Source organism: Meles meles, chromosome 4, assembly GCF_922984935.1.
Source record: "Meles meles chromosome 4, mMelMel3.1 paternal haplotype, whole genome shotgun sequence".
NCBI lineage: Eukaryota > Metazoa > Chordata > Mammalia > Carnivora > Mustelidae > Meles > Meles meles.
Window position 1 is genome coordinate 30,507,150 of NC_060069.1, and position 143,642 is coordinate 30,650,791.

At 44.1% G+C, this 143,642-nt stretch overlaps 4 protein-coding genes, 1 long non-coding RNA gene and 2 other non-coding genes across 10 annotated transcripts; all 7 read right to left on the bottom strand.

The window, feature by feature from the left end:
* Positions 1 to 9,609: 9,609 nt before the first annotated feature.
* Positions 9,610 to 22,972, bottom strand: LOC123940919. Of its 2 annotated transcripts, XR_006818115.1 has the most exons (4): positions 22,883 to 22,972; positions 21,743 to 21,834; positions 20,677 to 20,794; positions 9,610 to 10,418 (listed from the first exon to the last, which is right to left on the bottom strand). It is a non-coding gene; the product is annotated as an uncharacterized LOC123940919 (long non-coding RNA). The 2 variants fall into 2 exon arrangements; XR_006818114.1 differs by lacking the exon at positions 21,743 to 21,834.
* Positions 22,973 to 52,991: 30,019 nt separating this feature from the next.
* On the bottom strand, positions 52,992 to 58,603 carry RPSA (ribosomal protein SA). The gene is made up of 7 exons (XM_046003794.1): positions 58,523 to 58,603; positions 57,563 to 57,728; positions 56,548 to 56,666; positions 54,600 to 54,845; positions 53,665 to 53,793; positions 53,392 to 53,557; positions 52,992 to 53,146 (listed from the first exon to the last, which is right to left on the bottom strand). Exons 2-7 carry the CDS (start codon positions 57,693 to 57,695, stop codon positions 53,052 to 53,054), a joined length of 888 nt encoding a protein of 295 aa, XP_045859750.1. The 5' UTR covers positions 57,696 to 57,728; positions 58,523 to 58,603; the 3' UTR covers positions 52,992 to 53,051.
* Positions 54,380 to 54,534, bottom strand: LOC123941104. The gene has a single exon (XR_006818189.1). It is a non-coding gene; the product is annotated as a small nucleolar RNA SNORA62/SNORA6 family (small nucleolar RNA).
* LOC123941105 lies at positions 56,734 to 56,884 on the bottom strand. The gene has a single exon (XR_006818190.1). It is a non-coding gene; the product is annotated as a small nucleolar RNA SNORA62/SNORA6 family (small nucleolar RNA).
* Positions 58,604 to 62,204: 3,601 nt separating the features above from the next.
* Positions 62,205 to 90,584, bottom strand: LOC123940588 (caspase-14-like). The gene is made up of 7 exons (XM_046003508.1): positions 90,041 to 90,584; positions 88,533 to 88,585; positions 87,124 to 87,273; positions 82,352 to 82,577; positions 81,597 to 81,713; positions 66,563 to 66,672; positions 62,205 to 64,243 (listed from the first exon to the last, which is right to left on the bottom strand). The coding sequence occupies exons 1-7, from the start codon at positions 90,390 to 90,392 to the stop codon at positions 64,142 to 64,144; spliced, it is 1,110 nt and encodes a 369-aa protein (XP_045859464.1). The 5' UTR covers positions 90,393 to 90,584; the 3' UTR covers positions 62,205 to 64,141.
* Positions 90,585 to 95,971: 5,387 nt separating this feature from the next.
* SLC25A38 (solute carrier family 25 member 38) lies at positions 95,972 to 106,616 on the bottom strand. Of its 3 annotated transcripts, none has more exons than XM_046003519.1 (7): positions 106,478 to 106,616; positions 102,033 to 102,154; positions 101,353 to 101,437; positions 100,495 to 100,674; positions 100,089 to 100,257; positions 98,384 to 98,550; positions 95,972 to 96,784 (listed from the first exon to the last, which is right to left on the bottom strand). In XM_046003519.1, the coding sequence occupies exons 1-7, from the start codon at positions 106,529 to 106,531 to the stop codon at positions 96,662 to 96,664; spliced, it is 900 nt and encodes a 299-aa protein (XP_045859475.1). In that variant the 5' UTR covers positions 106,532 to 106,616; the 3' UTR covers positions 95,972 to 96,661. The 3 variants fall into 3 exon arrangements, with proteins under 3 accessions (XP_045859475.1, XP_045859474.1, XP_045859476.1); XM_046003518.1 differs by having other exon boundaries at positions 106,463 to 106,603; XM_046003520.1 differs by lacking the exon at positions 98,384 to 98,550 and having other exon boundaries at positions 96,696 to 96,784; positions 106,463 to 106,603.
* Positions 106,617 to 120,031: 13,415 nt separating this feature from the next.
* Positions 120,032 to 126,133, bottom strand: CCR8 (C-C motif chemokine receptor 8). Its single transcript, XM_046003416.1, has 2 exons — positions 126,035 to 126,133; positions 120,032 to 121,502 (listed from the first exon to the last, which is right to left on the bottom strand). The coding sequence occupies exon 2, from the start codon at positions 121,470 to 121,472 to the stop codon at positions 120,408 to 120,410; it is 1,065 nt and encodes a 354-aa protein (XP_045859372.1). The 5' UTR covers positions 121,473 to 121,502; positions 126,035 to 126,133; the 3' UTR covers positions 120,032 to 120,407.
* Between the last annotated feature and the right edge of the window lie 17,509 nt (positions 126,134 to 143,642).

The window sequence follows — 143,642 nt, forward strand, 5'->3', positions numbered from 1 at the left end:
GCAAACACATGCACATTTTTAGCATAATTTCTTATATATTAAAAAGCTTTAGGAGTTCCTGACTCAGTGTGAATACTGTAAATGTTAACAGTTGTTACTGTTGGTTTTTAAATTAAATTAAATTAAATTAAATTTTGAAGCCAAATTGCCCCAAAGCAGCCAGGGGAGCAAGAGACCTCCAGGGCACACCGTCTAGAGCCCCGTGATGGAGCATCTTGCCTTCAGTTCCTAAAACCACTGGGGGCAGGCAGGGGAGGGGCTGCCACTGCAGCTGAGGCTCATTCAGGGGGTGTCCTCATCCCGGGGGGACCCTGCTCAGGCCATTCCAGACTGTCTGAGTGACCCTGAGGTCCTACCTCTGTAGCTTCTCTATGAGGGGCTGGGCTTCAGTCTCAGAGCATGAGGCCTGGACAAGGGTTACCAAACAGGGTTTCTGCTCCCCCAAACCCAGAGTGCTGGCACCTGTGGAGAAATCCCTGGCTGCTCACCAAGCAGCTATAGGCACAGGGTCGGCTAACCTGACTCGGTCACCCTACTGCTGAAAGAACAGACCCTGCCTACAGCCCCCACTGGTCCCTGCCGCATGCCGCCTCTGACTATGAATGGGGCCCCCAGAAGGCCAGCCCTCATCAGCAGTACCCCTCCTTCCTTGAGGAGAAACCAGTCCCGGGTGGGCACCCGTCTCCTTTATAGGGTGCTTACCAATACCCTCTACGGCCCACAGGTCCTGCCCAGAACACGCCCACACCCACCTGGCCAGGCTCGATCACCACTGTGTTTCCGGGAGCCAGGCCGGCAGCCGTCTTCCAGGAGAGCAGCATCAGGGGTAGTTCCAGGGGAGGACGAAGCCACAGAGCCTGCCGTACAAAAGAAGCGGGACTCCGTCTCTCCACACCGCCTGGGGGCCAGAGTGCTCCTGCCAGTGGTGTCCTCTCTCCCAAGCCTACACCCGCTCGGCTCCGCTCCGCTCACTCCACTCCACAACACTCCGCTCTGCTTCAACCCACTCCATCCACTCCTGCACTCCAGCCTTCCTGACATGGAGCCAAAGGTCCCCTGAGAGATAGCTCATGCCTGACTTTCCAGTACCTGATGGAGCAGTATGCTCAATCTGGCAGTAGCCCCTCTTCCCAGCAGGGCATGATGGCAGGGAAGTTTCTGATGGGAGCTGTGAGACCTGCCTAGGGACAGCTGAGTAGGGTGTGACACCAGGCAATGGCGGAGGAGATGGCAGGCAGGGCCTGGGAGATGGCCAAGGATCACACAGGCAGTCTGAGAGGGTATGGGGGAGGGATGGGATTGCATGGTGGGCCGGGAGGAAGCAGGTGAGGGTTTTCCTAGGCTTGAGGCCGGGCTGAGTCCCCTGGAGAGAAGGAAGCAGTCAGCCTGGGAGGCCTGATAAGGCTGGCCTGCTGTGCATTAAGACATGGTACCATCAGTACAAGCAGTGTCTCCAGCAAGGGGAGACCCCCACAGTCCTGGGGGGCCTAATGATGACACGTGTGGTCCTAGCAGGCCTGTGGCCCTGCCTTCCCCTAACTCCTGTAAGATGCGGGCACCGTCTTCCTCAGTGTCAGACAATTGCTGAGCCGGTCCACACCAGCATTCCACACAGGCACGTGACTTGTTTTCTTCATCATCACCATATTCATGATCATCATCACCATCAGAATGTTTCCCAAAAAAGATGACTTCTTAGCTAAGCCCAGGCGAGGGGAAGAGTGTGGACGAACACTGAGGCCAGGACCAATGGAACCTGCACACTGCCCTGGGAGCAATGGGTGCACTGAGGGCTTGGGAGAACCACTCCCACCCCCAGTGCACCCAGAAGGGTGAGACAGTGGAGGGAGCACAGCGAGTGTTCCCAGGGAAGGGGGTGAGGTCATCAGGGTTGTGAAGGCTCCAAAGAAAAAAAGACGCGAGGGAAGTCCCACTGTCGTGGCTGATCGGTACTCCCCAAAATTCATGTGTTGAAATCCTAACTCCAGGAATTAGGGTTGTTCCAGATGTAATTAGTTAAGATGAGGTCTTACAGGAATAGAAGAGGTGCCTAACCCAAAATGACTGATGCCTTTATAAAAACAGGGCCATGTGAAGAGATAGACACGCAGGAGGAGAACACGATGTGAGCATGAGGGCAGAGATAGACACCAAAGATTGCCGATAAAGCCCAGAAGCCAGGGGAGAGGGCTGGAGGGGATCCTCCCTCCCACCCTCAGAAGAAACCAACCTTCTGACACCTGTATCTAGAGCTTCCAGCCCCAGAACGCCGAGACAGGAAATGCGTGCTGTTTGAGCCTCCTGGTTTGGGTACTTTGTTATGGTGGTCCTAGCAGACTCATACGCCTGCCGATATAGGGAAAACCTCCCGCTCCCGCATCTCACTGGGAGGCTCAGCATCAGCTCCTCCTCAGTCTGACAGGACGGACACCCTGAGAGGCGCCTGGAAGATCAGTGACCTCACAGACTCATGTGCCTGGCGCCATGGGCCCTGGGCCCCTGCCCTAGCCTGCGCCAGAGGAAGGGGCTCCAAGCACTCCGGCCCTGCAGGGCTCTCGCTCCACACTCTGACATCTTGGCTGGGGAGTTCTTTGTTGTGGGGGGCTGTCCTGGAGCACTCCCTCCATCTCGTGTCCTCTGGGGGAAAGGCTGGGTGGGGACCCCGGCCTGGAGTCTGCGCCGTCTCCCCACAGCCTTGCCCCTCTCGGTGGGCTACAGGAGAGGGTTTCCTGTGTCCACAGCCCAGTCTCCTGACAGGAGCCTTCCCTCACCAGCAGGCCTGTCCTTCAGGACCTGGTGTGTCCATCTGTGCTCATTTCTGTGGATCCAAATGACATTTGAAACCCTTTTCCTTCTGAAACACTCACACGTTCTCCAGGAAGCCGAGCGGCTCTGACCACCATCCATGGGGATGTGAGGTCCCTGCTGGTGGGTCATGGTGTCCCCACACTGTTAGGGGCACAGAGAAGATGGGAAGGCCTGCTGGGTGCTGACCACACTGGGCCTCTGACCCATCTTAGATGATTTTAGAGGACATTCCTCAGTGTGCTTTCCTCACACAAGTTTCTCTCAGGCCTGCTTCTTGGGGTCCCCCTAGCTCTGCCCCATGCCTTCACAGAGCTGCACACCATGCCCGGTAAGGATGCCGTAGAGCTCAGCGGGGGCTGTGCCGGGTTCTGCTGTCAGAGCCCCAGCAGAGCTGCTGGGAGCGCTCTCGGGCTGGTCTCCCAGTGCGCCTGTCAATGAGCCTCACAGCCATGCCTTGTGGCAGGGGTGCATCCGGGGACTGAACAGTCAATGGCAAGCTGCCTTTCACAGGGTGGAGCCCTTCTGCCGTCCCCCGGCAGTGTGAGGGGGCTTCTCTCTCCCTAGGCTATTGGGCCTCACTGCTGGGTGTAAATCATTCCCCATCCCTAGTCTGTTCTGTGTGCCGTGGACACTTGACTTTCCTCCTTGGAGTGCCAGTTCCTACCTTTGCCTATTTCTCCATTATGTTGTTCCTGTACCCTGGTTCTGTATACTTCTTTGTTTTGATGCACAGTCATCATTATAATCTTTCCAGATAAAATTTTTCAGGTGCCCTTACTACGAGCCTGACTCCTAGAGGGTTATTGAGGGAAATAAGTAAAATTACACTTCTAAAGTCATTACAACAGTGCCTGGCACACAGCAGGTACTTTGGGAATGAAAGCTGTTTCATTTGCTAGACTGTAAGTCCCCTGAGGATAGGCATTCTCATCAGCTCTGATCATCACTGTATCTCCAGTACCTGAACCGCCCAGCATGTAGTGACTGTTGAATAAACAGACATTGGATAGATATGCAGAAACAGGATGAGTGCCCACACAACATTCCCTATGAAAAGCACCCAGTGTGTGGCGAAATTCACCCTCTGCCGTGACTCACCCAAAACGCTTCTTCCTGGTCAAGGTCAGGTTGCAGTTTGGTCTGGCATGGTTGATAGGAATGGTGGAGCCCTGGAAGAAGCACGGAGTGGCCAGCGGGGTCACTGGGAGGGGGCTCCACTGTTTCCTCAGTGGGCAGCCAGACTGTGTCTGGAACTCAGAATTCAAGAGTCTTGTCCGTGTCCTGCAGCCCCCATGAACCAGACAGGTAGAGACCCAAACCTTCCAGATTATGTATGACAGGGACACCTGAGGACCCCAGACACAGGTGGAATGGGCAGCCAACAGGTGCAAGGTGCGTGCCGCACAGAGCCTGGCACAGTCCTCAGATGCGTAGCTGGTCCTGGTACAGGTAAGCTCTCTGGCTTGGACACTGGGGCGGAGAAAAGGGGATTGAGAGGCCAAGTTGCCTCTAGAAGGTGTGCTAGCCCAGGAGGGCCCAGGCGGGGGCCAGCTCCTGCCAGCAGTGATGCAGCAGCAAGAGGAGCAGGTGGGCCTTCCATCACACCTGCACCCTCCACCCCATGGAGAGGACACAAGGCATGAACCCCAAATCTGGCACAGACCCATGAACCTCTCGGTGGTGGGTGTCCCATCACTGCCTGTAGTGGGCAAATCTCTGAAAATGGGTCCCATGGTCCCACTCTGATCCCTGGGATCTGGTAGATGGTAAGCTACTCCTTCTGCAAAGATGCGGAATGGCACATTGACATTAGAAGAGGAGATGATGCAGGTGTCCCCAGCACCACCTCAGGAGCCCCCACAAAGGCAAAGTTTTCTCCAGTTCATGGCAGATGGATGCCAAGCCTGAAAATAGCAAGGGGATGGAGGGCTGGGGCAAGGGCCAGAGCAAGGCCTGCAGTGGCTGACAGCAGCCCCCGCAGCAGCCAGTAAGGACCCAGGCCTCAGTCCTCCATCAACAGGAGCTGAACTCCGCCAACGCCTGCAGAAGCCAGGTATGCTTTCCCCTGGTCAAGGCTATCTAGAGGCCTGCAGGCAGGGTCTCCCCAGAGACTCCAGCCAAAGCCCAGCCTGAACACACCTTGACACTGTCCTTGGGAAACCCGGGCATGGAACCCAGCCCAGCCTGACTGGACTGCCCATCTGCAGAAGTGGGAGCTGATCAACAGGGTTCTTTTAAGCCAGTCAGCTGTGGTTGTTTGTTATACTGCAGGCAGGCCAATGCACTGCCCTCAGAGTTTCCTGCTGGGCCCAGCCTGCCTGTGTGAACTCACTTGGTGGGCAGGAGCCTCAGCCTCACCTGAATCTTGTCGCACCAGCCAGCAAAGTAGAGGAAGGTCTGGATGGACATGCCCACATGGGTCTTCAGGGCCAATGTGTAGAAGCACCTGCGTGCAGAGCCTCAGCGGCGGCCAGCTCCTCCTGATGCTGTTCCATGAGGTCCGCCAACCTGGCCAAGGGGAGGGCGGTGCAGAGAGGAGGGAGATGGGCTCAGGCCTGGAGCAGCCTGGCCTGTTCTTTCAAGACCCTTCTTCAGTGAGTCAGGGGCTCTGCCCTGCACTCCCAGTTCTGCCACACTCCAATGTGCTGACCTCAGTTTCCCCATCCGTGAGATGGGGCAGTAAGTTTTCCTTGGCCGGATAAGTGTGAGAATGGTGCCCTTCTGGCCCTCTCTCTTTTCCTTCCTTCCTTCCTAAATATTGATGGATTTACTACTTCCTAATGATGCTTACAAATGATCCTGCAAAATAGTCCCTCTGCCTCTGTAATAAGGAGGTCACTACTCCAAAGGCCACCCTCTCTGTCTCTAGACAGCCTTGACCAGGGGAAAGCATGCCTGGCTTCAAGCACCAGCACATCTGGTAGAGTATGCCCCCAAGGATGGCATCTGTGGGGCAGGCGGGGTGGGGGGATGATGGGAGAGATTCAAGGAAAGGTGAATCTACACAGCCCTTCTTTTTTTTTTTTTTATTTCTTTTCAGCGTAACAGTATTTATTGGTTTTGCACCACACCCAGTGCTCCATGCAATATGTGCCCTCCCCAATACCCACCCACCTGGTTGCCCCAACCTCCCACCCCCTGCCCTTTCAAAACCCTCAGGTTGTTTTTCAGTGTCCATAGTCTCTATGGTTCACCTCCCCTTCCAATTTCCCTCAACTCCCTTCTCCTCACCATCTCCCCATGTCCTCCATGTTATTTGTTATGTTCCACAAATAAGTGAAACCATATGATAATTGACTCTGTCTGCTTGACTTATTTCACTCAGCATAATCTCTTCCAGTCCCATCCATGTTGCTACAAAAGTTGGGTATTCATCCTTTCTGATGGAGGCATAATACTCCATAGTATGGACCACATCTTCCTTATCCATTCATCCATCGAAGGGCATCTTGGTTCTTTCCACAGTTTGGCGACCGTGGCCATTCCTGCTATAAACATTGGGGTACACATGGCCCTTCTTTTCACTACATCTGTATCTTTGGGGTAAATACCCAGCAGTGCAATTGCAGGGTCATTGGGAAGCTCTATTCTTAATTTCTTCAGGAATCTCCACACTGCTCTCCAAAGTGGCTGCATCAACTTGCATTCCCACCAACAGTGTAAGAGGGTTCCCCTTTCTCCACATCCTCTCCAACACATGTTGTTTCCTGTCTTGCTAATTTTGACCATTCTAACTGGTATAAGATGGTATCTCAATGTGGTTTTAATTTGAATCTCCCTGATGGCTAGTGATGATGAGCATTTTTTCATGTGTCTGATAGCCATTTGTATGTCTTCATTGGAGAAGTGTCTGTTCATGTCTTCTGCCCATTTTTTGATATGATTATCTGTTTTGTGTGTGTTGAGTTTGAGGAGTTCTTTATAGATCCTGGATATCAGCCTTTTGTCTGTACTGTCATTTGCAAATATCTTCTCCCATTCCATGGGTTGCCTCTTTGTTTTGTTGACTGTTTCCTTTGCTACACAGCCCTTCTTAAATGGAGGCACTCTGACAGCCAGCCTCCCTTTCATGCTTCTGGTGGGTATGCTGCTATGGGCAGCCTGGGGATTAGGACTCTGCCCTCTTCCCTGATGTAAGGGAGCTCAGGGAGCAGGGTGCCCAAGGGGCAGGGTGGACAGGGGAAGGTGGAGACCACAGATCTAGAGCAGCTCTCAATCTTGTACATGGGGCAGCTCTGGCCCAAAGTGTGGGACCAAAGCCTGCTGAGCTGCTCCTCTCTGCACACAGCTGTGGCATGTTTTCAACCCCCAAGTGCTACACACTCACACTCTCCAGGAAGCCAACTTTCACCCCACATCTATCATATCTCCCTGCACTGTCCTCCTAGCATCCTCCGTCTTTCTTCAAACCTCGTCTGACTATCACAGATACCCGCTTAGACAAGTATTCCAGTACTGTTTGCATTCCCCTGAGGGCTGAGACAGTATTTGGTCTTCTGCTCCCTCCAGGACCTCCTACACCCACCAGCCACACAGTCAGCATGCGGCACAAGGCTGGTGAGGGAAACTGGACCAAACAGACACGAGCAATCTAGTGGCAGAGCTGATAGTATATACCAGGTAATTCTCCAGTTAAGAATAACAAAGATGTAAATCACTCTTTGAGAACTATTCTAGACCAGATAAAGAAAACACCGTGCTGTGGCATTTCAAGAACTAGGGTTTCATCAACGAGAAAAACATGTGTCTAAGGTATAAATCTATATTACACATAAGCCAAAGATGGCCTCTGTGTATTGGCCTCTAGGTTGTTCACGTCTTATTCGCAGGGTGAGACCTGTGAGCTCAGATGCTTGCTGGATATATGTTTATGTATCCAGTTATTTTAAAAATAGTCCAAACAAGCAGACTTTTAGCCACTTAGGGCCTTGTTGCTTCGCATCCTCCAGGAACCTCACTTGACAGATGTTATCATTGGTGAGATGGACCACACGGTTGTAACTGCTGCCCCTCCCAGCCCTCTGACCCAGAGACTCCTGTTCTACTACCGAGAAAACATTGCAAGGACATGAGAGCCCCCTCCAGGATCTCCTGACCCCCAAGAATTCCCTTGCGCCCCTCCCATTCTGAGTAGGCACCGCCACTACAATCTCTGGAGGGTTTCCCACTATGGGGGCACCATCCCATGAAGTCTGTTGTGCATTAATACTTCTCATGGTCATATCTTTTCCCTCAAACAGCCCCAAATCCCTCAAACTCCGCCAGACAAAGTCACACACATGTGATGTGGTCATGTCATAAGTCCCTAAAGTGACTATCACCCTAGCGTACCATTTGGGAGGCTCTTCAAGGAGAGCTGAGTGGGACTCTACTACTGTCCACTTTGTTAAGCTGCAGCTCTACCTCCCAGAGTCCTGTCCCCAGAAAAGTGCCAGTGGAGAAAGCAGGGGAAGCAACCTCCATCACCCCACAGGTCTACAAGATGGACGTGAGGAAGGGCAAGGATGGGGTACTAGGCAGACTCAGCCTGGCACCCCGGCTCCCTAACAGCAGCATGGGCCACCACCACATTCTTGGGTGTGGACTTAAGGAAGTGTCTGAACACAAGGTGACAGCTTCCCACAGACTCTCCCACCAGCTCTTGGTGGTCCCACTCTGGCAGCTGGGACACTGGCTCTGCAGGCTCCTGAGAGTCTCGATTTTGTCCCTCAGCGGTTATTGGGGGCTGTCTCGTGACTTTCTCTAACACTCCTTGCTGGTTCTTTCTTCCCAACTTACCCCTACAATGCATTCTGTATTCCATAATTTCTGCCCTGGACCTATTTTCCTCACTGAACGAGGGGCTGCCCCCTCCTGGGCCAGCAATGGGCACGCCTCCACCATGGGGACTGGGAGACTACATGAGGCAGGGACCGGGTTATTAGGAGCTCTCAGGCCTGGACTCAAGATGCGTGTCCCAGCAGTCCTGGACTCTATTCACACTTGTGCAGGGACCAACAATCCCTCACTGTGGTGTAGCTAGTGGTGCTATTATGGAACATGCCACTAGACGGCAGCAGAGAACCTCAAGGAAAAAACTCCTCTGGGCCAGCACATTTCGCCATGGGAGTCCCTGCTTCAGGACCAGAAGGCTCAGCACCATAAACCACATTTAAGTTCTGCCAACCTGGGAGCTCTAGGAAGCCAATGGCTTCCTAAAATTGATGGACTCTTCAAGGGGTCTTGAAACTAACTTGAGTTACAGCAGGCTGGGTGCACCTCCCTAAACCCCATCATCTCTGTTCTAATTCAAAACCATACAGCACCCCCCCTCCCCCGGTCCCCTGTAGTGGGGGCTGTGCTGGTGGGACTGGACTCTGGAATAGAAAGAAAGAAAGAAAGAAAGAAAGAAAGAAAGAAAGAAAGAAAGAAAACAAAAAATACCATTCTCACTGAAGGGCCAAGACAGGGTCACCAACCAGATGACAAGCACATTTGGACCACATCATGCCCAGGCTGTATGCCTGACAACTTCCCCAGGACCCAGAGCAGAAAAGCTAGGTTCTTGAAACCAGCTCGTTCACCAGTCTTTTCAACATTGCTTAGCTCATCTGCCCAGCAGCCCCCTTCTGGAAACATTACTCCACTTCCTTGGGGGTGGCTGCTCCTCCCCCATTGGGACCACTTGGTTCTAAGGAAGCTCTCTCTTCTCCAGGCCTCACTCCCACCCCATTCTCTCAAGCTGGAGCAACCCAAAGTCCTTCCCTAAGATTTCTGATGGAACTAAGGGGAAAGAATCCCTTCTGCCCTGCTTTAAGAAAAAAAACAAGACAGGAAAGTGTGAGATTCCAGCAGCCAGTGTGAAGCTGGGCACATGCCAGCAGACAGAACAAGCCCCATCCTTCCTTTGCCGGCTTCTGCATCAAGTAACCCAATTCCACTTCTGGTCCAGGCCACTCCAGGGAAAGGCCATACTGAGCCTGCCCAGGACCCTCTGTTAGCTTTGCCAGTCTGCTGCTCCGATCTGATCAGCACCTTCACTTCTGCACCCTCTCATCTTCTATCTCACTGTCCCCTCCACTGAGGACAGCTTTGTCTCCTCTGTTGTATTTGCCTAACTGTACTGGCATCCTCAGGGTATCCAGGGTTACCAGGGAGAGCCTGGGACCCTGAGGGTAGGCTCTTAGGTGCCCTGGCTTCCTGATGTCCAGATCTCCCCCATGTGCCACTGTGGAACCACAGATGTGGGTGTCTGAGGGGTCTGTAACGCCAAGCCCATGTGGAGGAAGACTCACACAGTCAATGATGCACTTGTCTTTGTCGTCCTCTCATAGCTTTCTCACTAACAGTTGGATGAAGTCCCCAAAGGTGGTTGCCATGTAAATATCTTCATTTTCTAATTCCAGTCCATCATACAGCTCCTTCAATTCCTCAATCAGTCTGGAGAAAAGAAGATAGAAAAGTGGGAGAATGGGAAGAGGCTTGGCAGAACGGCATCACTGTAGCGGCAGAGGTCAAGGGGCCAAACACAGTTTCCCAGAACTCATCTCAACACCCAAGTATGAGTGTTAGTTTAGAACTAGGGTTCAGTCTTCGACATCGGCCACAGCAACTTCTTTCAGGACATGTCTCTAAAGGCAAAGGAAATAAAAGCAAAAGTGAACTTGTGGGACTTCATCAAGATCAAAAGCTCTGCACAGCAAAGGGCACAGTCAACAAAACAAAGAGACAACCCACAGAATGGGAGAAGATATTCTCAAATGACACTACAGACAAAGGGCTGATATCCAAGATCCATAAAGAACTCCTCAAACTCAACCCTCAAAAAACAGATAATCACATCCAAAAATGGGCAAAAGACATGAACAGACACTTCTCCAAAGAAGAAATACAAATGGCTAACAGACACATGAAAAAATATTCATCATCATTAGCCACCAGAGAGATTCAAATCAAAACCACATTGAGAAAGTACCTTACACCAGTCAGAATGGCCAAAATCAACAAGACAATAAACAACAAGTGTTAGAGAAGACGTGGAGGAAGGGGAACCCTCTAACACTGTTGGTGGGAATGCAAGTTGGTGCAGCCACTTTGGAAAACAGTGTGGAGATTCCTTAAGAAACGAAAAATAGAGCTACCCTAATGACCCTGAAATTGCACTACTGGGTATGAACCCCAAAGATACAGATGTTGTGGAAAGAAGGGCCATCTGTACCCCAATGTTCATAGGAACAATGGCCACAATCGCCAAACTGTGGAAAGAGCCAAGATGCCCTTCAACAGACAAAGGATAAAGAAGATATGATCCATATATACAATGGAGTATTATGCCTCCATCAGAAAGGATGAATACCCAACTTTTGTATCAGCATGGACAGGACTGGAGAAGATTATGCTGAGTGAAATAAGTCAAGCAGAGAAAGTCAATGATCATACGGTTTCACTACTTGTGGAGTATAAGGAATAACATGGAGGACACTGAGAGAAGGAAAGGAGAAGTGAGTTGCGGGAAACCAAAGGGGGAGACAAATCATGAGAGACTGCGGGCTCTGGGAAACAAACTGAGGGTTTGGGAGGGGAGAGGGGTGGGTGAGCCTGGTGGTGGGTATTAAGGAGGGCACGTATTGCATGGAGCACTGGGTGTGGTGCAAAAACAATGAACCTTGGAACACTGAAAAAATAAAATAAAAAATTTTTACAAAGCTAATAAAATTACAAAATCATTGTTTAAAAAAAATAACAAAACTAAAGAAACTGAGTGATAATAATACACTAATAGTAGGGGACTTTAACACACCACTCACAGCAATGGACGGATCACCTAAGCAGAATTACAGCAAGGAAACAAGGGCTTTGAGTGACACAATGTACCAGATGGGCTTAACAGATATATTCAGAGTATTTCATTCTAAAGCAGCAGAATATACATTCTTGTCAAATGAATATTGAATGTTCTCCAGAAGGGAACACATACTGGGTCACAAATCAGGCCTCAACTGGTAAAAAAGATTGAGAGCATACCATGCATATTTTCAAACCACAATGCTATAATGTGAAGTAAACCACAAGAAAAACTTTGGAAGGACTGCAAATACATGGAGGTTAAAGAACATCCTACTGAAAAATGAATGGGTTGACCAGGACATTAAAGAAGAATTTTTTTAAATTCATGGAAACAAATAAAATGAAAACAAAGAACACTTGAAATGCAGCAAAGGTGGTCCTGAAAGGGAAGTCTATACCAATACAGTCATTCCTCAAGAAGAAGGAAAGATCTCAAATATACAATCTAACCTAAAACCTAAAGGAGCTGGAGAAAGAACAGCAAATAAAGCCTAAATAAGCAGAAGAGAACTAATGAGGACTAGAGCAGAAATCAAGAATATAGAAGTCAAAAGAACAGTAGAACAGATCAATGAAACTAGGAGCTGGTTCTTTGAAAGAATTAATACGATTGATAAACCTGTCGCCAGACTTATCAAAAAGAAAGGAGGAAGGACCCAAATAAATAAAATCATGAATGAAAGAGAGATCACAACCAACAGCAAAGAAATATAATAACAAGAAAATACTATGAACAATTATATGCCAACAAATTAGGCAACCTGGTAAAAACAGATAAATTCCAAGAAACATATAAACCATCAAAACTGAAAAAGAAGAAATGGGAAACCTGAACAGATCCATAACTGGCATAGAAATAGAATCAGTAATCAAAAATCTCCCCAAAAAACAAGAGTCCAGGGCCAGATGGCTCCCCAGGGGAATTCTACCAAACATTTAAAGAAAAGTTAATAGCTATTCTTCAGAAACTGTTTCAAAAAATAGAAATGGAAAGAAAACTTCCAAACTCATTCTATGAGGCCAGCATTACCTTGATCCCAAAACCAGACAAAGACCCCATCAAAAAGGAGAATTACAGACTAATATCCCTGATGAACATGTGCCAACATTTTCACCAACATACTAGCCAATAGGATCTAATGGTACATTAAAAGGCTTATTCACCGGGGTGCCTGGGTGGCTCAGTGGGTTAAAGCCTCTGCCTTCAGCTCAGGTCATGATCCCAGGGTCCTGGGATCGAGCCCCGCATCGGGCTCTCTGCTTGGCAGGGAGCCTGCTTCCTCCTCTCTCTCTCTCTCTGCCTGCCTCTGTCCCTACTTGTGATCTCTATCTGTCAAATAAATAAATAAAATCTTAAAAAAAAAAAAAAGGCTTATTCACCATAACCAGGTGGGATTTATTCCTGGGCTGCAAGGGTGGTTCAACATTCACAAATTAATCAATGTGATACACCCCATTAATAAAAGAAGGGAAAGAATCACATGATCCTCTATGTTGATGCAAAAAAAGCATTTGACATATAATGCAACATCCTTTCTTGATTAAAACTCTACACAGTGTAGGGGCGCCTGGGTGGCTCAGTGGATTAAGCCGCTGCCTTCGGCTCAGGTCATGATCTTAGGGTCCTGGGATCGAGCCCCCCATCAGGCTCTCTGCTCCGCAGGGAGCCTGCTTCCTCCTCTCTCTCTCTGCCTGCCTCTCTGCCTACTTGTGATCTCTCTTGGTCAAATAAATAAATAAAATCTTAAAAAAAAAAAAACTCTACACAGTGTAGGGTTAGAGGGTATATACTTCAACATCATAAAAGCCATATACAAAAAGCCCATAGCAAACATTATCCTCAACAGGGAAAACCTGAGAGCTTTTCCCTTAAGGTCAGGAACACAATAGATGTCAAACTCTCTCTCTCTCTCTTTTTTTTTAAGATTTTATTTATTTATTTGACAGACAGAGATCACAAGTAGGCAAAGAGGCAGGCAGAGAGAGAGGGGAAGCAGGCTCCCTGCTGAGCAGAGAGCCCAATGTGGGGCTCTATCCCAGGACCCTGGGATCATGACCTAAGCCAAAGGCAGAGGCTTTAACCCACTGAGCCACCCAGGTGCCCCAAACTCTCTCTCTCTCTTTGCAGATGACTTGATACTTTATGCATCTCCATCCCAAAATTGCAAGAACTCATATAGCAATTCATTAGCATGGCAGGATACAAAATCAATACACAGAAATCAGTTGCATTTCATTACACTAATAATGAGAGAGAAGAAAGAGAAATTAGGAATTGATTCCATTTATAACACCCAAAACCATAAGATACCTAGGAATAAACCTAACCAACGAGGTAAAAGATCTCTACTCTGAAAACTGTAGAACACTTATGAAATAAATTGAGGAAGACACAAGAAATGGAAAAATGTTCCAAGCTCATGGAAGAATAAATATTGTGAAAATGTCTATGCTACCCAGAGCAATCTATACATTCAATGCAATCCCTATCAAAATATTAAATTAAAAAATTAAAATTTTGGGGGCGCCTGTGGGGCTCAGTGGGTTAAGCCTCTGCCTTCAGCTCAGGTCATGATCTCAGGGTCCTGGGATCGAGCCCCGCATGGGACTCTCTGCTCAGCAGGGAGCCTGCTTCCTCCTCTCTCTCTGCCTGCCTCTCTGCCTACTTGTGATCTCTCTCTCTCTGTCAAATAAATAAATAAAATCTTAAAAAAAAAAAAAATTAAAATTTTTTAAGGACCTGAACCAAATAATCCTAGAATTTGTATGGTACCCTGAATAGTCAAAAGAATGTTGAAAAAGAAAACCAAAGCTGGTGGCTTCACAATGCCAGAGTTCAACCTGTATTATGCAGCTGTAATCATCCAGGCTGTATAGTACTGGCACAGAAACAGACCAATAGATAAACGGAACAGAATACAGACCCTAGAAATGGACCCTCAACTCGATGGTCAACTCATCTTTGACAAATCAGGAAAGAGCATCCAATGGAAAAAAGACACTCCCTTCAACAAATGGTGCTGGGAAAATTGGACAGCCCCAGAAAGAAAAATGAAACCAGAGCACTTTCTTTCTTTTTTTTTTTTTTTTTACGATTTTATTTATTTATTTGACAGACAGAGATCACAAGTGGGCAGAGAGGCAGGCAGAGAGAGTGGAGGGGAAGCAGGCTCCCTGCTGAGCAGAGAGCCCGATGTGGGGCTCGATCCCAGGACCAGGGGATCATGACCTGAGCCAAAGGCAGCGGCTTTAACCCACTGAGCCACCCAGGCGCCCCAACCAGAGCACTTTCTTACACAATCAACAAAAATAAACTCAAAATGGATGAAAGATCTAAAGGTGAGATAGGAGCCCAGGAAAATACTAAAGGAGAGGCACCTGGGTGGCTCAGTTAGTTGAGAGCCTCCCTTCAGCTCAGATCACCATCCCAGGGTCCTAGGACTGAGCCCTGAATCAGGCTCACGGAGAGCCTGCTTCTCTCTTCCTCCCCACTTGTGCTCTCTCTCATTATCTCTCTCTGTCATTCTACATTCATGGTCATAAATAAAAGAATAAATTTTTTTTAATCCTAGAGAAGAACACAGGCAGCAACTTCTTTGACCTCAGCCACAGCAACTTCTTGCTAGACACGTCTCCAAATACAAGGGAAACAAAAACAAAAATGAACTATTGGGACTTCATCACGATAAAAAATTTTTGCACAGCAAAGGACACTGTCTACAAAACTAAAGGGCAACTTACAGAATGGAAGAAGCTATTTGCAAATGAGGAAGGGTTAGTATCCAGGGCACCCGGGTGGCTCAGTTGGTGGGATAAGCATCTGACTTTGGCTCAGGTCATGACCCCAAGGTCCTGGGATCAAGGCCCAGGCCAGGCTCCCTGTTCAGCAGGGAGTGTGCTTCTCCCTCTCCTTTTGCCCCTCCCCCTGCTTATGCTCTCTTATGCTCCCTCATGCTCTCCCTCTCATGAGTAAATAAAATCTTTCTTCAAAAAAAGGGGCTAGTATCCAAAATCTATAAAGAACTTTTCAAACTCAACACCCAAAACCCCCCCCCCCAAAAATCCACTCAAGTAATGGACAGAAGACACAGGCATTTCTCCAAAGAGGACATAGAAATGGCCAACAGACACATGAAAAGATGTTCACCTTCAGTCGGCACCAGGGAAACACAGTCCAAAACTACAATGAGATACCACCTCACACAGGTCAAAATGGCTAAAATTAAAAGCCGGGAAACAACAGCTGTTGGTGCAGAGAAAGGGAAATGCAAACTCTTGGTGGAAGTGCAAACTGGTGCACCCTTGGAAAACAGTCTGGAGGTTCCTCAGAAAGTTAAAAATAGAACAACCCTATGACTCAGCAGTTGCACCACAAGATGTTTATCCAAAGGATACAAACAGTGATATGAAGCATATGCACCTTAAGGTTTATAGCAGCAATGCCCACAATTGCCAAAATATGGAAAGAGTGCGGATGTCCATTGATAGATGATTGGATAATGAAGATATAGGATACGTATGTGTACACACAAACACACAGAAATATTACTCAACCATCCAAAAGGATGAAATCTTGCCATCTGCAATAATGTGGATGGAACTAGAGAGTATTAAGCTAAATGTAGTAAGTCAGTCAGAGAAAGACAAATACGATATGATTTCACTCTTATGTGCACTATTTATTTAAAATCAATTAATTAACATATAGTGTAGTATTAGTTTCATGTGTAGAGTTTAGTGATTCATCAGTCTTATATAACACCCAGTGCTCATTACATCACATGTCCTCCTTAATGTCCATCACCCACTTCCCCATCCCCCAACACTGCTCCCCTTCCTTCCCTTATAATCCTCTGCTTTGTTTCTTAAGTCATATATGGAATTTAAGAAACAAAACAGAACATACGGGAAGGACAGAAAAAATACAATAAGATAAAAACAGAGAGATAGGCAAACCACAAGAGACTCTTAACTCTAGGAAACAAACTGAGGGTTGCTGGAAGGGAGGCAGGTGGGGGATGGGGTCACTGGGTGATGGATATTAAGGAGGACCCTTGATGTAATGAGCACTGGGTGTTATATGCAACTGATGAGTCCCTAAATTCTACCCCTGAAACTAATAATACAGTCAGTATATGCTAACTAAACTGAATTTAAATACAAAATATTAAAAAAAAACCCAAAAACTAAAATTAAACAAAAGTCTGACCGGGGCGCCTGGGTGGCTCAGTGGTTTAAGCCTCTGCCTTCGGCTCAGGTCATGATCCCAGGGTCCTGGGATCGAGTCCTGCATTGGGCTCTCTGCTTGGCGGGGAGCCTGCTTCTTCCTCTCTCTCTCTCTCTCTCTGCCTGCCTCTCTGCCTACTTGTGATCTCTCTCTGTCAAATAAATAAAATCTTTAAAAAAAAAAAAGTCTGACCAATTATTAGTAAATATGTAGAGCAACTGAACTCATATACAGCTGGTGGGGTTGTTTAAAACAGTACTTTGGAAACCATTTTGGACAGTAGTTGGCAGTTTCTTTTTTTGTTGTTGTTAAAGATTTTATTTATTTATTTATTTATTTATTTATCAGAGAAACAGAGAGAGAGCACAAGCAGGCAGAGTGTCAGGCAGAGGCAGAGAGAGAAACAGGCTCCTCTTTGAGCAAGAAGCCGGATGCGGGACTCAATCCCAGGACCCTAGGATCAGGACATGAGCCTAAGGCAGAGGCTTAAACCACTGAGCTCCAAAGATCCATCCCTCCACCTAAACAACTGTTGAACTGGCAGAATCACCCAAATCAGATGTTCTGGAACTCTGGAGTCTAGTCAAACACTTGCAAAATCCAGGAAAGAACGTGATGAAGAGTCTGTAAACATCAATAATTTCAACCTTTCATGATGTATTAGTCCCCATCCTTGTGGTAGGAGGCAATGGGGAACGCTGGCCTTGTTCCTGGTGCAGCTTTCTGAGCCAGGAAGGCAATAAGGACTTGTCTTCTGTATATGAGTATTGTGTGGTCTGAGTGTTGATGCTCCTTTTGATCACTGAGGGGCCAGCAAAAATGCTGGCAGCCACCGTTTTTAACCCCCACTGGCTGAGGCAGCTTCAGGGAATTGAAAGAGACATTACTCTTTCCCCTCTTTTGGGACTCAGACATTTAAGAAAATCTTTGGCCACTGGCTGACCACAGAGATAATAGAACAGAAACTTTAATGTCTACATACAACAAAGAATACGTACTTTGCAAGAAAAAAAAAAGAAAGAAAGAAAGAATAAGAAAAAGAAAAGAAAGTTTGGGAAAAGCCACAAATGGATGGCTCCAACCCTCCACAAGCAAAACTTAGCAATCACTGAGGAGTGAGACAATTACATTTTCAGAATTACCATAACACTCAAAATGTCTAATTTTGAATAAAAAAGTGGGGGCACCTGGGTGGCTCGGTCATTGGGCGTCTGCCTTCGGCTCAGGTCATGATCCCAGGGTGCTGGGATCGAGCCCCACGTCGGGCTCCCTGCTTGGCAGGAGCCTGCTTCTCCCTCTCCCACTGCCCCTTGCTTCTGTTCCCTCTTTCACTGTGTCTCTCTCTGTCAAATAAATAATAAATTTAAAAAATCTTTTAAAAAAAAGTGTACAACATACAAAGAAATAGTCATATATAGCTGATTTACAGGAAAAAATAAAAGAATTTGGAAGAAAGCATTCTCTAGGAAGACCAGATATTAGAATTATTCATCAAAGATGTTAAGTCAACTGTCTTAAATACATACAATGATTTAAAGGAAACCTTGGACAAAGAACTAAAGGAAATCAGGAACACAATGTATGAAAAAAATGAGAATATCAATAAAGACATAAAATTTTAAAAATTAACCAAAGAAATTCTCGACCTGACAAGTACAGTAACTACAATAAAAAACTTACTAAGGAGGTTCAACATCAGATTTGAGCACACAGAAGAAAGGACTGGTGAACCTGAAATTATCCAGTATGAAGAAGAGGGGGAAAAAGAATGAATAAAAAAGGAACAGCATCTGAGGGACATCATCAAACTTACCATCATTCTCATCTTAGGAGTTCTAAAGAGGAAGAGAGATAGAAAGGGGCAGAAAAAATATTTAAAGAAGTAATGTCCCAAAGTTCTCAAATCTGAGGGAACACAGGAATAGGCACATCCAAGAAGATCAATGAATTTCAACGAGGATAAACTCAAAAAGATTTACACCAAGACACATTATAGTCAACTCATTGAAACCCAAAGACAAAGAAGAAATTTGGAAAGCAATAAGAGAGAACTAACCCATCCCATACAAAGAATCCTCCATAAAATTAAAAGCTGATTTCCATTCAAAAGCTATGAAGGCCAGAAAGCAGTGACATGGCATATTTAAAGTCTTGAAAGAAAAAAATGTTAACTATGAATTCTATATCTGTCAAAACTCTCTCTCAAGAATGAAGGAGAAATTAAGATGCTTCAGATACACAAAAGCTGAGGGAGTTAGTTTCTAGTAGACTTGCCAAACAAGAGACACTAAAGAGAATTTCTCTTGTCAAGAACACAGTTTCCTCAAAAAGAAGCTTGTAGGGGAGGGGAAGGCAGGGTACTCGGAAATAACTTGGAAATTACACTACCACGTAGCTTCATGATGGTGGGAATTTTGTCCATTTTGTTTACCTTTGTCTTCCCAGCATCTGGCACAGTTCCAAGCACACGGTAGGCACCAAAAAATTTTTTCTTAGTGAACAGATGAAAGAATTAAGTTGCATGAAGCAAGATGAGCCAGAACACTGAAATTATGGGGCACGTATGGGTATAATTTGATGGTCAATGTGTAACAAGCATTAACCATCTCCATCTTCTTCCCCCCTATATTCTTTTTTCTACCTTGCAGTTCTCCTCTCTCACTCTCACTTGTCAAGAATACAGTTTCCAGCATCATTATTAATAGTGGTCCCCCCAACTCATGAAAATATTCCAGTCTGGACAATATATTTCATACCATCCTACCTAAAAGTGGAATTGGGAAAAGAACTCTTTAGGGGATAATACTGTATATCAACTATACTTCAATTAAACATGTTTTTTTAAAATGATTTAGGAAGATTGGCCCAGATGGATTAGAGTGATTAAAAAAAGAAAAAAAAGAATGGATAAAGGGAAGTGAGTTGGGAGACAACTTTAGGAAAGCAGGATGGGTGACCTTTAGAGGGCTTGCCACTCTCTAGGTGTCCAAAAAGTGTTTGCTGAATGAATGAACAAATGAATGAGAAATGAATGAACAAATGATAGGAAAGAGAACGATGAAATCCAGCAATTTCCAGGAAAGCATAAACTTGTATTAGACTGGATACAGAGGATGACTGAAAGAAAGAATTCAAGGTTATCAGATCCAGGTCTGAATATCAACAATGGTAATGTCACTAAGAAAGATGAAGATGTAGGAAAACACTTTAGATGAGAAGAGGAAGAATATTTCAGGAAAGCAAATTTGAGAATAAGACAGAGGGGACAATGGGAGCTCTGCAAATATATTAGCTCACTGAGATAGAGGCTTTGGTTAGAAGAGCAGGAAAGGAAAAAGAGAAATGCACAAGGATGTGCCATAAGGAAGCCCAAGGTGATTCTGAGGGAACTGAGAGGGAAGCAAGACTTACCAGAAGATCAGGGAGGGCCAGTCTGAGGAGAGGTTGGTCAAAAGGAAACCTAACGATTTGTCCTCTGCCTGGCTGGATGGAAAATTCCCTCAGAAAGCCTGGAAGAATTCCCAGGCACTAGGTGAGAAGGAGAACTCTTGGCTGGAGAAGCAAAAGGAGGGACAGATGAGATCACGAGGCCAGCAGGACACTAGGGATATCCTAGCAACTGTGAATAAAGGCATAATCACAGAGACAACTGGCAAATGGATGAGAACAAATGAGACCCAACAGATCTCTGACCTACAAATCCCTGAGACTGATGGGTGAGTGTTCTGATCTTAGGACCACCATTCCTTTCAGGCTGTGAGAAACTCCCAAAGGGCACAGTCCTAGTCCCAGAAAGAGAGAGAAAGAGGTTTTACCTTGGAGGTTGTATTCCTTTAACTCACCAGCAGCACCTATTCCGGTTTCTGATAGCAGTAGTCACACGGTCCCTGGTTACTGATAAGCAGCAACCGAGTGACGAGTAAGAGGGAATACCTGAAAAATTCCAGAAAGAGAGATGAATGAAATACAAAAATTGAAAGAAAAAAAAAAGAACTGGAGGAAAATATCTGGGGACTACTTGATCTCAGGAAGCAAAAGGCCTATGCCTTAAGCATAAAACAAAGCCTGACATCATAACAAAAGCAGATAGACGACCACACAGAAATTTCTGTACTTAAAAAAAAAGAAAACATACACACACACACACACACACAGAGTAACAAATCTGTACTTATAAACTAGGGTAGCCTTCTACTAGAACGGGCCATATGTCTGTGTCATTCCTCCTCACAAGTACACATTAAGCTCTAAGCCCCCAAGACCAAGGGCCATGGTATTCATGGGTGGAATTCCACAAAGTACCTAGTACAAAGAGGGTTCAGTAAATGTTGTATGATTTGAAACATTAAACAAGTTCAAGATTCTAATTCTATCTGGGTGTACAGATGATAAGACCTGTACCCTTCACACATGACCACCACCATCCCTTCTCCACTTGTTCATCCCTTTTGTCCTTCATATTATCTGAAGACCGTACAGTATATATACAGTCTTGACAATGTTGTCTCAATAGCGCCATCCAGGGGCCCCAATTCTAGATTGACTTAATCTAACTCAAAGATTCTCAGAATGTCAGGGCTGGAAGGAATCACCCAGATCTCCCAGTGTCTTCTATCAAAATGTAGTGATGGGGAAACAACCTTAGAAGAAAGAGGCAACTCAAATTCAAGTCTCCTGTCACCCAAATTTGAGTTTAACTATATCACCTTTCCTCCCATCCCCAAACTGTACTCCTCAAGGTCCAGAGGGCTCACTCCCACTCCTCTGGTTCTCTCGTCCTCAATAAATAGCCATCCAGAAATGCTCCATTTCAGCCATGGTCCTTCCTCTAGTCAACAGATTCCTGTTCCCAGATAACTAATTTCACAGTATAGGTCTCACCTGGCCAGCACAGCCTCACTCCGCCCAGCACAAATCTTGCCTGATCTCTTCCTCGGGTTTGGTGAGGAAGTTCCTAAGGGGGTATCCTATTACTGTAAACAGAAGAGAGAAGATTGCATTCTCTGAGAGCTCAACTCCAAGCAGACACTCAGGGCGGTGTCCCTTCCCTGGGTAACTTCCTTTCCTATAGAACCATGAAAAGCAAGGATGATCATTCCCATTCTGAAGATGGGGAAATGCAGCTCCCAGAGACTGAATGATGTGCCAAAGGTTGAATGGCTGGTAAGAGACAAATCTTCTGTGTCTGAAGGTAACCTCATACCATCAAACTACAGCTGCTCCTTTTCGCCTGTTCTGTTTGGTATGGAAGTCTTCATATCCTTCTCTAACTGCAAAATGCATTCCAACTGCAATCCTGCTTTCCAGCCAAAGTTTACAGCAAGGAGATGAGAAGGAAACTTTGTTGAGTCAAGTGTCTTTAGAGAGGAAAAACTAAGTCTTTAAAGGGAGTGTAAAAGGTGAATGTTTTCTCGTTTCTTTGCTTATTTTTAATGATTACCTGTTTCTTAGGATTACTAGCCCTCAAAATCTGTTTTATGTTTTCAGCCTCCCCAGATTTCCAGACTCCGTTTCTAGCCCTTCAAGCTTGTTCCATTTCTTCCCTACCAGAAGACACCTTTGCTTTGTACACACTGTCACCCCCAGGACCTAGCAGTCTGTGGTAGGTGCTCAGTAAGTACTGAATGAATAAATGAGTAATCTCCTGCAAAACTCTGTTGCTCACTGGGAACACAACGGGGACTGGACTGGTGATCCGCTTCAAGCTGGGGTTGTGGAGTCCGTGCAGCCTGGCTGGGCTCTAGACCGCTGTTACCCCGGCGGCCTGCGGGCTAGGGGCGGGGACGGCAAAATTCTACAACCACTGTCAGCCCTATCAGAGCGAGCGGCTACGACCCCAGACTAGGGACAGCGCCCAACGAGGGCCCTCGACTACCCCTAGAGAGACCTCCTCGCCTTCGCCGCAGCGGCTGCGCAGAAGGGGGCCTCTGTCCCGGCAAGTGTCACCCACCCTCTCCCAGGACACGGACAGAACCCAGACGCCAGGCTGCCCCATAACCCTTATCCAAAGGTCCGACTCACGTCTCGGAACACAGCGGAGACCGAACTGCGTCACGGACTCCCCACTAACTCTCAACTTTACCCTCAGGCCCTTCTAGGCCTCTGAAGGTTTCGGAAACTCTGTGCCCTGGAGGTGGGAGCAACCCACCCTCAGGAGTGGGCCGGCTTCTCGGGAACCCTGGCCCCGCCTCCCGCATAGTTTTTGCCCTGTCGTTGGCTGCGAGGATGAAAGGGCTCGGAGAGTTCAGCCAATTGGCTCTAGAGGGCTCTTGAAGGGGTGGAGTCTGGGGAGGAGACCTGGTTAGGCCCGGAAGAGCAATCAATCAGCTTGGGGACCAGGCTGCCTCTCTCCATCTGAGAGGCTCCTGAAGTCACATTCCTTGCTCCAGGAAAGTCGTTTTCCCTTCCACATATGCCGCGCCTTTCAGCCGCAAAGCCAGAATCAGTTCCTACTTACCGGTAGCATATAAAATGGCACTGTGGGGTGCCTGGTACGTCACTGGTTTAGACACTGCTGATGAGGTAGTGAAGAAAATGAACTTGCTGCCTCCTAAGGCGTACTTTCAGGTCAGGGGATGCAATGATAAATAAGTACATCTGGGGGAAGAGTATTCCTAACAGAGGGAACATCAGGAGCACAGTCCTTGAATCAGGAGGGAGGTGGAGGGCACATTTCAGACCTTATAGACCGGAAGGGCTTTGGACGTGTCAGGAATAGCATTGGAGGGTTATGGAACCCAGGAGTGACATGATGTTACCTTTTTCTTTCCTTGACACATATCTAAAGTTTATTAGCTATTAGACGCAAAAGTAGCCAAGAAACTTGTTCTACAAATCCTGTGGATTTCTTGCTCATAGCCCCTTGTCATTCTGAAAAAAAAAACACACATGGAAGTTTTTTCCATCGATGACATAACATTTTAAAAATTTGCTCTGGCTCCTCTGTTGAGAACATTCTGAAGGTGGGTGAGAGTAGAAGCAGGGAGATTAAGAGGCCATTGCAGTATTCCGGATGAGAAATGATGGTGGCTTGGATAGCTTAGAAATGATGGACATGATGAGAAACAGTTTTGCATATACATTTGATCCTTGAATAATGCCGGGGTTAGGGACAGTGACCCTGACAGTAAAAAGAAAATACACGTATCCACATTTTAACTCCCTCGAAACTTAACTATTGTTAAGTCTGTTGACCAGAAACTTTATGGATAACATTGTCAAGTCATACTTTTGTGTGTTACATGTACAATGGCTCCCCAGCCAGGCTCTGACAGTGAGGTCAACCCCATAAATACCACTGAGCTTGGAGACATTACTGCCTCTCAAGTCACATGCCCAGGGGCTGGCCATGTCAAAGCCCACCAACTTAGAGCTGAGGGCCCAGGACCATGGCCTGCCAGGCGACCTTTAAGGGAGTGTTTTCATGGGTCTCTACTCCGAGCAGTCCTATGGCTGTGGTGGCGGTACACCTCCACCAGAGGTACACCTTAACAAGAAACCGCCTCACCAGTAGGATCCCCCATCTCCATCCTGGGTTTGTTAGACCAAAACCCTCTGGGCCATTGACCATATTTTCCTTCATGGTTGGATCATATTCCTTGGGACCTAAGAGACAAATGCCTGGTCACAGAGAATAGCTCTCTTGAAATTGAGCAATGCCCATCTTCCTCTCAGGCTGGACCATGAGTGGGCCTTGTTTAGATGGGAAATGAAGATCTAGCCCTGACCTTTGCAATCCTGGAGCCCACTGGGTGACCACAGATACAGCATCCCATCCCCATTTCCTGCTCTGCACTTTCCCCCAAAGGTGGGTGGTTTAAAGTTGTGGTTCAATTCCTGTGGTCACAGTCCTCAAAGGGCAGTTGATGGAAGGGCTCATGTCCCATTTTCCTCCAGACTTGGATGTGGCAGGACTCCTGCCTAAGTTTTTTCCCTCCCCTCTCCCAGTTTTCTACCCAGAACCCTTGTGTCTTTTCCAGAATGTATCATAAAACCTTGTACCTGTTCCTCTACATAATTCTCATGTGCCTATGCTCTGTAGACCAAGTGTGGAAAAACACTGATTTGGGTAAGGGGTGACATGGGGGCTGGACCTGTTTCAAATTTCCTACAGACCAGCTAATGGGGTAGAAAGAGTAGCACACCTTGATGGCTAGAATGACTGACAACTGCACATGACAATGTGCTTGGGGTTTAAGGATACAACCCAGGATAACACGGGTCCTAGGGGAGGTATACACAGGGAGATACATCCCTGTCTATTGGAACAGTTGCTGCTCAAACACCTCTCTGACTGGAGCAGGCTGGGCCTCCCTAATGCAGTCTACACATTCATCTTGTCTAACATAGTCATTTCTGTTTAACTTTTTGCTTTATCATCCCAAGCTAATCATGTACACAAGTATCTTACATAACGAACATGGGCCTGGCTTTACAGCAGCTGAGCCAGGAAAAACAAGACAGAATTTCCTTCTAGGATGTGACATATCCCTAGCACTCCTGACATCCTATTTTATTTATTTATTTTAATTTTATTTTATTTTTTCAATGTCCAAAGATTCACTGTTTATGTACCACACCCAGTGCTCCATGCAATACATACCCTCCTTAATACCCACCACCAGGCTCACCCAACCCCTCATCTCCCTCCCCTCCAAACATTCAGTTTGTTTCTCAGGGTCCACAGTCTCTCATGGTTCCTCTCCCCCTCTGATTTCCCCCAACTCACTTCTCCACTGATTCACCCAATGTTCTCTGTGTTATTCTTTATGCTCCACAAGCAAGTGAAACCATGTGATCATTGACTTTCTCTGCTTGACTTATATCATTCAGCATAATCGCCTCCAGTCCGGTCCACATTGATACAGATGTTGAGTATTCATGCTTTCTGATGGAGTCATAATACTCCATTGTATATACGGACCATGTCTTCTTTATACATTCATCCACTGAAGGACATGTTGGTGCTTTCCACAGTTTAGAGATTCTGGCCATTGCTGCTATTAACCTTGGGGTACAGATGGCCCTTCTTTTCATGACATCTGTATCTTTGGGGAAAATGCCCAGTAGTGCAATTGCAGGGTCATGAGGTAGCTCTATTTTTAATTTTTTGAGGAATCTCCACACTGTTTTCCAAAGCGGCTGTACCAACTTGCATTCCCACCAACAGTGTAAGAGTATTCCCCTTTCTCCACATCCTCTCCAACACTTGTTGTTTCTTGTCTCACTAATATTGGCCATTCTAACTGGTGTAAGGTGGTATGTGAATGTGATTTTGATTTGAATCTCCCTGATGGCTAATGATGATGAACATTTTTTCATGTGTCTGTTAGCCACTCGTATGTCTTCCTTGGAGAAAGACATGTCTTCTTTTGTTCATGTCTTTTGTCCATTTTTGGGAAGTGATTATGTCTTTTTGGGGGGTTGAGTTTGAAGAGTTCTGTATAGATCTTGGACATCAGCCCTTTTTCTGGAGTGCCATTTGCAAATATCTTCTCCCATTCTGGGCGTTGCCTCTTTGTTTTATAGACCATTTCCTTTGCTGTGCAGAAGCTTTTGATCTTAGTGAAGTCCCAAAATGTTCATTTTTGCTTTTATTTCCTTTGCCTTCAGAGACATGTCTTGAAATAAATTGCTGTGGCCAATGTCAAAGAGGTTACTGCCTATGTTCTCCTATAGGATTTTGATAGATTCCTGCCTCATGTTGAGGTCTTTTATCCATTTCGAGTTTATCTTTGGGTATGGTGTAAGAGAATGGTCGAGTTTCGTTCTTCTATACATAGGTGTCCAATATTCAAAAGCGCCCTTTATTGAAGAGACTGTCTTTTTTCCACTCGATATTTTTTCCTGCTTTGTTGATAATTATTTGACCATAGAGTTGTGGGTCTATATCTGAGCTCTCTATTCTGTTCCACTGGTCTATGTGTCTGCTTTTGTGCCAGTACCAGGCTTTCTTGGTGATCACAGCTTTGTAGTAAAGCTTGAAGTGAGGCAATGTGATGCCCCCAGTTTTGTGTTTCTTTTTCAACATTTCCTTAGCAATTTGGGACCTTTTCAGGTTCCATACAAATTTTAGGATTGTTTGTTCCAGAACTTTGAAAAATGCCGGTGGAGTTTTGATCAGGATGAGATTGAAAGTATAGATTGCTGTGGGCAGTATAGACGTTTTCACAATGTTTATTCTTCTGATCCATGAGTGTGGATGGAATGTTTTTCCATCTTTTTGTGTCTTCTTCAATTTCTTTCATGAGTGTTCTGTAGTTTCTCAAGTACAGATCCTTTACCTCTTTGGTTAGGTTTGTTCCCAGGTATCTTATGGTTCTTGGTCCTATAGTAGATGGAATCAGTTCTCTCATTTCCCCTTCTATATTTTTTGTTAGTGTATAAGAAACAACTGATTTCTCTGAATTGATTTTCGTATCCTGCTACATTAATGAAATACTGTATAAGTTCTAGTAGCTTGGGGCTGGGGTCTTTTGAGTTTTCCATATAAAGTATCATGTCATCTCAAAGACAGAGAGTTTGAATTCTTCTTTGCCAATTTGAATAACTTCTATTTAGTTTTGTTGACTGGTTGCTGTTCCTAGGATGTCTAGTACTATGTTGAACAACAGTGGCAAGAGTGGGCATCCTTGCCATGTTCCTGATCTCAAAGGGAAGGCTGTCAGCTTTTCCCCATTGAGAATAATATTCACTGTGAATTTTTTATAGATAGATTTTATGAAATTGAGGAATGTTCCCTCTATCCCTACACTTTGAAGAGTTCTAATCAGGAACGGATGCTGTATTTTGTCAAATGCTTTTTCTGCATCAACTGAGAGGACCATGTGGTTCTTCTCTCTTCTCTTATTGATTTATTCTATCACATTGATTGATTTGTGAATGTTGAACTGCCCTTGCATCCCAGGGATAAATCCCACCTGGTCACAGTGGATAATCTTTTTACTGTACTATTGGATCCTATTATCTAGGATCTTGTAGAGGATCTTGGCATCCATATTCATCAGGGATATTGGTCTGGAAATCTCCTTTTTGACGGGGGCTTTGCCTGGTTTGGGGATCAGGGTAATGTTGGCTTAATAGAAAGTGTCTGAAAGTTTTCCTTCTGTTTCTATTTCTTGAAACACCTTCAGGAGAATAGGTACTATTTCCTTTTTGAATGTTTGGTAGAATTTTCCACGGAGTCCGCCAGGTCCTGGGTTCTGTTTCTTGGGAAATTTTTGATCACTGCTTCAATCTTGTTTCTAGATATTTCTCGATTCAGGTTGTCAATTTATTCCTGTTTCAGGCTTAGAAGATTATGAGTTTCCAGGAATACATCCATTTCTGCTAGGTTGCTTAACTTATTGGCATATAACTATTGATAATAATTTCTGATAATTGTTTCTATTTCCTTGGCGTTAGTGGTGATCTCTATCCTTTCATTCATAATTTTATAAATATGGGTCCTCTCTCTTTTCTTTTGGATTAGTTTGGCCAATGGTTTATCAATCTTATTAATTCTCTCAAAGAACCAGATTCTAGGTTCGTTGATGTGTTCTACTGTATCTACTGCACTATTGGATATTTACTCTCAAAGATACAGATGTAGTGAAAACAGAAAGAAATTGACAATCAATCAATCAATGTGATAGAACAAATCAATAAGAGAAGAGAGAAGAACCACATGGTCCTCTCAATTAATGCAGGAAAAGCATTTGACAAAATACAGCATCCGTTCCTGATTAGAACTCTTCAAAGTGTAGGGATGGAGGGAACATTCCTCAACTTCATATAATCTATCTATGAAAAAATCACAATGAATATCATTCTCAATGGGGAAAAGCTGACAGTCTTCACTTTGAGATGAGGAACACTACAAGGATGCCCACTCTTGCCACGGTTATTCAACGTTAGTACCAGAAGTCCTAGCAACAGCAACCAGAAAACAAAAAGAAATAAAACGTATTCAATTGGCAAAGAAGAAGTCAAAGTCTCTCTTTTCACAGAAGACATAATATTTTATATGGAAAACCCAAAAACTGGACGGCCAGATTATTAGAACTCATACAGCAATTCAGTAATGTGGCTAGATACAAAATCAATGCACAAAAATTAGTTGTTTCTTATACACTAACAATGAAAATACAGAAAGGGAAATTAGAGAATCAATTCCATTTACCATAGCACCAAGAACCATAAGATACCTGGGAATAAACTTAACCAAAGAGGTGAAGATTCTGTACTTGAGAAGCTAAGAACATTCATGAAAGAAATTGAAGAAGATACAAAAAGATGGAAAAGCATTCCATGCTTATGGATCCAAAGAATAAACATTGTTAAAATCTCTATACTACCTAGAGCAATCTATAGTTTCAATGCCATCCTGCTCAAAATTCCACTAGCATTTTTCAAAGTGCTGGAACAAAAAATCAAAAAATTTGTATGGAATCAGAAGAAACCCTGAATTGCTAAGGAAAAGTTGAAAAAGAAACACAAAACTGGGGGCATCACATTGTCTGACTTGAAGCTTTATTACAATGCTGTGATCACCAAGACAGCATGGTACAGCACAAAAACAGACACATAGACCAGTGGAACAGAGTAGAGAGCCCAGATATGGACCTGCAACTCAATGGTCAACTAATCTTCAACAAAGCATGCAAAGATATCCAGTGGAAAAAATACAGTCTCTTTAATAAATGCTGCTGGGAAAATTGGGCAGCTATGTAGAGAAGAATGAAACTCAACCATTCTCTTACACCATACACAAAGATAACCTCAGAATGGATAAAAGACATCAACATGAGTCAGGGATCTATCAAAATCCTAGAAGAGAACATAGGTAGTAACCTCTTCGATATCAGCCACAGCAACTTCTTTCAAGATATGTCTCCAAAAGCAAAGGAAACAAAGGCGAAAATGAACTTTTTGTACTTCATCAAGATCAGAAGTTTCTGCACAACAAAGGAAACACTCTACAAAACAAAGAGGCAACCCACAGAATGGGAGAAGATATTCTCAAATGACATTACAGACAAAGGGCTGATTATCCAAGATCTATAAAGAACTCCTCAAACTCACCCCCCAAAAACAGATAATCATGTCAAAAAATGGGCAGAAGACATGAACAGACACTTCTCCAAAGAAGACCTACAAATGTCTAACAGACACATGAAAAAAAGTTCATAATCATTAGCCATCAGAGAGATTCAAATCAAAACCACATTGCAATACCACCTTACACCAGTTAGAATGGTCAGAATTAATGAGACAGGAAACAACATGTGCTGGAGAGGATGTGGAGAAAGGGGAACCCTCTTACACTGTTGTTTGCAATGCACGTTGGTGCAGCCACTTTGGAAAACAATGTGGAGATTCCTTAAGAAATGACAAATAGAGCTACCCAATGACTCTGCAATTGCAGTACTGCGTATTTACCTCAAAGATACAGATGTAGTGAAAAGAAGGGCCATTGGTACCCCACTGTTCATAGCAGCAGTGACCACAGTGGCCAAACTCTGGAAAGAACCAAGATGCCCTTCAACAGACAAATAGATAAAGAAGATATGGTCCATATATACAATGGAGTATTATGCCTCCATCAGAAAGGATGAATACCCAACTTTTGTATCAACATGGACAGGACTGCAGGTGATTATGCTGAGTGAAATAAGTCAAGCAGAGTCAATGATCATATGGTTTCGCTTACTCATGCTGCATAAGGAATAACACAGTGGACATTAGGAGAAGGAATGAAAAAGTGAATTGGGGGAAATTGAAGGAGTAAATGAACCATGAGAGACTGTGGACTTTGAGAAACACACTGAGGGTTTTGGAGGAGAGGAGGATTGGGGGTTAAATGAGCCTGTTAGGTGGTATTTAGGAGGCCATGTATTGCATGGATCTCTGGGTGTGTTGCATAAACAATGAATCTTGGAACACTAAAAAAAGAAAATTAATTTTTAAAAATTCTGAAGTGCTCAGAAGCTACCACAGATAAGTCACTAAAGCCAGGATGATTTAAAAATGACAAAAAAGAGGGGCACCTGGGTGGCTCAGTGGGTTAAAGCCTCTGCCTTCGACTCAGGTCATGATCCCAGGGTCCTGAGATTGAGCCCCACGTCAGCCTGTCTGCTCAGCAGGGAACCTGCTTCCTCCTCTCTCTCTGTCTGCCTCTCTGCCTACTTGTGATCTCTGTCTGTCAAATAAATAAATAAAATCTTTTTTTAAAATGACAAAAAAAGAAAGAAAAAAGCAAAGGAAAAAAAGGGGGGGAATGGGGATTCAGAATATATTCTCTCAGTGGGGAGAAAGCAGGGTGATCTGGCTGCTTCTGACTGATTTTTGGTTTGTGTGTTAGAAGACATGTCGCGGCCAGCGTGACAAATCGACCAGGAACGTGAGGGTAAGAGGATGGTGAAAAGAAGAAGTTCAGAGACAAAGAGATGGGGGCAGGAGGAGCACTGAGGAGGATGTCCAACAGTGCCGACTTTATTCAGGGCAGTGAGGCATTATATAGCCAACAGTAACTATTTTCAGCTGGTTACAAAAGAATTTGCTACATGCACAAAAAGCCTCCGGACTTCCCCATTACCTACTTCTCAAGGTCTAATTGCAGACCCTCTGGTTTCTTGTGAGAACTAGGGAGAAACGAATGAGGTGCACCTGCAGGCAATGGCTGATGTTAGTACAATTGTCCCGTACTGATACAAGAAGTAACAGCAAACCTGAAAGTGATTTATGAACTGTGCTGGAACAGCAAGGACCAGTTAAGAGTTTATGACCCCAACCAATTTGCTCTCATCTAACTAGTAAACATGTGGGAAGTCACGTAGGTGGGTGCACAACACATAGCACAGACCCTTTCTCAGTGCTACTCAACTTTTCCGTCCTAAGCCTTTTGTTAGGCTATTCAGATTTTAAAGGAGACACAGGTCAGGGCTGGTTTGGTCCTTGTCTCAAGCCTTATCGTGGCCTCCCACAAAGACACTATATCCCCAAATTGCAAGAAATCAGAACATATATATATATCAAGATAAAATTGAATAGAGTGGAGGTCTGGCAAGACAGCAAAGGAGTAGGGGACCCTATTTCAACTGGTCCCCTGAATTGAGCTGGATATCTGTTAGACCACTCTGAACACACATGAAATCAGTGTGAGATGTAAGAAGTTACATCAGCATCTATACCAACAGAATACCTCCAGTGGCCGGTTTTGAGATATGAAGTGGGGAGCCATGATTATGTGGGCAGATACTAGAAGATAAATGGAAGGGGGAGGGGGCCACCATATGCACTGGTGCTGGGAAGGTGAAATAATGCAGGAGTTCAAAAGTATCCAGCGCTGGGACCCTGGCACAGTCTCACAGACCAGTAGCCATGGGAAAAGTAGTTTAGGGCAGCCCTCCAGACTAAAACCTATGGTAAGGGAAAACTATACTCTAAGATGGCTGACCAAACCAGCAATGGAATTCCAGTCCCTGTCTCAAAGCCCTTCCAGGTTCTTCTTTCCTTACCTCGTTTCCCTCGCTCACCAAAAGTACCAAGTACGCGGAAGTAGAAGGGTATAAATCCCCTGAGCTTGTGCTCAGGGCTCAGACCTTTGAGAACAACCTACTCTGAGCCCACCAGTGTTAAATAAACCTCCAATCCTCCAAAGTCTCCGAGTGCTGCTTGATTCTTCCGCCAGGATCCAGTCCAGGTTCCACAACACCTAAAGATGGGGGAGCAAGGGTTTGAACTGGGGGAAGCTGCTGGTTTTAGAAGCACAAAGAGAAGGCATGTGCCTGCACCTGGAAGCAAGGGCTGGGAGTGCTTCTATGGGGCACACAACTCAGGTCACTGTGGTTTTTAGCAGTGCCAGACAAAAAAGGTAGTCATTGTGACCTGGAGGGCTTTCTGGAGAAAAGTCTGCGATCTCTCTGTTCTGAGGCAGAAGTTTGGACACAGTTACTTCTGCTCTGACTCTTGGAAGGGACACAGAAACCTGCCAGGGAAAGCCACCAGAGAAGAAAAGCCCCACAAAACCCTTTTTCACCTAGCCCATCCCCCACCTCAGTGGGCAAGGCAAATCCACCTAAACAGGGTTGCCTGAGTAACAGCATGTCTGGCCCCTCTCCCCAGAAGATAGGCTGAAAGAACAAGAGGCCAACAACCCTAAGGTCCCTATAAAACAGGTGTATCCTGCTTGGGTTGTGGTCAATCAATAGTTTGGACTCTGTACATTCCCTCAATCAACTCTCACCAGAATGACTAGGAGGAGGAATCCCCAACAGAGGAAAAATTCAGAGACTGTGACCTCCACCACAGAACTAATGGATATGGACATAAGCAAGATGTCAGAAATAGAACTCAGGGTAACATTTATGCAGACAATAGCTAGGTTGGAGAAAAACATTCATGGTAACATAGATTCTCTAAGAGCAGAAATGAGAGCTGATTTGGAAGAACTTAAAAATACTATCAATGAGATTCAATCTAATCTAGATAGTCTAACAGCTAGGGTAAATGAGACAAAAGATTGAATTAGTGACCTAGAAGATAAGCTGATAGAAAAGAAGGATCAGGAGGAGGCCTGGAACCAAGAGCTTAGAATCCATGAAAACAGATTTAGAGAAATAACTGACACCAAGAAATGTGCCAGTGTCAGAATTATTGGGATCCCTGAGGAGATGGAGAGAGACAGAGAATAATAGAAGATATAGTTGAGCAAACCCTAGCTGAGAATTTCCCTAACCTGGGGAAGGAAACATGAGTCCATGGCCTGGCGGCAGAGAGGACACCCCCAAGGTCAATGAGAGAAGTGTGACCCCCTGGCATGTGACAGTGAAACTTGTGAATCTTAAAACCAGAGAAGCATCTCTTAAGGGCAGCTAGGGGGAAGATATTCCTTAGGTACAGAGGGAGGGACATCAGAATTATGACAGATCTGTCCACAGAAACCTGACAAGCCAGAAAGGTCTGGCAAGACATATTTAGGGAAGAGAAGAACTAAATGAGAAGGACATGCAGCTAAGAATGCTTTATCCACTAAGGCTGTCATTTAGAAAGGATGGAGAGATAAAGAGCTTCCAAGGTTGGCAAAGACTCAAAGAATATGTGACCACCAAGCCTGCCCTGCAAGAAATATTAAGGAGGGTTCTATAGAAGAAGAAAGACCCCAAGAGTGATATAGAACAGAAATTCACAGTGACAACTCTACATAAACAAGGACCTCACAGGAAACATGATGACAATGAAAACTTTCAATATCTTTCAATAATCACAGCCCAAATGATCCCATATAGTGGCACAGAGTTGCAGATTGGATAAAAAGACAGGACCCATTCATATGCTGTCTACAAGAGATTCATTTTGAACCTAAAGGTACATCCAGCCTGAAAGTGAAGGGATGGAGGGCCATATTTCATGCCAAGAGTCTTCATAAGAAAGCTGGGGTAACGATTCTCATAACAAACAAATTAGATTTTAAGCAAGAGACAGAGATACAGAAGGACAATACATCATTCTGAAAGGGTCTATCCAACAAGAAAACCTAACAATTGTAAATACTAATTCCCCCAACATGAGAGCAGCCAACTGCATAAGCCAACTGTTAAGCAAAATAAAGAGACATACTGATAAGAACGCGTTAATTATAGGGGATCCTACACACCACTCTCAGCAACAGATAGATCATCTAAGCAGAAAACAACAAAGAAACAATAGCTTTCAAGGACATATTGGACCAGATAGACCTCATAGCGATATACAGAACATTCCACCCTAAAACACCAGAATACTCATTCTCTTTGAGTGCACATGGAACTTTCTCTAGAATCGACCACATACTGAGTCACAAATCAGGTCTCAACTGATATCAAAAGATTGAAATTATTTCTTGCATATTCTTAGACCACAATGCCTTGAAACTGGAACTCAATCACAAGAAAAATTTTGGAAGAAATTCAAACACTTGGAAGCTAAAGACCATCCTGCTCAGGAATGTTTGGGTCAACCAAGAAATCAAAGTAGAACTTAATCAATTCATGGAAATCAATGAGAACAGAAACATATTGGTCCAAAACCTATGGGATATGCCAAAGGTGGTCCTAAAGGAAAAATACATAGGCATTCAAGCCTCACTCAAAAAAAAATGAAAAATCCTGAATACAAAAACTCTCTTTACACCTTAAAGAACTGGAAAATCAACAACAAATTAAGCCTAACCCACCCAGGAGAATGGGATTAACTAGACTAGAGCAGAGATCAAAGAATTAGAAACCAGAGATACAGTAGAATACATCAATCCAACTATAGGCTGGTTCTTTGCAAGAATTAGTAAGATCGAAGAAAAGTTGGGTATCCATTCTTTCTGATGGAGGCATAATATTCCATCGTATATATGGACCATACCTTCTTTATCCATACATCTGTTGAAGAGCATGTTGGCTCATCATTAGCCATCAGGGAGATTCAAAATATTACGCAGCCATCAGAAAGGATGAATCCCCAACTTCTGTATCAAACGTGGATGGGACTGGAGGAGATTATACTGAGTGAAATAAGTCAAGCAGAGAAAGTCAATTATTATGGTTTCACTTACCTGTGAAGCATAAGGAATAACATGGAGGACATTAGGAGAAGTAAAGGAAAAGTGAATTGTGGGAAATTGGAGAGGGAGACAAACGATGACAAACTATGAACTCTGAGAAACAAACTGAGGGTTTTGGAGGGGAGGGGCATGAGGGGTTGGGTGAGCCTGGTGGTGGGTATTAAGGAGGGAACGTATTGCATGGAGCACTGGGTGTGGTGCATAAACAATTAATCTTGGAACACTGAAAAAAAACAAAATAAAGTTAAGATGTTAAAAAATATATAAAAAATAAAAAATAAAATAAAATAAACTAACACTTTAGGATACCACCTTACACCAGTTAGAATGGCCAAAATTAACAAGACAGTAAACAACATGTGTTGGAGAGGATGTGGAGAAAGGGGAACTCTCTTACACTGTTGGTGGGAACACAAGTGGGTGCAGCCACTTTGGAAAACAGTGTGGAGATTCCTTAAGAAATGACAAATAGAGGGGCACCTGAGTGGCTCAGTGGGTTAAGGCCTCTGCCTTTGGCTCAGGTCATGATCCCAGAGTCCTGGGATCGAGCCCCATGTCGGGCTCTCTGCTCAGCGGGGAGCCTGCTTCCCTTCCTCTCTCTCTGCCTGCCTCTCTGCCTACTTGTGATCTCTGTCTGTCAAATAAACGAATAAAATCGTAAAAAAAAAAAAAAATGACAAATAGAGCTACCCTATGACCCTGCAATTGCACTACTGATTATTTACCCTAAAGATACAGATGTAGTAAAAAGAAGGGCCATATGTACCCCAATGCTCATAGCAGCGATGGCCACAATTGCCAAACTGCAGACAGAACTTTCTAGTTCTTTTCAGAGTGGTCAGGCAGACGGCATTCTCCCTACCACATTGGCTCACAGATTATGGGGACTAGAGCTGAAAATCTCCTCTGGGTTCGCTGACCCTAACCAGTCTCCTCATTCCACTGCTTGGACACTTTATTGGTTCAGACTCCCCTGTTCTTTCTGAGTCTTCTGGATTTCTGAGACCACAATGATCCACCTAGAATTCTGCCCTATCTGCTCTCTGTGCCCTTTTCAGAAGGGGGTGCCTCTCAATGTAGAGGAGATTTCCACGGGGCCCAACTCTTTTTTGCTCTGGCACAATATAACTTTCTGGCAGCCAGCTTATGGAAGGTCCCTCCACCCCCAGCTTATCTTTGGATATTTCTGATATTTCCCTCAAAGACTCAAGGTTCTGCATCTCCTACCTTGCAAAAAGTAATCGTTTTTCTGCTTGTTGAGATTCATATAAGTCTTCTTACATCTCAGGTTGAGTTTGTGTGTGTTCAGAATAGTTTGAAAGATATCCAGCTCGGAATGCCTGGGTGGCTCAGTGGATTAAGCCTCTGCCTTCAGCTCAGGTCATGATCTCAGGGTCCTGGGATCAAGCCCCACATCAGGCTCTCTGCTCAGCGGGGAGCCTGCTTCCCTTCCTCTCTCTCTGCCTGCCTCTCTGCCTAATTGTGATCTCTCTCTCTGTCTGTCAAATAAATAAATAAAATATTTAAAAATAAAAGAAAAATTTTAAAAAAGAAAGATACCCAGCTAAATTCAAGGGACTGGAGGAAACGAGGTCCCCTCCTGAGGTACAGAGGTGTCCCTGCAATCTCTGGGGGACATGGTCCTCTGAAGTGGGATGTGAACCGAGGCAATCACATATGCTCACTCTGCTGTGTGACGTTTCTCTCGTGTCTCAGCTAAAGAAATATATTTGCCCTTAGAAACTGTCTGTTGGGGGTTTTAAGTGCACACGCAGTGTAGCACCTTCCTAAGTCCAACTTTGATCCAGGAGTCTCTGCTGGGCAGAAAGAAGAGGGAGCACTGAACTGTGTATAAAGTATGACCAAATTGTCTATGGTCCTCTGCCTGCAAGTTGCCAACAGTTCTCTCTTCTGTTATCCATTTTCCAGGATTTTGCTTGGAAGTCACAGAAGGAAACAAGTCAGCCAGGTCAGGAACATCATCTTCTGTCTCCAAAAGGCAGATCAATCAAGGCTGTTGCTGCCCCCACAATAAGGTACCACCTATTGATGGCCCAGAGGAAGGTTACATGGAAATTTCCTCATTAAATTGATCCAGAGCCCTCTCTTTCATTAAGTACCATATGCTTATGAAAAATGCAAGAGCACTTTTCCTCTGTTATTTCATGTATACAAATTTAAATTTAGTAAGTCAACTGGTGGTAGTTTAAGTGTCAAGATACATTTCTAACTCAAAATTGGGTTCAATCTAATAGGAAACAACATCTCTAGCTAATTCATAGAACTTATCTGATGTCAGAATATGGCAAGATACAGATCTCTCCCTCTCCCTGACTCACTGTTTCTAAACTTTTCAAACTTAACAGACAGTATTCAGGACCTGTTTAGATGAACATAAAGGTGGAACAGATAGTATAGTAAGTTTCCATGAGCTACCCCTCCGGTTTCCCCTAGGAATAACTTCTTACGTGAGTGTGGTACGTTTCTTACAATGGGTGCAACCACATATTTTTATTTAAAGTGCACAAATTGCACTACAGCTCATTCTTTGTGATTTGATAGTCCAGATACATAATGTCCAGGATCTCCCATATGACAACATACAGAATCTTTACAGCTATGTTCATAGCAGCATGAGTCACAACTGGAATTTGCAGGCATAGAAAGACATACATGGTATGATTCCTCTGACACAGCTTATATAGAACAGGCAAATTCCTAGAGAAAGAAAGGAGAGATAACAAGGGCTAAAGGCAGGGGAGATGATGGAGTTATTTCTTCATGGGTATTGAGGTATTTTTGAACTGTTGGGAGTTTTGTTTGTAAATCATAGTAATGGATACAAGGACTTCTGAATGAAATTAAAACCTCTGAGAGTATGTTTACTGATGATTAGATGCATAAATATTATGTATATCACATCCTAATAAAACAAGGGAAAATCCAGTAGGTTAGATGATGAATAGAGAAGCTGCGTATGTGTGTACAAGGAAGCTGAAATAGATCTGTACTATGTGGAGAAGTGGGAATTCACCCTGGGTCGGATGTGTCACAGGACCCTGTCATGGAAACAAGGCATGCAGTTCGTGTTTGCCCTTCTTCACGTGGAGTATTTCACACTGACAAGATCCCCTTAACTAAAAACGCAAAGGCTCTGTTTCCCACTCACTTTTTTCCTGCTCTTCTGATTTCCCTTCTTTCTTCCCCCAAATAGGTGGGCCCAGCAGCAGCTCAGTCCTTGTTGTTCACCCATCACATCCATGCACTGTTGCTTTGTGTCCACATCAAGCAGTGCTTCCTGAATAATTCCTGAGCAAGACAAGCAATGTTCAGACAGCTCTTTTGTGTCCTCCGGATCCTCCGGAGGGTCCATTGAGGACCTTTCTAGTGACAGGGTGGAGGAAGTCTCCCCATCTCTCCCCAAGGTAAGGTCATCTTTCCTGTTCTGAGTTAGAAATCTATCTCTCAATCTCTCTCTCCTTTTTCAATCCTATGCAGGCAGGAGAATCTGACAATGTACAATAGTGATGTTGTATGCAATTTCCTTGTTTAGGGCCATGTGGAGTGAAAGTCTGTAATTTACTGACAGCTGAAACATACGGTAATACAAACAACAGCATCAAGTACAATATGTATAGTAGCGAGCCTTTTCATTCACAGAAACTTTTCTTCCTTGAAAAAGAATGTTGTATTTGCTGATCAGAATGGACTTCTGCCATGCAAAGGTCATTCTTGAGAAAGAAGAGGATAAAGGAAGGAAACATTCATTGTAATTGTATGCCTGCCACATGCTGTACCTCGATGTAAGCTGGTCCTTTCATAAAGATGTCTTTGTCCTTGAACAATCTCAGGTACACATTTCATTCTTGCATGTGTGAGAATGTAGATAGGAAATGCATTTCTTTCTTTGTGTGAGATGATAACCAATAAGTTCCCCGGGGCGGGGGTGGGGCGGTTACAGATGATTTTAACTAAATTGCTCAAACTACTTCTGGTTATGCATGCTAGAAGACTCCTGGCCTCTATTCCAGCTTTAACTGTCCCACTCCGGGTAGACGGAGGTTGACAAAAGATAACAGCTACAAAAAGTGGGAAACTTTTTTTTAAGATCGATATAGTGATCTTATTCTAATAGGGGTCAACTCTCTTCCATAGCCTACTTTTTTCTGGGTTTTGCTTTGTTTTGTTATACCTTCCAGCAACAGTTTTTGATATTTCCTCCTGAGTTTTTAGTGTTAATCCACAGGTGATTGTCTGATAAGAGTTGCTTGGCCAATACAAGAGTGAGTCTGATCTGTTAGAAAAGTTCTAAGAAATATGAGTGAAGTTTCATGACTGACCCTTAGCCTAGAGACTGGACTTGCACAGGAAGGAACACCTTATAGGTGTTCAAAACATGTTTAGGACCCGTCACTGGGAATATCTTTTGCAGCCAGCTTAGAAGTCATAGAACTGCTCATTCCTATTGAGTCAATTTCCATTTTCCATCCCAAGGGGTAATATGCAGTTTGATTGCCCTTTTATTCACCTCACTGATTCCAAACTTCTTTCAGTCTGTATCAGAAATTCAGTTCACTCTCATAAGGATTTCCCAACTTGGGAAATATTTCAAAGTCCCTTGGGCTAAGGACTTGGGGAGGAGGAGCACCCAAGAGGAGTTCCAGAGTGGTAATAAGTTGTGACCTCCCAAGTGTGGTGGCCAAGCTTCTGCCCAGGGGGATTCTTTAGAAGGCAGCTACATTTATCTGGTTGTTTCACAAAAGCAGACTTCAGTCTGGGATGTGTACAATATGCAGCAGGCTCTTTGTACAGAATTAAATCAGATATTCCTTACTTGCTGAATTTTTTCAGTCTTTTTTTTTAAGATTTTATTTATTTATTTGACAGAGATCACAAGTAGGCAGAGAGAGAGGGGGGGAAGCAGGCTCCCCCCGCTGAATAGAGAGCCCGATGTGGGGCTCGATCCCAGGACCATGAGATCATGATCTGAGCTGAAGGCAGAGGCTTAACCCACTGAGCCAGCCACCCAGGTGCCCCCAATTTTTTCAGTCTTGAATTTAAGGTTCTGGTTTCCTGACCAATGGTAGATGGCATTTTCTATGGTAGCAAGTGTTTGGGGTCTGTGCTATGATAAGTAACGTATAGCTTGTGTTCTAGGAGGTTCAAATAAAATGAAATCATCTAAGAGAGAAGACAAGAAAAAGCAACAAGCAGCTTGTTCACACTAACTGAGAGTAGAATCATTCTGGGCTGCTCAGACAACTGGAACTGTGCTGGTGATGACAATACATCCCCCCCCCCCACCCAGCCTCAGAAAGCCCCCTGGGAAAGACGCCCATTTCCCCTGGTGCCTTCTCTTCATGAGTGCCCATCTGAGTTGGAGGAAGTCCTTTGCAATACTGAGCCCCTGGCACTGCCCATCACTGGCAAGATGCAGGGGGTTCAAAGCAATTCCTTGTGAATCTGTCACAAATGGGGGCCCTCGAGCCGTCTCCTGGTGGAACACTTTTGAGGCTGAAAACCCTACTAATAGGAGAGAAGCCATGTTTTAAGCACCTGGGTCCTGAGCATCAGTTCTCAGATGGTGGAAAAGGCACAGATCTTCGCCAGGGTTTGGAAAAGTATTAGCCAGGAAGCATTTCATAGCAGAGTGCCGCTGCCCTCCTGTGGTTAACAGAACAAGTGACCATGATCTTTCAGGTGCTCTGATTCCCTTCGTGGATTTAGATGAATGAAAACCATGCATTCCTCTATTTCCCCATTTTAATTTAGATGGTAATCTCTGTTATAGGAATGGGTATGGTGAAAGATATAAATTCTTCAAAATATAAAATATAATTTTTTTTCCAAGTACTGTATCTTTAATTAAACCTACTATTTTCCAGGGGGAAAAAAGTGGTATAAATATCTGTTTTTTGGCACCCTCACATAATAAATGTATTTTTATTTGTCTTCTTTCCACATTACAGGGTAAATTCCTGGAGAGTAGGGAATGCTTTTAGTTCTTTGTCAGATCCCATGTTCATAGCTCAATGAAGAGCACATGGTTTCCAGCAAATATTGTTGAATAACAAAATTATAAGGTATAAGAGTTTGTTATTTTTCTATTTTTGCAGCAAACGTGGCAGGCAGTGGCTTTTTTATTTTATTTTTTTTTTTAAGATTTTATTTATTTATTTGACAGAGAGAGATCACAAGTAGGCAGAGAGGCAAGCAGAGAGAGTGAGAGGGAAGCAGGCTCCCTGCCGAGCAGAGAGCCCGACGCGGGACTCGATCCCAGGACCCCGAGATCATGACCTGAGCCGAAGGCAGTGGCCTAAACCACTGAGCCACCCAGGCGCCCCTTTTTTTATTTGATTATCTTATGCATTATTATTGCTGGCAGAGGGAACCTTATGCCACCATACGCACTTCCCGGGGCATGGAGAATGCTTGCGGCTTGGCAAACCTTGCAGCCTCTCCTTGAATATAGTCAGATCAAAGCAGGTCAGCAACTGCTCTTTACCTGCTGAAATGCAAAGAAACGTTACCGAGATTTTTCATTAATCAGGTTAACAAAGATCAGTCATTATTGTGGGTGATGATAAATTGAACTCTGCATTCTCTTTTGATGCTACTAAAAATGCAATTTAAAAAAATACAATTATTTTATCTTAAATCCTTAAAATGTCCCTGTCGTTTGATCCAGCTAACCACAAGGATGTTCATGACAACGATGTTGATAAAGGAGAAGTTTTGTAAAATATTAAAAATAGGAAAATAAAATATAAACTATTTGATTGTCATTTAACAGTTTACATTATATAGCTAAATATACCATAGGTACAAACGGAGAAATGCTTATTATAAATTCTATAGGCAAAATCAATTGGCTGTTACTGTGTCTGTAAGTAGTTACTCTTGTCCACTCCATTGCATTGCCTGATAAGGTCACTGCTATGATACAAAGGACTGGTGACAGTGGGCATCCATGTCTTCTTTCTGTAGTGAAATGCTTCCAGAATCTTTCCATCGCATCAGCTGCCTATTGTTGGATAACAAACTTTCCTTAAGTGAAGCTGCTTGAAACAACTATCATTTCTTCGCTCACAGATAGTCAATTTCCAAAGAGCTGGGCAGGAATGGCTTTTGTCTCCACAGGGCATCCACAGAGATGGCTCAAACCAAGACTGGACAATCCACTTTCAGTACGAATCACTCCCATAGCTGGGAAGTTAATGGTGGCTATCTGTTGGCAGTTCGGCTGTTCTAGAGTCTGGAAGCAAGGGGCCTTGCTTCTTCTCCAGTGGACTTCTCCTCAGTTTCTTGGGCTTCTTCACCGGATGAATAGTGGAGTTCCCAGAACAAATATCCCAAGAGACCCAGACCAAAGATGGTGGCATTTTTACACTCTATCCTTGGAAATCACACACTATCGTTCCCACTGTTCCTGGGTTGGGAGAATCCCAAAGTCTCACTCACATGAAGAGAAGAACAAAGATTCCACCCATGAGACAGTGGCAAGTTCATATTATATAATGAGCTTGCCTGACCAGAGACATTCTTATATTCTAATTTTAGTATATGTGCTACCGAAGGGAGCACAACATTCTTATATTCTGAAGTTGATACTTAACCTCCTTCATTAACAGACATTGAAACACTTTATCTTCAACATGCCCCCTTTTCGCTTTGTATATATTTTATTGAATGCTTTTTTTTTTCTTTTTCTTTTTCTTTAAAGATTTGATTTATTTATTTGAGGGTTGGGGGAGGGAGGAGAGACCATTTGAAGCTGAGTCCCGCTGAGCTCTGAGCCCAATGCTTGGCTCAATCCCTCGACCCTGAGATCATGACCTGAGCCAAAACCAAGTAGGACTCTCAACCAACTCTCAACCAGACGCCCCTTTCCTTTTCTCTTTTTGATTTTTACACCATAAATTAGATGCTTTATTGACATCTATAATGTATGCCACCAAGCATTATATCTCTACAGAGTATAATTTCCATTTGTCTGTATTTGAGGTTCTTACAAATGGAATCACATATGAAGAATAATTTCTGTTATGGACTCTTGGGTGGCTCAGTCATTAAGCGTCTGCCTTCGACTCAGGTCATGATCCCAGGACCCAGGACCCAGGACCCTGCACTGGGCTCCCTGCTCAGTGGGGAGTCTGCTTCTCCCTCTCCCACCCACCCTGCTTGTGCTCTCTCTCTCTCTGACTGTGTCTTTTTCTGTCAAATAAATAAAAAATAAAAGCTTTTATTTATTTATTTGACAGCTTTTATTTTTTATTTATTTTTTTTTAGATTTTTTAAATTTATTTATTTGACAGAGAGAGAGACCACAAGTTGGCAGAGAGGCAGGCAGAGAGAGAGGAGGAAGCAGGCTCCCTGCGGAGCAGAGAGCCCGATGCGGGGCTCGATCCCAGGACCCTGAGATCATGACCTGAGCCGAAGGCAGTGGCTTAATCCACTGAGCCACCCAGGCACCCCAAACAAAAGCTTTTAAAAAGATAAATAAGGGGCGCCTGGGTGGCTCAGTGGGTTAAGCCTCTGCCTTGGGCTCCAGTCATGATCCCAGGGTCCTGGAATCCAGCCCCGCATCAGGCTCTCTGCTCCGTGAGGAGCCTGCTTCCCCCTCTCTCTCTCTGCCTGCCTCTCTGCCTACTTGTGATCTCTCTCTCTGTCAAATAAATAAATAAAATCTTTAAAAAAAATAAATAAAATAAATAAAAAAGAATAATTTCTGTTACCACTTTTTGCCCAAAGTTACATTTGCAAAGTTGATGCATGTCATTATGTGTAGCTGTTCTTTGTTCATTTTCATTGTTGCCTGGCACTCCGTGATGTAAGTATATGACAGGTGATCAACTGTGCTGTAGGTAGACCATTGACTGTTTCCAGGGTTGTTGATTAACATTCTTGTCCACATATCCTAGTGCAAATATGCATGAGTTTCTTTGGCGTATATCCCTAAGAGGAATATTATAGATGCTTATGTTACTAAATAATGCCAAACTGTACCAATGTATACTCCCACCAGTCAGTAGGACAGTTCTTTTTTTTTTTTTTTAAAGATTTTATTTATTTACTTGACAGAGAGAGATCACAAGCAGACAGAGAGGCAGGCAGAGAGAGAGGAAGGGAAGCAGGCTCGCTGCTGAGCAGAGAGCCCGATGCGGGACTCAATCCCAGGACCCTGAGATCATGACCTGAGCCGAAGGCAGCGGCTTAACCCACTGAGCCACCCAGGCGCCCCAGTAGGACAGTTCTTGTTCCAAAGCCCTGTTAGCCATAATCTGGTTTTGCCAGATTTTTTTCTCATTTATAGTAGCTTTGTAATGGAAAACAACTCCTTAATCCTACCTTAATCACACCTTCCTGCAGGCACTCTTTCCAAAGAGTAAGAATGTTTTCCCCTGGGACACTTGGGTGGCTCAGATGGGTAAGTGCCTGCCTTTGGCTCCCTCAGGTCATGATTTCCCGGTCCTCCAATGGAGCCCCATGTCTAGCTCTCTGCTCAGCGGGGAGTCTGCTTCTCCCTTTTCCTCTGCCTCTCCCCTTGCTTGTGTGCTCTCTGTCTCTGTCTCTGTTATCTCTCTCAAATGCATTTTTTTAATCTTAAAAAAAAAAAGAATATTTTCCCCTTCTGTTGCATAGCTCATAACTGTCTGACTTGGTTGTACAGAAATATTTGGCTGAGTATATGGATACCAAAGATAGAATGTGCCTCTCTTAGCAAAACTCTGGATCTTTCCATTGCTGCTTTATAGGCTGGCCAGATTTAGCTGGAGTTCTTGTCTCTCTCATGAATTTGTTCAAAGCAGTCAAAAAATTGTCAACATAAGCCATCATTCTGAATCTTTCCTACCATTTCCCTAATGCTACAGATTTGGTCAAATTGTAGTCTACCGTCCAGAGCAATGTAGGCCTCAAAACTTGATCAAACTTTCTATCACCACGTAATTTGAGGTAGCAGCTTCTCAGCCTATGCCCAGCTACAAAAGTCAGGGGAGCTATTACTATTGAAGAAGGGAAGATGGACATGGGTGGACCTCCAGCACTTGGTCACAGCTTCCATCAGCATCCCTACTTCCCCCCTTATTAACTTTATTTTTGTTTTCTGGAAAAGTCTTTATATTGTCCTAGTTATTGGATAAGAGAGCTGGGCGGACCATTCATTTTTCTCATTTGACTATCTTCGGTCACTCTTGATGGGGAATACTCAGGTGCTCTTTTCCTCCTTGGCTGCTTTCAGGAACGCTTTCTTTTTGGTGTTTCCATGATTCCTTACAACATAAAAGATAGGTTTTTAAAAATTGATCCTACTTAGGGTGCCTGGGTGGTTCAGTGGGTTAAAGCCTCTGTCTTTGGCTCAGGTCATGATCCCAGGGTCCTAGGATTGAGCCCCGCATTGGGCTCTCTGCTCAGCAGGGAGCCTGCTTCCTCCTCTCTCTCTGCCTGCCTCTCTGCCTACTTGTGATCTCTGTCTGTCAAACAAATAAATAAAATATTTTTTAAAAAATTTAATTTTAAAAAAATAAAATTGATCCTACTTGGGGCACCTGGGTAGCTCAGTCAGCTAAGCATCTGCCTTCAGCTCAGGTCATGATCCCAGAGTCCTGGGATGAAGCCCCTCATTGAGCTCCCTTCACTGTAGGGAGCCTGCTTCTCCCTCTCCCATTCCCCATGCTTGTGCTCTCTCTCTCGCTCTCTCTCTTTCTCTCTCTCTCTCTCTCTCTGTTAAATAAATAAATAAATCGATAGATGATAGATAGATAGATAGATAGATAGATAGATAGATAGATAGATAAATTTTAAAAAAGAATTGATCCTACTTGGTACATAGTGGGATTCCTGAATTTGTGGATTCATGAGAGTTTCAGAAAGTTCTCAGCCTTTTCTCTTTGACACTGGCTCTTCTCATTCTCCTGCTGCAATTTCCGACTAGATGTGTGACTTTCTCATTGTACCTTCTGTATATCTTAACTTCTCTGATTTTCTGTCCGTCTGTTTTCCCTGTAAATTTTTTATGATTTCTAGTTCACCAAACTTCTCTCCAACAGAGAGGTCTTATTGATAAGCCTGTCCGTTTAAATTGTGATGATCATGCTTCTTCATTTCTAAATTGGAAATGTAGAGTATTAATAGACTTTGTTTTGAAAAACCAATTTACTTAACAGAATTATATCTATATGAAATGATATACACTAATACAAAAAAATAATCCTCTATAAGGGATTTTGAAACAAATGTCAAACCAGCCTATTAACTCCTTCAGGTTTGAAAGCCTCTGAGGCCCTGGGGGCGCCTGGGTGACTCAGTGGGTTAAGCCTCTGCCTTCAGCTCAGGTCATGATCTCAGAGTCCTGGGATTGAGCCCCTAATAGGGATCTCTGTTCAGCAGGGAGCCTGCTTTGCCCCTCTCTCTGCCTGCCTCTCTGCCTACTTGTGATCTCTCTCTCTGTCAAATAAATAAATAAAATCTTTAAAAGAAGAAAGAAAGAAAGAAAGAAAGAAAGAAAGAAAGAAAGAAAGAAAGAAAGCAAGCAAGCCTGCCTCTGAGGCCCTGAGCAGAATCCTGCGCATGGACAGCCATGGTGGTCTGGAGGACTACTTTCCCATGCTTAACACTGGAACTTTCTCTTGCAAATCACAAATGGAAGACACCTGTAGTTTGGGATAAGGTACTGAATAGAAGGAAATGCAGAGGTCAGTGGCTAAGGAGATAGTGGAGGGCCTTTTGATGGGGACAGGATGGACACTTCTGGCAATATGGGGTGCTTTTTGTACCAGGGTGAACTGAGCCAACCACCCACAGAGAGGGGAGAGTGCTTCTTGGGACATTGCCTTTCAGTGAGCGTACATCAAGGAGCAGAACTAGGGTAGATGTCTATGCAGTTAGAGACTTTTTCCTGGTCCCCAGCTCATTTCCAGAAATATCTAAAGGAAAAGCGAAGGGAAAAAAAAAAATGTAGGTGACTTTTCTGTGGGGCAGACAGTGGAGATCTACAGCTTTCACACAGTGGGGGCTCCAAGAGACTCTAGGGCCTATGGTAAAGGCCCCCAGGTCCCCAAGGATAGACCTCTCTCAGCTCCACTTGGTGAGACTGGGCTGAGATTCCTCCTTGCAGAGGGATTTCCTTACTTTCTTTTTATTCTTCCCAATGATTCTTTCCATTGGCTTCTTTTTATAGTTAATGCCTATGATACTTGTTTTAGACATATCTTCTCCATGTTCCCATCATCCTCACTTCTGTTCCCATAGAAAATGGTTTACTTGTTAACTAAGTACTTGCCTCCCCAAAATATAGGTCACAAGATCAGAAGCTTTGTTTTCATTCACTACTCTTTCCCCAGTGCTTAGAATGTTTGGTCTAGAGTATGTCCTCAATAACTATTTGTTAAATGTTGAATACTTATTTCACTTGAGATTCCTTGCCGGGATAAAACTGGATAATTCTCGGGTTATTCCTAAGTGAAGCCTGCTGCACTTAGCACCGAAAGTATGACAGGTTCTGGTCTACTGAATGAGTGCAATGTGTGGCATGTAGGTTTGGAACAGGTATTTCACGGATGGAGTTTAGTAACATTCTTGCCTTGCACAAAGGGTCTGGATTGCTCAGGCAGTCAGAAACCATGGCAATAGTGACATTTACCATTGGATATTTACATTATTTAGAATATGGATTAAGCTGTTACAACAGGATTCCTAATAGTGGCTTCTTAAAGAGTACAGTTTAAAATATCCTGAGTGTCTAGCAATAAATTTACCAAAAGTATACAAAACCTCTTTGGGAAAAACTATAAAATTTTATTGAGGGAAGGGCATAAAATGAAAAACTGGCAAGATATGTAGGTTGTTCGTGGATTGAAAAACTCAGTGTCAGTCAATACTGCTCTAAAGTATAGAATCAATACAATCCCAGCTGGATTTATAGTGGAATTGTACTAATTGATTTAAAAAATGTGCGTAACAATACAAAATTATCAGTAATAGCCAGGACTCTTTTGAAGAGAAGAGGAAGGAAGGAAGATTGCCATACCTATTGCCATGCTAGATTATAAAATTCTAGTAAAGATGAAGAACAGTGTGGCCTTGCCCCAGGGACTGATGCCTAAGGCAGGGGTAGAATACAGAGACCAGGATCAGACCTTGCATGGATGGTCTCTGGACTTTGAGAGGCAGCAGTTCTGAGCAGTGATGAAAGGGTGGTGTTTTCACGACAAGATACTGAGGGTTGTGGTTGCATTTTCATAGGATTTTGTATACTATTGTGAAACCATCTGGCGTTATCTGGTGCAGTTAGAGTTGAAGGCCACAGTGGGGAAATTTTGGTGCACCAAGGCTATCAAGCATACTCAAAGTAGTTCTTTTTTTTTTTTTTTTTTTTTTAAGATTATTTATTTATTTATTTGACAGAGAGAGATCACAAGTAGACAGAGAGGCAGGCAGAGAGAGAGAGAGAGGGAAGCAGGCTCCCTGCTGAGCAGAGAGCCAGACGCGGGACTCGATCCCAGAACCCTGAGATCATGACCTGAGCCGAAGGCAGCGGCTTAACCCACTGAGCCACCCAGGCGCCCCTCAAAGTAGTTCTGTTGATAATGGTCAGAACATGCAAACAACCCAAATGGCCATTGCAGGATATTGATGTCATTGATGATTCTGTAGGAACATGGCAATGGGATGAAAAGCAGAAAAATAACATTGAAGGCAAGAAGTAAATCACACGAGGGGCACCTGGGCGACTCAGTCAGTTAAGCATCGGACTCTTGATTTTTGACTCAGGTCATGACCCAGGGTTGTGAGATCATGCCCCGTGTCAGGCTCCACAGTGGGCATGGAACCTGCTTAAGATTCTCTCTCTCCCTCTGCCTCCCTCAAAATTAAAATTAAAATTAAGCAAATGACACATGAAAATATGCTATGATTCCATTTATAGGAAACTCAAAAACAGGGAAACTGGACAATTCTTTTTTTTTTTTTTAATTTTATTATTTGACACAGAAAGACAGATAGCGAGGGAGGGAACACAAGCAGGGGGAGTTGGAGGGGGAGAAGCAGGCTTCCCACTGAGCAAGCAGCCTGATGTGGGGCTCAATCCCAGGACCCTGAGATTAGGAACTGAGCCAAAGGCAGACCCTTAATGACTGAGCCACCCAAGCACCCTGAAACTGGACAATTCTTGACTAAAAGGGCACACTTAGGTAAAACAATCAAGTAAACCAAGGGATTGTGCGAGAGGAGGTCTGTGACTTCAGGGGGCAAGCAGGGAACAGGAGGCTCACATGGTAACCTCCTCATGTCCTAGCACCTTTCTATTTCAAAACCCATGCAATGAGTAGAGACTTTGATTCTTATTTTTCTAGAATATACAAATATATCTTTTGTAGTCATCTGCATGCATGATGCATTTTACAGTTAAAAATTCTTTTTAGGGGCACCTGGATGGCTCAGTGGGTTAAGCCTCTGCCTTTGGCTCAGGTCATGGTCTCAGGGTCCTGGGATTGAGCCCTGCCTGCTTCCCCCTCTCTCTCAACCTACATGTGATCTCTCTCTCTCTGTCAAACAAATATTTATTTAAAAAAAATAATTCTTTTTAAATTATGCATGAACAAAAGACAATGTGATACATAGCATAAGTGTTGGCTACATGCCAGGATCCAGGCTAATTGCTGTGGCGACAATCTCTGAATCACAACCCCACGATTATCCCCATGCTGGGGCCACTTGGGCCACTGGGAGACATCTATTGCCCAGGGCCACACGAGGAAGGAGCTAGGTGGGGGCTTTCTTTCATTATCTCAGGCATAGCTGATTCCAAAGCCAGTTCTGCAATCTGCCTCACTTATAACACATGATGTCCAGGGTAATGCAACAGCCAGAGTCCTTTCACAGGTCACCTGTGACCTGTGGGTGGTGGCCCAGACCAGACCCAGTCTCACCCACCCCTTCACCAGAAGACCTCAACCCAAGCCAGCCTCGGGGAGTGCAGCATGTCCCTGAAACACCATGTAAGATTGCCGCTTTGGCCTAGGGGAGCAGATGGTAACACCCTAAGGAAGGTTTAGGGCAGGTGATGATGAAGCTGCCTTGAGCTCTGTGCTGCCAAATAACACACGAGTGGGCACCTCAAGCCTTGGGGGGGAGCCTGAGGCTTGCCACATGGAATTCAACCCTCCAGCTCTTTCTCAAACACTCTGTAAATCTCTAAGACTTCTTAAAATATTTTTAAAGATTTTATTAGAGAGAGAAGGAGGGAAAGGAGAGGGAGAAAGCATGCAAGTGGGTAGAAGGGCAGAGGGAGAGAGAGAATCCCAAGCAGGCCCCATTCCCAGCATGTAGCCCTATGCAGGGCTTGATCTCACGATCCTGAGATCATGACCTGAGCCAAGGTCAAAAGTTGGATGCTTAACCAAGCCACCCAGACACGTCTAAGATTTATTCTTAATCACTTTCTCTGTTCAGTCGGGGTACTCACTCATTACGATCTATGAAGTGTCAAGGTCTGTGTTAGGCTGAATTCAGTGGGGATGCCAATTTGCTTTTGCACTGGGATATAAGAAACGTTTTCTATGGAAGGAGAAACTCCCAAGGTAATTAGGAAAGCAGAGGGAGAAAAGAGGGAACTCTACTAAACTTCTGCGTGGAATTCAGTTTCTGTGAGTTTAGAAGACAAAACCCAGAAAGTCCATCAAGAGCTGGAAGCTGTGGTAAGAACAAAAAAATCTTAAGCTGGAGGTTTTTTCTTATGGTAAGTATTGTTTCCACAATAGAGGAAAAAAAATCACAAGCCATGTATTGTCCTCGGCAGTTTCCAAGGTCAGGTGGGACAAAAGAACTGAGTGTGTTACTATGTCCTGAAGACTGCTAGTGTGAATAGAGATGGAGAGGTGCTGAGGAAAAAGAGGTGGCAGCCCATTTGGCCAAATTAAATGCAGGGCAGGGGAGGGAGGGTGGGAAGGTCCTCCTCGCCCAGTGGTCCCCAGGAAGACTCAAGGCTGCCAGCAGCACATTACAGGGTGAACACCTGGAGGGGGCATCAATTTGTCACTTAGCTTCAGCAGGGCTTAGGGACTAACCTTCCGGTTGGCACCATTGAGCCACAAAAAGTCAGTTTGGATTTATTTAAAATGCCACTACCAGTTCGTGCTGGCTTAAAGGTACCGGCTTGGGGCACCTGGGTGGCTCAGTGGCTTGAGCCTTTGCCTTCGGCCCAGGTCATGATCTCAGAGTCCCACATCAGGGTCTCTGCTCAGTGCGGAGCCTGCTCCCTCCTCTCTGCCTACTTGTGATCTTTCTGTGTCAAATAAATAAAATCTTTAAAATAAAATAAAGGTACTGGCTCTGCATTCATGGGGCAGCTGTTGTCCCAGAGTGGGAGTGACTTAGGTCTGAACCACCTTGTGGTCTGGGTTGGAGCACAATCTCAGCAGCTGTTGACAGAACACCAGGTAATTCCCCTGGAGGCAGGAAGAGGGTATGAGGCCCTGGAAAAGCTAAGCCCAGATGGTACATGTAACTACCACCCTCAGAACAATGTATTACTTAAAATATAATATACAAGAAATTGTGCTAGCCATCAAGCATGTTTAGATATAGCCTTAAGAAAAACGTACTGGCAACAGGCCTGTGGGGGACCTTGAAGCAGAGTGGTCCCTAATCCAGGGACCACCTGTGACTAATAAGATGATCCCTTTGAATGCTTGCTCAATTACAAATCTTATACTGCTTGACCAGACATACCCTGCTTATCTCTAAGATATTGATTATAAAATCAATGTATAACTCCCATTATCTGCAAGGATATATATGATTAATGTATGGCCTTCTTCAGCTCCTGTGATTACTAATAATAAAGGGACTGAGGAGTCTTTTCCACTGTCATCCCCAGCTCCCTCTCTTGTAGCTGACTTGTTTGTGCCTCATTCTTCTTCCATGTGCCGTCAAGAAGCAGCACATAAGGGGCGCCTGGGTGGCTCAGTGGGTTAAGCCTCTGCCTTCGGCTCAGGTCATGATCTCAGGATCCTGGGATCGAGCCCCGCATCGGGCTCTCTGCTCAACAGAGAGCCTGCTTCCTCCTCCCTCTTTATCTCTGCCTGCCTCTCTGCCTACTTGTGATCTCTCTCTGCCAAATAAATAAATAAAATCTTTAAAAAAAAAAAAAAAAGAAGCAGCAGCACATAAGATCTGTGATAAATTCCACTTGGATCTCTTGGCTACATCATGCTGGGCATAAACCAACTATGCCGGGGAAGCCAGCTTGTGGTCCCGTAGCTCTAAACTTAAGTTTAGGAATTTAAGATTCTAGGGGGGAAAAGCCTGTTTGTGGAACATACTATAGGAATGACCGGACAAATGCCCAAGCCAAGGAGAAAAAGTAACACAAGAGCTCTAGGTTGGAGGCCCTGGTCATTAATACACAAAGTTTGGGAGCAGGGATGGGAAAAAGTATAGGAAAATATCTTTTATCTCAAGTGGGCTTTAGAAGTAAAACAGAAGTCAGGACCTGAAGTAATCCCAGGCATTTCTTGATCTGGAATGCAAAACAAACAGAAATGGACAGGACTTTTACAAACTGTTTATTTTCCGTCAACCTTATTTCCATTTTGTTTGCCTTTGTGGAAGAGCAGCTTAAGACCACTCAGTGGTTGTTCCTACCCATTCAGTGGCCTGAGCAGTGGGAGCTGCAGACCAGTCTTCAGTGGCCGGCTGGGCGCTCCAGTCTTCTGTTAAGGAAACACCAAGAAAACACAATCAGCCCTACTCCCACCAACACTGGGCCTTGATTTCTACCAAATACACATTTCAAGAGACAAACACTCAAGGCCAGACCACTTCAAAACCACCTGTTATTAGTGCAGCTACAGTGCATTGGGATGAGACCCTTTCAATGCAAAGATACAGCTGTGGAGATCCTTTAAAAGTTAGATTAAGAATACCAAAAACGTGAACCACGGATCACAACACATACCAGTAGGGAACTGCTGAATAGGCACAGAGGGCACCTGCACGCCTTCAGACCAGTCTGCAACTTCAGGCTGAGTAGCCGTGAACTCAGGAGCTGGAGCCGTCCATTCACCCTGGAATTCTTCCTTGGTCACAGCCTTTTCAGCAGCAGCCTGCTCTTCCTTTTCAATCTGGTTAAGAGGAGAAAAATGTTTATAGAAACAATTTTATGTCAAAGAAGCAGACCAAGATGTCTGATTTACTTATGTAACCACATGCCTTTGTGGAGGAAGCTTACCTCTTCAGGATCCCTGTAGAAGTAGAGATCAGGCATGACCTCCCATGGGTGTTCACGGGAAATGGTGCCACGCATGCGCAGAACTTCTCTGGCCAGCATCCACCACATCAGACCCACTGAGTGAGCTCCCTGCAAGAGCGCCAGGGTAAGAAATGACACTTGGGTCATCCCCAACAGCATGCAGCTCCCACCAACGTGTTCCATCATCTAGACCTCTGGTACCAACAAAATAGACACGTTTTACACTGGTATTAAAACATCTCTTTGGGGCGCCTGGGTGGCTCAGTGGTTTAAGCCACTGCCTTCGGCTCAGGTCATGATCTCAGGGTCCTGGGATCGAGTCCCACATCGGGCTCTCTGCTTGGCGGGGAGCCTGCTTCCCTCTCACTCTCTCTGCCTGCCTCTCTGCCTACTTGTGATCTTTCTCTGTCAGATAAATAAATAAAATCTTTAAAAAACAAAAACAAAAACAAAAACATCTCTTTGGATGATTCTTATGTGGAATCAAGACTTTGAGACTTGTAAACTGGACCAATTTGAGCCATATGCAACCCACCTTTTTAGGACCTTATAGCAGGATTCACCAAGTTGCTCTGAAAATCGAAAAGGTCCAGTAATGTGAGAAGCCAACAGTTAAGAAATATGGAGAAAAGCAGAAGAAAACAGACCATTTAAAAAATGATTTCTCCTTAAAGCTCTGACACATCTAAATTATACTTGTAGCAAGAATTACTATCAAACTCCACTCATTGGGCCAGAGACCCTTGTGGTGTTAGCGAAAAGACTTGCCCCTCGTGTAGCACACTACCTACACTTGTGAGTTCATCGGCCAGCCAGCAGCCTCAACTCCAAGCTCTAACAATGTGCAGAAGAATGCCCAAATGTTTCAAGAGTATTCACTCTCAAGGCTCTAGTGTTTGTCCTAACACTGTTACCTTGTTGTTGCAAGGGATGGCAATGTCCACATAGCGCAGAGGAGAGTCTGTGTTACACAGAGCAATGGTAGGCAGGTTAACATAAGACGCCTCTGTAAGAGGCTGGTGGTCAGCCCTGGGATCAGTAACCACCAGCAGTCTTGGCTCTCGGAAGGCTGCCTGGATCTGGTTAGTGAATGTTCCAGGAGTGAAGCGGCCGGCAATGGGAGTGGCTCCAGTTGCAGCAGCAAATTTCAGCACAGCTCGCTTAAAGAATTAACATCAAGAGTTAGCAGTGCTCCAGAAATGGCAACACAGAACACCCCCAAGTGTCCCCATACAGACACCCAGGTCTGTAAGCACCTGAAGCAGCCCACAAAGTCAGGAGACCTCCTATCTTCCCTCCTCAACAATGAAAACACCAAAGCACTTCACACACCCAGCAATTCTGTGTGCTCTGTGCTACCTGAGAACTACTTACAGAACTAGGGCCCAGAAATGCTAAGCATACCCAACCCCCAAGCTCTCTGCCTGAAATGCTCTCCCCACTCTCAATCCCTGAGGGTACCTGTGGCTTACTGGCTTCCTCACATCTGCATGCTCCGTGACCACACCACCTGGTTTCAAGAACCAAGAAAGCCACTCTTGTGAGTGACTTGGGCAGGTTATGTACATACTTCCAACACGGTCATGAAAATGAAATTCATCAATACAGACAACAAAACAGTGTCTGACATCAATAAGCACTTCCGTGATCTGGTCCAATTTAATCACAGCTACCCTACATAAAGCAAGAATATACCCACTTCCTTTCCCTTCCCTTCCTTTTTACCTCCATAAAAACGTTATTTCCTCCCTGGGACTAATAATACATAATTCAAACAAAACAAAATGTATTTCCTGCATCCCTTCAGAAAGGCAAACTTGGTATTTTCCTGCTATATCCCAAATCCCTAGCAACACTGCCTGGACCAATACAGATGCTCAGTAAATTTTTGCTGAGGGAAGAAGCCAGGAGAGCTGTCACCAAGTTCATTCTACAGGAGTAACTAAAAACTGTTTACCACCACGCACCAAACTTTAAATCCTGTCACAAGTCAGCCTCTTGGGAATAGCCCCCTCCACCGCAAAACACACCCTAAATTCATGGAAACCAGTTCTACCATCAACTAAACAAGTACAAAGGAACCCATCTCACTACACAATTTACACACCTGTCAAAATCCAAGTCAAACATCTTTTTCAAATTAGAAATGGACTGACTGATACCCTTGCTAGAGCTCTTAAATCTAGTGGACTCTTGAACACCAGTTTAGACCAGGCACATCCACCTATATGTTGACTTTTTTTTCCTTTACGGTACTGCATAGTATTTTCCTTTCTAGCTTGTATTTTTTTCTCTAAAAACAGAGTATATACTACATATACAAAATATATTAATCGACTGCTTATCTTTCTTATTGGTGAGGCTTCTGAAGGTCAAGAGAAGGCTATCAGTAAAGTTTCTGGGGAGTCAAGTTAAACAGATTTTTGGTCATGCATGAGGTTGGTGCCCCTGATTCACGGTGTTGTTCAAGGGTCAAGTGTGAATCAATTTTCAGGAAATTCTTTAGTTTCCTCAACAGAAAAACAATTGCCAAAACAGAAATGGGGCAAAACACAAGTTTTATCCCACTAGCCTTTAAAAAGTTACTTAGTGGTGGCAAAGATTCTTACTCTTAGAAGACCTGCTAAGTCTTGGAGGACTAGTATCCTATTAGAAAACCAGTTTTCAAGAAGAAAACTGAAGCGCAACAAACCACCAGATGCCAAGTATTATATATACTGAAAACCTCGAATACTGGCAATTCAAGATTTGTATAAGTAGTTAAATTATAGACTGTTTTTATTTTCCTATACTTTTCCCTACATCCCACAGTATCTGTAAGCTTATTTTTTATAATAAAAACCAAGCATATTGTTTACAAACCTGGCCAGTATTCCTGGATGATATGACACTAACATCAGCTGGGTTTTCAATGGCAACAATGGCACGAGCTGCCAGCAGAAGCTTCTCCCAGGTTCTCTTCAGATTTATGATGTAGATACCTACATGACAGCAGAAAAGTTTTTAACACCCGAACTAATTTGCAACTTATTTTCTTCTAAAAAAATTCAGTGTAGCAGAGAGTACTATCAAACTCCAGTCATAGAGGCAAGCTCTACTGGTGTTAGCGAAAATCCTGCAGTTTTTATAGCACACTTCCGACACTCAGAAGTTCACGGGCCACAGCTGGCCTCAACCTTGAGCTTTAATAGTGTGCAGCCTTGATTCAGTAGACAACGGGCATCTTTTTCTCTTCCTGCGTTAAGCCTCCCTCAAGCCCCCATATGGATTCCTCCTGCAAATTCTTACCCACTTCCTAGTCTCTAGCTACTTTCCTTACAACCTGCCACTCCCAGTCTTATGTCCTTCAGTGGCCTCTGAGCTGAAGCACTCCCTTGCCCAAAATGCCTTATAAAGGCATCACAACCTTTCTTTCTTTTCCTAGTACCTTCCAAGCCTAATTGCTCTTTCCTATCTCTTGCTCTACTTTACTGTCAAAACTCAAACAAACCTGTCAGGACCTGTGAAATACAAGGCCAGGACCTGTGAAATATAAGGCACTATAAAGCTAATGAGCTTCCTCATCTTTGTATCTCGTAGCTCTTGCATGGACCAACCCAAGTCCCGCTACCTATCAGTAGACATACTCTTACCCTGGAGCCCAGAAAGCTTTTCTTCCCCAAACCACCAGAACAGAGTTTTTAATTTTTTAATTTCTTTCAAGTTATCTCTATGTCCAACATGGGGTCAAACTCAAGAGATCGAGTGGCACGCTCTGCCGTGCCAGCCAGGCACCCCGCTTTTACTTAGTTTTAAAACTTATTTCCAAAATAGTGATCTGATGTCATTTATTACTTGGCTGGAATGCCCCTCCCCCCAAATCAAAGCAAGGACTGACCATCACTTTTCCTTTTGTAGATGTACTGTTCCATCTGGAAGTCAAGGTTGGTGCCACCTAAATGGGTTCCTGCTGCAAGGAATTTGAGGACATCCTCCTCCTTCATTTGCAGGACATCAAGGGCTCCGGACATTGTGAAAGTTTCCCGTTAAGTTACGATGGGAACCTAAAAAACAAGTTAACATCCAGTCCTTTGTATTCCAGGGATTAAGTGGTAAGGGATCAGATGCTTTCTAACCACTCTTGACAGCCAGCTTCATAGTTAAATGCAACCCAAGGACCACCCCTTCAGTTTACAGTCTACTGGGATGAGACACAATACAACAGACATATCCCACACATTATTAAACAGCAGCACATCTTAATGAATGTGGAGATGGGAAAAACACCCAGAAAATGAAGACGAAAATGACTAATTGCCACTTAACGCTCCAGAGTAACCCGGAATAAAGGTTATGGATGAGCAGAGGCAGCACAGAGGCAAACAAGTTTATTTTCAAGCAGACTGCAGGTGGACGCTTCAGAATTATTTCTCTGGAGTTACAAATGACTTTCTGCAAAACCCTGCCAAGAATCTTAACACACGGTTAACTACCAGCCCAAACTGCTGCTGTAAATGTGCGCCCGGGCCTGAGGTCACAGCCGAGTGCCGGGGTCTTAAGCGATGGCAGCACGGTGCGTTGGCAGTTTTTTGCACCCCTGCCACCCAGCCGCAGGCCGGTGCGCACCCTCGCCCAGCGCCCCGGCTCCCGTACGACCTCCGCGGGCTCCCGGGGCATTATGGGAACTCGCGGGCCCGGGCCGGCCACGTGCGGGCTGCCGGACGGAAGTGGAACGCGCCGGCAGGAGACAGACCCGCTCTGCCTGCTGGCTTCTATCCCAGTCCTCGCACCCCTCACTCCAGCAAGAAACTGTTCTGGTGGCTTCTGGGGACGCTGGAGAACCCCACAGGGAACTCACGCAAAACAACGCCGTATGGACCCTTCCCTGGGTAGCGCGGAAAAGAGAGAGGGGCGGAAATGACGCCCTTATATACTCCGCCATCAGCCAATGACAACAAAAAAGCCGAGCGGAAGGGCGGATGGGAACTCTAGCCCGGAGGGACCGTTTGCGACGGCAGTGCTTTCCGGCGCCGCGAAGACGTTCCGCGCTGTGCGGCCGTCACTGCAGTACTTCGTCAGGAACGCGCGCCTGCGGGCTGCTGGTGATGACGGTTCGAATTTTCGCGCGACGTGAGAGGGTTCCTGTCCTAAACTACAATTTGCGTCCGTGGGAAGCTGTGGACACAACGTGCCCAAGTGTTCGATCAACAGAAGCTGGAGAAATTATTTTCACTCTTTGGAGAACAATTTGGCAGAACGTAATTCAGATTTTAAAAGTTGACTTTTCGGGAAATTTTCCTGAAAAAACTTAAAAGGAAAAGACTGCACAAATGGTTAAGATTTTTTTTTAAGAAGACAAGGAATAGGGGCGCCTGGGTAGCTCAGTGGATTAAGCCTCTGCCTTCGGCTCAGGTCATGATCCCAGGGTCCTGGGATGAGCCCCACATCGGGCTCTCTGCTCCGCGGGGAGCCTGCTTCCTCCTCTCTCCCTGCCTGCCTCTCTGCCTACTTGTGATTTCTCTCTGTCAAATAAATAAAATATTAAAAAAAAGAAGACAAGGAATATCTATCAATAGGTTATTAAAGGTGTATTCTGTTCATATAGTACTATGCAGCCACTGAGGAATACTCAAAAGATACGCTACGTACAAACAAGAATTGCAGGATGAGGGAGATTATTAAAAAAAAAAAAAATTGAAACCCGTTCAACTGTACTTGAATTAAAAAGAAAAGGAGGGGTTAAGTTGATTAAGCTGATGTTGGCTCTGGTCATGAGCTCAGAGTCCTAAGAGAGAGCCCGGCTTAGGGAATGAGCTTGCTTAAGACTCCCTCCCCTCCCTCCACCGCTCCCCAGGGAGGGGGTCTCTCTCTTTCCGGAAAAAAGGAAATAATAAGCGAAGCCCTATACGTTAAAATATGATTTTAAAAATACCTAAGATATTAAACTATATGGTAGTTTTCAACCTTGGCTGTACTGGAGAATCACTTGGAGAACTTTTAAACATATGCTAAGGCTCAATTTTAAAAGTCTGAATTTTAAAATTGAGGTGTAATTGAGATAAAACATTTCAGTTGTACTACATAGCCTGTATATATTGTGAAATGATCACCACAATATACATAGTTAACATTTGTCACCATCCAGGTATAATGCTTGTTTTTCTTACGAGGAGAACTTTTAACCTCTTAGCTACTGTCAAATATTTAATACAGTATTAACTATAGTTGCCACGTTGTAGGTTACATTTCCAGGACTTAAAACATCTGATTCTTAAAAGTAGCTCCTAGATAATTTTAATGTGCCGCCAGGGTGAGAACTGTTAATACGCAAGTAGAGAAACTGGGTGAGTTTTTTCCTCCTCTTTTTTTGAATTTTCCCCACTATTTTTGATTTTCTATATTTTTGAAATTTTCTGAGGAACACAGGTCGTTTTAAACAGAAAACCCTATTAACAGTTTAAAAAGCTGATAAAGAGGGAAGGAGGTAGGGTGCCTCGGTGGCTCTGTTGGTTAAGTGACTGCCTTCAGCTCAGGTCATGATCCTGGAGTCCTGGGATGATCTCACAGGTTTCCTGCTCAGCAGGGGGTCTCCTCCTTCTGATCCTCCCCCACCTCATGCTCTCTCTCTCTCTAATAAATAAGTAAAATCTTAAGAAAAAGAAAAAAAATAAAGTAAAAAAAATTAGCCATATGAAAACAGAATGGGTGGCTTTAGGGGCAGTTTTCTGTTGCTGCATGACTTCTCTAGAGGGCCTTCTGGGACACTCCCAAGCTACCTTAGCAGCTCCCTCCCATGCGCACCCTCCAGTCCCAAGACTACTTCCTTTGTTACAAGGGGGACATTGTACTCTAATTATGTTTAGGTGTTTCTCAAAATAATATTTTTGTCACAAAATAACTTTGCTCTTTTTTTTTTTTTAAAGATTTTATTTATTTGACAGAACACAAGCAGGTGGAGCAGCAGGCAGAGGAAGAAGCAGCAGGATCCCCACTGAGCAGAGAGCCGGATGTAGGGCTCTATCCCCAGGACCCTGGGATCCTGACCTGAGCCAAAGGCAGAGGCTCAACCGACTGGGCTACCGAGGCGCCCCAATAACTTTGCTCTTGAGAAATCATCTGTGTGATGAAAAACCTTGGCAAGGAAATGAGCTGACAAAGGTCCAAAGAGGAAGAACGACTGACTGTTTGCAGTAAACCACAGTGAGGAGCCCTTGCCCCAAGTGACACTTGGAAAGACTATCTAGTATTCTTGCAGCCTTCCAGTCCTCTGCGCAAGTTTTTGCAACATTTTTTATTCGTGCCCATTTTCTAAAAAGATTTTATTTATTTATTTGAGAAGAGCAGAGGAGAGGGACAGAGGAAGAGAGAGTCCCAAGTAGATTCTGAGTTAAGCACAGAGCCCAACAAGGGGCTCTATTTCATGACCCTAAGATCAAGACCTGAGCCAAAACCAAGTTAGCCGCTTAACTGAGTGAGCCACTCAGGCATGCCTGCCTATTCGTGCCCATTTTTAATAAATCCCAGTGCCTATCTTTTGCAAACTTCTGATTTCTGGGGTTCATATTTAAAAAGGAAAACTTGGGGTGCTTGGGTGGCTCAGTTCCTTGAGCTTCCAATTCTTGGTTTTGACTTGTGATGAGTCTCTCATGGGATTGACCCCCCCCCCCCCCCCCGTCAGGCTCCACGCTCAGTGTACATTCTGCTGCCCCTCCCCCCTGCTTGCATACTCCCTAAAATAAATAAATCTTTAAAAAATAATAAAAAGAGGGATGCTTGGATGGTTCAGTTGGTTAAGCATCTGCCTTCAGCTCAGGTCATGATCTCAGGATCCTGGGATCAAGTCCTGCATTAGGCTCCGTGCTCAGCAAGGAGACTGCTTCTCCTTCTGCCTGCTGCTCCCCCTGCTTGTGCACTCTCTCTCCCTCTCTCTGGCAAGTAAATATATAATTTTTAAAATTAAAAAAAAAGTAAGATAAAAATTTGGCTTAAGTTTTTTTTTTTTCCAAATATAAAACTGCGCTAAGGACTGTAGTTTTTTGGAGCTACACTTCACAAGGCATTGAATGGCTAGGGGAACTCTTGTTCTGATTTACAACTCAGAGAATATGGGCCCTAGGCTTCAAGTTCACCTTGGGCACCTCCACACCTCCTTCTCTAGGTGGACCTCCCCCTTCACCTGTAGGTCTGGTACCCAGCTGTGCTACAGTCCTCTCCAGAAAGCTTACCTGCAGGGGCCTGAGCAATGTTCCAAAATAACCGTTCCCTCCTTTGTCCCAAAGCTCTCATTCCCTTAGTAAAACAGTAGGTTCTTTCTGTCTACCAAAAGGATTCTGTCTTGCAACTTTCCCCTCTCACTTGGCACTTTTTGTCTTGCATTTGTTCATGTATTAGAATCTCAGCTTTGCCACATGGTGTGACTCTGAAGAAGTCACTTAACCTCTCTCAGGAAATAAGAGCTATTGCCTATTTCAGCTGCTGCTGTCCCCCAGAAATGAGCCCCTATGCCGGGAATCCTAGGATCACACAGCATGCAAGTGAACAGAGAAGGCTCACCAGATATTTTATGAACCAAGGTGACAGTTTAATGCTCTATAAAAAAAGCAAAAGTTACATACCAAATATCAAAACTCAAAAGTTTAAAAAATTCAATCACATATATATACTTGAGAAATCACATTAACTAAAAAGGACACAATTGTCCCTGAAATGGAGACAGGCCTGGAGATCTGGGTTGCTTCACTCATTGTGACCCTCAATCTTCAGAGCATTTTCACCAAACACCTGTATCCTCATACAGGCCCAAGAGTCTTATGCAATTGCCAGTTAGAACCTCTAGTTTCAGGAATAGCCACACCTGCAGGATATTCACGAACAGTTTATTAAGAAGTCAAAGTTCACTGAAGTCCAGTGGAATGAGTTCTCAGCGAGCCAGAGAGTGTTGTGATGTGGAAACTGGGGGTTAATATAGTACAAAGTTACACCAGAAGTCAGAACACAACTACACTGAGAACTCATGCTCAGTCCAGAGTTCATTACTCTCAAATCACTGGCCTACATACAGGTTTTCCTTCTAGTGGGATGGGACCCAATTTGCATCCTAAGGAATGCATGGTATAGAGTAAGCACAGAAAGAGAACAAAGGGCATTTCAGTAAGAAAGGAGAGAACGAACTATGATAACATAGCCAAGAGCACTCATTTAACATTGGGTAATCCACAAGTCTGGTTCTGTGAGAGGGGATTATTGAAGGGAGGGCAAATCACCTGGTGTGGTCAAGACCCAGTACAAATAGGCAGTATACAAAAAGTACAGGTTAAGGCCTGACAGAGAAGGACTCGGGATATTCTCCTAGGGGAATTTGAGTATATTCTGCAGGCAGTGGGGAGTCAAAGAATTATTAACAATGAGATGGGTTTTACGAAGAGATTTAAGGGAAATGTAAGGTTGACTTCCAATTTGTTCAGTTAAAGTGGCTGCAGGACATCCAAGCAGGTCGGGATGACTAGAAGGTGGCTAGATGCACAGAGGTAATGAGGTGAGGTCTGAGGAATGGACAAAATAATTGAAAGACAGAGACCAGTCGTTCAGTAAACATTCGTCACAGCACTTCTGTGTGTCTTAAGGCACGACAGAAGCTGGGCTACAGGAATGGATGAGACACATGGCCTCTGCCTCTTGCAGCTTATGACTGAACTGGAGGGAGATTTAATGGCTACACACAGTCATTTAAGTACATTTGGTGCTAAGTGCTGCAGAAGAAAAGCAAGGTATCCGAGAGCACACAGAAAAGGCGGACCTAGCATGAGGCATTGCAAAAAGCTTCCCTGTGCAAAGGATGCTTGAGCCAAACTCTGAAGGACCAAATGGACCAGGGTGGAACAGAGCGTTCCAGGCAGAGAAAAACGGTAGTTCAAAGGTAATGCACAGCAGCGAGGAAGCTGGGGAATGGGGGAAAGGGAGAAACATGAGGCATCCAGGGCACAGAGGGCAAATGAGAACATCCAGGTAAGAGTAGAGAATGGCTTATGGAGTCAAAAGGAGACGAGTCTGGCTACAGACAACAGTATGGAGGAAATCAGAAGAAACACAGGACAAGACGACATCAAGACAGTTCTTGAAGACAAGAAAATGTGGACAAACACCAGCACCAAGTGGGCGAGGATGGGGTGTAACCAGTAAGGGAAGCACATGATAAAAATGGTCCACAATCGAGCTGGACTCCTGAGGTTTGATAACAGTGCAGAAAAATCATTTTCAAAAAACAGTCATCTTCTAAAAGAAATCGAATTATTTCTAAGTGTCAAATAAGCATGGTTCAATCTTAGAAAAATACCATATATATGCAAAACGAATTGGAGAAATACAACTGGTGACAGTAATAATACAAAACGATAACTATTAGTACAACGCTACTAATGCTCTCAGCTCTTTACAAAGTCTGTTACAAAGCAGTCCTTAGTTTTTCATCTTCCGGATGTCAGAAGTACACAAATCTAGTTAAAGTTGATTCCATGACGAGTGATACTTTAATTGGTTCCTCATGTAGATGAAATTCAGTGTGCACCACTCTATTATTCACCTGAAAGAGTAAAGCACAAACTGTCACCTGAGAGATTAAAGCCCTGAGCAAAAGGCTGTTAGTGGACACTACAGAGTGAAACGGCCCAATGCTACGCATTCCAGAAAGCGATGCAAATGGCACTAGAAAGAGCATGTTCCACGAAGCGCTTGGAATGCAGCACTCTGGGTGAGAAAACCAGGAGACTTAGGTCCACAGAGCAGGGTTTGGTCTCAACTTGCCCTGGGGTCATGGTAGGCAAGATATGAATCCTTTCTGAGCCTTGAGAACACGTGGTAAAATGAAAGGGTGGGAGGGGCACCTGGGTGGCACAGTGGGTTAAGCCTCTACCTCCGGCTCAGGTCATGATCTCAGGGACCTGGGATAGAGCCCCACAATGGGCTCTCTGCTCAGCAGGGAGCCTGCTTCCCCCCTCTCTCTCTCCCTGCCTTTCTGCCTACTGTAATCTCTGCCTGTCAAATAAATAAATAAAATCTTAAAAAAAAAAAAAATGAAAGGGTTGGATTATGCTATGTCCAAAGCATCCCACAGCTCTACAATCTCGGGGTTGGTTGTAAGCACATTTACCATCTGCTACCTAAGCTGCATGTGCCTTTAATACAAAGGCCACATCATGCTCATTTTTGGATTTTTTTTTTCCTTGCTAGTGTCCACTCAACAAGTGCTTTAAAAATGAAGGGTGGCACCTGGGTGGCTCAGTCAGTTAAGCGTCCAACTGCTGGTTTCAGCTCAGGTCATGATCTTAGGGTCCTGGGCATTGAGCGCCACCTCTGCAAGGAGTCTGCTTGAGGATTCTGTCTCCTCACCCTCTGCCCCTCCCATGAACTCTCTCTCTCCCATGAACTCTCTCTCTAATAAATAAATAAATAAATCTTTAAAAAAATAAATAAAAATAAAAATAAATGGTGTTCAGTAAAGGCTTGAAGAACACTGGTCAGCACAACAATTTTTCAGTTAGCTTTAGCTAAAATGAATTTCTATTTATAGTTGGTTAAATCTGTCTTTATTGTAACATTCCTGAGAAGGTGACAGGAAACTATATTCTTTAAAAAAAAAAAAAAAAGAAAGAAAAGAAACTATATCCTTAGAGAAACTAAGCAATATAAGATATTTGGGAATACAGGTGAAATGAGTGTCAAAATTGTCATGGTCCCTCCCTGTAACGTTTCCCCCCAAGGTCTTACCTCAAATGAGGCGAAAAGGAGTTTTAAAAGCTATTTAGCATCATAGGTAAAGTATTAGCAATAAATCTTTCGATTTTAAAGAAATAAAAATAGTGACCATACCTGGGGGAGGATTAGAGTAATTAATACATAATTGTGATTAGAGCATGAACTCTAGAAGCACTCTGCCCAGGCTGCAGTGCCAGCTCGGCCACTGAGCAGGCCCCATCTGTCACAGTGGATGCAAATCCCACACTGCCTGAGGGGTGCTGGAAGGCTTAAATGGATTAATGTCTGTGTAGCACAGAGAACAGTAACTGATCTGGAGTGAGCCATGCAACAGATAATAGATGTTAGCATCTTTGTTACTGTATTCTCTTTTTAAAAGATATTTTATTTATTTGAGAGCGAGAGAGATAGTGACAGAGAGAGCATGAGAAGGGAGAGGGTCAGAGGGAGAAGCAGGGTCCCCACTGACCGGGGAGCCCAATGTGGGACTCGATCCCAAGGCTCCAGGATCATGACCTGAGCTACAGGCAGACGCTTAACCAACTGAGACACCCAGGTGCCCCATGTTACTGTAGTCATCTACAGTCTTTTCTAATTAGCTTTCTTTGGTGTAAAACTCTCAGATTGAGAAGAAAATTGCCCATTAATCCTGATATGATAAACGACAATAATTGGGCCATTCTCCAAACTATGGTTTGTGTATAAATATACCATCGTTATTGGGCACACAGGCATTCATTCAACAAATGTGTACTATGGGCTACAAACTGGGGAGACAAATGTGAGCTAAAGTCGGTCATTGAAGAAGTCCTAAGATTCCCCCCTCGAGGGGAGCAGAGTCAGGCCAAAGCTGACTCCAAGGGTGGCTACAGAGCAGGGAGGAACTTGAAAGCTCACGTTAGACCCAATGCACTGGTATTGCCAAAGAACACAAAGTGTCAATATCCGTTTCCCTCAGTAGCTGACTCAGCCAACTTTTCTGAATGCTGCCATCATCAAAACTCATGATCAGCCCATCATTTCCAAGCAACTTTTCAGCATCTCTTACGTCTTCATGGCGAAAGTCAACCTTCTCCTGAAAACGCTCTCAACAAGTGCCACTACCGTCAGGACAAACGGAGCATGTGCTCCCTTGGAACTGACTTACTTTGGTGAAGAAGTCGGCGATATGCCACTTATTTCCATACTGTTTAAAGACTGCGGACATTGCTTCAATCATCACAGAGCCAGTGCGAGGGTGCCGTAAAGCAACATGATCTACAAAGCAAACAGAAGACGTTTCGTCCATTTTCCATCTCTCTTTGCACCAAACTTTGTCTTTCGCCCACATTTAACCTGGAAAATGGCTTTGAACTGAGAATACAGAAGCACAGACATGAAAAGGGGAAGCACCTGAGCCTCCCAGGGGACTCCTGTGACCAGGAGTGCATAACCCCTCAAGAGGGCAATTCTCTTACATGAATTCTTAAAATAAAGCTTTTCAAATATACACAAAGGAAGAAAGCAAAGTTTAACAAATTCCCCATATAATCATCCCCTACATTCAACAGTTATCATCATTTTGCCGTATTTACTTCATTTTCTCTTCTCTATTTTTTTTTTTTAATGTCTGACTTTTGCTTTAGGATTTTTTTTTTTTAAGATCTTTTATTTATTTATTTGACAGAGAGAGAGGTCACAAGTAGGCAGAGAGGCAGGCAGAGAGAGAGGAGGAAGCAGGCTCCCCGCAGAGCAGAGAGCCAGATGCGGGGCTCGATCCCAGGACCCTGAGATCATGACCCGAGCCGAAGGCAGCGGCCCAATCCACTGAGCCACCCAGGCGCCCCTAAAACACACCCATATAGAATTCATTCTGGGGCCCTCAAAAGTTTAGTGAAACTTTTTTATTAGTAGTTAGATTAAAAAACACGAAACATGTCAGTTTAGTGTGGAAATTTGATGGGAATCTCACATTTTACCCTCTAATTAATAAATCTAGGTTGGAACAGAAAAACACATGGGGACGCCTCTGCAACTGCAACACGGGCAAAGGTTTCTTAGAACACAGAAAGCATAAACTATAACAAGAAAAAGCTGATTAATTGGATGTTATCAGAATTTAAAACTTTTGTTTTTTGTTTTTGAAGATTTTATTTATTCATTTGAGACAGAGAGAGAGAGAGAGAGAGCGCCCAAGCACGCAGAGGGAGAAGCAGAGGGAGAAGCACACTCCCCGCTCAGCCAGGAGTGTGACGCAGGACTCAGTCCCAGGACCCTGGGATCATGACCCGAGCCAACGGTAGGTGCTTAGCCATCTGAGCGCCCCAGGCACCGCAAAACTTTTGTTTTTTGAAAGATGTTATTAAGGAAATGAAAAGCAAGCCACAGACTGGGAAAAAATATCTGTAGTACATACATATCAAAGGACTGGTATCCAGAATACATACATTAATTCTTACAAAATAACAAGAAAACCAACAACCCAAATAAAAAATTAGTCAAAAGATATGAACAGACATTCAGCAACAGAAGATAAATGAATGGCCAATATGTACAAGAAAAGATAATCAGCAGTCCTCCAAGAAATGCAAATTAAACCCCCAAGGCGATATACTCCACACCCATCAGATTGTCTGAAATTTTTAAACAGGTCAAGCCAACTGATTCCGAGGATGTGGAGCAACTGGAATTCTGAGACTGCTGGCGGGAATGTAAATGATGCAACCACTCTGAAAAACCATTTTCAATTTGGCAGTTTCTTTGAAAGTCAAACACAGGGCACATGGGTGGTTCAGTTGGTTAAGCATCTGCCTTCTGCTCAGGTCATGATCCCAGGGTCCTAGGATCGAGTCCCATATCTGGCTCCCTGACCAGTGGGAAGCCTGCTTCTCTCTCTGCTTGTGTTCTCTCTCTCTCTCTCTACCTGAAGAACAAATAAAATCTTAAAAACAAACAACAACAATAAAAAAAACCCCTCAAACATAGACCTACTGTATGAACCAACCATTCCACTTTTTGGTATGTACCCAAGAAAAACAAAAATCACATGCCTAAAGACTTCCACACGTGTTCACAGCAGCTTTACTTTTAATAACCTAAAACTAGAAACAACTCAAATGTTCACCCAGTGAATGGCTGAACACGTTGTGTTATATTCACACAGCAGAATACTGGTCAGAAATAAAAGGAAATGAACTGATAGATAAAATAACATGGATGAATCACAAAACCATTAGGTTGAGTGGAAGAAGACAGGCAGTCAGGAAACACATATACTATATATAATTCTACTTCCATAAAATTCCAGGAGATGTAATCTAACCTGTGGTAATAGGAAGTACAACTGTGGTGGCCCAAGGATGGGGACAGAGGCAGGGATAGACTTCAACATGAGGAAACTGTTGCAGGTGACAGAGGTCTATGATGACCTTGATCATGGTGACGGGGTCATGAATGTATACTCCCATGTGTTCAAATGGTACACGTGGGGTATATACGGCTCATACTTCAATTATGCCTCCATGACATTGTAAACAAGTCCACAGAATGTATCTGTTCAGTGTGGGAACTATACAGGAATTTCAGTATTGTCCCTGAGAGTAAATCTGGGTCAGAAATGCCTCATCACAAAGCTTGACAGCCCATCCTGTGCAGTGAGCTTTAAGCTGCACACTGTGGCCCAATAATCAGCCAAGAAATCAATTTAGCAGACTGAAACTGCCTTTTTAAAAAATAACGGGATAAAATGGAGTATGATAAAAAATATTAAAGTGGCTCAAATGTAGCAAGTGCAGCTATGACTTACAAAACTAGTGTTACATGTATATTTGTACTTCTACATAAAATATGTAGTAGACTACAATGAATTATGTGTTTTATCAGTTCTAAGACCGAAGTTTCTTTTTCCCACCAATCTGAAATCTGGACGAGCTGTAGCATAGATTAATTGGTAGTTTCTTAAGGATACAAAATAATGGTATGTCTTACAATCAAGGCATTAGATTGGGTGAAACACCACAGCTATTTCTTCCTGTGGGTTATTGCAAATAACATTTGAAAACCTCTGACCCAACACGGTCTCAACCCCTTTGAAGAATCAGGAGCAAGTCAGGAAAACAACAGAGTAGCTGCCAAGTCTCTTATCAAATGATAGATTATAAATTTCTCATTGCTTTGAAAATAATCAGTGATCCTAAGTCCATGGCCATGGGGTCAGGCCTCAGGACTGATTCTAGGCCACAAAAAAATGAGTCCAATGAGTGATATTGGAGAACTTTAGACTCTGGTCAAAAGCTAGGAAATGGCCACAGATTTACGAAACAAGGTCAAATAAAATATCGTTAGGATCGGGATTCCCGATATGTGCATTATAAAGTTGTTTAGAGGGGCACCTGGGTGGCTCAGTCAGTTAAGCATCTCCTTTGGCTCAGGTCGTGACCCCCGAGTCCTGGATCAAGTCCCGCATCAGGCTTCCTGCTCAGCAGGGAGGGAGTCTGCTTCTCCGCCTACCACTCCCCCTGCTCATTATCTCTCCCCCTCTCTCAAGTCAATAAAATCTTAAAAAAATAAAGTTGTTTAGAGAACTCTGGCCACAGAACGTGAGTGGCAACCACATGACTAAACTACAAATAGTCAATAAACAGGTGAAATCGTGTTGCAGTTTCTCTCGCACAGATAACACGCTTCTGTCACAAAGCAGGGGAGACGAGCTCTAGGACTCACTGGGGTCAGGGAGCTGGTATAAATGTCTCTGGTAAGCTAAGATGACAGAAACCTGAATTTTGCTGAAATCTTCCAATTAGTAAAAGAAGGTAACTTGAAAATGTTTTAAATCCATTTTTTCCACATGATCTTAGCCAAAAGGCCAAGACGTGATTACATCTATTTGTTGAACGGACAATACATCCAAATGACTCACAATTCATCCATCGACAGACTACATATGTATATGTGTATATGTATACATATGTATACACACATATATATCTTTACATATTTATCTTTCACGTGCACACACAGTAAAATATTACCCATTTATAAAAAAAGGAATGAAATCTTGCCACCTGTGACAACATGAATGGACTAGAGGGTACTATGCTAAGTAAAATAAGCCAGACAGAGAAAGACTGCCATATAATTTCACTTAAACAAGCAAACTAAAAACAAAGAGAAAGGGGTGCCTGGGTAGCTCAGATATTTAAGCATCTGACTTTGGCTCAGGTCATCTCAGGGTCCCAGGATTGAACCCCACATCGGGTTCCAGTCCCTGCTCAGCCGGGACTCTGCTTTACCGTCTTCCTCTCCCCCTGCTCATGCTCTCTCTCTTTTTGTATCTCTGTCGCAATGAATAAGTAAAATCTTTAAAACTGAAATTTTTAATGTTAAAAAAATTAAAGTAAAAACAAAAAAAGACTCAAATACAAATGGTTTCAAATTTAAATTACAAAAGGAATCCAGCAGAAGTCTCTCTCTCTCTCCTCATCCCATGCCCAAGAAAACCAATATATCCATTTCTTGTGTATCCTTCCAGACATACACTGTGTACAAAGAAGCTGATACATATTTGAGGGTACAGTCATCCTCCTCTGGATCTCAGTAGCATATTATACATGCTATTCTAGGACCTGATTTTTGTTGTTTTTGCCAGTTCATCTTGGAGGTTGCTCATCATCAATACATAAAGAGCTTCTTCCTTTGATCGAATAATATTTACTCTATGATTTATCATAATTTATTTAACTAGTCCCCTATAGAGAGATGTTTAGGTTGTTCTCTTACAATGTCACTGAATAACAGTGCATACATGTCACTCAGACATGTACTAAATAATTGGAAGATAATTATGTTTGCATTTATAATTTTGCTAGACGATGCCAAGTGGTCCACCAAAGAAATGCTATCAATTTACAGTCCTGCCAGGAATTAATAAGTATATTCTTTACCTCTTCAACAAGAGCATACATAGAAACTTTCTGATCTCTGCCAATCTGATAAAAAGTGGTACTCCAATATTGTTTACTTTCTTCTTATAAATCGAGCATCTTCTCCAGGTTAATGGTGTTCCCTGGGAATTATCAGTTAATAGCCCAAACTCAATGTTCTGTTGGGTCTTTTGCTCACTGACACACATATTAGGAAAATTCGCACCCACCTGTGTGCTCCTCCCAGACCCCATTCTGTCTCCCCCACACAGAAACCGCTGTCAGTTTTACCATATACATACATACGTTTATATACTATTCTTTTTTTTTTTAAGATTTTATTTATTTATTTGACAGATAGAGATCACAAGTAGGGAGAGAGGCAGGCAGAGATAGAGAGAGGAGGAAGCAGGCTCCCCGCCAAGCAGAGAGCCCGACGCGGGGCTCGATCCCAGGACCCTGGGATCATGACCCGAGCGAAAGGCAGAGGCTTTAACCCACTGAGCCACCCAGGCGCCCCGTTTATATACTATTCTTAAACAACACATTGTGTTTTCCCTTGAACTTTAAAATAAATAAATAAAAGCAACACAAAGCCAAGTCTACTGTGCCTTTTTTTACTCAGGGTTTGATTTCTGGGGTTTGATCCTTTTTATTCCATGTAGCTGTAGTTCTGCTTTTGAGTCCACAATTTTGTCCACACCCCAAATTATTCTCATCAAGATGCCCAATGAATTCTGTGTCCGCCTCCTTTTTTGACCTGTCAGCAGGGTCTGACATTGTTACTCCCTCCTTCTTAAAACACTTCCTGCATCGGGATTCCAGCACACCACACCCACCTGGTTTTCTCCCTTGTCAGTGGGTGCTCCTTCTTAGTCTCCATGGCTGACTCTTCTTCATCCTGATATTCTATAAATGTTGGTACAAGGCCCATGACCTCATCCAGGACTATGGCTTTAAATAACATTACAAGCTGATGACTCCCACATTTCTCTTCCCAATGCAGCTCACTCACTTGATTCCAGATTTAAATAATCAACTGCCTTCTTTGCCTGTCTGCTGGGACAGCTAATTACCATGTGAAATTCTGGATTCCCCTCCTCCTCACATCTGCTCTTCCTGAAGTACTCAGAGGAAAAGGGCAATTTCTTTCTTCCATTTGAAGAATCAGCCCAACTTACTCCCTGGAGATGTATGCTGCCTAAGCTCAAAATTTCGGCTCTACCAGCTGCCACTCCTGCAGTCTCTCCTAAAAACTTCCCTCGGAATGCCTGGATGGCTTAGTCAGTTAAGCGTCTGCCTTGAGCTCAGGTCATGACCCTGGAGTCCTGGGATCGGGTCTCTCGCATTGGGCTCCCTGCTCAGTGGGGATCCTGTTTCTCCCTCTCCACCCCTACTTGTGTTCTATTTCTTTCTCTCTCTCAAATAAATAAATAAAATCTTAAAAAAAAAAAAAAAGTCCCTTCTCTACTGGATCATTCAATGAGCAGCTGTGCATCTTTACTGCAAATCTTTACTGCCCATCTTTACTGCAAAATCTTTGCTCCCTCATCACCATCCAGACTGCCTATTTCTCAACTCCCTTTAGAGCAAAACTCCATCAGAGTTGCTGTATCCGCAGTTTCCAATTTCTTTCTTTAGCCCCCATCTCTTCAAAAATAACAAAATAAGAACAAAGAGTAGCATACCGAAGGCCTATGCATCCACCACCCAGATTTAACAAACAGAAAACATTTCGCTTTATCTGTTCCAGCTTTTCTCTTCTGGTGAAATACAGCTGAATCTTCCTTTGAAATTTCTCCCTGATTACCTTCTGTCCCACTTCCCTACTCTGTACTCTACCAGAAGCAGTCCCTGTTACAAAGATGTTGGCTGTTCTTTGTGCCATATTTTTATACTTCTACCACTACATGCTCAGTCACAATAGACTGTATTACTGCGTTTGCAAATCTTTATGTTAAAGGCATACAATCTGTATTGTTATAGCTGCCTTATCTTCATTCATTGTGCCATTTAAAACTTCTCCACTCCGATTCTTTTCAACTGGGGTACAGTACATTCTACGGTATGAATAAAAACCACTTTCAGTGGTTTTTAGCTTTCAGCCACTTCACTCTCCCTACTATAAACAATTTTGAAGAAGTGCCCAGATTCAAGTGCTTAATGCACCCTCATTCATCCACTTTCCAGTTTTAACACTGGCAAGTCCAGTATCCCAGGAAACCCCTCCATCTCTGGGCAAACTGGAGCAGTTGGTCATCCCATCTCATGTATATACATGTGCAGAAGATTCCCCCATGCGGAGGTTCCCAAACTTTCTCAGTTCATGGTGCCCTTAGGGTCTTAGGAACTTTTTTTGCATTGCTCCTAGACCAAAAGAAGTATCTCAGACTTCCATTTACTCAAGCAGTTAGGTCCAAGCTCAGTATTATTACCTAAATAATTTATTGGCCACTCAGGGTGAAAGAACTCACATAAACTGAAAGACAAATAATATTTTTATTTCATTGTTAAAGAACCATAATTACTTACTAATGCGATGTATGCACTTGTTGGGTTCTGCATGACTTTTCAACCTAGAATACCTAAGTATTTGCTTTTTAATCTCAGCAACCCTCCAAAACCTAGCTCCCCCAAGATAGGGTATCACTGAAAAGAATGCAGCATAATCTAATTGTTGAAACTATAAACAACCTTGAGCTAATGGCTCCCAGAATTAAGTACAGCTGCGTGACTTCACCATGGCCCCCTAGTTTGGGGACCTTAGCATTAAGGTATATATGCAGATGTGAAACTGTCAGGCCATGGGATAAACATGTCTTTAACTTTACTAGGAAGCACACATTGCTCTCCAAACAAGTAGGATTAATCTGCTCTCATCAGTGGTGTATGAAGTACCTGTTGTTCCAAATCCCCACATATACTCGGTACTGCCAGGCCATTTATGTGTTGTCTGATGAAATAAAAGTGGATAACCCTGAAAGATTTTACACATATTCCAAACTTTCCACTTTGCTCCTCCAGATGTAAAACTTGATTAAAATAAAACATTTAATGCTATCCTGGGCTGATGGGAATTCATGGAAATCTCCAAGGCACCTATTCTTCCAAACGAGGAAACTGAAACCTGAGCTGGAAGCAGAAAGTAAACATGAAACGCAGAGCTGCACCCTGTCCAAGGGACTAGGATCACCTTTAGCGAGGGCACGAAAGCCTTAAAGGTGTGCCCAGGAGGTGCTGGAGGTCAGCCAGAGATTCCTACATTCGCCCTGTGACCCCTAAGAGAGTTGCAGTGGTCCAAATGAGTAATAATGCTCCCTAAAGAAAAGTATTCCCTAATCGTGCTCCCAGGAGTCCCACAGATGAAGAGTCAACAAATGAACTAAGACTTCAAACACACAAACAAGCCACCATGAGGGAGAGTCAACAGAAGCAACCCAAGGAGTGACCCCCTGAAAGGCATCAGATCAGGCATTGGAAGTATTAGGTACAAAATGTAAAATCGCCTGAAATGTTTAAGGAAATAGAAGATGGAATCACGAGAAGAAACAAGCATAGATTCTGTCAAATAATCAGCCAGATTTGGGCACTTGAATGGATTCACCACCTATAAATCTTCCTTAAATGAATTTCTAAAGGATATACTTCAGGAAGAAAGAAAATGAACCCAGAAGAATGGGCTGAGATTCAAGAAGGAATGGAGAGGGGCGCCTGGGTGGCTCAGTGGGTTAATGCCTCTGCCTTCGGCTCAGGTCATGATCTCAGGGTCCTGGGATCGAGTCCCGCATCAGGCTCTCTGCTCAGCCAGGAGCCTGCTTCCTCCTCTCTCTCTGCCTACTTGTGATTTCTCTCTGTCAAATAAATAAAATCTTAAAAAAAAAATAAAAAATTAAAAAAAAATTAAAAAAAGAAGGAATGTGGAACAAAATGGTAATCACATGAATAAATAGAAACAAACATGGATTGTAAAACTTATTATAATAATGTTCGAACTTGAGGGCACCTGGGTGGTTTAGTCGGTTAAGCATCTGACTCTTGATTTCAGCTCAGGTCATGATCTCAGGGTTGTGGGATTGAGTCCTGCTTCTGGCTCTTGATCAGCAGGGAGCCTGCTTGACACCGTCCCTCTCCCTCTGCCCCTCTGCCCCTTCCCCTAGTCATGCTCTCTCTCTCTCTCTCAAATAAAGAAATTGTAAAAAAAAAAAAAAAAAAAGAAAAGAAAAAAAGGACCTAAGTGAGGAATGATCTATCAATATTATTCCTCAACTGTCAACCTACTGAATGGCTGTAGTTTCCACGTGCCTTTCAGATAATCATTCAGGTTCCACCTCCTTTAAGGGGTGCATGGGTGGCTCAGGTCCTGATTTCAGAGTCCTGGGATCGAACCCCAGGAGTCTGTCCTAGCCCCACCTCCGGCTTCCTGCTCAGCAGGGAGTCTGCTTCTCTCTCCCTCTGCCCTTCCTCCACTGCTCATTTTCTCTCTCTCTCTCTCAAATAAATAAAATCTTTAAAAAATATATTGTAATTTGTGGGGTTTTAAAAAAAGGACTAGGCATTACCTAGAATAGTGCTTGCCACCCTAGCGTATACCAACACATTTGATGGAAGTGTGTTAAACTAATGTCTTAAATGAGAAGAAAACCAGGGGGCAGTGGAAGGATAATTTAAGGCAATTTAAGAGCACATTAATATTTTTATATAAACAACATTAAACAAGACACAAAAAAATAAAGAAAAATGTTAAACAAAAGTAGTACTTAGGTGGGGGAAAAGGTAATGGGAATTAGTGGAGTGGAAGAAGGTAATGGGAATTAGTGTTTCAAGGTTCCTTGAATCATCAGGGAGTAAAAATAAGCTTTTTTCAAGTTAACTTTAGGCTACCGCATATGTATAAAATTTCACGAGGAACCATGAGAAAAAAATTATGGGATATCTACCCTCTAGATCAGTAGGGGGACCTCTCTGCTCTGCGGGGAGCCTGCTTCCTCCTCTCTCTCTGCCTGCCTCTCTGCCTACTTGTGACCTCTCTCTCTGTCAAATAAATAAATAAAATCTTTAAAAAAAAAAATGTTAGACTAACATGTTAAACTAAAAATCAAGCAAACACAAAAGCCATAAAGGAAGGAAATAAAGCAAAAGAAAAATAAATAACACAAAACAAAATGGCAAAAGGGCAAATATATCAATAGTCGTAACAAAGACAAATTGCCCTAATTTACCAGTGAAAAGATTGATAATGTCATATTAAATTAAAAAAAAAACAGGGGTGCCTGGGTGGCTCAGTAGGTTAAGCCTCTGCCTTCAGCTCAGGTCATGGTCCCGGGGTCCTGGGATCAGCCCCGCATCGGGCTCTCTGTTCAGCAGGGATCCTGCTTCCTCCTCTCTCTCTGCCTGTCTCTCTGCCTACTTGTGATCTCTCTCTGTCAAATAAATAAATAAAATATTAAAAAAAAAAACCCAACCCAGCTATATCCTATCTAAAAGAGACCCACTTAAAACATAAAGGCCCAAAAAGGTTAACAGAAAACAGTCTGAAGGAGGTATACCAGGCCAATACGCAGCAAAAGAATATTCAAATACCTATATAAATTCCAGACAAAATGAACTAACATAAAAAAGGCACTACTTAGGGGTGCCTGGGTGGCTCAGTGGGTTAAACCTTCTGCTCTCCACTCAGGTCATGATCCCAGGGTCCTAGGATCTAGCTCCACATCGGGCTCTATGCTTAGCGGGGAGCCTGCTTCTCCCTCTCTTTCTGCCTGCCTCTCTGCCTACTTGTGATTTCTGTCAAATAAATAAATAAAATCTTTAAAAAAAAAAAAAAGCGCTACTTGGGACAGTAGGTTCACTAAAGAGTGCTTAAAGCATTTTGTCTTATTTCTTCTATATATTTCACCACAATTCTAAAATTGTATGGCTCTACTCATGTTGTGTCAAAATAAAGCAAAACCATTGGGACTACAGAAGAAACAGACAGGTCTACCACAGTAATATAATGGATGGACACGCTTATCTCAGATACTGGCAGGTCAAAGAGACAAATTTAGTGGAGACACAAAACAACCGAACACAATTATGCTTAACTGATAGAAATATTTAGAACCCTACATTCAAAAAGTGCAGAACATTTATTCTTCATCAAGCACACAGAGTATCTAGGAGAGTCCAAATGCCACCAAAAAAAGTTTACCAGAGTGGCGCCTGGGTGGTTCAGTCAGTTAAGTGTCTGACTCTTGGTTGATCTCAGGGTCCGTGAGATGGAGCCCTATGTTGAGCTCCCTGCTCAGCATGGTATCTGTGTGAAAATTCTCTCCCTCTGCCTGCACCGCCCCCAACCAGGCACACACGCTTTCTCTCACTTTCTCTCCCTAAGAAATAACTGAATCTTCAAAATTAAGGAAAAAAAAAAGTTTACTAAAGACCAAGGCATAACCCAAGTCTCAACAGATTTCAAATCTGTATTGTAGGGGCACCTGGGTGGCTCGGTTGGCTGGGCGTCTGCCTTCAGCTCAGGTCATGATCCCAGGGTCCTGGGATCAAGTCCACATTCGGCTCCCTGCTCGGTGGGAAGCCTGGTTCTCCCTCTGCCTCCTGCTCATGCTCTCCCTCTCTATCTCTCTCAAATAAATAAATAAAATATTAAAAAAAAATCAGTATCGTAGTCCATATTCTTTCTCAGTTCCTTGCACAAATGAACAAGATGTCAGTAACAAAAGGACAAATTTTAAAATCCAAACACAGAAATTTAGAGACATAGTTCTAACACATACAAGAACAATGGAAATCTAAGAACTCTTAGAACTGAAGGAGAAAAATGTCCCATGTTAAAATGTGAAGGACAAAGTGAAAGCAGTGCTCAGAAGGGATTCTAGTTCTAAAAATGCTTATATTTTTTAAAAGATCGACAACAATGAGCTAATAAGTACCTACCTGAAACAGCTGGGGAAAAAGAGTAGCATAAACACCCCCAAAATGAAGACCAATAGGAACAAGAGTCAAAATTAACGAAACCAAAAACAGATACGAGAGGGGATTAACAAAAGTAAAGACAGGTTCTTTTTTTTTTTTTTAAGATTTTATTTATGCATTTGACAGACAGAGATCACAAGCAGGCAGAGAGGCAGGCAGAGAGAAGGGGGGGGGGCAGGCTCCCTACTGAGCAGAGAGCCCGATGCGGAGCTCAATCCCAGGACCCTGAGATCATGAACTGAGCCGAAAGCAGAGGCTTTAACCCACTGAGCCACCCAGGCGCCCCAAGACAGGTTCTTAACTGAAGATAGCACTGGCAAGACTGATAAAGAGTAAAAGAAGAAAGCCACAAATATCAGAGATAAAAGAGGCATTACTATCAATTGACTAGACATTCACATGATTAAAGATGCAATGACCCTGGGCCAAGAAACGTGAAAATGAATTTTTATTTTTCTCCCACGGAGAAGCCGGTTTTCCCGGCATTATTTTATTTTTTTTTTAAAGATTTTATTTATTCATTTGACAGAGAGAGATCACAAGTAGGCAGAGAGTCAGGCAGAGAGAGTGAGAGGGAAGCAGGCTCCCCGCCGAGCAGAGAGCCCGATGCGGGACTCGATCCCAGGACCCTGAGATCATGACCTGAGCCGAAGGCAGCGGCTTAAACCACTGAGCCACCCAGGCGCCCCTTCCCGGCATTATTTATCGAACAGCCTATTCATTCCACCCGGATCAACAATGGCTTTTTTGTCATGTCTAGTTTCCCTGCTTATCTGGTTCTGCCTCTAGATTCTCTTCTATCCCAGTGGTCTATCTGTCACAGAGTTTTTGATACTGCTGTATGACGAAGTATTCTTAGCTTACAACACAAATCCTCTCAAATATCTGCAAAGCTCACTCTAGCTCATGTCCCCTGAGTGTCTACATAACAATCAGCTTCCCAGAGGGGACATCTCTATACATCTGTTTTAAAACTGCAATCTCCAGGGTGCCTGGGTGGCTTAGTGGGTTAAGCCTCTGCCTTCAGCTCAGGTCATGATCCCAGGGTCCTGGGATTGAGCCCAGCATCAAGCTTTCTGCTCAGCAGGGAGCCTGCTCCCCCCTCACTCTCTGCCTACTTGTGATCTCTGTCAAATAAATAAATAAATAAGATCTTTAAAGAACAAACAAACAAACTGCAATATCTCCACTCCTGCCCTGGGACACTCCCTATATCCCTTGTCCCTGCATTATTTTTCTCCATAGCAATAGTCACGTAACATACTTTATTTCTGGTAAACATTCCACTGAAAAATAACCATCACACAGAAAAGTGTGCAAAGCTTAGGGATATAAAACAGCTCAATAAACTTCCATAAAATGAACACACCCTATTAACTGGTGCCCTCATCAAGAAACAAGATGGGCCAGAACTCCAGGAGTCCCCTTCTTGCTCCCTCTGGTCCTGAGCACCCCAAACACTGCACGCAGGAGGGCGAGCACTATCCTGATTTCTGACACCACAGGTCAGTTTCGACTGTTTTTGAACTTCATACAAATGGGATCATAAAGTAGCACAATACGTAGCTTCTCGATGTTTATTATCTGTCTCCAAGGAGCACAGAAGTTCCGAGGAGGGGGGATTTTTAGTTCTTCTGTTCAATAATGAATCTCTAGTCCTTAAACACAGAGCCCAGCACACAGTCATAAAATGCATACATTCAACAAAACTGGAACATGAAGTTCCTCACCTTGACCCTTAACCGCGCCATATTAATTCTGTGGTTGGCTGGCATCAGCAGCTCACTTATTTTTACTGCCGAGTAGGAGTACACGTATGGCATACCACAATACGTTTGATGGTCATCTGGGCTGTTTCTAGTCTTTGATGACTTCAAATAAGGCTGCTATGGACTCTGTGTGCCAGTCTCTGGGAGGCAACATGCTTTCATCTCTCTTGGGTAAATAACCAAGGAGTGAAATCTTACATCTCACTTTAATGGGGCTGTTTTTCCCATCTTACCACTAAGTATGTTTCATTTTAAGTTGTACCCCTATGTTCCTTTGTTTACATTTCTTCACTACAATTTATCTTGAAGTCCATATACATTTTTTTAAAAAGATTTTTATTTATTTGAGAGAGAGAGAAACAGAGAGAAAGGGAACACAAGCGGGAGAGAGGGAGAAGCAGGCTTCCCATTGAGCAGGGAGCCTGTAGTGGGGCTTGATCCTAGCACCCTGGGATCATGACCTGAGCTGAAGGCAGCTGCCTAACAACTGAGCCACTCAGGCGCCCTCCGTATACATTTTTATAAATTGCCTTAATGCTCTTGAAAGAAGTTAAGATAAAAACATTTAAAGGGGGCTCCTGGGTGGCTCAGTGGGTTAAAGCCTCCGCTTTCGGCTCAGGTCATGATCCCAGGGTCCTGGGATCGATCCCCACATTGGGCTCTCTGCTCGAGGGGGAGCCTGCTTTCTCCTTCTCCTCTCTCTCTGCCTACTTGTGATCTCTGCCTGTCAAATAAATAAATAAAATCTTAAAAAAAAAAAAAAAACACAACATTTAAAGGGAGTCACCTGACTGGCTTAGTTGATAGAGTACGTGACACCTGATCTCCAGGTTGTGAGTTCAAGCCCCATGTTGGGTGTAGAGATGACTTTAAAAAAAAAAAAAAAGGCCAGCGAAAGAAATGTCCTTGACCTCTTAATTCTAGCTCTCCTCCAAGTGCACCAAGTGAAGGGGTGGATCTTCACACACAAGATTCTTTTGGACCTTATCTTATTATTAATAATAATAGTATTAGTAATGAAGTAATGATGATAATAATATTATTAGCATAATGTATTTGTAATAACAGTAGCTAATTTCCTTTTTTGGATTTATTATGCCCATTATTATGATAAGCATGTCTGCGGTTATATAACTCAATTTCCATAACATCTCAATGACGTAAGTAAATTCCATCATTCCCACTTTACATGAAGAAACTGATATATCTAGAGATAAAAAAATACTGAAGTTCTCCAATATAGCAAATGGCAGAACTAGATTTTGGGCCAAGACCTTTTTCACAGGAACATCAATGATCTTATTGACCATGTGATACTTTGGTCAGAGGGTCATGCCTTCCCAGAAGAAATGGACAGTAAGATGTCAACCTGTCATCTCTGAAAGCGAGAAAAGAGAGATGGATGGGGTCGTGAAGAATTCTCCTTATACATGTCAATTTGTAAAGCACTGATAATTAAAAAAAAAAAAAAAAAAAAGATATGCATGACCCAGACTTTCTGGAAGAAAAGTGAGTGTCACTATTGTCTACCCCCATGTCTCACCTGCCTGGGTGGGATAGATGATGAAATAATCACTGAACGTGGGCAGCCTCCTCTTCTCAGCTACGTCATCAGACTCCATGGGTTCATCATCTGTCTCGACACCACTGTCTCTTTTCTCTGTTTGTTGAAGAACAGAAGTACAAACTACAGTAATACACCACAGACACCAGGAGCCCTCCCTCCAAGTCCCAATGAGCTTGTACCTCCACAAGAGGCAGAAATATCCGCAGAAACTACAGAGGTTGGATACCAGCCCCACAGGCCACCTGGCAACCCATGGATGGTGGGATGGCCCTTGGAAACTGCACACATCTCTCTCAGATATGAGGTCCCCTGGTCCTCCTCATGACGTGAGTGACTTAGACCCTTCCTCAGCCCAAGCTCCCCCTCTATCTAGAAGGGGCTCTACTACACTATATGACTAAAGTCACATCAGCTGAGGGGCCTCTGATTTTAAAGAAACAAATAGGGGCGCCTGGGTGGCTTGGTCATTAAGCGTCTGCCTTCAACTCAGATCATGATCCCAGGGTCCTGGCATTGAGCCCCACACTGGGCTCCCTGCTCCACGGAAAGCCTGCTTCTCCTTCTCCCACTTCCTCTGCTTGTGTTCCCTCTCTCACTGTGTCTCTCTCTGTCAAATAAATAAATACAATCTTTAAAAACAAAAACAAATATTTTGAACTTCCTTTTCTTTTCATAATCATCCGTATGAGAATTTCTTAGAAACATGACTGTCACAAAGAAGTCTGCATTACCTCCTCTGCAGGCCTGGATGATAAAGATCTTTGGTTTCTCCTGCAGTGCTGGGCAATTTTTATTATTAAACATTTCAAAAATGTCCTCCAGGCTGACTTTTTCACCATCTTCCATTTTAATAAAGCCTTTCTCTCCGTGGGACATAAGGGTAACAAGGCAACAGCCAACATCATCTTTACTTTCATTGAGTCCATCACGAAATGATCTTATTTTCTCAATTAACTCCTGTAAAATAGGTTAACACATTCAAAAGAACTGGAGGTAAGAAAAACCAGAAATGCTAGAGATAGCCCCCTTCCTAGGCAATCTGAAGACATGGCAAATATGAAAAGAAATCACAACTGAAACAGGATTAGTATGAGATAAATACCAGTTCTTTAACTTGTCACTTCCCTTTCAGTTGATTTCGTCTTGTGCCACTGGTTCTTCTTTGACAGAATTAGGGCATTTCCAATTCTCTACCACGAAATACAACAGAATGATAGCTCCCCTAGGGGCTAGTGTATATAAATTTTATATTACTAGCTTGTTTTAACATATAAAAATTGTTATTCTCTAAAACTAATGCCCTCAAAAAGCTAGAAATGGAAGGGAATGGAAGTGTCTGCCAATAATATACACCTGCCAGAACCTATGGGGAGACATCATCAGAATCAAGCCCCCCAGAGAGAAGCAAGGCAGAAATGGCTGCTATCACTGCTCCCGTGCCCCTCATAGCCAAGATCCCAGCTCCTCACTTCAATAAAGTGAGTAAAAGTTAAATGAAGTCCACCTCACCCTGATCAGAATGGCTAAAATTAACAAGTCAGGAAACAAAAGATGTTGGAGAGGATACAGAGAAAGGGGAACCCTCTTCCACTGTTGGTGGGAATGCAAACTGGGCAGCCACTCTGGAGAACAGTATGGAGGGTCCTCTAAAAGTTAAAAATAGAGCTATGACCCAGCAATTGCACTACTACATATTCATCCAAAGGATACAAACTCAGTGATCCAAAGGGGCACGTACACTCCAGTGTTTATAGCAGCAATGTCCACAATGGCCAAACTATGGAAAGAGCCTGATGTCCATCAACAGATGAAAGGATAAAGATGTGATATATGTGTGTGATTGAGTATTACTGAGCCATCAAAAAGAACGAAATCTTGCCATTTGCAAGGACATAGATGGAACTAGAGGGTATCATACACGAAGTAAGTCAGTCAGAAAAAGAATTACCACATGATTTCACTCATAAGTGGAATTTAACAAATGAAACCGATGAACATAGGGGAAGGGAAGGAAAAATGAGATACAAACAGAGGGCAGCAAACCAAAAAAGACTCTTAGTCATAGGAAATAAACTGGGGGCTGTTGGAGGGAGGTTGATAGGGGGATGAGGTAGTTGGGTGATAGACATTAAGAAGGGCACCTAATGTAATGAGCACTGGGTGTTACACACAACTGATGAATCACTGAACTCTACCTCTGAAACTAGTGATAACCTGTATGTTAATTAAATTGAATTTACGGGGCACCTGGGTGGCTCAGTGGGTTAAAGCCTCTGCCTTCGGCTCAGGTCATGATCCCAGTGTCCTGGGATCGAGCCCCGCATCAGGCTCTCTCCTCGGCGGGGAGCCTGCTTCCTCCTCTCTCTGTACCTCTCTGCCTACTTGTGATCTTTCTGTCAAATAAATAAATAAATAAATCTTTAAAAAAATAAAAAATAAATAAATTGAATTTACATCAAAGATATTTAAAATGAAGTCTAAATATGGGAAATAAAGAGCTAAAATTCATTACTTACAAATGCCGTGACTATCTATCTAGAAATATAAAATAATCAACCAAGTAACTACTGGAACTAGTGACCAGACATGTGACCAGACACACGATTAACTCATAAAGACCCTGACCAGTTACCTGGCAACGATTAATTTTTTTTAATGTTTTTTAAAGATTTTATTTATTTGAAAGAGAGACTACAGAGAGTGAGCATGAGTAGGGGGAGGGGCAGAGGAAGAAGCAGACCGCTCGGTGAGCAGGGAGCCCAATGTGGGACTTGCTCCCAGGACCCTGAGATCATGACCTGAGCTGAAGGCAGACACTTAATTGAGGCACCCAGATGCCCTAGCAACAATCACTTAAAGCACATAATGAAAAGGGGGTCCCGTTCATGGTCACACCCAAACAAGGACAATACCTAGGAATAAACCTAAGAAATATACATTACCTAAATGAAGAAAAGGAAAGCTTTAAGGAAGAGGCAACATACACCATGACAAGCCCATGCTTCTGTTAATACTCTTAATTTGCCAATTCTCTCCAAATGAATCTCAATTCCATGTCATGGCAATCAAACTCCCAAAGGATTTCAGTGGAATTTAACCAGATTATTCTCAAGCTCACAGAGAACAGATGATGTTCAGGAAGTGTCAAGAATATTCAGAACTCAAAAAGGGGGGGGGGGGGAGGGGGATAAAAAAGGAGGTCTAGGTCGTATCAGACATCAAAATGTCCTAAAAAGGGGCGCCTGGGTGGCTCAGTGGGTTAAGCCTCTACCTTTGGCTCAGGTCATGATCTCAGCGTCCTGGGATCGAGCCCCACATCGGGCTCTCTGCTCGACAGGGAGTCTGCTTCCCCCTCTCTCTCTGCCTGCCTCTCTGCATAATTGTGATCTCTCTGTCAAATAAATAGATAAAATCTTAAAAAAAAAAAAAGCGCTAAAAAAAAATCACAGTGAGTGAAACAGTGATTTACTGGCAGAAGTATAAACAAATATATGAATGGAATATTTTAGATTCCAGAAACCAATCGAATTGTATACAGGACTTTATTTCACAATAAAGGTGGAGTTTCAAATATGTGGGGGAAAGACACATCATTCAGTAGATGCTGAGACAGCTGACTATCCAGCTGGACATAAGGTAAGGCCTCTTACCACACACTTACCAAAAAAATAAAATTCCAGAGACTTAGAAAGGAAACTTAAAATTATACAAATAGTACAGAAAAATAATTTAAATATTTTTTAAGTTGAGAAGGCATGGGATTTGATCAAGACACCAAAACCAAAAAGCCGCCAAGAAAGATTGACAAGTTTACTCACAAAAAAATTTAAAAAAGACATCTATACATCTTAAGACAACAAAAATCAAAAGACAAGTAACAGAGACAAGAGAAAAGTATTTGCACTACATTTTGTAAGTGAATAAAGTCCAGAAAAATAACTCTAAAAGCAGGAAAAAAGGTGACCCAGTAGGAAAAAGGGCAAAGGAAACAGAACAATTTATAGAAGGAAAATAAGGGCCAAAAGATGTCTAACCAAATTAATAATCTGGAAAATGAAACTAAGAACAATGAAATACTTTCGCCAGTAGAACTGCTAATATTTACAAATAAACTAAACGTTGCCAGGATGCAGAAAAAGCGGCCACTGGAGCCCCCTAAGAGAATAAACAAAAGGAACACTGGCAGTATCTGTCATCTGATTCAAAACCATGCAATATGTAAGAGATTCTGGTACAATCCTTGGGGAAAGTGCAAGAGTCTATTTTTACCTCTGAAATTATGATAAAATCAAAGCTTACTGGGCAGTTGCTCTTCTGGGCATTTTGACACAGGAGCTCATTCGCTATCACCACAGCCCTCCAAGACAAGTCACTCTCATCAACCCCAACTCCAGGAGAGGAAAGTAGTCAATTTCCCGCAGGGCTGCTGAAAACTACGGCACTACGGACATTTGGAGCCAGAAAATCCTTTGCTGTGGGGGCTCTTCCCCCACTAGAGGCCAGCGGTACCTTCCAGGTGAGACAATCAGAAATGTCTCTACACGTGGACAAATAAGGGGGACAAATCAGGCCTGCCCCATGAGAACCAGATTTAAGAGAACTAGGAAGAGACAGGATCCCCGCTCAGGCAATCTATGTGGAATCCGCAGCCCCTGCTGCGCTGTTCCTTGACATTCATTAGCAGGGACTCCTGGGATCTAGGAAGGGCTTTCCTATGTTACTACCCCTAAAAAAGGCTAGGTCTAGGTCAAGACTAAGCTAGGGTTGGAAAGTTCCCACCACGGCACTTCCACATTATTTTTTTCAGTATCGTCTAGTTAGGTCACAATGCAATTCCTCCCAGGGCTATCAACTCCCTCTCTACACCTCTTCCAAGTTCCAAGTGAATCCCGCAAGGACCCACACTGCTGGAATGCAAGAAACCAGCCTCCTGGTGACCTCTCAAAGGGGTTTCCTTGGTCTTTCCTGCTCCCACAGGCTCTGGAACTTGCCTACTCCAGATGCACACCCTGTCCTTGGCCTCCTTGTCCATCTTGCTTAGAATGCCTTTTTGGGTCCCCTTCCTTCTTCAACTGCATAGCCCTGGCCAAGACTGGAGCCCCAAGAGGTCCCTGCTTGACTAGAAGTGGAGGCAGGGTATCACACTTAAGATTACAAAAGCATCAGGAAGTTTACGAAGACATTCATGGGATTGCTCAGCAAGTCCTGGTTCTTGCCAGGAATGAAAACACAGTATTTTTATTTTTTAAAGATTTATTTATTTATTTGAGAGAGAGAACGTGAGCAGAGGGAAGGGCAGTGAGAGAGGGAGAGAAATCCTAAAGCAGACTCCCCACCGAGCATGGAGTCAGACGCAGGACCCTGAGTGGAAACCAAGAGTCAGATGCTTAACTGACTAAGCCACCCAGGTGCCCCTCCAAAACCCAATTTAAAAAAATAAAATAAAATAAAGGAAAATTATAAGATCCAAGTTACATTTTTTCATTTTTGTTTTTAACTTTACCATTTTGTTAGGATCGATGCACTGTGTATGCTCAAACCGGCACTGGCCAAGCCACTCCTCCATTAGACAGATGTCCCGGTGAGCCCCAGGTCTGTTCTTTTCCACGCACATGACGAAAGCCTTCCGCTTGCCTCTCAAGTCATAACAGTCCTATTTTCCAAGAAAGCCAAAAATATTTAAACCAAATGAAACTCAGAAATCCAAAGATATCACAGATATGAAATAATGAGTTTCTTTTAGGATCAAAGGTGAGGTTTCCCAGTTCAGATCAGAGCTGCAACAGGGACTGTCTCTTATTAGTCATGGAAGGAGGGTGGGGGGAGGTGTGACTAGATTTATCCTTTTTTCAAATATCTTCCTTGCACTAGGACTAATAGGCCAATCTCAATTTTAAATGCCTATGTATAGTTATCACTATCCGTTTAAGGAAACATGGTAGACAGAGGAGTAGAGTAAATGACCACTGGGCTGTAGTCATCCAAATCCAGAATAGGGGACATTCTACAAACAACCTGGTTTCTTCAATAAGTAAACAATAAGAAAAAAAAAGAAGGGAGAGGTATCCTAAGTTAAGAGCCTTAAGACCTCAAAGCAATAGGCTCTAATAATTGTGTTGACTTTGTATGAGTCAGCATCCTGATTCAAACAACACATCTGAATTCTGGAACACTGGAAAGAAATTTTAAAAATAAATAAACATTTAAAAAAACAAAACAAAACAAAAAAACACCTGCAAAAGACAGGACCCAGTCAATGAAATCTTAATTCCAACCGCATTTTTGCACACACTATGGAAGTTCTTAGGTAGAATAACGGCACTGCAGTTGTTTTGAACAACCTCTTTCTCATACTAAAGCTTTAGAGATTCATACTAAGGTATCTGTAGATGAATGTGACAGGTTATCTGGATTTGCTTTAAAATAATCGGGCCACGGACCAGGCAAAACAAGATTGGCTCTAAGTTACTAATTTGCTGAAGCAAGGTCTTAAGTATATTGGGCTGGAGTTTGAGAGATTTGTCTTTCTATTTTAGTATTTGCTGAACATTTACATCATAAAACTTAAAAGAAGCAAACAAACCCTACAATCAGCAATTTAAATAGCCATCCATCCAAGGCCACACAGCCTGTTATCCTGGAACCTACAGTGCCTCATTTTTCCTGATTTATAAAACAGAAATAACAGCAGTGCCTTCCTTGTTTGGCTAATGCAGGCACAGCGGTTTTAAATGGCTCATGTTTATCTTTCATGATCATAACAGAAAGCAGTGAGATCTGACCACCTGAGACAATGGTACAGATCGTTTCCTTTAACCAACAAGAGCAGCATATTCCAATGCCAGCTAAAGTGGCTAAGTACCCTCATTCCTGACCAGTGTGTAGTGCCAGAATAAGAGCAAAAATATTTACCAGTTCGCCATCCACACAATCATAGCTTCTCTTTAGAATCTTTCTTGGAATCTCTGAATGAATTTTCATGGAAAGAGAATAACACAGAAAAAGGGCATTACTGCATTATTATTTTTCCCCCTTTTCAATCAATCCGCTGTCATTCCTGTTTACAGGAAGCTCCTCCCAGGGAATTCTGTTGTCTCTTAGGCTTTCAGATCCAGCAGGCTTCAACCTCATTTTAGAACAGGTTCTCTGGATTATGAACACACACTCTTTCAAACTCATACAAGGCTATAAACTTAAAAAAGACCTCCTTTAGACCCAGCTAGGTGCAAAGGCAGAAAGACAGGCAAGCAATAAAAAGGACAAGGTGTAACTGCTTGACATTACTGCTCCTGTACTTCCTGAAGAGGAGAGCAAGACATAATAAAGGGAACTAGTTGTTGTTGTTTTTTTAATTTAACATAATCTCTTAGCATTTAATTCAAATATTTATTGGATGCATCCAACAGGCAGGCAAGCCATAATCTTGCCTAGTCTGGATGATTCTGGGGGAAAAAAAAAACCCCACTTTGCCAATAGTGAGAGAGGCTCAAAGCCTAAAGAGCTGAGAACACCTGAAGTGCGCGCGTAATGGGGCTGGTACAGGTGACGAAAAGCAGAGAGAGCGAAGCCTCCTCCCGGCGGGCAGGCTGCCGACACGCCACGGCGTGGTTCGGTGAGCCATTACCGTTGTGATCCGCTCATTACACATATAAACAACACCAGCAACGGTAACACACCTCAAAGCTCAATCAGACCGTAAGCACGCTAAAGGCAGTCACTCACGGTATATTTTAGTGTCTACTTCGGTGGCTCTCATATAAGTGCTGCTTTCTCTGTCTCACATGCACTTAAGCGTGCATATGTTTATTAAATCTGGAGGGGGGAGCCCCTCCCTTAACCTGTTACATATTGCATTTCTTGACCATAAGCCACATCTTCCTGGATTAATGGCAAATACTCCCATGGTATGCAAGAAAAGGAGCCCCCCTGCCCCACACATTCCCTGGAGATGCGACAGCGGGAATTCCAATACCGTGCTTTTCGCTGCATCATTTTGAAACCTCCCACATCATCCTCTCTTGAAGGTACAGGTTAACAAAGCATCGCAGGCCTGCTGAAGTCGATCTGATCTCTGAGTCCACCCCAAAATGGGCTGGTAGATCCTGATGGCGGCTCTTCGACGGGGCTTTTAGGATTCCGCGTTCGGGAACCGCGACTCTCGCGGCTGCTTGCCCCCTCGCCCCCCGGCTCCCACTTCCCGCAGCGCGTCACTGGGTCCCAGGGCGACCGCCCGCTCTTCGCTCTGCACCCCAATCAAACCCGGGCGCCCCGCCCCCAAGCCGAGCCCAGAACCCCGGGGGCAGTCGGGCCAAAACCCGCGCTTACGCGGGCCCGGCCCCCCATCCCCAGTAACCCCCGCTCACCAGGCCCCGCCCGCAGCCCGGGTACCTGGCCCCCTCCCCCCCCCCGCCCCAGCTCACCCCGGTCCTCGGCGGCCCCGGCGCCCTGCCAGCGGCGGAGCAGGTCCGCGCGGCGTAGCTGCTGCAGCACCTTGACGAGGACGCGCGAGGCGGAGGCGGGCTCGCAGTAGTGCTGCACTAGGAGACCCGCCAGCCTTTCCTTGCTGTTGCCCGCCAGCTCCAGCCGCAAGGGGGTCACGCGCGGCTCCTCGTCCACAGACTTGAGGAAGATGCGGAAGTTGCTCAGCTCCTGCGGGGACAGCAGGTCCAGGGTCTCCTGCACGCGGCTCTGCAGGTCCACGGCCGCTGTGATCGGAGGCGCCCGGAGGCCGTTGGACTCCAAGCGCGGGCAGCTCTCCAGGCCTCTCTCCATCGTCACCCAAAGGTGCCGAAACACCCGGACCGGAGGGACCCACCGCCGAGGTCAGCGCCCCGCAGACCGCGCACGCCTCCCGCTTTCTCCGCTTTGTTTTGTAAAACGGAGGCGTTTCCGCCCGTTTCTGCAACAGCCAGGCGCTCTGGCCGCGGAGACCGCGACTCTCCCGGGGTCTTTCCTCTCCCGCCCCGCCCAGTTCTCGAGGCCCCGCCCCCGCCCCGCTTGCACCCGGTTAACCCTTGGAGTTGGTTTAGGAAAAGTCGGGTGGGCTCCTTGGTGGCTCTCTTCCACGGCTGCGCATTAGGGTCACCTGGGTGACTTAAAATTATTCGTGCCCAGGCCACAACCTAGTCTGATTACATTCGAATTTCCGGGTGGCAGAGCCAGACATCAGCAGCTTTTAAAGCTCTTCAGTCGATTCCAATGTTGCAACCTCCTTTGAGAACCACTGATCTTAGATCCACAGTGTTTATCAGCTACTTAATCCACTGACTCCCACTTGGAAGAACCACTGGGAAGACCTTGGACGCTAAAATAACACCTAGAAACTACTGCATTCAGCCAGCTTATTTTGGAGATGGAGTAGTGAAAAAATTGAGACTTGAGAATTTGAAGTCAACAAGAAGTTGGAAATGCACAGTGCTCAGCCTGGGGGCGTGGAAGGGACACCGCTTTGGGGAGCAGATCTCGGCTTGGCAACTGCCATTAAGTTCTCTGATTTGATGAGGCCCTCAAGAATTCAAAATTACTTAACCCTGTGGGAGATCTGGTGAAGGAATCTCAGGACCTTGTCTGCATCTTAATTCCAGTTCACCAACTGTAAAAAAAAAAATAGTTTTCCTTTTTTTTCAAGATTTTTTTTAAATATAGGAGTGTGAGTCTGCCCACATAGGTTGGGGGAGGGGCAGGAGAGACTCTTCAGACTCCCCGCTGCGCAGGAGCCCGTGGTGTTTTCATCCCACAGCCCTGAGATCATGACCTGAGCCCAAACCAAGGGTCTGAGGCTTAAGCAACCGAGCCACCTCTAAGATTGTATTTTTAAATAATCTCTATAATGTAGTTTTGGAACACTGGTGAGGTCCAGAGTCAAGGGCCAGGAAAGAATTCTTGAGACGTCTTTGGTGCAAAAAGGTGATTTTATTAAAGCATGAGGATGGTACTATGGCTGCTGCTGCCTCAGGATTGTGAGCAACAACTGATGACATACTTTGAGGCTGGGGGAGATGGAGCATGAGCGAGCTGCAAAAGGATTTTCATATGCTAAAGAAGAATCACTGGAAACCTGAGACCTTGCTATTGTCAAACTAAGGTTGCTTTTCATCTAGCAAGGCATTGACATTAAGAGGTGGGAGCTTCCTGGAGGAACTTTATACCCTGCCTGCCTCAAGTATCTGTCAGTGGGCTGCAGCTTATAAAGACACTTTTTAATTAATTTATTTATTTTACAGAGATCACAAGTAGGCAGTGGGGGGGGAAACAGGTTCCCTGCCCAGCAGAGAGCCCCATTCCCGCCTTGATCCCAGGACCTTGGGATCATAACCTGAGTCAAAGGCAGAGGCTTAACCCACTGAGCCACCCAGGTGCCCCAAGGACACTTAATCTTATCTACAGTTCCTTCTGCCTTTGTATCCCCTTCATCTACACTGAATATGGGGCTCCAGCTAGCAACCCTAAGATCTAGCGGGTTTGCTCCACAGATGGAGCCAGCCGGGCTCCCCTAAAAAAATCCATTTTGAGACATTTTGAAATGTGAATATGGGCTGGGTATTGGATGATATGCAACAGATTTGTTAACGTTTTCCAGGTGGAATAATGTAGTTACATAAGAAAAATGTTCGTTATTTTTTAGAGATGAACTATGGAAGGGAGAAATGGTGTAATGTCTGGAATCTGCTTTTTTTTTTTAAGATTTTATTTTTTTATTTGACAGAGATCACAAGTAGGCAGATAGAGAGAGAGAGAAAAGCAGGCTCCCTGCTAAGCAGAAAGCCAGATGCAGGGCTCGATCCCAGGGCCCTGAGATCATAACCTGAGCTGAAGGCAGAGGCTTTAACCCACTGAGCCACCCAGGTGTACCTGGAATCTACTTTTCTAAAGACTTCATAAACGGGAGAGTAGGAAGACAAAGGGGCGCAAGATCCTGATAATCCTCTCGGTGATGGGAATAAAGGGCCAAGGTACCATTTGCTCTACTCTTTGTGACTGAAATACTTTGTAATATATTTCTGGAAACTGAATGTAACAAGAGCTTGAAAGCTTTGCTTTTCTGGTCCTTTTCTGGCCCATGCCTTACCAGGCCTTATCTGTAGTGGCCAGATTAACGTTTCCTTCCACAAAGCTCTGCTCTAAATAATTTGCCTTAAGTCTGAGGCAGCCAAGAACAAATCAGTTTCTTTTTTTTTTTTTTTTTAAGATTTTATTTATTTGACAGACCGAGATCACAAGCAGGCTCCCTGCTAAGCAGAGAGCCTAATGCGGGCTCGGGGCTCTATCCCAGGACCCTGGGATCATGACCTGAGCCAAAGGCAGAGGCTTAACCCACTGAGCCACCCAGGCACCCCGAACAAATCAGTTTTTAAAAAGCACTGGGCCCTGTTTCCAGCCAGCTGAAACTCACAAACTTTAATAAAGATGAGGAAAAACAAATTCCTGGGGCCTGGGATATGGAGATATCCAGGGCCACTTGCGTTTAATCAGTGTCAAAAAGGGCAAATTCCAGTTTTACTCCACATGTAGAGGAAATGAGGCTGTTTCTCCAAATCTTTTTTTTTTCTTTGCCCCCAAAGAACATTCCAATTGATGAGGGAACAGAAGTTGACAACACACAACTTCCCTCTCCCCCAGATGGGATTTACGTGACATTTCTCAGGCACTCCTGGCTACCCTAAAGCTGAGGAAAGGAAAAACAAATAGTTAACTTATACCCTGCAAGACATGAGTCTCCTTCCTCAGTTTACAAATGTCTTAGCATTTTATAAGAAGAAAGCATTTCTATCAATAACCTATCTTCCAGAAGGAAATGTAGATAAAATTAAATGTCCTTACAACCTGCAGCTCACTGACAGATACTTCAAACAGGGAAAGGTGTAACATTCCTCCAGAGAGCTCCCAACTATCTCAGTGTTAATGCCAGGTTAGAAGGAAAAACAACCTTGAAAATGGCAAGGCCTCTGGTATGCTGTGAGTCTACTTTAATATATGAAAATCCTCTTGAGACCTCCCTTTTCCTTACCTCCCCCAACCCCATAGTATATAATCTGTCACCCCTTATATCCCAGGGCAGCACCTCTTTCTGCCCATGGTCCTGTCCCCATGCTTTAATCCCCATTTTGTACCAAAGACGTCTCGAGAATTCTTTCTTGGTCATCAGCTCAGGACCCTACCCCACTGAACCATACCTGTATTCTAAAACCACATCATAATGAATAGGTGACCCTTGTGACTGAAATTCACCAGTCAGGTATAAGGTGAGCAAACTGGAGTGAATTCTGTATCTCTGGGTCTCCTCTTTGCCCCAACCCTCCAAGGACCCAGTTCTTAGGAGGCAGCTACTATATCCATAGTGACTGGCCTTCCCTCCATTCCCGTCCCAGCACACATTTCCAGTCTTACCTGATCTACTTTCCTTGGCACAGGGCCTCTCGCACACAGATCATCAAGTCCCAGGGGGATTCTGTGCTTAGGATCCTATCTGTCTTCTTCTCTACTGCTCTATTTCGAATAGGACACTTTAACCTAAACCCTAAAGTATAAACTTAAACTTACAACTAAACTTAGTATGTGTGCTCCCAAAGAGTATGCTGGGAGTCCTAACCCCCACCTTAGTGCCTAAGAATGTGACCTTATTTGGAAATAGGGTCTCTGTAGATGTAATCAGGTTGAAGACATTCTAGAGGAGGGTGGGCTGTAATCCAATTACCGATGTCCTTGAAATTTGGACACAGAGACAGACACACAGGTGGCTTCGTGGAGACAGAGCCAGGTTGGAATGATGAGTGCCAAGAATTGCCAGCAACCACCAGAATCCTGGAGATACCAGAGCTATCCTCCCCTATAGCCTTCAGAGAACATACGTCCCTGCTGACACTTTGATTTCAGACTCATAGGCTCCAGAACAGAGAATACATTTCTGCTAGAACCTACCCAATTTGTGGGAATTTGTTGTGGCAGCCCTAGGAAACTAACCCAGGTTGCCAGAAACATCTGCTCCTTTTACCCTCACCATCAGTATGCCCACTTTCCAGGAACAATTGCAACTATGTCTAAATAAGTAGAGAACCAGGCTTTCCATCTAGAACTACCTAGATCACAGCCCATATTTTTTTTTTTTTTTAAGATTTTTATTTGACAGACAGAGATCACAAGTAGGCAAAGAGGCAGGCAGAGAGAGAGAGAGGAGGAGGCAGGCTCCCTGCCGAGCAAGAGCCTGATACAGGGCTGGATCCCAGGACCCTGAGACCATGACCCGAGCCGAAGGCAGAGGCTTTAACCCACTGAGCCACCCAGGCGCCCCCACAGCCCATATTCTTAACCAGGAGCCCAAAATCCACCCCCCTGCTGTTTGGATGACGTAATGGCTCTTTCCTAAGTTTGAAAGTTGACAGAAACACCTGGGAACCCCTGAATATGGGTATAATAAACAAACAGTATCAAGTGTTGAGGCAGATGTGGGGAAACCTGAACCCTTCTGCACTGTGGGTGTGGGAATATAGAATGGTATGTAGTCTGGTCGTTTCTCAAATGGTTCAACAGTTACCACGTGATCTGGCAGTTCCACTCCTGGGCATCTATTTATGCAAGAAAAATGAAAACATGGGTCCAAACAAACACCAGCACATGAACGTTCAGAGTGGCATTATTCATAAGAGGCCCCGAGTGGAAACTATTCAAATAATCATCAACTGATGAATGGATAAATAAAATCTCATATGGGCACACAGTATTATTTGGCCATGAACAAAAAAAAATTGGTGTTGAACATGCCATGTGGAGAAACCTCAAAACATTATGCTAAGTGAAAGAAGCCAGATGCAAGAGGCTACAAATTGTATGACTACATGAAGTGTACAGTAAAGGCAGATTATAGACAGAAAGCAGATCGACGGTCGCCGAGAGTTGGGACTCAGAATGAGGATTAATTGTAAATCGGAGATATTCTTGGGGGATGAATGTGCCCTAAAACCGGTTCATAGTGATGGTTGCCTCACCCAGTAAGTTACTAAAAATCACTGAATGGCTTATTTGAAATGAGTGAATTGTACAATGTGTGAAATAAAGCTGTTTAAAAAAATGTTTAGGGGCACCTGTGTGGCTCAGTCATTAAGCATCAGCCTTCAGCTCAGGTCATGATCCCAGGGTCCTGGGATGAGCCCCCCATCTGGCTCCCTGCTTCTCCCTCTCCCACTCCCCCTGCTTGTGCTCTCTCTCTCTCTCAAATAAAATCTTTTAAAAAAATACATACATACATAACAAAATAAAATAAATGTTTAGAGTTTAGGACTTATGTGGGGTCGAGAGCCAGCCACCTTAGACAACTGGGTTATTTTATTACACAGGAAGGACACTATTTAGGTTTTCCAAACAGTTTCCAATGATAAAGTGCTTCACTTTATTTATGCGAACGTTAGCTGCAGAAAAATGCCAGAACAATTTAGAATTGAAACAGTGCAGAGGCCAGGGCCAAAATTCGTTATTTGGACACTTCCAGGCTAAGAAGCCACTCTCCCCACTTCTTCAGAGCCTCTGAGAAGGTGATTAGTGACCAGTTAAGTAATGACATCTTTTCTTCCGCATCCCACCAGCATTCCAGACATAGAGGAAAGCCTTCGTCTGCTGACAAGAACCCCTCTCTCCACAGACCCGGCTGCCCCCCTGCTGGAGCTCCTCACAGCCACATCTCCTCTGGTCGTGCAATGCCTTGCCCAAGAACAGATCCAAACAGGCAGCCTCACGTAGGTTGGGTGGCTGAGGCAGAGCCACCTGACAGAGCTCTTTCCAGAAAGGCCTTTTCAAGTAACCTGGCAGGAGGAGCAAGCCCTTCTCTGAACTCCCCAGTGTGCTGTAGGCATCAGTAACTCCTCTTCTGGGATAGTCTGAAGGCTTGAGTCAGGCCCATCTATTCTCTACTGAAACTGGGTAACAGAAGGGGACACATCTGCCTGGCTTTCCAGATCGGACTTCATCTTACTCCAGGACAGTGAGACGAAGCAGCCCCCGGTAAGAGCCAGGGAGGGCAACATAGCCCATCTTTACCCAGTCCCTCTCGGTCAGGACTTCAGGCCCATCTTGGCCATCATCTCCTCATACACGGTCCACGCCATCGCTGCCATCAGAGCTCTGCGGAGGGCCCGCGGGACGCCGCCTTGGAAGAAGCCACGGAACCCATAATCCTACAAGGAAAACGAACGTCAGCATTCCAGAAGCAGAGTAGCAACACGAGGAACACACCTACTGTGAGCCTGAGGGTCTCCGTTACCCCACTGGTGAGCCTCGGTTTTTGGATTTTCATCGATAATGCCAAAACTATGAATAATGGATCCGAGAAGACGATGAACTAAAAAAAAAAAAATTTTTTTTTTTGCTAAACTTTCTCTTTTTTAGGCTTGCTTTATGCAGGAGAATGTATTTCTCAGCTGCAAATCTTCCTGTAGGGCGGCTGTATACAACCGGATAGCTTGTGCAGCTCCCATACGCACCAAGCCCCAACTAGCAAGCGAGATCCAGGCCACGTCTGCATGCCAAGTCCTGAGGCCTGGCTTCAGGCTGGAGGAAAACATGTCTTTTTGGCAATTTGTCTGTCTGGAGGGAGCATCTCTGCATAGCTCACTGTATGCTCTTGACGTTCTTACATAAGTATTAAAGACGAAACACCTCCTCCTCATAATCTGGACTGATTCATTCCTATCATTATCATTCCTGCCATTTCATACATACTGAAGAATATTATTCTCAAAGTTTAGGGTTTTAGGTATAGAGAATAAGAGAGCAGGCAACCCAAGCAGGTTGAGGAATATGATCCGATTCACAAATATTTGTCTACATCTAGGGCGAGACAGATACAGGATGCCTATGCTCGCATTGTTTCCTCTGCTACACAAAAAAACTGAGACGTACAGAAAAATATAAAAACTTAGCTTGAACAAGAATATCTGGTGCGTGATAACAGTACATGCTTCCAAAAGACCAACTCTGTGGCTTTTAAATGGTGCTTCAGTAAATGTACTTTATGTCTACTGTATTTTTTATCTTCAACAATACCTTTTGTCCATTTGTGTTAGAGCAAATTTCTAGAGACCAAATGATGTGCTTGTCATTTCTTTCTTTCTTTGATTTTTTTTAAAGATTATATTTATTTATTTGACAGAGAGAGACACAGTGAGAGAGGGAACACAAGCATGGGGAGTGGAAGAGGGAGAAGCAGGCTTCTCACCAAACAAGGAGCCCCAAGTGGGGCTTGATCCCAGGACTCTGGGATCATGACCTGAACTCAAGGCAGACACCCAACGACTGGGCCACCCAGACGTCCTCATCATCTTTTTCTTACTTGAGGTCTCTCCTAGGTCCTTGATCATCAAGGGGGCGAGGCCTTCCCAGATTCCCTGACCAGGTGGGTGGGGGTGGAGTCCAGCAATCTGCCAACTTTAACTAGTATCACAGGTTGTCCTAAGGTAGTCAGTTTCCCCCACCCACCACCACCCCCCCCCCCCAAAAAAAAAAACCAACCCACAGCCAACCATAGGTTTTTAGCAGTGATTCTCAACCTTGGCAACACTCCGGAATCGCTGGGGAACTTAGCTAGAGATCTGGGCTTCACCCACCTTCAGAAATTCAGATGGAAGCAGCCCAGGTTGTGACCTGGGGGTGGGGACTTTTTAAAGCACCCCAGCTGATTTTTATATGTAAAGGACACCAGCTTCCATTCTAGAGAGAGAGAGAGAGAGAGCAAGACTTAACCACAGTAAGAAGCAATATTTACTCCGTAGCCTTACTTTAAAAATGAGTGTCACTGCCTGGCCAATCCACCGAAATTTCACTGGGGAGAGCTGCATGTGGGTTTTGATAACATCCGCAGGCTGAGTCACCAGGGAGGCCAGAATGCCAGCAAAGATCCCACAGCTGAAATTTACAGCTGGAATAAGGACTGCATCCAACTGGTCTGAAACAGGACAAAAGCAACATTCAGTTACAAATGACTCTCACATAAATATCAATACCAAGTTGCCCACGAATTCTTCCGCAAATTCAGAAGGGTCTAGATTCAAAATGGGGTTAAGAAGTAAACATTTAAAGGTATAACTAAATGTAGATGGGAGTCCTGGAATTCAAATTTGCCCTTTTTTACAACCATCACCATCATAATTGATTTGGGCAAGAATCACAGACTGAGGCTCAAACATTGGGGTGAAAGGAACAGGATGTTTTATGTAGATTTATGCAGATTCAAAGTATTCCCCCACCACCACCCCAGCACCCACAGATGCTTCCAAATTACAAAAGAAAAAATGAGGTTTCAGTGGAGACGCCATCTTGTCCGAGAGATAAAAAGTTAATATAGCCCATAGTGGGTCAAACCAATGGCACGAGCTTCGGAATATAGGCACTGTAGACTAAAGAACAGTATCTAGGTTAAATTTCCTAATCTTGAGGCGACGGTTATATGAGAATATATGAAAATATCTTGGAAACACACATGGAGGTATTTAAGGGTAAAGGGACATCATTCCTGCAACCTTAATCTTAAATTTTGCTTAATCTCAACCTTTGCAATCGTAAATAGATTGCAAAAAACAATTATACATAAAGAGAAGTAAAAAATGTACACCAAGCTCCCTTATTGCCCTAACTTTCCGAGCCACATAAGGCTGTTACCTGCAATGTCACGCCTCCTGGTGCCTACAGCAGAGCAGCGAACTCCTAAAGCACCCCAACTCGACTGATTACCATTGTCATGATGGGGCATGCCGGTTTTCCCACTTTACACGACCTGGGTTGCATTTCCTTGCTCAAGTTCTCTGGAGACACCGTATGGAATGCAGGTTCATTCCACAGGATGTGCTTCTATCAGAACCTGGCCGTGCTTGGGTGGATGCTCACAGCATACCGAGTGTGCCCGTTGTGACCATGACCAACAAGAGCTTCCTAGCAGCGTGAGCCTGCCAGAATGCCTGAGGTCGGGCACCTCGCTCTCCACTGGAACAGAGGGCTCAAAACCACTTTACCTGGGAACATGGCAAGGGGAGGCGCTAACCCCACTAACCTCACCAAACTTTTCTGGTAAGAATCAGATCACGTGCTTCTTGAGAAATATAGACTCCCAGGTCTTACCCCAAAGTTCCTGATGTAGGAGGCCCTCTCATAGGGCCCAGCAATCTAAAGATCAGGCAAATCTGCCAGGTATCACTGCAGGATTTCTGTAAAACTTGCTTTATTCCTCCCCCACCCCACTCAAGACTGCCAGCACTACCAGTACTCTGCCATAATAGACCATAAATTCAAACAGACAGGGACCAAGTCTTTCATGACCACCACTGGATCCTAGCACCTGGCCCCATGCTTGACATGAAGCAGACATGGCTCCGTTCCTAAAACTCTGCTAAGAACAATAAACAGTCTCCTATCGCAGAGAAAGCTGCGAGGATATGAGGTCTCGGAGATATCTCTCCTCTTCACCACCACACCTTCCTTCCTCCATACCATGGGTCATGATGTTTTTGGTCTGGTTGTAGAACATCAGGTAGATTCCAGAAAAGGGTGCGTCACGAAGGAGTGTTGCCGTCAGGCCGCTGAAGAGTCCCCGGTGCCCCTCAGTGCGATAGATGCTCCTCAGGGCTGCACAGATGCTCTCATAGCCGTACTTCCCACTCTGCAAGGAAGCACAGGACCAGTGGCTGGCGTGGTGGCCCTGGGTTTGAGCAACGAACCCACCTGACTTCGGGGTATGTGGCAACACAACGGGCCCTGGTCCCCACGTGGCTTTTATTCTCTGACCACAGCGGCCTCGATTTTAGATTCCAAATCTGGAGCTGACATCGGTGACCACTTGACGAAAGCCCAATGCCTCTGTTTATCCACCCCGAAGGCTGAAAGCAGTCAGACTCACCTCGTAACGTGTCTTTACCACAGTGATGGGTGACATGCAGAGTCCTGCAACCGAGCGAGAGCCCACTCCCAGGATGACCGACTCCAGGGCCGTGGGGGGATGGCCTCGCAGGAAGTACTGCTTCAAGGAGTAGAGCGTGCCAAAGTAGATACCAATGCCAGGGACACACCTCACAATGGACTGTGCAACAGGGCAGAGGGAGGAAAGCAAGCCCAGATGGACACTGTGAGATACTGTCTTAGCTGGGTTTCCCAAAAGACAGCGATTTGCATGCAAGTAGTTGATTGAAGGTATACAGGGAACAGCAATAAGAGAATGGGGAAGTGAGGAGAGAAGGCAGCCAACGAAGGGCAAGCTGCCTGATGCATTACTGCCCTGGTAAACGTAATCTCTTTGGGGGGAATCTGGGAATCGGTGTAGGCACCTCAGAGTTCGCCCTCCAGTTGAGGAGGGTGAGTGAGGTTTTTAAACATCAACTATCATCTTTCACTGGGCTGGGGTGGGCATTTGTGCCCTGGCACTCCCAGCAAATTTACCTGCAGGTAATGAAACGCAGGGGTGGCCTGCTTGTACCAAAGGGCAAGGACAAGGGTATGCTAGCAGCTGAGGGCACTCGGCACTCACTGCATCTACTCTAGACCTGCTGCTGCTCCAACAAGCTGCATCTAGGGCATAAAGATATTTCCCCAAACCCTCCGATAGGAGTGAGTGGCATCATGTGACAGGGAGAAGACCACACAAGTCCTCCCACTGCTTCTGGCGCTCACCTATCCTTCCAAGAGGGGATATGGAAGGTGCATGACAAAGAGATAGCTATGACAGCAGAGGGTGCAAGAGAAGACCCCAAAGGCAGCTTACAGGGGACATCCCTTTCCAAAGGCCCAGAATACTCTCCGTGCGAACCACCTTCAAGAGCAGAGCCAGCATCCCAACACGACCAGATCTAAAGGCAGACAAAATGGAGACAGGGAAGAAAAAAAAAAATCACTTAGACCTCATCCTCATAAAAGAACTTCCCATCCAAAGACTTCTTGGTATGACTTCTTCCATAAGAGCACTCAAGAATCTCTACAACACATCTTGGAATAACTCTGAGTTCCCATATGTTCATGATTTGTCACATACGTGTTTATCAGTTGATTCACACTGCAAGCAACAGGATGACCTCTCATGTACATGCATTTGGTATACTTCCCACAGTGCTGAGCCCAGTGTCAGGCACAGAAGAGACACTTAATGCATACATTATTTCCAGAAAACCACCCACGCTACTCGTACAGACAGCACAGTTACAACATTCCAGGCTAGCACAATAAAATGCAAATGTCACCAAGGCAGATCCCAGGATGGTGCCCCCAGGGAAGGACCCCATTTCATTAACAGGAAATGTCAAATCAAAGTTGGCATGGCCCATGTTTCTCCTGAAGCATCCAACACAATGGCAGTTGACTTAACAGTTGAGATGTTTCTGTGTCGGAGAGGAGTTGCTGGAACCATTCCTCAGAGAAATGATGAGGGGGGCACGCAGCAGGCCTTACCCATGGTCTGAGGGCTGGAGAGTCTGCAGGCGCGTTTTGAGGAGATCCAGGGGTTGGAAAAGGAGGGTGGAGCAGGTCCCACTGATGGAGCCACACAGGAAAGCCTTGATCACCGGATGTAACTTCAGGGCAAGAGAACACTGAGTCAGCAACTCTGCCGCCGCCAAGTTTTCTCAGCTTTCTCCACACCGGGACCATTTTTTTCCTCTATGTGGGTGGCTTAGAAAACCACCTAGTGGTGCCCTGTATTATCTTCCCACTTCAGAGAAGGTTAAAGTGAACCGGGGAATTAAGAGCGCTGGAATGCCGTGGAGAACATAATACCCAGCTAGAGGGGATCTCTCTGGCCTCAGTACTAAGAATGAGCAATAACCTGTGAATTAGGCCGCCAACCACAACTCCCTCTCTGTCCTGAGGGTAAAAGTTTTTGGCCATCTCTTATCTTCACAGAAGCAAAATCAACTGAACCTAGTGTGTGAACTGTTGGCTGCCAAGCTCTCTGGGTTATAAGACCTGTAGATATTTACAGGAGGGAGACATAGGAAGTGAAACCACAAGCTCAATTTCAATGTAAAACATGGACCACTTCCTGTAAAACCTACAAACTTCCTTAATTTAAAATCTTTCCCTTTCTCTCCTACCCACACATCTCACTGGGACCTAAGCAGATTGCAGATGTGTGGTAGACCAGCAGTCACCCCTTACCCCTGGGTCTGCTGGCTCTCCCTTAAACCAGGACAGTAGCCTGGACAGGAAGGACACCCCAGCTAATCTAGAGGCACCACCCAGAAGGGCAAAGCCTAAATGTACTTCCTTGAACCCACTAGGCTAGAGGCCTCACGGCTAGCCTCAGAAACACTCGATCATGAATGGTTGTGAAAAGGCACATTTAAAAATCCAACCAGAAAATGAAAGCACTCTTCTCCAAACAAGAGACTTGGCAAACGCCATCCAAAAAGATCTTCTCTCCTCCTTAAATGGCACTCGCACTATTATTCTTGAATGCACGGACAACTGTTGTCCTAAGACACTGAAAATGAAGTTGCCAGTTATACCCATAATACAGCCACCAACTCAGAGCTAAAATGTTTGTAACTTGTGGGTTTTTTTGTTTCACAGGGAAGAGAGATCACTTCACATTTGTACCAAATGAGCAAGTTTCAAATTAGAACTGGAACCACTTGAAAGACTAAAAAAATTCACATAATAAAAACTGGAGGTCATAACTCTGTTCAAATGGCTTATAAAGTATCTAGGGGTGACGAAAGTGATAACACAACACATACAACCAAGCAAAATGTATCTACCTTACCAGTCTGTCAGCATGCCATTCCCAGTCCCCCAAGGGGGGAGAGGGGTTGGGGATATGCTAAGCCATACTCCTGGAGTCTATGCTTCTTGGTCTCATCCTTCCACTGGCATCTTCTGGGAGCAAGCTTCAAAGCCCCTGTCTTTCTAGTCTGATGCCATATCACCTCCACTCCCTCTGGGCTAGTCACCCCTCAGCCCCCACCACTTGCCATCCAGCTAAAGCTGCCCTTTCTGCTTACCAAGGACCTGCCCATCCCAGGAGCCCTTTCCTGCTCTAGGCCTTCTCTTACTTGGCTGGTCCCCTGCATTTCAAACAGCTGGCCACCTCTTGGTTTTGGGCTCCTTTTGAGGCTGCTCCTTTCCCTTAGCCTCAGATGTTTTTCTTCTTATCTCCCCCAGCCACAGCCCCTCAGGGCCACCTCACCCACACTTCAGGGCACCACAAGGCACCACACCCACAGCCAGTTCAGCCCAGCACCCCCTTCCCTGAGACCCCCAGTCAGCTCCCACTCACACTCCAAAATGGAAACCCGGTCAATAATTCACACTCCTGCTGCTACCCCACTCAACAAGATATTCCAGTAGCAAGTTTGGGATACATATAAGACTCCTCAGTGTACCTACTGCTTCATGATCCAGTCGTACCAATGACCCCTCGGTGTTGCCAGAGTCAGCCCACACCCATCTGTTCCAGGAGCCTCCTTGGCAGCCTCCAGCCTCGACCGTACTAATCCATCTTCCTGAGCTCCCGGAACAGCACTGGTAAGGCATCTATGTACACCACCTCAAGATCTTACAGTGCTCTTAAAATGTGTCCTACGTCCTAGGGTTTGAGGCCAATGGCCAGACTTACAAGATCCTTCCTGAATCATGTGGCCCCTTGTTACTTTTTCAGCCTATGTTCCCAGCCTCCTCCCTCTTACTCATGGTGCAACCATCAGGGATTCTCTGCCTTCCTCTGGGCTCTGAAAACCCCATCCTGGCTCCTCCCATGTCTGATTCATCCCTGGAAGCTTCTGCTTAGATCTCCTCTGCTGTGGCAAAGCCCCTAATCCCCCCATTGGCATTCAGTCCTCCTCCTCAGTACTTCCACTGCATCTGAGCCCCTCTCCTTTAGGGTCCAGGACAGAAGAGGCCACTACATGTCGTGTTCACAGTGGTACTTCCAGCACTGACCACGGAGCCTGGTGCACAGTAGGTGCCCAAGTCAACAATGAATGAATCATGTCATCAGCAGGAAACCTGCATACGGCTCTCCCTTGTACACAATTCCATAGGCTGAAGCTTAGTGGCACCTGCATGGCCCATCCTAGGACAGGGTAATCTCCCCAGGCTCCCTTCAGCCCTTTGCTCCTGCCCCGGTAAGGCTGTGGACATGACCTGTAGTTACAGCTTCTGTGCAGTCCTCTGTGCTGCTTCCCTGACACTCTCACAGATATTGCCGGGAATTCGTTTTAAGGCTGCGGGCCTTCACACACATGCTCTAACACATTCACCCTCCCTCACTGCAGGAACTATTTTATGTCTTTATTTTCACAGTGCAATGCTTGGACATATTATTAGTTTAATAAATATTTGTTGGATATTTTTTCAACAAAAGTTGAAAGCTTTTGTAATTTTGTAATTTTCTTGGCCGATGAGCAGCGTAGATGCTAAATATATACCAGCTGGACAGACTAACCTCTATTACTTAAAAAAGAAAGAAAGAAAGAAAGAAGAAAACCCGACACACAGCAGGTAATATCGTATAAAAAAAAACCACAGAATTTACACTTTTCATTTTGGAGTTTTAAGATGTCACATGGAACATCCTTTGAAGGCATGTTTGATTTTTTTCTAAATAGCTCGAAGTTATTATTCAAGGTTAAAACGATGAGTAACAATTTGTTTTGAGGGAAGAGGGCAAAAACAATCGAATAATACACAGGATACAAAGGCAGCAAATAGTACTGAAATAGTTAGCAATTTCCACAAGCAATTCTTTTTTCTTTCTTTTTTTTTTTTCTTTTAAGATTTAACAGAGGGAGACACAGCAAGAGAGGGAACACAAGCAGGGGGAGCGGGAGGAGCAGGCTTCCCTCTGAGCAGAGAGCCCGACGCGGGCCTGGATCCCATGACCCTGGGATCTATGACCTAAGCCGAAGGCAGACGCTTAACGACTAAGCCACCCAGGGGCCACTCCATAAGCAATTCTTAATTTCCTTTAGATAACTAAATCCAATCAAGTCTCCAGGCCAGAGTTGGAGGACCCAGAAAGAGAAATAGGTAAGTACGCTTTCAAAGATGGAAAGTGGACCCGCAGCTGCTGCCTTTTTGAAGGATTAAAAAAACCACTTGATCCATCGCGCCGCCCATGCTGGCGGAGGGGACCTCGGAGAGAACGTGAGTGGCGGCGCCGCGCGGCGCAAGGTAACGTCCTGCGTTTGCTGCCTCCACCCACAGGCAGCCGCTCAGCCAGACCGCCCTCAAGGACCCGCCTGCCCAGCCCCGCCTCCGCCTCCACCAATGGAGACCCGGCGGCACGACCGTCGCAGCCAATCTGGACTCAGGAGCGTGGCCTCGCGGCCCTACTGCCCCTCCCCCATTTCTCGCCGGCTAGAAGGTGGAGACCGAGAAGCAATCCTCTCGTCCCGCCCGGGGGGGCCCAGTGCCGTCCTGACTCACCTCCCTCGGGCACCCACCTCTTCTCCCGTCTGGGGCTACTACCGGACCTTGCGGTGGTCCAGATACCTGCCCCAGCGTCCCTCCACCTCTGTCGCTCTAGGCATCCAACTTAAAGCAACGTCCGGTGGCGCTCGCACGCGGCTCGGGGTCGCACCGGCACACTCCCCGACACTCCCAAGGCCCGGGCAATTCCGCCACCCTACCCGACGCCAAAGCAGCAGACAGACCGTCGCCTGCCTGTCCAAGGGGGATGCAACTCCTCTCCTCCCTCGCCCCTCTCTTTTCAATCCCCTTGACCAACCCATCCCTCTCCCGCCACGTCTCCCCAACCTGTTCGGCGCACACCCAGGGAGCGGAAAAGGCGCCCAGAGAGCCGCTGAGCCTTGGCTACCTCCCGAATTTCCCTCCACGAGCCGGCGGTTTCGGAACCCCTGTGTCCCTTCCCCGCAGTTTACCATAAGCGTCTCCACCTTGTCTCCAACATCCTGAGGCTGCAGCAGCGCCGGCCGTGACTTCTGAAACATTGGAGAGGAGGCCGGGCTCTGGGTGCGTTAGTGGGAGCTCGGGCCCAGCGCTGGCGATCTCGCGGGAGAAGGCGACGCGGCAGCAGTGGCCCGGCGACGCGCTCGCGGGCGGGGGCTCTGCAGTCCGCGCCGTCGGACGCCGGGTCTGCGCGCCTACCGCCCCTGCGTGGCTCCGCGTGGCCCACCCGGACCTGCTCACAGCTCTTCACTCGCCCTGCAGACCCCGCCGCTCTGCTCTCCCGCCCATTCTGCCCGGCTGCACGCTTTTGGACCCCACATGTGTATGCGGAGGTGGAGAAAGCCGGAGGAACTGAGCGCAACCTTGGGATTTCGCTTCCGGGGCTGCGCGCTCCTCTCGAGCTGGTGAGGATGTTCTCTTTAATGCCACCTGGTGAACATGTCCAGAATTGCAGGGCCCGCTGCTCCCCCGCTCCTGGAGCCTGGAGGCCTGCCTCAGGCTGCAAGGTCTGGGGCAAGGTGTGAACGTGTCTGCAATCCAGACGTGCTCTGCGGGGTACATAGCCCGTAGCCATCCGTGCCTGTTGAACTTCAAATGTGGCTCATATGCCTGACGTCCAGAAATTTAAATTGTATTTAATTTTAGTTAATTTGTATGAAAAATGGAAGCAGTGAATATTTTTCTGTTCAACAAACTTTAACAGACCCATATTTCCCTTTGAGCGCTTAAAATTTAGCGAAGGAATTGACATGTGCTCATAAGTCATCCATACACCGCATTTCTTTTTTGTTCCTTCTCCTCCCCCCCCCTTTTTTTTTTTTTTTTTTGTAGAGAGCCCGCGTGTACAAGTGCGGGGAGGAGGGATGGCAGTGGTGCCTAGGAAGAGGGAGAGAGGGAATCTTCAGCGGTTGTTCGGGGCTCTATCTCAGCACAGGAGATTATGACCTCAGTGGACATCGAGAATCCCAGGCTTCGTTGGGTAACTGAGCCACCCAGGCGCCCCCATACACTGCCTTTCTAAGACTTGGAGCAATATAGTAAAATAACTTATTAATAATTGTTATTACATGTTGAAATGATGTTTTGGATATTTTGGGTGAAATATATTATTAAAATTAATTTCACCTATTTTTTAAAGATTTTATTTATTTGAGAAAGTGAGAGAACAGAGGGAGAGAGAGAGGGAGAAGCAATCCCCTGAGAGTCAGTCCTAGGACTGGATCCCAGGACCCTGAGATCATGACCTGAGCTGAAATCAGACACTTAACCAACTTAGCCATCCAAGCGCCCCTTTTTTCTTCAACTTCAGTATGGCTACTGGATTATTAAAAATTACACGTGGCTCACTACGTATCTATTAGATCACATTGTCTAGCTGTTTAAGATTATGGTTTATCTCTCATCAGGGCTCGCTCTGGGAATAACATTTATGGTCTCCCAGCTTCCCATTACTCCTCTCTGGCGGAGCTGTGGAAAGGTATCGCTGCTGGGATCCTGACAAACCTGTTGAAAAACGCAGGGACACACCTTCAATGTCCCTGGTTATCTGCAGAAGAAAGTGCAAACTTCTCATGGTGACAGGCTTCACTACTTTCCTGTATCCGGTCTCCACCAGGGAAATCTAGGTCAGGGATAATTTAGGAAGTAAGATGCTGTTTTTTAAGACTTTGTTCCCATGCTATTGAGGCACAACGAACAGGCAAGAAAGTGGTTTTTTGTCACCAGAAGGGATCAAGCAAATCACAAACATTAAGAAATACACATACAAATCTGTCTGGTGGTGGTTTAATACTTCGCTACCCCTTGTTCTAAGCTTGAGGCTCATTTTCTTTGTGCAGTTGTAGATGACTAAGCTAAAATTTATTTTTATTTTTTTAAAGATTTTATTTATTTATTGACATAGAGATCACAAGCGGGGTGGGGTGGGGGGCTGGGGAGTGGGGGGGTGGGGGGCTGGGAGTAGCCTCCCCACTGAGCAGAGAGCCCAACGCAGGGCTTCATCCCAGGTTTGATGGGGGGGGTTGATCCCAGGGCCCCCAAGATCACTGACCAAGCTGAAGGCAGAGGCTTAACCCACTGAGCCATCCAGGCACCCCTAAAACTTCTTTTTAAAGGGACAGCTACGTCCCCCCCCCCCCGTCCCCCCCGTCCCCCCCCCCCATAGGGCAAGGATTCCTACTTTTGAGAAACAGTGGATTGGTGTATTTCAGAGGCTGCTCTTAGCCACTCCCTGCTTAGGGCAGAGGTGGGACCCACAATGAAAGCCTGCTGCCTGGCCCCCCTGCCCCCAGCAGGTATATTGGCTTAGCTCTGGGCTCAGAAGAAATGGGCTGTCTTCCAAGGATGGTAGGTGCCTGCCAGGTTTTCCCCCACTATATTTGTTCCTGCCATACTCCCAGCCCTGAAACCCAGAGTTCCTCGTCCTCACCCATCCTTCCCCTGTGTTCTTGGAGATGTGGAAACATGAGATCATGTGAAAGAAGCATTACCCATTAGCAGATAAGGGAGGGTCTGGGAGCAATACTTACCTAATGGCAAAACTTGGAGCAGTGAGTTAAGAAATAAAAGAAAAATATATGGTGAAAACACTGCATGTGACGTTAGTTTGAAACAAGATCATTAACATCAGGTACGGCTTTCCTGACTCATCTGTAGTCAGTGGAAGGTGATTTTTGCTTCTATGACCTAACTACCCCCACTTACACATTTGATCCTCCAAACCCAACATGGCCCCTTTTTTATGAGTTGGGTGTTAAGGTTTCATGATGCTTTCCCATCCTGGTGACTGTAGTCACTTTCAATCCAGGAAGAAATACATGTCAATTTGGATGCATGACCCCCTTTTACAGCTTTATTCATAACAAGCTTTGACATCTGGAGGAGTTTCCACCATCCAAGAAGGAAAAAGCTGGAGTAAGCACAGAAACTGGAGATGAATGGGAGACAGAATCTGCTCCCAAGGCAGCTTTGGTTCCCTGCCCTCCAGGGCAGGAGATGAGCCTTACAGGGCTTCGAACCTGTGTCACTTTGTTCAGAAGAAGATGGCGGGAATCCTGAAGAGAACATCGATGAGTTGCCCCCCATACTTCCAGGAAACCAGCTCAGGGAGACTTTTCCTTTCTGTGTGCCTGGAGCCAGAGCTGCTTCTGGAATTATCCAGATTCCCTCTACTGTTGTCAAACCAATGAGTCCATTTTTGCCCTTTGGAAGCCAGGAGGGGTCAAGAGGGGAGACATGAGGCACACGGTATGGCCACAGTCCCCTCCCTCTATCTTCAGAAACCTCTTTACAGCTAGTGGCTGCCAGAGTGGTGAATGTTATGATGGGCTCCATCGTGTAACTAATATGAGTTCCTCTCCATTTGAACATCCCCTTGACCCCAAACACAGTCTGAAAGATCAGTCTTCAGAGTCTCCAAGAGCACACATTGCCCTCAGCAGTTGAGGAAGTCAACCTCTGTGCCTGGTCTCAACCAGCAGGAAAAAGATTCTAAAGGCTTTGCCAGAAGCTTCGGCAAAGATGACGGTCCTGTCGCTGTTTCAAAGGCTTTGCAAGAGAGGGATGCCTTTCTTCCTTCTGTGCCAGTGACTTTGCCTCCAGCCTCACCACCGAGCGGGGGATGACTGGACTGTGAGGGAGAGCTATTCGTGGGCTGGTCTCCGAGAAAGTGGTAGAAGACTCTGAGGTGTGTATGGGGGGTAGGGTTTGGGGGCATGCCCCTGCAGAGTGGGGGTCTTGGGATTCTATTCCAAGGGCCAAGATGTCAGGGTCAATGAGAGGAAGCAGCTGCGAAGCAAACCCAGGTCATGTGGCATTTTGTGTTTAATCATCACATAGAAGCCACATTATGACAAACCATTTCCCTATCTTCTATAACAACCAAGCTCTTCGAGTTTTCCTGCCATCTTCCCAGTGAGGAAAAATATACTACCTTTTGGCTAAAAGTTTACAAACGTAAGCACGTGTTTTCTCTCAGCTCCTGACCAGCTTGAAATGCCCACAGTGGTGAGCAGGACCCACCTGCAGAAGTTCTCTACTACCAAGTAGCTGTACCCGCACATGGTGAGCTGTATTCATCAGGGGCAGAACGGCCCTGTCAGTAAACTAGCATTCCTTGTGAGATGCTGAGTTTTATGAGTCACCTTGACTAGGTGATAATCCCCAGCTATTCATTTTTTTAAAGATTTTATTTATTTATTAGAGAGAGAGAGAGAGAAAGCACAGAATGTGTGAGAGAGAGGGAGAGAGCAGGAGGAGGGAAAGAGAGAGAGAGAAGCAGGCTCCCTGTTGAGAGGGGGATCATGACTTGATCCAAAGGCAGATGCTTAACCAGTGAAGCCACCCGGGTGCAGCAATTCCCAGTTATTCAATCAGCACTAATCTAGGAGTTGCTGGGAAGGTATTTTGTAGACATGATTAACATCTACAATCAGTACCCTGTAAGCAAAGGCGATTATCTTCAATAATCTGAGCGAGCTTAACCTAATCAGCTGGAAGGCCTTAAGAACAAAATTGAGGCTTCCTTGACGAAGAAGAAATTCTACCTCAAGACTGCAGCTTTAGTTCTTCTCAAAAGTTTCTTTTAAGATTTTTTTTGAATGTATTTATTCAAATTCAGAGAGAGATCACAAGCAGGCAGGCAGAGAGAGAGAGAGAGAGGAGGAAGCAGGCTCCCCTCTGAGCAGGGAGGCCGATGAGGGACTCAATGCGGGACTCAATCCCAGGACCCTGAGATCATGACCTGAGCCGAAGGCAGAGGTTTTAACCCACTGAGCCACCCAGGTGCCCCATACTTCTTCTCAAAAGTTTCCAACATGATGGCCTGCCCTGTGGATTTCGGGTTTACCAGTCGTCACAAGTGCATAAGCCAATTACCTGAAATAAATCTATCTAAGATCTATTACATATTAATAATTATATAATTAATATTACATAATATATTAATACTATATAATTAACATAATATAATATATAAATATATGATTTATTATTATGTATTATACATAATATATAATTTATGTTTTCTATTATGTACTGTTATTACATATAATATACAATACAAAATATATAATATAATATATACTATGATATTAATAGATTATATATTACTATTAGTCTATATATTAATGTATTGATAGATATTAATATATTTATATTAATATTTATACTATATTATATAGCTATATTGATTGATATATTACTATGGTATTTATATATATGTATATACACACACACATATATATATTTCTCTGGAGAACTCTGACCAATGCACCTGTTTCCCCTCCTTGGGGGACAGGGGCTATGTCCTCCCCATCCCTGTGTGCCCTTGAGAGCCCACTGAGGCAGAGCACTAGCATGCAGGGAAAGTGGCCCTTGGGAGCAGGCAGAGATGCCTGCATCTGATCTTGACTTTGTCACCTGCTATCTGGGCATTCACCTCAGCTTCCCCATTTCTCAAATTGGAGATAAAAGTACCTACCTCCCAGGATTACAGTAAAGATCAAATGAAGTATTGTGCATGTCAGTTTTAAGTAAGAGACAAATTCAGTGTAAGGAATTATCATTTCAGTAGGGGCCCAGTAATTTTTTGTAGACGGACTTAGATATTTACAAGCACACTGGTTGGCGTTTCCCTAAATCAGAGGTGGCCAAAAATAACCCACCAGCATCCTATGTAGATTATGTTTACATTTGAACAAATAACCATCTTCAAGATTGTTACCTTGTCCTTGGCTTAAAAAGGAACATCTAAGATTGGCCCATGAGAAAAGCAAAAGTAGAATGTCCTCTTTGCCATCAGGATTGCTGCGTGAGTCCTTATTTTCCTTCATAATACATGGAATAACCCCACAGCAGCTCACACCTAACTTGGGCACACACAAGGAAACAGATATCTCTCCGTCTCTCTCTCTCTCTCTCTTTTTTTAATTGAGAGAGTGCAAGGGAAAATAAGGGCGGGGAGAAGGAGGGAGAAGGAGAGAATCATAAGCAGGCTCTACGTCCAGGTGAACCTGAAGCGAGGCTCCATCTAACGACCCTGAGATCATGACGTGGGCTGAAATCAAGAGTTCGCAGCTTAACCGACTGAGCCTTCCAGGTGCCCCAGGGAAACAGACCTCTTGAAGGTGATGCTCAGGTGCCTGTAAGGATGCACTGGCACTGTTGTATGCCATCATGAAAAACATGGTGTCTATCAGGGTGCCTAGCATACCACTGTGGATGATCCTGCAGGCCCAGAGGAGGGGAGAAATAGTCACCCAGGATTTCACTTGGCACAGCCAGTTGCTGGTGAGGCAGAATGCCAAAGGTCTCCTGTCATCCAGGATCAGACTTACCTCCCTCAGGGTGGAGCAGAAAAGTGAGGGAAGACAAATGTCAGGGGAAGAGAAGCAACATTGTCTGAGGCAAGCTGCACCTGCTTAAAAGGGGATGAGCTATTCAAAATGGCCAAAGAAGCCCTTCACCCCACCACCAGCCTCACCCTCGAATTCTGCTGAATCTTGCTTTCCCTCCTGGGTTAGTTTCTGGAGGAAACAGAATGGTGCAGCGATAGAGACCTGATTCTGAATCCCACATTTCTAACCGTGTGACCTCAGTCACATAACCACTCTGGGCATCTGTATCTTCATCTGTAAGATAGGAGAAAGGACTATCTCCTTCTAAGAATTTTTGTGAGCAATTTATATACCAAAGCTCCCTATACAGGGTCAAGCATGTACTCACACTGAAAAGGCATAATTTTCTCCCTTATTGTGTTTAATATCCCCTCTGTCCACTGCCATTTAGGAAGTTGAGACTCAGTAAAGAAATCCCTAAACATGGAGGGGCCCTATCCGGGGTGGGTCACTGAAGGGCCAGTGGGCCGCCCTTCTCCAGGGAGCCAGTAGAATAAGGTTGATGTCCCCCCACATGACAGTAACTAAGAACCTGCTTACAGGAGTCACAGACTCACCAGCTAGCCTAGGGCCCCGTCCCTGCTCTTTGGCCAAGAAAAAAGCCCATTAGAGCTGCCTGCTTAGCTGTTCCTCCAGCCTCACCCAGATTCCAGGAGGGGCCCACTCTAGAACAAGCAGACACACTTCTCTGAGTCCTTGTGGAAGATGACATACTCAAAGCCATGACTCCCCATCTCTGTGATCTGGAGAAGGAGGTGGGCGTGTTCTATCCTCTGGACTAGAGAGAAGAGTCGGGTCAGAGAGGGAGCCTTAGGTTGGGGACTGACCCTTCAGGAGGAACAGGTTTCCAAGGCAGAAAGGCTCTCTAAGCCCTACCCCCAAGGGAGGTCCTCAGGAAACCCCACTGCCCTAACTTCCACCTCCGTGAATGGCCCCACACTCCCTTGAGGGGAGAACAGTGACTTCTGGGGAGAAGACGTTTGCAGTGTGAGGAGTGAACTACCCGTGGATACTGGATGCCACAGTTTCTATCAACTGAATACCAAATACTAATCTGAAACGCACTGATTTTTGGCAGGCGAAAATCCTGCCTGTAAAGTAAGCAAATGTGTCCTCTCCCTCATTACCAAGGTCTAAAATTTAGGTAAGATTTCCCTGTACAGTATCATCTCCAAGGGTCATGGGGAGGATTTAGATGACTTAGAGTTCAAGTGCGAAGCCTACGATACATACAGTCCAAACACTCGTTGAACACCTGCACTGTTGCTGAGAATCTCAAAACAGAAATTCTGACAGGTTAGTCATATAAAATCAGAAGCCTTCCAACTGCCTCTTCCTGTCCCTTCAGCTTCTGCATGGGGCCTCCTTCACTCTACAGGATCGCAGCTCAAACTGACCACTAGAGGGAGCAAGAGCCCTGTTCCCAGCAGGTTGTGGCTCGTGGCTCCTGGCCTCCAGGACAGCAGGATACCTGACTAATGGTGTTATTCTCATTTTACAGGCTTGAAAACTGATGCTCAGTGCAGTTAAGGAACAAACAGCAGGAAGTACAGTGTACTAAGGGAAGAAATTATGGAGACTGAATTCAAATGCTGCTCTACCATCTACTTGCTGGCAAAAGAGATCCCAGCAGGAAAGCAGTGAGGATTGGGATCATTACTTTTTGTAATGTCCTATAAATGAGAATCTATATTTCTTTCCATCTGTGTAGGCAAGAAAGGCATATACAGGAAACTGAGTAAGCCAATAAACAAGCCAGAAAAAAGTAGGAACTGTCCAAGAGCAGGAAGGACTGGTTGGCACCGGCAAATACGAATAATAACCGGTTAGAAGGAACAAGAAGGGGTTGTCATGTGACGGATTATCCAGAATTACTGGGAGGAGGGCTGGCCACATATGTCTGGTCCTCTCCTCTGTCTGCCAGAGAAAGGGAGTCTCTGGGTGAGCCTCCTGTTGTAAAGGCTTGGACGTAAGTCGGCATGATAAGCCAGATGGCCAACCAAGGTGAACCACTTCAGGAGGAAAGCCTGGAGGGCATGTGGAAAGTAGCAGGGTAGGGAAGTGGCAGGGAAAAGACTGTCTTGGAATTGTGACCACTGGGTCACTGAGGCTTACCAGACTACAAGTCCTCGTGTGCAAGTGGGGATCCTTCCAACATGCAAATCTGACCATTTTGTTGTTCTACGTATACTTCTTCTGGATAAGGCCAGAATTCTTTAACATGGCAGGTCAGGCTCCAGGCTTTCTCTCTGACCTGCTCTTTGTCCTCCCTTCCCTACCTCTCAACACTTCTGCTTCTGGAGTTCTGGGAACCTGACATGCTCGCTCTCACCTCTGGGCATTGGTACTTGCACTGCCTGGGGAAAACAGACCTATGTATTAAATACATGCATGAATTAATGAGTCAAATCAGAACGGTATCAGACATCGTCTGCCACCTCTTTTGGGCTTTTCAGGTTCCCAGCAGCCACTTCCAGTTTAGTGTAAGGATTATTCCCCATCCCAGGGCTGCCTGAAGCCCCACGATGGTGGAGTTTATAAAGAACTCATGGAGGATACTGTGGATGGGTCATGGATATGACTTTCAGGTTGTTGGTGCTCTGTGCAGTTTCTTAAAGAGGCAGACCTTGCTAAAATTGCTAAAGCAGTCCCTGGTAAGTTTGAACCCCTGTATCAGGAATGCATAACCTGGGCTGGAGGGGGGCTCTGAGTAATGCAGAACTGTTGGCAAAACTTTGCTTATGTGTGGGCATTTTCCTCAAAGATGCTCTGCGCCCCAGAGCATCTCCCAACTCTCTGGTGTGGCTTGCATTAGCCTGAGAGCCAGGTAGAAGTCCTGCATACCTACCTCACCCTAGTTCTCAGCCCTATCTTGTTCCAGGTGCCCATTCCTTTATTCATTCAACAACTATTAATTAAGTACTTATTACAATTACTGGCATCAGTGTAAGAAATCACTCCAAGAAAAAGTGATCTACCAAGAAAGGAGATGACAGTATAAAGAAAGTTTTATGAAGACACAGATTATCAGGAAATTGCTACATGGTTACATTTCGATGAGAATTTCAGTGTCTGGACATTCAGAATGAGGAGTTTGTCTTTCGTTATTAGTGATCCAACATAATAATGGAGTTCACGGGATATTCAGAATAGAGTAAATTTGTGTCTAAAGCAGGAGAAAGAAGCAACAAACTTCTCACGGTTTTCGAGGTTTACACTTTTTGGAGGAGTATTGTGTGAATGTCCTAAGCACATATTTAAACATTTCAAGATAAAGCTGTTGGGATGCTTTCCTAAAATGAGTAGGCTATCTGGTCAATATAATGTGTGTCAGTTTTGCAGAATGTATCAACTGTTATTGAAATTATGTTGTTAGTTTGGAAAAGAAAAGGAAAAAAATTGCCCTGAAATCAGAAATCATCCTTTAGTATACTATATAATGGGATCCGACAGAATATTCTATCTAAAGGTGATTTTTAGATTTTATACATATTGTGTTTCTTCTCTCTCTCTAATAAATATATCTTTTTTTTAAAAAGACAAGAGCAGAAATCAGTGTAAAGATGGAAACAGAAAATTAACAAATCCGAAAGCTGGTTTTTTGAAAAGATTAATAAAATTGATAAACCTCGTAAGACTGATCAGGAACAAAAGAGAAAATACAAAGCACAAATGATTTGGTGTGAATTAAGAATGAAAAAGGACATTACTTCATATTCTCATAAAAATAATATAAAAAGATATTAGAAGGAACCTTATGCTAATTTGACAACTTAAACTGGGAAAATTCCTTTATAATCACAACTTCCCAAAACTGAGACAAGCAAAGACAGAAAATCTGAATAATCTTTATCTGCCAAAGGAACTGAATGCATAATTGGAAATCTTGCTATGGAGAAATCACAGATGACTTCACTAATGGATTTTACTAAACCTTTAAGGGGGAAGTAACACCCAATATTTTGCACAAAGTCTTTCAGAGTAGCGGCAAAAGGAATACTTTCAAACATATTCTTGGAGATCAAATCTGACGAGGACATTTTTAAAAATTAAAGTATAATTAGCATACAGTATCATATTAGTTTCAGTTATATAATATAGTGATTCAACAATTCCGTACATTTCTCAGTGCTCATCTCAGTGCCCATACACAGTAAGTCACCAGACAATACTGACTGTATTTCCTATGCTGTGCTTTTCATCTCCAGGACTGGCTTATTTTAACACTGGAAGTTTGTACCTCTTAATTCTCTATTTCATACATCCCATCCCTCCTCCCCTCTGTCAACCACTAGTTCATTTTCTGTATTTAAGAATCTGGGGTTTGTTTGTTTGTTCCCTCTCTCTCTGTCTCTCTGTCTCTCTCTCTCTCTTTGGTTCATTTGTTCTCTTTCTTAAATTCCATATACAAGGGGCGCCTGGGTGGCTCAGTTAACTGCCTTTGGCTCACGTGATGATCCCAGAGTCCGGGGATCGAGTCCCTCATTGGGCTCCCAGCTCCATGGAAATCTGCTCCTCCCTCTGACATTCTCCCCTCTCACGCTCTCTCTCTCAATTAAATGAATAAAATCTTTATTAAAAAAACATCCACATACAAGTGAAATCACATGGTATCTGTTTTTCTATCTATGACTTATTTCACTTAGCATAATACATCTAAGTCCATCCATGTCGTTGCAGATCTGATCAGGACATTTTACTTCTTAAAAATTTTTTTCCTTTTTACTTAAATTCAATTAATTAACATTTAAAAAAAGATTTTTACTTATTTGTCAGAGAGAGAGAGAACACAAGTAAGGGTAGCTGCAAGCAGAGGGAGAAGCAGGCTCCCTCCTGAGTAAGAAGGCTGATGTGGGACTCAATCCTAGGACTCTGGGAGTTGAAGGCAGACCCTTAACAGACTGAGTCATCCGGGCATCCCCAATTAATTAACATTTAATGTGTTATTAGTTTCAGAAGTAGAAGTCAGTGATTCATCAGTCTTATATAACACCCAGCACTCATTACATAATGTGCCCTCCTTAATGTCCATCACCCAGTGACACCATCCTCTCACCTTCCTCCCCTCCAGCAACCCTCAGTTTGTTTCCTATGATTAAGAGTCACTTATGGTTTTTCTCCCTCTGAATTCATCTTATTTTATTTTTTCCTCTCTTCCCCTATGATCTTTTGTTTCTTAAATTCCACATATGAGTGAGATAATATGATAATTGTCTTTCTCTGATTGACTTGTCTCACTTAGTATAATATTTTCTAGTTCCATCCAGGTCATTGCAAGTGGCAAGATTTCATTTTTGTATTTTTGGTTTTTTTAATTGCTGAGTATTCTATTTTATATATATATACCACATCTTCTTTATCCACTCATCCATCGATGGACATCTGGGCTCTTTCCAAAGTTTGGCTATTGTGGACATTGCTGCTATAAACATTTGGGTGCATGTGCCCCTTTGGATCACTACATTTCTGTCTTTAGGGTAAATACCTAGTAGTGAGATTGAAGGGTTGTAAAGTAGCTCTATTTTCAACTTTTTGAGGAACCTCCACACTGTTGTCCAGAGTGGCTGCACCAGCTTGCATTCCCACCAACGGTGTAAGAGGGTTCCCCTTTCTCTGCAACCTCACCAACATCTGTCGTTTCCTGACTTGTTCATTTTAGTCACTCTGACTGAGGTGAGGTGGTATCTCATTGTGGTTTGTATTTCCCTGATGCCAAGTAATATGGAACATTTTTGCATGTGTCTATTGGCTATTTGGATGTCTTTGGAGAACTGTCTGTTCATGTCTTCTGCCCATTTCTTGACTAGGTTAGTTCTTCTTTGGGTGTTTAGTTTGATAAGTTTCTTACAGATTTTGAATACTAGCCCTTTATCTGATAAGATGCGATATCTTCTCCCATTCTGTTGGTTGTCCTTTGTCCCCCCCACCCCTCGACTGTTTCCTTTGCTGTGCAAAAGCTTTTTATCTTGATGATGTCCCAATAATTCATTTTTGCCTTTGTTTCCCTTGCCTTTGGAGATGGGTCTAGCAAGAAGTTGCTACCGCCGAGTCACAGAAGTTGCTGCCTGTGTTCTCTTCTAGGATGGATTCCTGCCTCACATTGAGGTATTTCATCCATTTTGAGTCTACTTTTGTGTTTGGTGTAAGGAAATGGTCCAGTTTCATTCTTCTGCAGGTGGCTGTCCAATTTTCCCAACACCATTTGTTGAAAAGACTGTCTTTGTTCCATAAGATTTTCTTTTCCTGTTTTGTCACAGATTAGTTGACCACAGAGTTGGAAGTCCATTTCTGGGCTCCCTATTCTGTTCCATTGATCTGTGTGTCTGTTTTTGTGCCAGTACCATGCTGTCTTGATGATGACAGCTTTGTAATAGAGCTTAAAGTCAAGAACTGTGATGCCACCAGTCTCGTCTTTCTTTTTTCTGCATTCCTTTGACTATTCAGAGTCTTTTCTTGTTCCATATGGATTTTAGGATTACTTATTTAGTTGATGGTGTTTTGATAGGGATTGCATTGGATATATAGATTGCTCTAGGTAGCATAGACATTTTAACAATATTTGTTCTTCCAATCTATGAGCATGGAATATTTCTCCATCTCTTTGTGTCTTCCTCGATTTCTTTTGTAAGTGTTCTATAGTTTTTACAGTACAAATCCTTTATGTCTTTGGTTAGGTTTATTCCTAGGTCTCTTATGGTTTTTGGTGCAACTGTGAATGAGATCAACTCCTTAATTTCTCTTTCTTCTGTCTCATTGTTAGTATATAGAAATGCAACTAATTTCTGGGCATTGATTTTATATCCTGCCAAATTGCTGAATCCCTTTATGAGTTCTAGTAATTTTGGGGTGGAGTCTGTTGGATTTTCCACATAGAGTATCATGTCATCTGCAAAGAATGAGAGCTTGACTTCTTTGCCAATTTCGGATGCCTTTTATTTCTCTTTGTTGTCTGATTGCTGAGGCTAGGACTTCTAGTACTATGTTGAACAGCAGTGGTGATAGTGGACACCCTGCCACGTTTGACTAGGACATTTTAAAGGAAAAATTACAGGGTAATATTTCTCATGAACACAGATATAAGTTTTTCAAGAATCCAATTATTTATTAAAATGATCATGAACAAGAGGTCATTTTTTCCAGGGAAAATACAGGTTGATTTAAAATAAGAAAGTCAGATGATGTAGTTCACCAAATTAACAGAAAGACAGAGGAAACATATGATCACCTTAATAGATGTGAAAAAACATTTGATAAAATTTAAATTAAGATAGGATAAAGGCACTACAAAACTAAGAAACAAATCCCAAAGCTAGCATTTTACTAAATAGTGAGATATATAGACTATTTCCAGGAAACAGTAACAAAATATTTGAAATCTGAGAAGATTAATTTGCAATAGCAGGAGTTCATTAACCGCCATGAAATATGCCTTGTGTCTGTAACCACATTTCTAAGAGTATCCCTTCAAGTAGCCTCAGACTCCAGTGTAAATCATTTTTGTCTCCTAAAAGAAACACCCCCGTCACAAAATGTAGTCTGTGCTGGAGGAACGGGAAGGGTGCTGACAGGAGGAGGGAGATCTTTCCCAGCCCTTCCTAGGTATTTGTCTTCCTACAAAGAAGAAGCCATAATTGGAAATCTTCTGGAATATTTCTGAGAGGTGTTTCTTGAATTTCTCACCCATGAAAGCATAGATCACAGGGTTCACACAGCAGTGAGTGAAGGAAATGGTTTCTGTGACATGAGTGGCATAAATCAGCCGCTGGCTCAGGACACATCCATCCAAGATGTTCATGTTGAGCAGAGAAGTGAGGAAGAGGACCACATTGAATGGGACCCAGAAGAGTAAAGATGTGATCACCACAATGAGCACCAATTTGATGGCCTTGGTCTTGTGATTTTGGCAGCTCTTCAGCTGGTGCAGAATGCTAATGTAGCAGAACAGAAGGATGGTGAATGGGATCAACAGACCTAAGATATTCATTTCAAAGTGGATGAAGATCTTCCACTTCAGAGTCTGTTGATTGTAAGAAGAATAACACTGTAGAATGCCCTCTTCAGAGGCCACTTGGTACACCACTAGTAATGGGCTGGTGGCCATGATAGCAATCAGCCACACGGCCAGACTCAGGGCTGTTCCCATCCTGGCTGTCCTCACTTTCATGGCATAGACCGCATGGACGATTGCCAGGTACCTGTCCACACTCATGAGGGTGATAAAGAACATGCTGCTGAAGAAGCCAATGTAATAAAAACCAGAGACCACCTTGCACATTACAGTCCCAAACACCCACTGGTCCAGCTGATAGTGGGTCTGGAAGGGGAAGGAGAAGACAAAAAGCAAGTCAGAGAGGGCCAGGTTCAAGAGGTATACGTCGGTGATGCTCCTCAGCTTCTTGCAGGCTACAAGGACAAGGATGACCAAGGTGTTTCCCAGAAGACCGAATACAAACAAGACACAGTAAAAGACAGCAAGAAGTGACTTGCTGTCTCTTTGGATAAGTTCCCCATCGCAGGGGCTTGACATGGTATCAGGATAGTAGTAGTCGGTTACCGTCGTCACATTGGGCTCCAGTGTATAATCCATCAAAGCAGGAGGACCAGGTCAGAGAGACACCTAAGAGAGATTCATTCCTTAAAAATATTTTTATTTAAAAACATAGGTTGAATTCCAACTGCCTCCCCCCATTCATATGCTGAAGTCCTAAAGGCCTGTAATAGGTTGAATGCTTGTGTCCTCCCAAAATTCATATGTTAAATGAATTTACCCCACCTTGTGATGGTATTAAGCAGTGGGTTCTTTGGGAAGTAATTGGGTTAAATGAGGTCACAGGAGGGTAGAGCCCTCATGAATACAATGAATGCCCTTATAAGAATCACAAGACAGCTTGCTTCTTCTCTGTGCTCGCAGCCATGTGAGGTTATAAGGAGAAGACGGCTCTCTGCAACCTGGAACAGGGTTCTCACCAGAGCCTTCTGGCATCCTGATTTTGGACTTCCCAGTCTCTAGAATAGTGAGAATTAAATTCCAGTTGTTTATAATCCACCCAGTCTCTGTTATTCTGTTATAGCAGCCCAAACTGACCAAGACACACCTATGTCACCGTATTTGGAGATGAGCCCGTAAGGAGGTAAGTTCCAATCCTTAGGCCTGGTGTCCTTATAAGAAGAAGAGTCACCCAAGCTTGCAAGCGCGCGCACTCTCTCTCTTTTTCTCTCTCTGCATGCACAGGGAAAAGACCAAGGAGGACACAGCAAGAAGATGGATGGCTGCAAGCCAGGAAGAGAGGTCTCACCAGAAACCGGCCCTGTTGGCACCCTGATCTTGGACCTCTAGCTTCCAGGACCGCGACAAAATTAATTTCTTTTGTTTAAGCCACCCAGTCTGGCTTTTCGTTATGGCAGCCTGATACTGAGGAGTGGATGCCGTTACAGCAAATACCCACGTGGCTTTGGACGTGGGAATGGGTGGAGGATCCTTCGCACATGCTAGAAAAAGCCGAGGTTGCTTTGAAGACACTGTTGGTGGTCATGTGGACAGTAAACGTGGTTATGCTGAGGGCTCGGGACAAAGAGAGGGTTGCAAAGAGAGCTTCCGTGGCCTGGGAGCATACAGGTATCATCGTGGACAGAACGGGGGAGGAAATATGGATGCGAAAGGCGAGGTCTCCGGCAGAAATGAGGAACACGTTATCAGAAGTGGAGGAATTAGATTCTTGCTCTAAGTGGCAGAGAACTTGGCTGAATTGTTTCTAGCCTTTTGCGGATGATTGGATATTTGGCTGGCGTATTCCTAAGCCAAGTGTTAAGAGGCTTCTCTGTGCCCATAATTGTAAAATGCTAGAGGAGAGAGGTAAGTGGAAGGAGTCGTTAGACAAAGAGGAATCAGAACTCGAAGATTCGGAAGCCTGTCCGAACCACAGACATGAGGCAGTGTTTCTGGAGAGTACGCCCAAGATGTGGCCGGACCTGAGCAGGAGGAAGGCAGAGGCTTTAACGCACTGAGCCAGCCAGGCGCCCCACCCATGGAGCCGTTGCAACAGAAGCTAGGGATAGAGACGCTGCCGGTTTGGCCCAAACTGCAGAGACAGGACCAAATAAACCAACGCGTTTGAACTTCTAGGATTCTACAAGATGGGACAATAGAGCCATTTGCCTGCGAGTACATTTCATCCTTCAAGAAAACGAAGGAATGACAGAATACATTACAGAAGGCACTCTCCGCACAGGTGCAAGGGGCAAGACTGTTCCCTCCCCTTTCCGCAGGAGGCCCTGCGGCTCCGGGCCTTGCGGGCGGGGCTCCCGCCTGGGGCCCCAAGGTGATGCTGCCACCTAGTGGGCCCAGAGGGCAGAGCACCTGGACAAAAAGGATTATCCTTGACAACCTAATTGAATTTGCCTTGTTAGCTTTGAGGCTTGCCTGGGACCCACCACCCCTCCGTTCTTTCTGGTTTGTTCCCTGCGTAATGGGAATGTCTGTCCTATGCCTGTCCCACCGCTGCATTTTCGAATGCATAATTTGTCTGGTCTCACAGGCTTACAGCTGGAGAGGAATTCAGGATGAATCGTATCTCAGATCTCACTAATACCCGATTTAGACGATACCCAGGTAAGATTTTGGATCTAGCATTGGTGCTGGAATGGGTTAAGACTTTGGGAGCTGTTGAAATGGAGTGCATGTACATTATACTTTGAAGACATGAATTTTGGGAAGCCAGATGTCGGGATGTTAGGTCAGGATGTTAAAGACTGAATTGTGTGCCCATAGATTGAAGCCCTAATTCTTACTGTGATGATATTTGGAGATAGGGCTTCAGGAGGTAATTGAGGTTAAATGATGTTGTAAGGGTGAGGTCCTGATCTGATTGGACTGGTGTTCTTTTAAGAAGAGGAAGAGATACCAAAGATCTCTCTCTCTCTCAGTACATGCCTAGAGAGAGGGTAATAGGGGGACAAATTGAGAAAGTGACTGTCTGCAAGCCAGGAAAGAGCACTTATCAGGAATCCAATACGTCAGCACCTTGACCTTAGACTTGTAGCCTCCAGAACTGTGAGAAAGTACATTTCTGCCCTTTGAGCCACCAGGCATATGGTATATTGTTACGGCAGTGGAAACAGACCAAGGAGTCCAGGGTAGGGGGAGGAACATATATGGGAACTGTCTGTAATTTCCATCCAAATTTCCAGTAAACCGAAAGCATCTCTAAAGAGTGAGGTCTATTAACATGTTTTAAAAATTGAAAACTGAGGTGCCTCCATAGCGCAGTGGGCAGCGCGTCAGTCTCATAAAAATTGAAAACTGCCCCAGCTCACCAATACGGAGGGACTGGGTGGAACAAGAAAAGCCAAAATTTTTGAAGACAATTTAAATACCTAGAATTAGCAATTGCTAACATATTGTCAGATTTGCTTTTGGTTCTTTTTTCTTTCTTCCCCTGTCTTCCTATCTTTCTAATGCAATACAGATGAAGCCAAGGTTCTCTTTAACTACCCAACTAATCCCCAGGCCCCAGAAGCAACTACTGAAACCAGTCGGATATGGTTCATTCCAGTTTCCCCCTGTACTTTTACATACTTAACTGTACCCTTCAATAATATATAATATTGTTTTGTGCTCACTTTTGACCCACACAAATGGTTGTCACGTCTCTCTTTTTGTATCTTGCTTTTCTTCTCCCCACACTGTTTTTTTTTCCCACACTGTTGTTTTAAAAATAGAGCCACGCTCTTCTAAAGAGTTCAGATCATTCTTTTCACTGCTTTTATAAGCACCATAAATAATTACTTTAAAAATGCAATAGAAATAAACGATCCCAATCATCCTAGCAACAAAAACTGCTAAGATTTCTAAGGACAAATGTGATAGAAACTGCAGTTCGGTTATGTGAAATATTATAAAACTTTGTTGAAGGTCATCAACGAGGACACGATTAAAAAGGAAACATATGCTCTATTTATGTGAAGGAAGACACAACAATTACATGATAATTCTCAGATTTTTACAGATAATTCTCTGATATTTACATTCAAGACACTTCCAATTTGGACACTATTTTTCCAATGTGTTTGGTTGCTGAACGTTCAGACGCCCTTGTCCATTAGGTCACCTTTCTTTGTATAATTGGAAATGCCTAGCAAGTTAGCCATTTTTAAAGTTATTAATTTTATTTAAGTTTGTACCCAAAATGGGTTTAAAAACATAGTTTCTGAAGTATGGACGTGGGTCTTTTTTTTTTTTTTGTGACTAGTATCTCTCAAAATAATAGTCTCTCCTCCTACATCTTCCTTCCTACTTGTCTGACAGTTGTTTAAAAAAAATAATTTTCAGTTTGCCTTCCTTCTGTTCTGCTCTCCTAATATCCTAGAATAAGGGGTGGTCCTCAAATTCATTCCTTCTCCAGATCCTTCCTGCTGACCCCTAACCTATTCTTCCTCCATGCTCTCTCATCTGTAAAGTCTATGTGAAGTATTAAGGATGTCCATCATTTATTACAGCGGACAAGGTGTTTTAGATGCATTCTTTCATTCATTTCTCTTGAATCCCTGGGAAGCAGGCCCTCATATCTCCTTTCTGTTTCTGGAATTAGGGTTGAATCTGAATCCCAGAGACGGTAAGTCCATTGACTAAAGTTACAGAGAGGGAGGCCGTAGAGCCAGGACTCGAAACTACTTCTGCTCTGAACCCTTTTTCCTCTTCCATATTTAGCTGCTTTTGTGGGGAGAGCAAAAACAAACCAATCTTTTAGAAGTTGAGCCACCTGACTTTCAAGTTCTCGACTACCTTGTAGCTGAGTAACGGTTCATCTGATAGAAGCCTTGTAACCAGCCCAAGGACAAACTCCTCTCAGATGCCTGGTGATAAGAGGTATTTTCTTAACAAACTTCGCAGTCTTGTAGGAGCTTTTACTCCCTCCTAGCATCCTGCAGAGAAAATGGCATGGCTTGCTTTCCTCAGAGCCAGGGCTGGGCACTAAGACATCTGCAGGTTTGTGCACTCAGGACAAGCAAAGATTAAAAAATATCTATATATATTCACCTCTTCTGTCAGGCTTTTGAAATATTTGCCTTCCCTTTGCTTTTTTCCAAGGACATAAAAGTGTCCCTGCCTACTTCTATCCTTCTTCCCCAAGGATGCTAATGAGTACATACCTTAATTAGAGCCTTTGTTCTGGAGATTTCAGGGTTGTTAATTCTTCTCAGAACCTGCCCTCTGTGTCTGCAGCCCAGTGAGCAAGAGCTCCTCTCGAGGGTGGTATCTTATCTATTTGTGGTGAGTGGCAGAATAGGGGAGGATCTACCATCCCACGGTTATTTAAAAAGTTTAAAAAAATTGTTCTCACCCAAGGACACATACAGATGGCAAGTGAGCATATGAAAATATGCTCACCACCTTATCATTGTCATTAGGGAATCATAAATTAAGACAACAGAGAGATAACACTGCCTGATTATTAGAGTGGCTAAAGTCCAAAACACTGACAACACCAAATGCTGGAGCGGATGCAGAGCAGGAGGAACTCTCATTTATTGCTGGTGGGAATGCAAAATTGTACCACTGCTTTGGAAGATAGTTCGGCAACTTTCTTTTGGAAAGAAGATTGGTAATTTTTTTTAAAGGTTTTTTTTTTTTCCCTAAAGGTTTTATCTATTTATTTGACAGGCGGAGATCACAAGTAGGCAGAGAAGCAGGCAGAGAGAGAGGAAGAAGCAGGCTCCCTGCTGAGCAGAGAACCCAAAGCAGGCTCGATCCCAGGACCATGGGATCATGACCCGAGCCTAAGGCAGAGGCTTAACCCACTGAGCCACCCACGCACCCTGAAGATTGGTAATTTTTTTATAAAGCTATAAGAGACTTACCATATAATTCAGTAATCATACTCCTGGGTATTTATTCAAATGAGTTGAAAACATATACACATAAAACCTTGAGCATGAATATTTATAACAGCTTTATTCATAATTGCCCCAAATTGGAAGCAAGCAATATAACCTTTGGCCGAGGAATGGATAAATGAGCTGTGGTAATGTACACAATGGAATATTATTCAGTGATTTGAAAAAAGAGCTATCAAGGGTGCCTGGGTGGCTCAGTGGGTTAAAGCCTCTGCCTTCCGCTCAGGTCACGATCCCAGGGTCCTGGGATTGAGCCCCGCATCGGGGCTCTCTGACCAGCAGGGAGCCTGCTTCCCTTCCTCTCTCTCTGTCTGCCTCTCTGCCTACTTGTGATCTCTGTCTGTCAAATAAATAAATAAATAATCTTAAAAAGAAAAAAGAGCTATCAAGCCACACACACATACACAAACAGAGAGACACTTTATGCCTATATTGCTAAGTGAAAGAAGCCCATCTGAAGAGGCTACATCTTATCTGATTCCAGCTATATAACATTCTGGAAGAGACAAAACTATAGAGACAGTAAAAAGAGGTAAGTGGTTTCCAGGGGTTCAGGGGGTGGGGAATGAGAAGGTGAAACACAGGATATTTTTAGGGTGGTGAAACTATTTTGTATGAAACAGTAGTGGGGGACACACATCAGTATTGCATTTGTCAAAAACCAGAGAACATACAACGCAGAATGAACCCTAATATAAACTATGGGCTTCAGTTAGTAATAATCTATCAATGTTGACTCATCGATTGTAACAAATGTACCTCCCTAATGCAGAATGTTAATAATAGGAGAAACTGTGTAGGAGGGGGAGTTGGTATTATGGACTGAATTATCTCCCCACCAAATTCATATGCTGAAGCCCTTAACCCCCAGTGTGATGGTGTTTGCCTTTAGAGATGTAATTGAAATCCAGTCAGGTCATAAGGATGGGGCCTGGATCTGATAGGACTGGTGTTCCTTTAAGAAGAGGAAGAGATGGGATGCCTGGGTGGCTCAGTTGGTTAAGCATCTGCCTTTGGCTCAGGTTATGATATCGGGGTCCTGGGATGGAGCCCCACATTGTGCTTTCTTCTCAACAGGGAGTCTGGTTTTCCCTCTCCCTCTGCCACTCCCCTATCCCCGCTTATGCTCTCTCTCTCTCTGTTAAATAAATAAATAAAATGTTAAAAAAAAAAAAAAAGGAAGAGGTACCAGAACCCTCTGACTGCATGCGTACAGAGAAAATACCCTAAAAAAAAAAAAAGAAAGAAAATACCCTGTGAGGACACAGCAAGAAGGTGGCCATCTATAAGCCAGGAAAAGACTCTTACCAGGAAACCAATTTGTCAACACCTTGAGCTTAAACTTCTACCTTCTAGAACTGTGAGCAAATACATTTCTATCATCTAAGCCACCCAGCTTGTGGTTTTTTTTTTTTTAATGGTGGCTTCAACAGACAAATAGAGGGTGTATAAGGGACGTTCTGTATTTTCTACCTAAACTGTCTGCATATCTAGAACTTCCCTAAGAAATAAAGTCTATTAAATTTTTTAACTGAAAACTATATTAAAATAAGATGACCATTTCATCATTATATTGTAGTTGTATAATTTCTACCTGCACTGGCTCTCCTTCATGACATATGGCATGCCCAAGTATGGTGGGTATGTGTGTGTGTATACATTTATATTTGAATTATAGTGGTAGCAGAGATCGTTTCCCTAAGTGATTTCTTTACTTACATGCTGTACATTGAAAATACCATCATTATGAGATGTTCTCTTTTTCATCCTATGGTGAGCAAAGTAATAATGTAATGGCCATGTTGCTTATGTCTTTTCTTTAGATGAATCTTCAGATAAAGGGACATCCATCTAGCTCCCATTCCATGCATTACCCGTTGGGCTGCCAATCACACTGACACACTCACACACACACACACACACACATATGCATACACACACGCACGCACACACACCATTAAAAGAAAGGAAGCCTCCTGACTCTTGTCTGGTCAAGGAGAATGTTTCATTTTCTCAGCCATGGTCGTGACTGATTTAGAGAATCTCACATCTTGTGCCCCCATGTGGCAGAAAACTATTTGAAGGATGAAACCAAGTAGGGAAAATTATGGCCAAGAAATGAGAAAATATATAATTCTGATGAAATCGTTTGTGTTCTTGGAATGACAGTTGTGTGATTCATTAGTGTCCACCGCCCCCCCTTCCACCTTCACCGTTTTAGCCATCAGCTAGTTTCAGTTGGGTTTCTGGCACAACTATAAGAGTAGAGACTGATTTGATAGCTCCCAGTTATTGGTGTCTTTATATGCCAGTTCCTTTGTATACTTTATCCTCATTAAGTCTCATGAAGATTATGCATGAGAGTTATTATCACTTTTGTTTGAGAGACCGAAGCTCAGAGAAGGGAGGTAATGTGGCAGTGGTCGCCCAAGTATTTAACTGGAGGCTAGACTTGAAATGCAGGTCCAAGGAATTACACAGTTCATACTTTTAACTTCATTATCTTAAAATTGGCAAATATTAGAGCCCTTCCGTTCTCGTGTGTGTTGGGTCAAAACGAAGCCTTAATAGTTCTGAAGGTTAACTCTTCCAAAAAGAAGGACTTTGGAGGCTCACCTTCAATGAATTACCCAGGGCCCAAGGGAGTGAACAGGTCCCCAGATATTGGGAGGGAGTTATAGAAGTTCCAGAAACTCCCTACCTCCAAACAAGTCGTTTCTGGAAGGATGCAATAGATTTCCTTGCATTCATGGTCTCAGCGTTTCATGGAGCAAGTAGAGACCTGACGCACATGCTCATTCTTGTAACTCTCTATTACCATGAAAATATGCCCCAGATAGTCAGCTGGAGGAGAAGGAAGTTACTTCACTCATCCTAGCCAAGACCAACCTAGATCTGCCAGCCAACTCTATGAGCTCAGTGTGCAGGTGAGCCCATCCAAGATCAACAGGGCTGCCTAGCTGCCCACCACAGATGTATGAGCAATAAACAGTTGTCATTAAATACAGCTGAGGCTTGTTTCATTGTTTGTTAAGCAGCATTGTTGTGATAAAAACTAACTGATGGAAGTGGTCTTGCCAGATTAGGGGGCAGGAAAGCCTGTTATGAATGGATGCATTCTTTGGGATGTCAGAAAGAGGGGAATCTGGGAGAAAGAAAGTATGGGAGTGATGAAAATTGTCAGTATCACTGCTGTTTAATTCTAGAATGCAGTCAGGCTCACAGCCCATTGGTCTCCGACTCTTAGCTTCTTTGTATGTAGAATGAGGATTGTGGTTTCCTTCTGGAAGCTTCTGAGGAGGAAAGTGAGGTATCAGCATGAAGGTGGAGCACATCACAGGTGGCCCTTTAATCTTCACTCTTGAGTTTACTCCTCTCCCCATATTTTCACCCCAAATGTAGAGTGGGAGCAAACAGGGGCTACCACCATTCCATAGGATATGATAACCTGGGAGAAAATTTGCACAAGTATGTGTTAAGAAAGTCAGAGAATATGCTGAGAACAGGAGGTGGCAGGAAAACCACCAAGGCAACTTACTCTGCAAGACAGTATCTGTGCAAAGGAGCACAGGAGCTCAGCTAAAAGCAACCTGAGAGTGTCTGTAGATATAATATAAATATAAAGGGTGGGGGAGAACCTTGGGCCCACCTGTTGGAAATCTAACTTAAGGTAATAATCCAAAATGCAGAGGGAAAGGAAGCTATCTACAAAGCTATAATATGATGTAATTTATAGTAGAAACAACTTAAAACGCACTTAGAAGCTTAAAAAAAAAGAAAGTAGACTGCTTAGTTCTTTTTTTTATTATGTTCAGTTAGCCAGCATATAGTACATCATTAGTTTTTGAAGTAGTGTTCAACGATTCATTAGTTGTGTATAACACTCAGTGCTCATCCCAACACGTGCCCTCTTAATACCAATCACAGCTATCCCATCTCCCCACTCCCTTCCCTCTGTAACCCTCGGTTTGTTTCCCAGAGTCCAGAGTCTCTCATGGTTACTCTCTCTCTCTCTGATTCCTTCCCATTCAGTTTTCCCTCCCTTCCCCTGTGGTCCTCTGCACTATTCCTTATGTTCCATGTATGAGTGAAACCATATGATAATTGTCTTTCTCGGCTTGACTTATTTCACTTAGCATTCTACTATGGTACCTGCACAAACATTTAGTTATTGGAAGAGTGCAATGTTAGGTTAAAAAAAAAAGAATACTCCATTTTATCTGTATATTGTCTAGAATGGTTACCCTGCATCACTTGATCCTTTGTGCTTTCTTCCACACAGTGATAGCAAGAGACATTTCATTTCAGGGACAGAATTGTGACGTGGCGACCATGGTTTATTTCTGCTGGTTGAGACCATGCCAGTAGGGCCACCTGCATCGAGGATCATATTTTGTTTCAATAGAAGAGGCGAAGACCCAATGGGCCTGACAAAAACAGACCCAGTTGGTCAAATTACTGCGGAGGTCTACCACCACACACACCTTTACTGTGGAGGGCAGACCATCCCAAGAAGACAACAGAGAGATGGGGCACAACTCCAGGGAGGGGCAGTGAGGGAGGGGCGAAGAGGACCAGATCTGTTCGTCCCACTACTGCTCCCCCTCCTGGAGGTATGTGGAAGTCCCTCTCAGAAACATGAAGGAAAGGAGGAGTTCCCAGTCTGGATGACACCCATACTCATGTCACATTTAACATTTAATTAATGTAATTAATTAAATGTAATTTAATTAAATGTAATTAATGTAATTTAATTAATGTAACTCATGTTACATTTCAGTCTGGATACAATTTAAAATGGCTAAATATTCCTCTAAATTTTGCTTCACGGCCCATGAATCCAACCTTTTTGCCTCACAAATTTCATCTCTTAGAAATACCTGCCGGTGCCTGAATTCATACCTGGGTAACTCCCCTCACCAACATCATTCATGCTCTGACGCAGTTTGGGGAAAACCCCGGATACTTCAGCTGAGTTTTGTACATGATAAGCAAAGATCAATGGTTCACAGATGGTGAGACACAGGGCCCACAGGTACTGCTGACTCATATCACAATGGCAAAAACTACGATACCTGTTCCACCCGCAGCAGTGGGAAGGAGCCATGTACCTTTTTGCAACTGGGCCAAGCCGTCCCGAGGGACTAAGGTAGCATTTCCCCAAGCCCAGGTTCCAGGTTGGGCCAAACGATAGCCCAACACCTGGCACAGAAGGAGTGCTTTGTGCAAGGTAACTCAGTGGAGGCCGAGGGGAGTCAGGAAGAATGGTCTGTGGTTTCTGTCCGCCACCTTTCCTGAACTCCACAAAGCTAGACCACTTGGTAGAGCGGTCCAAGTTCTTTACCAAGCAACTTGACTTGGGCAGAGGCAACCCCAGTCAGCAGAGGTGCTTCTGGGGCCGATCTATACCCTAAGAAGTCTTTATTGTGAGTTCCTTGAGCTCCTTTTGCTTCTCCATACTTAGCACGGTACCCGGTGCACAGCAACGTCTCCATAAATCATTGAATGGAGTGCAAGGCAAGATGAAGATGTGGGGTTAGCTGAAGAATTGGAGAAATTGTTGAAGGGTCCTTGAACAGCTAGACCTGAAGGACAAGGCCCTTGCTGTGGTTCCTAGGCCATTGTATGGGGCTGGCGTGGGCCTTGTAGGACTGGGCACCTGTCTGCTCTCACCCCCTATAGCAGTTTTCTAAGCCTGCTGTAGAACAAATCACCACCAACCCGGAAATGTGTTCTCTTACAGTTGAAGTCCAGATGACTGAAATCCTGCAGAACTGAGTTCTCCAGGGCTCTAAAGGAGAGTCATTGCTTGCCCCAGTGCAGCTCCTGGTGGCCACCCAGCAATCCTAAATTTGTGGTTACATCACTCCAGTCTCTTCTCTACTTTCCCACCATCTTCTCCTCTGTGTGCTACCTAAGATCTCTCTCTGCTTCTACGTTATAGGGACTCAGTGATTGCACTGAGGGTCACCTGGGTAATCTGCAACAATCTTTCTATCCCAGATTCCTTAACTTAATCACATCTGTGAAGTTTCTTTTTCCAAATAAGGTTGCATTTGCAAATTCCAGGAATTAGGACTTGATATTTTTGGGTGGTCATTATTCAATCTCCTCTACCCTGGCTCTAAAAATAGGAGGAAGTGATGTGGCTTAAGAGAAGCCTTGGTTTCTCACCTTCGGCCAGAAAGGGAGGCCCCAGCATTCTGGAGGGTATCGGAAACCATCCATACAGCCGAGGTCAAATACGACCTCCAGAATCGACAGCTTCTCAAATCCACCTCCTGCTGTACAAACACACTCAATGAGTTCTGGAGGGAAAACTCTCTGGGCAAACATATTTCAAAATGCATTTTGGCTCAGTTGGTTAAGTGGCTGCCTTCGGCTCAGGTCATGATCCCAGCGTCCTGGGATCGAGTCCCACATCGGGCTCCGTGCTCGGCGGGGAGCCTGCTTCTCTCTCTGTCTCTGCCTGCCACTCTGTCTGCCTGTGCTCGCTCTCACTCTCTCTCTTTCTCTGACAAATAAATAAATAAAAATATTAAAAAAAAGATTTTATTTATTTGACCAAGAGAGAAACAGCAATAGAGGGAATACCAGCAGGATCAGTGGCAGAGGGAGAAGCAGGCTTCCTGCAGAGCAGGGATCTGGACTGGGATTTGATCTGAGGACCCCAGGATCGTGACCTGAGCTGAAGGCAGATGCTTAATGACTGAGCCACCCAGGTGCCCATTTCAAAACGTGTTTTAAATAGCATTTGCCACTTCTATCATTGACAAGCTTCCCAAAGCTTTGGGGGAGGATCTTAATTGAAATTGATCGCCGCCTTCTTTATCTAGTCTCCAAAACTTAGAAGAATCCTGTTAACAGTTTAATAATCACCATCTGCAATAGTTAATTTATGTGTCAACTTGGCTAGGTGACAGCATCCATATATTTGGTCAAACATTTTAAATGCTTCTGTGAAGGTGTTCTTTAGATGACATTAACATTTAAATCCATGGGCTTTGAGTAGATTACTGTCCATAATGTGTGTGGGCTTCATTCAATTAGTTGAAGGTTTTAATAGAAAAAAACTGACCTCCTCAGAAGGAGAGGGACTTCTGCCGGCAAACCACCTGTGAACCTGAACTGCAACATTCCTGGGTCTCCAGCCTGCTGGTGGACCCTGCAGGTTCTGGACTTGCCAAGCCTCCACAATCACGATAACCAATTTCTTAATATAAATCTCTCTTTCTATGTATACACACATCTAGTTAATTCTATTTTTTCCTGGAGGACCTTCATATACCACACAAACCACAAAACAACACCACAACTTAAAGGTGTAAATAAACAAGCAAGATCAGGAAAGAGCCTGAGTGCTGAGTCTTCAGGTACTGGGTTACATAGCTTATGAGAAACAGATGACTCCTGAAATGCACCGTTATATCAAATCACCACCAATCCCTCCAAAGAAATCGCTCCAGCTCTGTCCCATAGCTGGTTCAACACAACTTCTATGACCACTAATGAACATTGCAGAGTTCAGAGGGATCTCTTTAGGAAACATACCCATGTTTCTGCTTTGGGTATTTAGGCATTTTATAGTTTTAAGGAACAAGATTTTCCATTTCCATATGCCTCAGTATTTTGTGGTTTGACATGGAACTTGCACCAACAACTTCTGTGATATGAGTATACATGCTTTACATAGTGAGTTTTTGACTGACTTTTTACAGCTTAGGGGACGTATCCTGTCCAACCACATCATATGGTTTTGTAGCATATGTTATAATAGAGCATTGTTGGGACTTTGAGGATGGGCTCTGTTAGGAAAGAAAAATTTTTCTCTATCTTTCAAAATTCTTCTAGCTGGTCCAAAAGTGAAATTAACATAAGACAGATTAACAGGAGAAAAAAACCACAAGGTTTAATTATATGCACATACAGACCTAATAATGAAATTTGGACCTTCACCCCACCCACCCAATGCAGTTTTTATACATTTTAGACAAAGATGTAAGTCTGTGAGAAATTGACAAGGCAAAGAAAATTTATGTTTGGGAGCTTCAATTAGCAAAGAATTTTATTTTTTTAAAATATTTTATTTATTTGTCAGAGAGAGAGTACACACAAGCAGGCAGAGAGAGAGGAGGAAGTAGGCTCCCTGCCGAGCAAGGAGCCCGACGCAGGACTCGATCCAGGGCCCCAGGATCATGACCTGAGCCAAAGGCAGCAGCTTAATCAACTGAGCCACCCAGGCATCCCAAGAATTTTATTTTTTTTAAAGATTTTATTTATGTTTGGGAGCTTCAATTAGCAAAGAATTTTATTTTTAAAAAAGATTTTATTTATTTATTTGACAGAGATCACAAGTAGGCAGAGAGGCAGGCAGAAAGAGAGAGGGAAGCAGGCTCCCTGCCGAGCAGAGAGCCTGATGTGGGTCTCGATCCCAGGACCCTGAGATCATGACCTGAGCCGAAGGTAGAGGCCCAACACTCTGAGCCACCCAGGCGACCCTAGCAAAGAATTTTAAACAAGATTTGGGCCCGGGGTAGTAAATTAGTGAAAGTAACAAAGTTTGTTACTATAGCCTTCTTAACTTTAGATGCCCTATCCCTGGTGAGAAGGATGTCTCTACCTCCTGGTACGGAGAGAGTACCTTTTGCATGGGAGATTTATTTCTGCTTTCCGAAGACAAAGGGAGATCATGCTTTTCTTCTTGCAATGGCTGTTTCATCAGTTAACATTGATTCAAAATAATCAGTATGACTTTTTTTTAAGATTTTACTTATTTATTTGTTTTTTTTAAAGATTTTATTTATTTATTTGACAGAGAGAGATCATAAGTAGGCAGAGAGGCAGACAGAGAGAGTGAGAGGGAAGCAGGCTCCCTGCTGAGCAGAGAGCCCGATGCAGGACTCGATCCCAGGACCCTGAGATCATGACCTGAGCCGAAGGCAGCGGCTTAATCCACTGAGCCACCCAGGCGCCCCAAGATTTTACTTATTTATTTGACACAGAGAAAGAAATCACAAGTAGGCAGAGAGGCAGGGAGAGAGAAAGGGGGAAGCAGGCTCCCCACTGAGCAGAGAGCCCGATGTGGGGCTCAATCCCAGGACCCTGAGTTCATGACCTGAGCCGAAGGCAGAGGCTTAACCCACTGAGCCACCCAGGTGCCCCTAATCAGTATGACTTTTGGGGTGGCCTGCCCTCAGCCCCCACAGTACATATCCCCAAATACTTACTATTTTTTTAATTAATTTATTTTTTTTATTCGTTTATTTGTTTATTTACAGCATAACAGTGTTCATTATTTTGGCATCACACCCAGTGCTCCATGCAGTACGTGCCCTCCCTATTACCCACCACCTGGTTCCTCAACCTACCCCCCCCCCCCGCCCCTTCAAAACCCTCTGGTTGTTTTTCAGAGTCCATAGTCTCTCATGGTTCATCTCCCCTTCCAATTTCCCTCAACTCCCTCTCCTCTCCATCTTCCCATGTCCTCCATGTTATTTGTTATGCTCCACAAATAAGTGAGACCATATAATACTTGACTCTCTCTGCTTGACTTATTTCGCTCAGCATAATTTCTTCCAGTCCCGTCCATGTTGCTACAAAAGTTGGGTATTCATCCTTTCTGATGGAGGCATAATACTCCATCATGTATATGGACCACATCTTCCTTATCCATTCATCCGTTGAAGGGCATCTTGGTTCTTTCCACAGTTTGGCGACCGTAGCCATTGCTGCAATAAACATTGGGGTACAGATGGCCCTTCTTTTCACTACATCTGTATCTTTGGGGTAAATACCCAACAGTGCAATTGCAGGGTCATAGGGAAGCTCTATTCTTAATTTCTTCAGGAGTCTCCACACTGTTCTCCAAAGTGGCTGCACTAACTTGCATTCCCACCAACAGTGTAAGAGGGTTCCCCTTTCTCTACATCCTCTCCAACACACGTTGTTTCCTGTCTTGCTAATTTTGGCCATTCTAACTGGTGTCAGGTGGTATCTCAATGTTGTTTTAATTTGAATCTCCCTGATGGCTAGTGATGATGCACATTTTTTCATGTGTCTGATAGCCATTTGTATGTCTTCATTGGAGAAGTGTCTGTTCATATCTTCTGCCCATTTTTGGATATGATTATCTGTTTTGTGTGTGTTGAGTTTGAGGAGTTCTTTATAGATCCTGGATATCAACCTTTTGTCTGTACTGTCATTTGCAAATATCTTCTCCCATTCCGTGGGTTGCCTTTTTGTTTTGTTGACTGTTTCCTTTGCTGTGCAGAAGCTTTTGATCTTGATGAAGTCCCAAAAGTTCATTTTTGCTTTTGTTTCCTTGGCCTTTGGAGACATATCTTGAAAGAAGTTGCTGTGGCTGATATCGAAGAGGTTACTGCCTATGTTCTCCTCTAGGATTCTGATAGATTCCTGTCTCACGTTGAGGTCTTTTATCTATTTCGAGTTTATCTTTGTGTACGGTGTAAGAGAATGGTCGAGTTTCATTCTTCTACATACCCAAGTACTTACTATTAATGAATGTTTTAAATATTTACATTATGCTGGCATAATGGGGATACCTTAAAACTGTATCCTTAGATTTTTGAAATGATGAAAAAACCTTAAAGAACTGGCATTTAAAATTTTCAAGCTGTTTTAGTTCTAGAAGTAGTGACTCTGTTCATGCATTCATTCTTTTCATTAATCCTCTAAATATTTATTAAGTGCTTTCCACATTAGGGTCTCTAGGCTGGGTTGTGAGGATACAGTGGGGGATGACATCGGCAAGGCTTCTGTCCTGTGGAATCAGATACAGGGGGTGACAGGCATAAAGCAAATTATACAAATTTTTTATGCTAACTGTGATAGTGTCAATGGGCAGTACCCATACTGCGGGGGTTTAGAACAGGTGGGTTCAGTCTGTTCTGTCTTTGTGTCTCTAGAATGATGTCTTCAAGCAGATGAGAGGATAGTTTAAATGAAGGGAATTTGTAGAAAGCTATTTAATAAGTAGCCTCATCCCTAGGACCCCTTCTTTATTCCATGTAACAGGTGGCTGCCCTTCCTTCAGCCTTGCAGTAGATTGGCATTCTCAGGAGAGAGGATTAAGTGACCTTATGCACACCCAGCTAAGGCCCTCTGGCCTCCATCTGTCAACAGGTGGAAAGAGGAAGAGTCTCCTCACTAGGTTCTGATGGGTCCATGAGGAAACACTCAAGGCCAAGGGCATCGCGGCTCCCCCACCCAACAGTCTAAGTAGGCAATACTTGGTGAAGTTCTCAGCTGACAAACTGTCCCAGGTACTCAGAGCTGCCAACAGACAGACTGCTAAGAACCACTACGCATGAGACAAAAGGCTCCAATATGAAAGACAGAGACTAAACACACTGACAGGAAACAAAGGTTTCGAGGAAACAGAGGCTATGCAGAGATAAGAGAACTTGAAAACTACAAATGCCCCAGAGAAAATAACAAGACACGACACCCATAAAATGAGAATTAAATGCTACCAAAAGGAACATTTATAGTACCAAAGTGGTTCTGGACATTAGAAGCATGCTATCAGGTTTTAAAGATCAACAGAAGGTTTAGAAAGTCAAGTTAAGGATGTCTCCTGTGAAGAACAGCAGAAAGACAGCATATGGGAAAATTAGAGAGAAAACAATCCAAGAACCAATACTAGGGTCCAGCATCCAAGTTCTAGAAGTTCCACAAAGAGCACAGAGATAACAAAGGGGACAGAATTAGCAAAGACATAATTAAAGAAAATCTCCCAGAAGTAAATGTCACCAGCTTCCAGATGAGAAAGGGCCTGTTATGTGCCCGGTACAATGGATGGAAATAGACTCAGGTGGTGGTGGACCTCACTGTTTCAGGCTAGTACAATTAACTGGCTTTAGCTCAGCTTATGTCTCTTATAATTGAAAGAATTCTGATCAATCTTCTGACCTAGAAGTGATCTGATCAAGATTGTCTGGCTGACTCTAACCACAGTGGGCATCTGTTTTGTTTGCTGACATTGTTGATTCTGTGTCCACCCACTCACTGCCCATTTTACTTCTCAATGTGAAAAACCTCCTTTTCCTTTGGGGGAACCAAAAGACTGTTAATTGTGGTGCCTCAGGTCTAATCTTTGTCCAAGGCTGAGCCCAGGAAAACCAATCAGACTTGGTCACCTGAAATTTTGCACCTTAAGGAGAATGACCATGGCTGGAAAGGGGTTCTGCAATTCTCATGGTGGTGTCCAAAAAGGAGATTGTTGTTTGGTTCCTGAGAGATGCCCACAAGAGCCCTAATTCATCTCTGAGTCCTGATTTCACAGGATGTTTAACATCTTTTGCCTTGGGGCCCTAAATACCAATCATAACCTGTGGAGCCTTCTTTCAGGCAAACTGGCTGAATGTAGAAAAGACCCATCAGGCAACCCACCTCAAAATACCCATAGACCCTAACTGACCAATGGGCTACTTACAACTAGGCATAGTGACCAAAAATGGGAGAATTCCATATGTTGTCACAGCTCCTCATCTTTCCCCCTTTAAAAAGAGCCCCACCCACTACCTTGTTGCAGACAGTCTCTCCTCTGTTGTCCTGTCCTCCACTCCCTTGTGGTGTATTCAGTAAACTTCTAACTCCTTTGTTCTGCCTCAGATGAATTCTTTTACCACTCCTGCCACTGACCACAATCCAATCAGGGTGCCCCACATTTGGATTGTCTATCCAATCAAGAGACACCCCAGAGACACCACACAACCCTCAGCTGTTCTGACAACAGGACTACCATCAACATTTCCAAATGCTCCTTCAAGGAGTAGCACCATCTGGTTGCAAACCATTGGTAGAGGTATAGAGGACCTCACTCAGAAACAGATTCTGTGGGTTTCTGAATCATAATAACAATTGTGTGTTTCATTTCTCTGGGTCTCTTTGTGAAATACAGGGCACTGTGCTTTTTATTTTTATCCTTTTCTTCCAAATTTTTATTTAAATTCTAGCTAGTTAACATACTGGTTTCAACAATACTGGTTAACAATACTGGTTTCAAGAGTAGAATTTTGTGATTCATATTCCCAGTGCTGATCACAAGTGCCCTCCTTAATCCCCACCACCCTGTTCATCTCCCACCCACATCCAACCATCAATCTTCAGTTTGTTCTCTATTATTAAGAGTCTCTTACGGTTTGCCTCCACCTCACTCTTTCTCTCTTTTTCCCCCTCCTACCATATGTTCATCTGTTTTATTTCCTAAATTCCACATGAATGAAATCATATGGTATTTCTCTTTCTCTGACTGACTTATTTTACTTAGCATAATACACTCTAGCTCCATCCCCATCATTGACAATGGCAAGATTTCATTCTTTTTGATGGCTGAGTAATATTCCTCTGTGTGTGTGTGTGTGTGTGTGTGTGTGTGTGTGTGTGTGTAACACATCTTTATTTGTTCATCTCTTGAGGGACATTTGGGCTCTCTCCATAGTTTGGCTCTTATTGATAATGCTGCTGTAAATAACTGAGTGCATGAATCCCTTAGAATTAGCATTTTTGTGTCCTTTAGGTAAATACCTAGTAACACTGTGCTTTTTAAAAAGCAGGGTCCTGACAACAGGAATGATATTACCTGCAGATTCTGAGGACTTGAAGGACATGGATGAATCCCCAGGTCTCATGCAACTTAGTGGAAACCTCCCTTCAGGCCATATTTTTCCAGAGTCTAAAGTAATTTTAACCATGGGGGTAAAATAAGAACTCAGAACATAGAGAATAGTTTGGCACTCTGAAGCACATACAAAAATTCTTTTTAATTATAAAAAAATGTCTGGAGATTATGTGGAAATGGCTGCTGAGCCAAGGAGGGAGAATGAAACTTGAGATTTTTTTTTTATTTATTTGACAGAGAGAGATCATAAGTAGGTAGAGAGGCAGCCAGAGAGAGTGAGAGGGAAGCAGGCTCCCTGCCGAGCAGAGAGCCCGATGTGGGACTCGATCCCAGGACCCTGAGATCATGACCCGAGCCGAAGGCAGCGGCTTAAACCACTGAGCCACCCAGGCGCCCGAAACTTGAGATTTTGATGGAGTCATTGATATGTCTACTTTCATCAGAGATCAGCTTTGTGGCCAAACAATGGCTAACACTTTGCTGAATTGGCTAATCCAAACCCTGATTCATTGTTGGATTCCCCTAAGTGACACTGAATGGCCAAAAGAGGAAAAAAAGTCTCTTGGCGGAGATAGAAGAAAGAATTTAAGTTCATCAGAGCACAGAAATGCTGGATCGGATCTATCAGTGACATCCCACATAAATCCAACTCCACCACGTGGAGTTCACCTCAGAATGAAAAATAAATTGATGAAGGAAGCTCCAAAATCTTGAAAGTGTTGTGCTAGGGATCAAGTGCAGTTGAAATGGGTTCACTGCATCACACTCTGTGGGGACAGGAAGAGAGGCTGGGGTGTCTGGCAGGACAGCTAATTACAGTAGTCATTATGACAGACTGTGGGCGGGCATGTCAATCACAGATGGGGAAATGACACCCTGGGCGAATATCTCTGACCAAGTGATTTTGTCATGGATCCACCAGAACGAACTGATAGGTGGCCACACCACAGCTATCTTCTTTGATGTCTGCACCTAGGGAAGTCTATCTGCTGAAGAGACCTGGCTTGAGCCTCTGTATTAGAGAGGCTCACATGATCATGCAGTTCCTGGATGTCCATCATTGCAGAGTCAAAGTTCCTTTAAAAACATGAGAGATGGGAGGAAAGACCCTACAAGAATACCACAGTGTGAGTTATATTCCCAAACTTCTGAGAACCTTGGATAATGGCTAGTTCTCCTTGTGTCTCCTTTGCTGACAGAAGCAACTGTACCTCCCCTGTCTGACTAGCCGTCTCTGACAAAGACCTCCTCCAAGGCAGCTATGTTGCAACCGGAGGTCATTCTCCATCTGGCAAGCAAGAAATGGCACATTCTACCTCCTTTTTCCCAAAATCAAGGGAAAGAGAAGACTGTGTTTAAATGAACTCTAAGTGTAAGTGTGTAAATTAGTGCTATCACATGCACTTGTCATAGAGCATTAGGCAGAAAATGACCTCAGGCCAACGAACTGAACTCTATTTTTTTATTAATTTTTAAATTTTTAATAAACATATAATGTACTTTTATCCCCAGGGATACAGGTCTGTGAATCGCCAGGTTTACACATTTCACAGCACTCACCATAGAACATACTCTCCCCAATGTCCATATCCCCACCACCCTCTCCCAACCCCCCTCCCCCCAGCAACCCTCAGTCTGTTTTGTGAGATTGAATCTTTTATAGTTTGTCTCCCTCCCGATCCCATCTTCTTTCATTTTTTCTTTTCCTACCCCCCAACCCCCCACGTTGCATCTCCACTTCCTCATATCAGGGAGATCATATGATAGTTGTGTTTCTCCGATTGACTTATTTCGCTGAGCATAATACCCTCTACTGAACTCTGTTTTTATAAATGGGAGTATCTAAGTCCGGAGAGGTGAAGTAACTGACCCCAAAACACACAGTAAGTCAGTGGAAGAGCCAGAGCCTGCACTCGGGTCTTCTGAAACATAACCTCTGTTTTTTTCTGCATTGCACCGTATTTTTAAAATTCTCATATGTTCACATTACAAAGAGTTGTGGATAAAACTACAGGGAATCTTTTAGGGTTTTCTACATTTTACAACTCTAAGTCCACCGATAATTTTCAGGGTACAAAGCATTTGCTTAACAAAAAGTGGTAGACAGAAGCATGAGTTTAATAAAATCATGTGTTATTAATAATAAAGCCAGTTTATCAGAAAAATATTTTCCCATCTATATAATTAATGTATAATTTAATCATATTTTAATATATAGTATATATAATTTAATGTTTGTAGTTTATATATAATTATATATCAATTATAGTAATACATATGTGTATATACATAAAATTTAATTCTTCACATAGATTGCAAAAAAAAAGCTTCAATAAAAAGATTTTTCTTATTACAAAATATTTATTTCCTGTATAAGAGTAGTCAGGAACACTGCCTGCATACAATCAAAGGTACAACCACAATATTGCTTCAAAGGGTTGAACACGGAGAAATGTGCAGTTAATAGTACAAGCTAATAGAACAATATTTGTATTTTTAGTTGCATGTTCGGGAAATGTATATACCATGTAGTATGCAAGAAGAACTGATTAGATCTCTCAGCCTTTTGCTGGTCCTTTATTCCTGGAATTTAACTTTTACCAACAGCCTTTATTTTTCTCTCAAAGCTACAAACACTTACTGAGGACCTAGCATATGCCCAGCATCGCTCTGGTCATTTGATGAGTAAAAAAGCAAAATTACAGGAGTTTCCCTTTCAGGAATTTAGCAATGACTCTCTGAAGAATGATGAATAATGAAAGGGAAAAATCATTATGAAAACTATGTGGAAACCCAGAAAACTCTTTATGAAGAAGAGCAAATGAAAGTGGCATGTATAACGATGACTGTGTGTGCCAAGACCTGGATATATGTGATCACATTCCGGAATGAAACAGGCAGAAGTGAAAACAGTCAGGTATTAGATTACTTCTCTTTATTTTTAAAGTTTTCTTTACCAATGGTATATTGTTTTCTTAAACTTTTAAAAAATATTTTAAAAAAAATTTTTATTAGCTTCAGAGATAGAATTTAGTGATTCATCAGTTGCATATAACACCCAGTGCTCATTACATCGAGTGCCCTCCTTAATGCCCATCACCCAATTATCCCTCCCCCTCCAGCAACCCTCAATTTTGTTTCATAGAGTTCAGCACCTCTTATGGTTTGCCTCCCTCTCAATTTCCATCTTATTTTATATTTCCTTCCCTTCCTTTATGTTCA

What these genes read in the sequence shown, in the direction of transcription:
- LOC123940588 (XM_046003508.1), bottom strand. Translation starts at nt 90,392, where the DNA reads ATGGAGAGAGGCCTGGAGAGCTGCCCGCGCTTGGAGTCCAACGGCCTC. An exon ending in CATCTATCCCACCCAGGCAG is followed by an intron (nt 66,673 to 81,596) that starts GTGAGACATGGG and finishes TTTGCTTTGTAG; the next exon opens with ATCATGTTGCTTTACGGCAC. An exon ending in TCGCCGACTTCTTCACCAAA is followed by an intron (nt 64,244 to 66,562) that starts GTAAGTCAGTTC and finishes TTACTCTTTCAG; the next exon opens with GTGAATAATAGAGTGGTGCA.
- SLC25A38 (XM_046003518.1), bottom strand. Translation starts at nt 106,531, where the DNA reads ATGTTTCAGAAGTCACGGCCGGCGCTGCTGCAGCCTCAGGATGTTGGA. An exon ending in TTTGGAAAGGGATGTCCCCT is followed by an intron (nt 100,675 to 101,352) that starts GTAAGCTGCCTT and finishes CCTGTTGCACAG; the next exon opens with TCCATTGTGAGGTGTGTCCC. An exon ending in CAGTGACACTCATTTTTAAA is followed by an intron (nt 96,785 to 98,383) that starts GTAAGGCTACGG and finishes TTTTCCTTGTAG; the next exon opens with GATTATGGGTTCCGTGGCTT.
- CCR8 (XM_046003416.1), bottom strand. Translation starts at nt 121,472, where the DNA reads ATGGATTATACACTGGAGCCCAATGTGACGACGGTAACCGACTACTAC.
- RPSA (XM_046003794.1), bottom strand. Translation starts at nt 57,695, where the DNA reads ATGTCCGGAGCCCTTGATGTCCTGCAAATGAAGGAGGAGGATGTCCTC. An exon ending in CTACAAAAGGAAAAGTGATG is followed by an intron (nt 56,667 to 57,562) that starts GTCAGTCCTTGC and finishes GCTGTCATGTAG; the next exon opens with GTATCTACATCATAAATCTG. An exon ending in TCTACAGGGATCCTGAAGAG is followed by an intron (nt 53,558 to 53,664) that starts GTAAGCTTCCTC and finishes CCTCTTAACCAG; the next exon opens with ATTGAAAAGGAAGAGCAGGC.